Source organism: Somniosus microcephalus, chromosome 10 (assembly GCF_052327205.1).
Source record: "Somniosus microcephalus isolate GS21.2 chromosome 10, FLI_Smic_1.0, whole genome shotgun sequence".
NCBI classification, from domain to species: domain Eukaryota; kingdom Metazoa; phylum Chordata; class Chondrichthyes; order Squaliformes; family Somniosidae; genus Somniosus; species Somniosus microcephalus.
The window spans coordinates 6,564,137-6,699,563 of NC_140996.1; the positions used below are offsets into that span (position 1 = coordinate 6,564,137).

General features: G+C 50.0%; 1 protein-coding gene and 1 long non-coding RNA gene across 3 annotated transcripts; both read right to left on the reverse strand.

The window, feature by feature from the left end:
- Positions 1–4,758: 4,758 nt before the first annotated feature.
- LOC147111415 (uncharacterized) lies at positions 4,759–66,714 on the reverse strand. 2 transcript variants are annotated; one of them, XM_085998379.1, is made up of 6 exons: positions 66,552–66,714; positions 22,438–22,770; positions 18,406–18,441; positions 10,194–10,334; positions 10,028–10,080; positions 4,759–5,211 (listed from the first exon to the last, which is right to left on the reverse strand). In XM_085998379.1, exons 1-6 carry the CDS (start codon positions 66,553–66,555, stop codon positions 5,179–5,181), a joined length of 600 nt encoding a protein of 199 aa, XP_085854505.1. In that variant the 5' UTR covers positions 66,556–66,714; the 3' UTR covers positions 4,759–5,178. The 2 variants fall into 2 exon arrangements, with proteins under 2 accessions (XP_085854505.1, XP_085854504.1); XM_085998378.1 differs by having other exon boundaries at positions 4,762–5,211; positions 66,457–66,713.
- An 8,379-nt stretch (positions 66,715–75,093) lies between these two features.
- On the reverse strand, positions 75,094–85,722 carry LOC147111416 (uncharacterized). The gene is made up of 3 exons (XR_015079832.1): positions 85,183–85,722; positions 83,137–83,256; positions 75,094–76,756 (listed from the first exon to the last, which is right to left on the reverse strand). It is a non-coding gene; the product is annotated as an uncharacterized LOC147111416 (long non-coding RNA).
- Between the last annotated feature and the right edge of the window lie 49,705 nt (positions 85,723–135,427).

The following is a 135,427-nucleotide window of genomic DNA, read 5'->3' on the forward strand; positions in this document are numbered from 1 at the left end:
CCGTACCCTTTAATATCCCACCCTTCTAATCTCACTCTCCCCCTCACTCTCCGAACTCTTTAATATCACACCCAGTCATAAGAACATAAGAAATAGGAGCAGGAGTAGGCCAATCGGCCCCTCGAGCCTGCTCCGCCATTCAATAAAATCATGGCTGATCTGATCCTAACCGCCAATCCACTATCACAGAACCATCTCCTGAATCTAACAGAATTAGACACACGAAATAGGAGCAGGATCAGGCTACACGGCCCCTGGGCCCGCTCCGCTACCCACAGGGCCATGACCGATCCGGACCTAGACTCATGTCCAAATTCCTGCCCGCTCCCCGTAACCCTTAATTCCCTTTACTTCTAGGAAACTGTCTATTTCTGTTTTAAATTTATGTAATGACATAGCTTCTACAGCTTTTTGGGGCAGCATATTCCATGGACCTATCACCCTCTGAGTGAAGTAGTTCCTCCTCATCTCAGTTTTGAAAGAGCAGCCCCTTATTCTAAGACTATGCCCCCTAGTTCTAGTTTCACCCATCATCGGGAACAACCTCCCCGCATCCACCCGATCCAACCCCTTCACAATCTTATATGTTTCAATAAGATCGCCTCTCATTCTTCTGAACTCCAATGAGTAGAGTCCCAATCTACTCAACCTCTCCTCATATGTCCATCCCCTCATCCCCGGGATTAACCGAGTGAAACTTCTTTGTACTGACTCGAGAGCAAGTATGTCCTTTCTTATGTATGGACACCAAAACTGAACGCAGTATTCCAGGTGCGGTCTCACCAATACCTTGTACAACTGAAGCAATACCTCCCTATTTTTATATTCTATCCCCCTAGCAAAGAAAACCAACATTCCATTGGCCTTCTTAATCACTTGCTGCACCTGCATAATAACCTTTTGAGTTTCGTGCACCAGGACCCCCAGATCCCTTTGTACTTCAGTACTTTCCAGTTTCTTGCCATTAAGATAATAGCTTGCTCTACGATTTTTCCTGCCAAAGTGCATAACCTCACACTTTCCAGTATTGTATTCCATCTGCCAAATCTCTGCCCACTTACTTAGCCTGTCTATGTCCCCTTGCAGGTTTTTTATGTCCTCCTCACTCACTACTTTCCCTCCCATCTTAGTATCATCTGCAAACTTTGATATGTTACACTCGGTCCCCTCCTCCAAATCGTTAATATAGATTGTAAAGAGTTGGGGACCCAGCACTGACCCCTGCGGAACACCACTAGTTACTGATCCCACTCTCCCCCTCACGCCCCAAAATCTTTAATATCCCACCCAGTCTAATCCCACTCTCCCGCTCACTCCCCGTACCCTTTAATATCCCACCCAGTCTAATCCCACTCTCCCGCTCACTCCCCGTACCCTTTAATATCCCACCCAGTCTAATCCCACTCTCCCCCTCACGCCCCAAAATCTTTAATATCCCACCCAGTCTAATCCCACTCTCCCGCTCACTCCCCATACCCTTTAATATCCCACCCAGTCTAATCCCACTCTCCCGCTCACTCCCCGCACCCTTTAATATTCCACCCAGTCTAATCCCACTTTCCCGCTCACTCCCCGTACCCTTTAATATCCCACCCAGTCTAATCCCACTCTCCCCCTCACTCCCCGTAGCCTTTAACATCCCACCCGTCTAATCCCACTCTCTCCCTCACTCCTAGTACCCTTTAATATCCCACCCAGTCTAATCCCACTCTCCCCCTACTCCTCCCACCCTTTAATATCCCACCCAGTCTAATCCCACTCTCCCCCTCCCCACACCCTTTAATATCCCATCTAGTCTAATCCCACTCACCCCTCACTCCTCGTACCCTTTAATATCCCACCCAGTCTAATCCCACTTTCCGCTCACTCCCCAAACCCTTTAATATCCCACCCAGTCTAATCCCACACTTCCCCTCACTTCCCGCACCCTTTAATATCCCACCCAGTCTAATCCCACTCTCCCCCTCACTCCCCAAACCCTTTAATATCCCATCTAGTCTAATCCCACTCTCCCCCTCACTCCTCGTACCCTTTAATATCCCACCCAGTCTAATCCCACTCTCCCCCTCACTCCCCACACCCTTTAATATCCCACCCAGTCTAATCCCCCCCTCACTCCCCGTACCCTTTAATATCCCACCCAGTCTAATCCCACTCTCCCCCTCACTCCCCGCACCCTTTAATATCCCACCCAGTCTAATCCCACTCTCCCCTCACTCCCCGCACCCTTTAATATCCCACCCAGTCTAATCCCACTCTCCCCCTCACTCCCCGTACCCTTTAATATCCCACCCAGTCTAATCCCACGCTCCCCCTCACTCCCCGCACCCTTTAATATCCCACCCAGTCTAATCCCACTCTCCCCTCACTCCCCAAACCCTGTAATATCCCACCCAGTCTAATCCCACTCTCCCCCTCACTCCCCACACCCTTTAATATCCCACCCAGTCTAATCCCACTCTCCCCCTCACTCCCCAAATCCTTTAATATCCCACCCAGTCTAATCCCACTCTCCCCCTCACTCCCCAAACCCTTTAATATCCAACCCAGTCTAATCCCACTCTCCCCCTCACTCCCCGTACCCTTTAATATCCCACCCAGTCTAATCCCACGCTGCCCCCTCGCTCCCTGTACCCTTTAATATCCCACCCAGTCTAATCCCACTCTCCCCCTCACTCCCCGTACCCTTTAATATCCCACCCAGTCTAATCCCACTCTCCCCCTCACTCCCGCACCCTTTAATATCCCACCCAGTCTAATCCCACTCTCCTGCTCACTCCCCACACCCTTTAATATCCCATCCAGTCTAATCCCACTCTCCCCCTCACTCCCCGCACCCTTTAATATCCCACCCAGTCTAATCCCACTCTCCCCTCACTCCCCGCACCCTTTAATATCCACCCAGTCTAATCCCACTCTCCCCTCACTCCCCGCACCCTTTAATATCCCACCCAGTCTAATCCCACTCTCCCCCTCACTCCCCAAACCCTTTAATATCCCACCCAGTCTAATCCCACTCTCCCCCTCACTCCCCACACCCTTTAATATCCCACCTAGTCTAATCCCACTCTCCCCCTCACTCCCCGTACCCTTTAATATCCCACCCAGTCTAATCCCACTCTCCCCCTCACTCCCCGCACCCTTTAATATCCCACCCAGTCTAATCCCACTCTCCTGCTCACTCCCCACACCCTTTAATATCCCATCCAGTCTAATCCCACTCTCCCCCTCACTCCCCGCACCCTTTAATATCCCACCCAGTCTAATCCCACTCTCCCTCACTCCCGCACCCTTTAATATCCCACCCAGTCTAATCCCACTCTCCCCTCACTCCCCGCACCCTTTAATATCCCACCCAGTCTAATCCCATCTCCCCCTTACTCCCCAAACCCTTTAATATCCCACCCAGTCTAATCCCACTCTCCCCCTCACTCCCCACACCCTTTAATATCCCACCAAGTCTAATCCCACTCTCCCCCTCACTCCCCAAACCCTTTAATATCCCAACCCAGTCTAATCCCACGCTCCCCCTCACTCCCCACACCCTTTAATATCCCACCCAGTCTAATCCCACTCTACCCTCACTCCCCGTACCCTTTAATATCCCACCCAGTCTAATCCCACTCTCCCGCTCACTCCCCGCACCCTTTAATATCCCAAGCAGTCTAATCCCACTCTCCCCCTCACTCCCCGTACCCTTTAATATCCCACCCAGTCTAATCCCACGCTCCCGCTCGCTCCCTGTACCCTTTAATATCCCACCCAGTCTAATCCCACTCTCCCCCTCACTCCCCAAACCCTTTAATATCCCACCCAGTCTAATCCCACTCTCCCCCTCACTCCCCACACCCTTTAATATCCCACCCAGTCTAATCCCACTCTCCCCCTCACTCCCCGTACCCTTTAATATCCCACCCAGTCTAATCCCACTCTCCCGCTCACTCCCCGCACCCTTTAATATCCCACCCAGTCTAATCCCACTCTCCCCCTCACTCCCCGTACCCTTTAATATCCCACCCAGTCTAATCCCACACTCCCGCTCGTTCCCTGTACCCTTTAATATCCCACCCAGTCTAATCCCACTCTCCCCCTCACTCCCCGTACCCTTTAATATCCCACCCAGTCTAATCCCACTCTCCCCCTCACTCCCCGCACCCTTTAATATCCCACCCAGTCTAATCCCACTCGCCTGCTCACTCCCCACACCCTTTAATATCCCATCCAGTCTAATCCCACTCTCCCCCTCACTCCCCGCACCCTTTAATATCCCACCCAGTCTAATCCCACTCTCCCCTCACTCCCCGCACCCTTTAATATCCCACCCAGTCTAATCCCACTCTCCCCTCACTCCCCGCACCCTTTAATATCCCACCCAGTCTAATCCCACTCTCCCCCTCACTCCCCAAACCCTTTAATATCCCACCCAGTCTAATCCCACGCTCCCCCTCACTCCCCACACCCTTTAATATCCCACCCAGTCTAATCCCACTCTCCCCCTCACTCCCCAAACCCTTTAATATCCCACCCAGTCTAATCCCACTCTCCCCCTCACTCCCCACACCCTTTAATATCCCATCCAGTCTAATCCCACTCTCCCCCTCACTCCCTGTAACCTTTAATATCCCACCCAGTCTAATCCCACTCTCCCCCTCACTCCCCGTACCCTTTAATATCCCACCCAGTCTAATCCCACTCTCCCCCTCACTCCCTGTACCCTTTACTATCCCACCCAGTCTAATCCCACTCTCCTGCTCGCTCCCCGAACCCTTTAAGATTCCAGTTTTTCAAGCAACTATTTCATTCTCGTTTAAAAGTATTTCGGGACTCTCAGCCGTGGATTGTGGCCGCGATCTCCACATTCTAACCACCCTGAGTGCAAAGACATTTTTTTGAAAACGTCCCCTTCAATTCTTGTGATTATCTTCAGTTTGTGCCGTCTTGTTACCATCTGAGTGGACACAATCTATCATTATATTCATCTTATCAGAACCCTTCATAATCTTGACTGCTCCAATTAAAAGCTGACCCGAAAGGCCGCTGTGAAAATCAGTCTAATTCTGCTTGTAGTTTTTGGCAAAACAACTAAGACTATGAATAAAGGCTAAAGTAAGTATCTAAGTGGCTGCGCACTATCATAAAACACCTGATAGATGCACGGTCTCAGTCTCTGAACCTCTCTCAGTTCTCTGCCTCAGATCTACAGCGATGGAACTGGAAACAAATTTTAAAAATATTATTTAAATGATTAATAGTCATCATGATATAATAGCAGCAATGGATGAGGTTTTGGTGTGTGAGAGCCCCTATCTGCACCTGGCTTTGTCTTAGGCTAGAATTCTTTTGTAGTTTTCTAAGGCCTGTACTGGTCTCACACTTTCTCAATCATTATTGCCCCAGTACCTGTGCAGTCGAAGGGAATATCTCACACTGAGCCATCAATGCAAGGTACACGACGCATGTATATCATGTTCCACCTCGCATGCAAGAGTTACTTAAGATCAACTCTAACAGGATCAAACCCAATATAAGATGATGTGCAAAACCATTTGCTCGACAGTTCCCTTCCCATACTATTATTTTTTACATAGAATGTACAGCAGAGAAACAGGCCATTCGGCCCAACTGGTCCGTGCCGGTGTTTCTGCTTCACACCAGCCTCCTCCCACCCCTCTTCATCTCACCCTATCACCATATCCTTCTATTCCTTTTCCCCTCTTGTGTTTATCCAGCTTCTATACTATTCGCCTCAACCACTCCCTGTGGCAGCGAGTTCCACATTCTCACCACTCTCTGGGTAAAGAAGTTTCTCCTGAATTCCTTATTGGATTTATCAGTGACTATCTTATATTGATGGCCCCAGTTCTGGTCTCCCCCACAAGTGGAAACATCTTCTCTACGTCTACCCTATCGAACCCCTTCAGAATTTTATAGCCCTCTATCGGGTCACCCCTCAGCCTTCTCTCTTCTAGAGAAACAAGCCCCAGCCTGTTCAGTCTTTCCTGATAGTTATAACCTCTCAGTTCTGGTATCATCCTTGGAAATCTTCCTTGCACCTTCTCGCACCTTCTCCAATGCATAATTTTAATGGAGGACAATAATTCATCTATCAAGGTGCCATTGCTCTAACATAATTATGGGGTGGCTTGCCAAGAGAGGTCATGGAGGTGAGTCAACCCCTCAGTTGTAGCCCCATCGCCAACCCACACTCCCTTGAAGTGGGTCTCCCCAGTGGAAGCACAGGATTGATGAATTATACATTATTGTACAAGGTACGAGTCCTCATACGTAAAGCTCAAATGTTTTATTTGTGAAGATCTTGAGGTGAAAGAACTTTCTTTGCACAAGCAGCGGTCAATGGGAGTTAAACTTCTCTCCCTTTCTTGGGGACTCAGGAACGCACACCGTCACTCTCTGTGTCTCCTGGAAGGTGAGGTGTGTTGAGCTGCGCTAAAGGTGAGAGCTGAGCGGCCAGATGGAATTTGAGACGTGACGTGTGGTGAGTGTAGCGAGCTCGGGAGGAACAGGTGACTTTGGACCTCTGGCTCCTAAAGCTCTCCACCACTGGGGGTTTTCCTCGCCTCGTGTCTGGGACACATTGATGGAGATCAATCACTGTGATTAGTCAACAACTCCGTTATCGTTGTTCATCAGGCCCACGATCCACCTCCCGACAATTCTGGCCTGTTGGGGAAGTCCTCACTGCGACCCCTTCCCCCGCTCAGGCCTCCGACTAATATAACAGATCGGATCCCGATTACATTATCAGGATCTGACGACATCATCGGGACCCGATGACATCATCGGTATCCAATGACTTCATCGGGACCCGATGAGATCATCGGTATCCAACGACATCATCGAGACCCGATTACATCATCGGTATCCAATGACTTAATCGGGACCCGATGACATCATCGGTATCCAACGACATCATCGGGATCCGATGACATCATCAGGACCTGATCTGCATATTTAAAGGACCCCGCTTCATCCCATTCACCTGCTCAAACGAGCAGGTTAACATCATGACGTGGTGGTGGGATGGCGGTGGTTTCACAGGAGGTATGTCGCTGCCTTTATTTCAACTCCCCCCCCCCCCACCACCCCGGCTTGGTTTCCATCAGGCAAAGGGGAGGGGGAGGCGGCTGTGTAATTAGAATCGGGATCTATAAAACCCCGTGCTCCCTGTACCAATGTCCAAAGTGCATTGAAGGAAGTGAGTCAGGATTGGAGCCCTTCCTTTCGGAGGGGGGAGCCCAACACCGTTTCGCCTTGGAGTCAGTTTGGATCTTAGCCCCCACCCCTGCCGATTCACACTCTGCAATTTCAGCATTGGGCGTGAAGCTGAACGGGCCTCTCGCTGGGGCTGAACCTGCAGAGCAAGCGCAACCCCGAGAATATTTGGGGCAAAAACTTGAAGCTGTGATAAACGAGGCCGACGAAGCGGATGAAATCAAACACCTTGAGTGAGACTGAATAAAAATCACTCGGTGGGAATGTTAAACCCGCCCGCACAAACTGCTCCGAAATCTCAAGCTGGCTCTGAGAATGGAAGATCTGATGAGGAGTTTGGGTTTGGTGCATGTGCAACAACATCTACAGCTTGCATTTATATAGCACCTTTAACATAGTAAAACATCCCAAGACACTTCACAAGGAGTGTAACCAGACAACTTTTGACACCAAGCCACATAAGGAGATATTAGGACAGCAGATCAAAAAGAGGAGAGAGAGGCGGAGAGGTTTAGGGAGGGAATTCCAGAGCTCGGGGCCCAGACAGCTGAAGGCACGGCTGCCAATTGTGGAGCGATGGGAATCGGGGATGTGCAAGAGGCCAGAATTGGAGGAGCGCAGAGATCTCGGAGGGTTGTGGGGCTGGAGGACGTTACAAAGATAGGGAGGGGTGAGACCATGGAGGGATTTGAAAACAAGGATGAGAATTTTAAAATCGAGGTGTTGCCGGACTGGGAGCCAATGTAGGTCAGCGAGCACAGGGGTAATGGACGAACGGGACTTGGTGCGAGTTAGGACAGGGGGTGATGGGTGAACGGGACTTGGTGCGAGTTAGGACGGGGGGTGATGGGTGAACGGGACTCGGTGCGAGTTAGGACACAGGGTGATGGGTGAACGGGACTTGGTGCGAGTTAGGACAGGGGGTGATGGGTGAACGGGACTTGGTGCGAGTTAGGACGGGGGGTGATGGGTGAACGGGACTCGGTGTGAGTTAGGACGGGGGGTGATGGGTGAACGGGACTCGGTGCGAGTTAGGACGGGGGGTGATGGGTGAACGGGACTCGGTGTGAGTTAGGACACGGGGTGATGGGTGAACGGGACTTGGTGCGAGGTAGGACAGGGGGTGATGGGTGAACGGGACTTGGTGCGAGTTAGGACAGGGGGTGATGGGTGAAGGGGACTCGGTGCGAGTTAGGACAGGGGGTGATGGGTGAACGGGACTGGGTGCGAGTTAGGACACGGGCAGCAGAGTTTTGGATGAGCTGAAGTTTATGTAGGGTGGAACGTGGGAGGCCGGCCAGGAGTGTGTTGGAGGTAACAAAAGGCATGGCTGAGGGTTTCATCAGCAGATGGACTGAGGCAGGGGCGGAGATGGACGATGTTACGGAGGTGGAATTAGGCAGTCTAAGAGTAGGAAATAGCATCAAGACACCTTTAGGAGGAAAAGTCCTTGGGGGGACATTTTGGCTTTAGCTGATAGCCACCAATAGAAACTAAAATAGGGAGAGGTGTTTAAGGGCTTTGGAAAGACCACACCTGGAGTATTGTGCACAGTTTTGGTCTCCTTACCTAAGGAAGGATATACTTGCCATAGAGGGAGTGCAACAAAGGTTCACCAGACTGGTTCCTGGGATGGGGGGATTGTCCTATGAGGAGAGATTGAGTAGACTAGGCCTATATTCTCTAGAGTTTAGAAGAATGAGAGGTGATCACATTGAAACATACAACATTCTTACAGGGCTTGACAGGGTAGATGCAGGGAGGATGTTTCCCCTGGCTGGGGAGTCCAGACCAAGGGGTCACAGTCTCAGAATAAGGGGTCGGCCATTTAGGACTGAGATGAGGAGAAATTTCTTCACTCAGAGGGTGGTGAATCTTTGGAATTCTCTGCCCCAGAGGGCTGTGGAGGCTCAGTCGTTGAGTATATTCAAGACAGAGATCGATAGATTTTTGGACTCTAGGGGAATCAAGGGATATGGGGATAGTGCAGGAAAGTGGAGTTGAGGTAGAAGATCAGCCATGATCTTATTGAATGGCGGAGCAGGCTCGAGGGGCCAAATGGCCGACTCCTGCTCCTGTTTCTTATGTTCTTACATTTTTAACAGGAGCCAGAGCTGATATCACATATTTGACATTATTATTTAAAGCCAAAATGACCCGCTTGTGATCTCTCCCTTTTTGAGGGCTTAATTCTAAACCTTTATTAATCACTGATTCGGCCTCAGCTGGAGTATTGAACAGTTCCAGGGATGAGGGACTTCAGTTACGTGGAAAGACTGGAGAAGCTGGGATTGTTCTCCTTGGAGCAGAGAAGGTTAAGGGGAGATTTAATAGAGGTGTTCAAAATCATGAAAGGTCTTGCTGGAATAAATAAGGAGAAACTGTTTCCAGTGGCAGGAGGTCGGTAACCAGAGGACACAGATTGAAGGTAATTGGCAAAAGAACCAGAGGGGAGATGAGGAGAAATGGTTTTTTTTATGCAGCGAGTTGTTGTGATCTGGAATGCGCTGCCCGAAAGGGCGGTGGAAGCAGATTCAATAGTAACTTTCAAAATGGAATTGGATAAATACTGGAAAAGGAGAAATGTGCAGGGCTCTGGGGAAAGAGCAGGGGGAGTGGGACTAATTGGAGAGCCGGCACAGGCACGATGGGCCGAATGGCCTCCTCCTGTGCGGTATCATCCTATGATTCAATGCATGGAACACAGCAGCAGGAGGAGGAAGAAATACATTGCTTTGACTTTCAAATCTACGTTTTCTAGAATTGCTGAAACAATGAAAAAGTCCAGACTTACACGGCACTCGTTCCTTTGACAGGTCTCACCGGGTTGTATGCTTTCTGGGGGTTCTAGAAAAATGTTGGAAAGGCCGGTTATGCATCAATGCAAGAGGAAGCATAATTGAAAACAAGGTTTTTATTAAATGAAAATGTAGGCAATGCCGATTGCGCTGGAGTCTCACCCTTAAAGTTTCTGATGCAATAATATGTGATCATGACAAGAAATAGAACGGCACCCATTATTCCCACGACAATAACACTGTAAACAATCCAACTCTGGGGACTGATGTGATTCGGTACCGTCATTGTGGTTGCTGCAGTCACTGCAAAACACAAAACATAGAGTTTATAGCACGGCAGGGCAGATGCTGAGAGGCTGTTTCCCCCTGGCTGGAGAGTCTAGAACCGGGGGTCACAGACTCAGAATAAGGGGTCGGCCATTTAGGACTGAGATGAGGAGAAATCTCTTCACTCAGAGGGCGGCGAATCTTTGGAATTCTCTGCCCCAGAGGGCTGTGGAGGCTCAGTCGTTGAGTATATTCAAGGCTGAAATCGATAGATTTTTGAATATTAAGGGATCTGGGGATAGTGCAGGAAAGTAGAGATGAGGTCGAAGACCAGCCATGATCTGATTGAATGGCGGAGCAGGCTCGAGGGGCCGAATGGCCGACTCCTGCTCCTAGTTCTGATGTTCCTATGTACGTGTTGAACAGAAATGCATTCTGTTCCCTCCCCCCCCGCCCCCCCATGATAACATTTTCAAACATTGTCACATAGAAAGAAAGACTTGCATTTCTATAGCGCCTTTCACGACCTCAGGACGTCCCAAAGCAATTCACAGCCAATGAAGTACTTTTTGGAGTGTAGTCACTGCTGTAATGTAGGAAACCCGGCTGCCAATTTGCGCACAGCAAGATCCCACAAAGAGCAATGTGATAATCGACCAGATAATCTGTTTAAGCGATGCTGGTTGAGGGATAAATATCGGCCAGGACACCGGGGAGAACTCTCCCCTGCTCTTCTTTGAAACAGTGCCCGTGGGATCTTTTATGTCCACCTGAGAGGGCAGACGGGGCCTTGGTTCAACGGCTAAATTCTGATAAGAAACCATTCCACTTAATCTTGATTTTGGTGTGCAGTTTCAGTCCTGGAAATAAAAGTGAGTAAGTGTTGGAAATCGGGACTCACGCATCTCGTGTCTGATTTGAGCTCCCAGTGGGTGAAGCTCCCTGCAGGCTCCACACATCTTACTCTTAAATGTAAGCTTGTAGCCAACAGACTGGCAGAGATTCCAACGTCTGAATGCTCAACACAGTCTACACTTCCTGGGTGCACTAGTGTTTAATCAAGGGGTAGCCTGTTCAACATAAATGGGTTTAATCTGGTACCAAACACACTGGCAGTAAAGTAATGGGAGCGCAGTCCGTGTTTGTAGGTGAAGTTTACCAATCAGAACTTACATAGAAATATAGAAGATAGGAGCAAGAGTGGGCCATTCGGCCCCTCGAGCCTGCTCCGCCATTTAATGAGATCATGGCTGATCATCCAAACTCAGTACCCTGTCCCTGCTTTCTCCCCATATCCCTTGATCCCTTTAGCCTTAAGAAATATATCTAACTCCATCTTGAATATATTTAATGAATTGGCCTCTACTGCCTTCTGTGGTAGAGAATTCCACAGGTTCACCACTCTCTGGGTGAAGAAATTCCTCCTCATCTCTGTCCTAAATGGCTTACCCCTTATCCTTAGACTGTGACGCTTGGTTCTGGACTCCCTGGCCATCGGGAACATCCTTCCTGCATCTAGTCTGTCTAGTCCTGTTAGAATTTTGTAAGTTTCAATGAGATCCCCTTTCATTCTTCTAAACTCCAGCGAGTATAAGCCCAATCGACCCAATCTCTCCGCATTTGTAATAAGGTGGACGAATTGGCTGCGCAAATAGAGGTAAACAAATATGATTTGGTTGGGATTACGGAAACGTGGCTCAAGGATGGCCAAGACTGGGAACTCAACATCCAGGGGTATTCGATATTCAGGAAAGATAGGCAAAAAGGAAAGGGAGGTGGGGTAACATTACTGGTTAAAGAAGGGATTAATACAATTGTAATGAAGGATATTAGCTCTGATGATGTGGAATCTGTATGGGTAGAATTGAGAAATACTAAGGGGAAAAAAACATTAGTGGGAGTGGTATATAGACCTCCAAACAGTAAGGCGGAGGTTGGGGATGGCATTAAAAGGGAAATTAAAGAAGCGTGCAATAAGGGCACAGCAGTCATCATGGGTGACTTTAATCTACATATAGATTGGGCCAACCAAATTAGTAACAATACTGTGGAGGAGGAATTCCTGGAGTGTTTATGGGATGGTTTCCTGGACCAATATGTCGAGGAACCAACCAGAGATCAGGCCATCTTAGACTGGGTATTATGTAACAAGAAGGATTAATTAGCAATCTTGTTGTACGAGGCCCCTTGGGTCAGAGCGATCATAATATGATCGAATTCTTCATTAAGATGGAGAATGAAGTAGTTGACTCAGAGACTAGGGTCCTCAATTTAAATAAAGGAAACTACGATGGTCTGAGGAGCGAGTTGGGTAGGATTGATTGGGGAATGGCACTCAAAGGGTTGACGGTGGATAGGCAATGGCAAACATTCAAAGACCGAATGGATGAGCTACAGAATTTGTTCATCCCAGTTTGGCATAAAAATAAAACAAAAAAGGTGACTCAACCGTGGCTAACAAGGGAAATTAGGGATAGCATAAGATCCAAGGAGAGGACATATAAATTGGCCAGAAAAAGCAATAATCCTGAGGATTGGGAGCAGTTTAGGATTCAACAAAGGAGGACAAAGGGATTAATTAAGAAAGAAAAAATAGAATATGAGAGTAAGCTTGTAGGGAACATAAAAACTGACTGTAAAAGCTTTTATAGATATGTGAATAGAAAAAGATTGGTGAAGTCAAGCGTAGGTCCCTTGCAGTCAGAATCAGGGGAATTTATAATAGGAAACAAAGAAATGGCAGACCAACTAAATACATACTTTGGTTCTGTCTTCACAAAGGAGGACACAAATAACCTCCCAGAGATGCTGGGGATCATAGGGTCTGATGAAAGGGTGGAACTGAAAGAAATCAGTATTTGTAGGGAAATGGTGTTAGTAAAATTGATGGGACTGAAGGCCGATAAATCCCCAGGGCCTGATAATCTACATCCCAGGGTACTTAAGGAAGTGGCCCTAGAAATAGTAGATGCATTGCTGGTCATCTTCCAGAACTCGATAGACTCTGGAACAGTACCCATGGATTGGAGGGTAGCTAATGTTACCCCACTATTCAAAAAAAGTGGTAGAGAAAAAGCGGGGAATTATAGACCGGTAAGCCTGACATCGGTAGTGGGGAAAATGCTAGAGTCTATTATAAAATATGTAATAGCAGAGCACTTGGAAAGCAGTGACAGGATCGGACAAAGTCAACATGGATTTACAAAAGGTAAATCATGCTTGACTAATCTACTGGAATTTTTTGAGGATGTAACTGGTAAAATAGATACGGGAGAACCAGTGGATATGGTGTATTTGGTCTTTCAGAAGGCTTTCGATAAGGTCCCACATAAGAGATTAGCGTGCAAAATTAAGGCACATGGGATTGGGGGCAAGGTATTGACTTGGATAGAGAACTGATTGTTGGACAGAAAGCAAAGAGTTGGAATAAGCGGGTCGTTTTCCGAGTGGCAGGCAGTGACTAGTGGGGTACCGCAAGGATCGGTCCTACGACCCCAGCTGTTCACAATATATATTAATGATCTGGACGAGGGAATTGGATGTAATATCTCCAAATTTGCAGACGACACAAAGCTGGGTGGGAGGGTAAGCTGTGAGGAGGATGTCGTGAAACTCCAGTACGATTTGGACAGGTTGGGTGATTGGGCAGAAACATGGCAAATGCACTATAATGTGGATAAATGTGAGGTTATCCACTTTGGTGGCAAAAACAGGAAGGCAGATTATTATTTGAATGGCAATAGATTGGGAGAAGGGGAAGTGCAAAGAGACCTGGGTGCTCTTGTGCACCAGTTGCTGAAGGTAAGCATGCAGGTGCAGCAGGCGGTTAAGAAGGCAAATGGTATGTTGGCCTTCGTAGCAAGAGGGTTCGAGTACAGGAACAAGGATGTCTTGCTACAGTTGTACAGGGCCTTGGTGAGACCACACCTTGAGTATTGTGTGCAGTTTTGGTCGCCTTACCTGAGGAAGGACGTTCTTGCCATGGAAGGAGTGCAGCGAAGATTCACCAGGCTGATACCTGGGATGGCAGGAATGACGTATGAGGAGAGATTGTGTCGATTGGGCTTATACTCACTGGAGTTTAGAAGATTGAGAGGGGATCTCATCGAAACCTATAAAATTCTGTCAGGCCTGGACAGACTAGATGCAGGAAGGATGTTTCTGATGGCCGGGGAGTCCAGAACCAGGGGTCATAGTCTAAGGATAAGGGGTAAGCCATTTAGGACTGAAATGAGGAGGAATTTCTTCACCCAGAGAGTGGTGAACCTGTGGAATTCTCTGCCACAGAGGGCGGTGGAGGCCAGTTCATTAAGTATATTCAAGAAGGAGTTAGATATATTTCTTAAGGCTAAAGGGATCAAGGGATATGGGGAGAAGGCAGGGACAGGGTACTGAATTTGGATGATCAGCCATGATCGCATTGAATGGCGGAGCAGGCTCGAAGGGCCGAATGGCCTACTCCTGCTCCTATCTTCTATGTTTCTATGTTTCTATACGTCATTCCTGCCATCCCAGGTATCAGCCTGGTGAATCTTCGCTGCACTCCCTCCATGGCAAGAACATCCTTCCTCAGACTTCTACCCAAGGCATTAAATCAAAATGACTCAACCTTTGAACCATGCCATCCTGACTTGGAAGTATATCGGCCGTTCCTTCATCGTCACTGGGTCAAAATCCTGGAACTCCCTCCCTAACAGCACTGTGGGAGCACCTTCACCACACGGACTGCAGCGGTTCAAGAAGGAGGCTCACCACCACCTTCTCAAGGGCAACTAGGGATGGGCAATAAATGCTGGCCTTGCCAGCGACGCCCACATCCCGAGAATGAATTTGAAAAATCATGGATAATTTATTTTCCCCTTCAGTTGCTCCCCTCCTCTTCTGAAGACAGCAATACATCCTGGAGAACAACTCCAATTAGCTCCACCAAGCTCCCCGCACCTCTCTCAATTGTCCATTCTTCATTTGTGAAGGTCAGCTCATGTTCAGCCATCAGAGAATTGGCAGCTGAACCCACTACACAAGGACGCTTTCCTGGCGTCTACAGAATTTAAGCACAAAGGGGTCATATTTACAAACTAAGGGCATAAAAACAAAATAGGAAATGCAGGAAGAACATTTTTACTGAAAGGGTGGTGAGGATGTGGAACAGATTACTGGCACAGGTGGTGGAATATGAAATCTCAATGGGTTTCAAGAAGGAACTATTCAGGTTCTTGTCAATAAATGGGATTCAGGATTATTAGAAATGTGCCAAGGGAACGCTGTGGTTAGAAAATAATAATAATAGGATTGGGCAGAGTCAACACGGATTTATGAAAGGGAAATCGTGTTTGACAAATCTGTTAGAGATTTTTGAGGTTGTAACTAGCAGAATAGACAAGGGGGAACCAGTGGATGTGGTGTATTTGGATTTTCAGAAGGTATTCGATAAGGTGCCACACAAGAGGCTATTAAACAAAATTAGGGCTCATGGGATTGGGGGTAATTTACTAGAATGGATTGAGGATTGGTTAACGGACAGAAAACAAAGAGTAGGAATAAACGGGTCATTTTCGGATTGGCAGGCTGTAACTAGTGAGGTACCGCAAGGATCAGTGCTTGGGCCTCAGCTATTCACAATCTACATCAATGATTTGGATGAGGGGACCAAATGTAATATATCCAAGTTTGCTGATGATACAAAGCTGGGTGGGAATGTAAGTTGTGAGGAGGATGCAAGGAGGCTTCAAGGGGATATAGACAGGCTAAGTGAGTGGGCAAGAACATGGCAAATGGAATATAATGTGGAGAAATGTGAAGTTATCCACTTTGGTAGGAAAAATAGAAAAGCAGAGTATTTTTTAAATGGTGAGAGATTGGGAAATGTTGGTGTTCAGAGGGACCTGGGTGTCCTTGTACACGAATCACTGAAAGTTAACATGCAGGTACAGCAAGCAATTAGGAAAGCAAATGGTTTGTTGGCCTTCATTACAAGAGGATTTGAGTATAAGAGTAAAGACGTCTTACTGCAATTATACAGGGCCCTGGTGAGACCACACCTGGAGTATTGTGGACAGTTTTGGTCTCCTTACCTAAGGAAGGATATACTTGCCATAGAGGGAGTGCAACGAAGGTTCACCAGACTGGTTCCTGGGATGGGGGGATTGTCCTATGAGGAGAGATTGAGTAGACTAGGCCTATATTCTCTAGAGTTTAAAAGAATGAGAGGTGATCTCATTGAAACATACAAAATTCTTACAGGGCTTGACAGGGTAGATGCAGGGAGGATGTTTCCCCTGGCTGGGGAGTCTAGAACCAGGGGTCACAGTCTCAGAATAAGGGGTCGGCCATTTAGGACTGAGATGAGGAGAAATGTCTTCACTCAGAGGGTGGAGAATCTTTGGAATTCTCTACCCCAGAGGGCTGTGGATGATGAGTCATTGAGTATATTCAAGACAGAGATCGTTAGATTTTTGAATATTAAGGGAATCAAGGGATATGGGGATAGTGCAGGAAAGTGGAGTTGAGGTAGAAGATCAGCCAGGATCTTATTGAATGGCGGAGCAGGCTCGAGGGGCCGAATGGCCGACTCCTGCTCCTATTTCTTATGTTCTTATGTTCTTAGATGGGCCGAAGGTCTCCTCCTGCCCGATACTGGTACTATGGCTGCATATCATATATTGTAAAGTGTCTGCTCTTTTGTTCTTAGTGGGTTTATGTGTAAAAAAGCAAACCAGTATCCTTCCCAAGGAGGGTGATGATGATAGTTATATTCTCTCCTTCTTCCCAGATGAGTATGGTCTCTTTTGGTTCTTGTGAATTATGTTAGCCAGCTCGCTAAGGTGCTAAAACATCAAACCTGTTTTGTTGGTGTTCATGGGATTGAATCCTGCAGATTGGCCTCATCCCTCAGATTCGGCGTCAGGAACTGTTTGCAGGGAGCTTTCCCGTGACATTCGCAGCAAAGTGATATTGCTGTTATTTTATAAATTCGTAAAAATTAGTGTGGCTCCTTTGGAGAGAATCTAGTCTGAGGCCTCCTCTCACACAGCATAACTCTGAGCAGAATTTCAAGGTATGAGAATGTCGAGGTGTTACCTTGCAAAGGAGCAACAGATCGACCTCCGCTAATGCTGAGATCCCTTGCCCTTACAACGAGGCTAAGTTTCCCCGCAGCTCCCCCCCGTGATAAATTTTAAGATCCTATAGGAACATAGGCTATTCAGCCCCTCGAGCCTGTTCCGCCATTCAATTAGATCATGGCTGATCTGTATCTTAACTCCATCTCCCCGCCTTGGTCTGTAACCCTTAATACTCTTGCCTAACAAAAAACTATCAATCTCAGTTTTGAAATTTTCAATTGACCCCCAGCCTCAACAGCTTTTTGGGGGAGAGAGTTCCAGATTTCCACCACCCTTTGTGTGAAGAAGTGCTTCCTGACATCACCCCTGAACGGCCTGGCTCTAATTTTAAGGTTCTGCCCCCTTGTCCTGGACTTCCCCCACCAGAAGAAATAGTTTCTCTCTATCGACCTGATCAACTCCTTTAATCATCTTAAACACCTCGATTAGATCGCCCCTTAATCTTCTAAACTCGAGGGAATACAAGCCCAGCCTGTGCAACCTGTCCTGGTAATTTAACCCTTTTAGCCCCGGTATCATTCTGGTCAATCTGCGCTGCCCCCCTCCAAGGTCGATATATCCTTCCTGAGGTGCGGGGCCCAGAACTGAATGTAGTGTCCCGATGGGGTCTGACCAGAGCTTTATGTAAACTATAACGTAACTTCCACCCCTTTGAGATAAAAACCAACACCTCAAGGAATTCTGCCATTTCTGGTTACAACAGATTATTGTTCTCATGTTGCTAAGCAACAGAACACACAGTCAATAGCAATGGAGACAGCGTCTAGTGTTGATGACAGCATCGATTGCGGTGAAGATCATTGTAACTTGATTGATGTCTCATTTCATGAGAATCCTGATTGTTTAGAGTAAGAGATGTGTAACGAGTAAACAATTCATATGCTTCTTACTGGAAACGCGCTGTGGGTTGTATTGACTTAGCACAGAAGAAAAAAACACAAGTAGAAGTTGTTGCCACTAAGAAAAAACAGCTAAGGACTCACCAGTGGTGCTGTTCCCATCAAGGTGCCCCGTTGATTCTAAAGAAACAGATAAATGTAGATTCAATCATTTTATCTTGAATCGTGGGATATGATATGGCCTTTTTCACCTCTACCTCTGTGCAGACCTGCATCATCGACCTGATCCCCAGCCCCTGAACACAAGATCAGATCAGCAAATCGGCCAAAAGAAACACTTAGACAGCACAGCAACACCTGGAGTTAATCAGGAGTTACAGAAGTCCAAGAATATATATATGAACCGAAGATGCTGATTCTGAATTCACTTTACAGCCCGTCCACCACCTTAACATTCACTCCCTCCCGTCTGCTCTCTCAGGTGGACGTAAAAGTTCTCATGGCACTATTTCGAAGAAGAGCAAGGGGAGTTATCCCCGGTGACCTGGCCAATATTTATCCCTCAACCAACATAACAAAAACAGATTATCTGGTCATTGTCACATTGCTGTTTGTGGGAGCTTGCTGTGCGCAAATTGGCTGCCGCGTTTCCCACATTACAACAGTGACTACACTTCAAAAGTACTTCATTGGCTGTAAAGCACTTTGAGACGTCCGGTGGTCGTGAAAGGCGCTATATAAATGCAAGTCTTTCTTCTTTCTTTCTTTCCACCATCGGCGCACCGTGCCTGCAGTGTGTACCATCTACAAGATGCACTGCAGCAACTCGCCAAGGCTTCTTCGGCAGCACCTGCCAAACCCACGACCTCTTCCACCTAGAAGGACAAGGGCAGCAGGCACATGGGAACACCACCACCTCCAAGTTCCCCTCCAAGTCATACACCATCCTGACTTGGAAATATATCGCCGATCCTTCATCGTCGCTGGGTCAAAATCCTGGAATTCCCTCCCTAACAGCACTGTGGGAGCACCTTCACCACACGGACTGCAGCGGTTCAAGAAGGCGGCTCACCACCACCTTCTCATGGGCAACTAGGGATGGGCAATAAATGCTGGCCTTGCCAGTGACGCCCACATCCTGAAGAATTATTTTTAAAAAAACAATCTCACCCTTGCACCAGGAGGTTTGCCCGAAGTAAAGAGCATGGATACGAACTTAAAGGGCCCACATTTTAGACCCTTTGATGATATATCTGAATCTTTAAGAATCTGAATTAATCTGGACCCTTGTCCATAGTTACTTTAGTATTCTGTGGATGTGACTGGTTATCATGCGAGTATCACTCATTGTGATATCATCAGGCTTAGCGTCATATAAAGAATCCATTCTGATGTAACAATTAGTGGATAGAAATACAGGAAGAGAAGCAAGAAAAAGGCAGATTATGAGTGACACTCTATTGAAATAGAAACATTACAAGGAGGGGGGAGGAGCCCTTTTAATTCCCCCACACCCCCCGGCCCCCGCCATGTGGAGCAATGTCTCATGTCCCGCCTTCATTGGCAGCCACCTGGAGTCTTTCTAGTTTCTAGCCTCAATACGGAAGAAAAACTCTCAGCTGATGTGTGAGTAAATGTCTCTTGGCCTGGCAGCACAGGTCACGGCTTCAAGGTTCCAGAGGTCAGTACCGGTGCTGGCAGCATTTTCAAGATCACCTGATCCTTACTCAAGTCAGCTCAATGTCACTGCAACAGAAATGACACATGGGTGTTTCCCCCTCAGTATCCAGGAGTGATCCTTCTTTAGAATAGTCTAACAAACATATGAAGGCTTCATTTTGCCACAAGGCCATTTGTCCCAATGCAGTTCTTCTGCTTACAGTGTCAGTCGTGGCTCAGTGGGCAGCACTCTCGCCTCTGAGTCAGAAGGTCGTGAGTTCAAGTCCCACTCCAGAGACTTGAGAACAAAATCTAGGCTGGTACTCCCAGTGCAATACCGGGGGAGCGCCGCACTGTCGGAGGGGCAGTACTGAGGGAGCTCTGCACTGTCGGAGGGGCAGTACTGAGGGAGCGCCGCACTGTCGGAGGGGCAGTACTGAGGGAGCGCCGCACTGTTGGAGGGGCAGTACTGAGGGAGCGCCGCACTGTCGGAGGGGCAGTACTGAGGGAGCGCCGCACTGTCGGAGGGGCAGTACTGAGGGAGCGCCGCACTGTCAGAGGGGCAGTACTGAGGGAGCACCGCACTGTCGGAGGGTCAGTACTGAGGGAGCGCCGCACTGTTGGAGGGTCAGTACTGAGGGAGCGCCGCACTGTCGGAGGGTCAGTACTGAGGGAGTGCTGCACTGTCGGAGGGGCAGTACTGAGGGAGCGCCACACTGTTGGAGGGTCAGTACTGAGGGAGCGCTGCACTGTTGGAGGGTCAGTACTGAGGGAGTGCCGCACTGTCGGAGGGGCAGTACTGAGGGAGCACCGCACTGTTGGAGGAGCAGTGCTGAGGGAGTGCTGCACTGTCGGAGGGGCAGTACTGAGGGAGTGCCGCACTGTCGGAGGGGCAGTGCTGAGGGAGTGCTGCACTGTCGGAGGGGCAGTACAGAGGGAGTGCTGGATTATCAGAGGAGCAGTACTGAGGGAGTGCCGCACTGTCGGAGGGGCAGTACAGAGGGAGTGCTGGATTATCAGAGGAGCAGTACTGAGGGAGTGCCGCACTGTCAGAGGGGCAGTACTGAGGGAGTGCTGGATTGTCGGAGGGGCAGTACTGAGGGAGCGCCGCACTGTCGGAGGGGCAGTACTGATGGAGTGCTGGATTGCCGGAGGGGCAGTACTGAGGGAGCGCTGCACTGTCGAAGGGGCAGTACTGATGGAGTGCTGTATTGTCGGAGGGGCAGTACTGAGGGAGCGCTGCACTGTCGAAGGGGCAGTACTGATGGAATGCTGGATTGTCGGAGGGGCAGTACTGAGGGAGTGCTGGATTGTCGAAGGGGCAGTACTGAGGGAGCACGGCACTGTCGGAGGTGCCGTCTTATGGGACATTAAACCGAGGCCCCGTCTGCCATCTCAGGGCATTATTTGAAGAGCAGGGGTCCTGCCCGATAATCACTAAAATGGATTATATGGCCATTTTCACATATCGGTTTGTGGGAGCTTGCTGTGCACAAATTGGAGAGAAGGAAAAAAAATCAATGCAAAATCTGAAGGAGAAACAAATAGTCTTAAAAAATTTGGAGCTAAATATCAGCAAATCTTTTTTGCATTCATGAATTCTATTATAATGAGATTAAACTGTGAACTTAAATCGAAACAGAGAATCGGCTTTTAGTCTGATCATAATTACACCAAAAAGTGGCTCAGACGACATCAACGACTTGTATTTATATAGCGCCTGTAACATAGTAAAACGTCCCAAGGTGCTTCACAGGAGCGATTATCAAACAAAATTTAACACCGAGCCACGTAAGGAGATATTAGGACAGGGGAGAAGTAGCTTTTAAAGAGCGTCTTAAAAGAAGAGAGAGGTAGAGGGGTGGAGAGGTTTAGGGAGGGAATTCCAGAGCTTTGGGCCCAGGCAGCAGAAGGCACGGCCGCCCATGGTGGAGCGATTAAAATCAGGGAAGCGAAAGAGGCCAGAATTGGCGGAGCGCAGATATCTCGGAGAGCTATGGAGCTGTAGGAGGTTAAAGAGATAGGGAGGGGCGAGGCCATGGAGGGATTTGAAAACAAGGATGAGAATTTTGAAATCGAGGCGTTGCTTAACCGGGAGCCAATGTAGGTCAGCGAGCACAGGGGGTGATAGGCGAACGGGACTTGGTGCGAGTTAGGACACGGGCAGCAGCGTTTTGGATCACCTCAAGTTTACGTGGGGTGGAATGTGGGAGGCCAGCCAGGAATGCGTTGGAATAGTCAAGTCTAGAGGTAACAAAGGCATGGATGAGGGTTTCAGCAGCAGATGGGCTGAGGCAAGGGCGGAGACGGGCGATGTTACGGAGGTGGAAATAGGCGGTCTGGGTGATGGATAGGATGTGGGGTTGGAAGCTCAGCTCAGGGTCAGATAGGACGACGAGGTTACGAACGGTCTGGTTCCGCCTCAGACGGCAGCTGTGAAACATGCAGTGGAATCAATACAACAGAAAAATGTTTCAGTCAATGCATTTTCTCGGTCACAGAAATATCAGCACTTACCGAACACATTCACAAGGATGGTGTGTCCCATTGCTATTACTGTCCCTTGGATGGCTCGACATCGGTAGGGGCCATTGTCAGTCAGGTTAATGGAAGAGAATGTGTAAACTACACGCAACGTTTGTTCTGTGCTATTGGGAGAAATTGTCTGGGATATGGTTTCCCCATTCAGTGGCTGACAACTGTTTGAATGGAATTTACACCAATGCAGCTCAGATGGTTTTTCTCCACAGTACTGTATCGTACAATTCAACGTCAAACTGTCTCCAACAGAACGATTGAGCACAGCGCGGGGATATCTCGCTTGCACTGAACAAGTATCACTTCGGTTTCCTGTAAAAGAAAAGTTCAAAATGTTCTTCTATTGTCATCTTCATACAAAGGAATTTGCAAACAATGGTCTAGAGATTGAGCTGTGCTGCCAGCCGCTAAACGGCCTCCAACACGGTGGGCGGGAAGCGCATGCTCCTTACGAGCCGGGTGAGGCGTTGGTGTCAATGCAATTTGCCTGCAATACGCGGTGGACGGTGTAACCAGGAGGGCAGCGAGAGAGATAGCGGTCTGGTCAGCTTCACCTCTGGTTTAGGATTGAAATAACCGCGCAGAGAAAACTGCACTTCACCCAGCGGGAGAGCTGAATGGGGCTGAAGTGCACAGTGGTCACAATCCTGTGGATCCCAGCTTTCTTTTGTGTCACTTGTATTCACACAATCACAGAAACCCCACAGTGCAGATAGAGGCCATTTCGGCCCATCGAGCCTGCACCGACACATATCCCACCCGATCCCCGTAACCCCTACACCAACACATATCCCACCCTATCCCCGTAACCCCACGTATTTAATCCCCCTAACACTAAGGGTCAATTTATCATAGCCAATCAACCTAACCCGCACATCTTTGGACTGTGGGAGGAAACCGGAGCACCCGGAGAAAACCCACGCAAACACGGGGAGAATGTGCAAACTCCACACAGACAGTCACCCGAGGCCGGATTCGAACCCGGGTCCCTGGCGCTGTGAGGCAACAGTGCTAACCAATATGCCACCGTGCTATGACATATTCCTGCACTTCATTGCAACGGGGTTCCCACCCGCCACCTTTGCCCCACCGCTCGGGCCTCAGTGGGCTGTGAAGGCAGGAAGGCGCCTCTCATCTTTGTCCCTTGTTTGTGAGCTGAAATCGCTGGGGGTCAAGAGCTCACGGTACAAGGTGGGGGGGGGGGGGGGGGTGTGGTGACCGAAATAATTTAATATCAGATAATTGCACTTTAACGAGGTGCGAACAGCTGCTTGAACCCGCCTGAAACAATCGGCGAGCTTAATACGGTCCAGGTGTTGCCTTAGTAATTGACGCCTATGGCAATGGAAAATGGCCGGCACCAATGTTCCCCGGTAAGCTGCGCCGCAATCTGCAGGTCCTGCACCGCTGGCTCAACGGGGTGCTAATGGCAAAAACCACAGTAATTTGAATGTGCCGCGCAGCCTCGTAATGGGGCCAAGCACCCAAAAACAAGATCAGTGGGATCATTGGCCAGCACACTTTGCCCAATGTAGGAGGCGGCCCCCAGGGTAAGTGGGGACGGTGGAAGCAGTGAGCACTGTACTCACGGCAAGCTGCACTGAATTTGGTGATTGGAGAAAAGGGCAAACCTTGTTCCTCAACACGCTAACCACATATGAGTGGAAGGCTGTTGCATGCCTGCACGATGGACCCCAGTGAGTCTACAATCAGGTCCACTTTTGAGGTTCCTAAGCGTCAAGCTCTTTCCCTGGGCTTGTCCATTAGTGCTTCCAACACAATTGCTTTCGAGGTCTCTCCAGGCCGAGATTCAAGGCTGCAATGAGCAGGGAGTGGCTGGCCAGCAAGATGGCCCCTCCCCTTTAAGAACTGGACGGCGGCAGTCTGTCTGGCTTCCATGGTTACGGACAGCGCCTGAGCTTCGGTAGCGTTCTGAGGTAGTGCCTCGCTCCCCAACGTTAGCTTGCCCGGGATCCCTTTTTATTTATTTATTCATTCTGGGAAGGTGGGCGTCACTGGCAAGGCCGGCATTTTTTGCCCTTCCCTCGTTGCCCTGGATACAACGGAATGTCTCGCTGGGCCACTTCAGAGGGCAGTTAAAGTCAACCCCGTGGGTGTGGGACTGGAGTCACCTATAGGCCCAGACCGGGTAAGGACGGCAGGTTTCCTTCCCTGAAGGACACTAGTGAAGCAGATGGGATTTTGAGGACAATCCGACAGATTCACCATCACTTTTAACCGACACCAACTTTTTATTTCCTGATCTGATTGGGGCCATTCCAGAACCGGAGGGTAAGCCCAAGGTGACTGATGACACGAAGATGCCCGATAGCGTGGTGTGGCCGACTACCCCAGAGATCGAGCATGGCCTGCTGAATCTTTCTTCCCTGCCTTTGAGAATTAACCAGGGGGCTGAGTGAGAGCAGTGGGGAGTTAGCCCCCTGAGGCACTGGGTGGGAAGATGGTGTGGTGCCCTGGGGTTGGATACCAGTGCCCTGCCAGGCTACTCTAAACCAGAATGATGGAATGCAATAAGCACAGTCCCCTTCAGGGCTGTCACAACAACTTCTGACTCTGCCTCTTGTGTTATTAATGTTAGCATTTCAGAGAATCAGAGAATCACACAGCACAGAAGGAGGCCATTCGGCCCATCGTGCCTGTGCCGGCTCTTTGAAAGAACTCTCCAATTAGTCCCACCCCCTGCTCTTTCCCCAGAGCCCTGTAAATGTTTCCTTTTCAAGTATTTATCCAATTCCCTTTTGAAAGTTGCTATTGAATCTTCTTCCACCGCCCTTTCAGGCAGCGCATTCCAGATCATAACAACTCGCTGCGTAAAAAAAATCTCCTCATCTCCCCTCTGGTTCTTTTGCCAATTACCTTAAATCTGTGTCCTCTGGTTACCGACCCTCCTGCCACTGGAAACAGTTTCTCCTTATTTACTCGATCAAAACCCTTCATGATTTTGAACACCTCTATTAAATCTCCCTTTAACCTTCTCTGCTCGAAGGAGAACAACCCCAGCTTCTCCAGCCTCGCCACATAACTGAAGTCCCTCATCCCTGATACCGTTCTGGTAAACCTCCTCTGCACCCTCTGCAAGGCCTTGAAGGTGCAAAAATAAACCTGCAGCTCTGCTCCGATCACCGTTTTAAGGTTAGCATCATCTGTACTGAAGTTCACCACAAGCAAATGTCTTTAGCTTATTGCAATCTGCTTATTCGTATATGAACAATTTTTCTTCTTTCAAACACTTTAATAATTTCGGGGTCCTGATTTACTCTGAACACAAGTGTGGTTTTTTTTTTACATAAAATTCATGTATTTTGTTCCTCTTGCTGGGAATATTGGAGCCAGACTCCTTCTCTATCTACGATAGCAAAATACTGCAGATGCTGGAAATCCGAAATAACAACAGAAAATGCTGGAAAAACTCAGCAGGCCAGGCAACATCCATGGAGAGAAATTAGAGTCGATGTTTCGGGTCGAAACCCTTTTTCAAAACTGGAAAGAAAATGAAATAGATCGAAAGGCAGGACTGGGAGAGAACAAAAGAAGTGAAGAGACATTAAGAGGTATTAAGAGGTATGAAACATAGAAACATAGAAGATAGGAGCAGGAGTAGGCCATTCGGCCCTTCGAGCCTGCTCCACCATTCAATGAGATCATGGCTGATCATCCAAATTCAGTACCCTGTCCCTGCCTTCTCCCCATATCCCTTGATCCCTTTAGCCTTAAGAAATATATCCAACTCCTTCTTGAATATATTTAATGAATTGGCCTCCAGCGCCTTCTGTGGCAGAGAATTCCACAGGTTCACCACTCTCTGGGTGAAGAAATTCCTCCTCATTTCAGTCCTAAATGGCTTACCCCTTATCCTTAGACTGTGACCCCTGGTTCTGGACTCCCCAACTATCGGGAACATCCTTCCTGCATCTAGTCTGTCCAGTCCTGTCAGAATTTTATAAGTTTCAATGAGATCCCCTCTCATTCTTCTAAACTCCAGCGAGTACAAGCCTAATCGACCCAATCTCTCCTCATACGTCATTCCTGCCATCCCAGGTATCAGTCTGGTGAATCTTCGCTGCACTCCTTCCATGGCAAGAACATCCTTCCTCAGATAAGGTGACCAAAACTGCACACAATACTCAAGGTGCGGTCTCACCAAGGCCCTGTACAACTGCAGCAAGACATCTTTGCTCCTGTACTCGAACCCTCTCGCTACAAAGGCCAACATACCATTTGCCTTCTTAACCGCCTGCTGCACCTGCATGCTTACCTTCAGCGACTGGTGCACAAGGACACCCAGGTCTCGTTGCACTTCCCCTTCCCCTTTGAATACCTCTTAATGTCTCTTCACTTCTTTTGTTCTCTCCCAGCCCTGCCTTCGATCTATTTCATTTCCTTTCCAGTTTTGAAAAAGGGTTCGACCCGAAACATCAACTCTATTTTCTCTCCACGGATGTAGCCTGGCCTGCTGAGTTTTTCCAGCATTTTCTGTTGTTATTTCCTTCTCTATCTATATTTTTGTTAGATTTCGAATATTTCTGTTGGGTAAGGGTTTCGAGGGATATGAAGCAAAGCTGGGTAAATGGAGTTGAGGTGATGATCAGCCGTGATCTAGTTCAATGGCAGAACAGGTTCGAGGGGCTCAATGGCCTCCTATTGTCTCCAGATGGTCAGTTCTCTACTTGATGGTCAATGCTCTAGTAAAGCAGATAAGCCCATGTCAATGGGAGCTCCAATGGCCAAGGGCATCGAGGAGTGAGATCTGCCAATAGTAGACTACAAGAACTTTAATGGCTGTAACTGTGAAACGTGCAATTGCCTGTAGAAAATGTTCAAGATGCACAGCGCAGGCTACCAGCTATGGTAGGTGCTGTGGAGAGTGTGGTGGGCTGGGTGTGGCGCCTGGTGGAATGGTGTGGGGTCCGTGGGATGAACAAGTGAAACAAGGGGGAAGGATGTGTGAAGTAGGTTCACATTTGGAATATGAATGCACAAATATAACCTTGTTCTCAAGCCTACATTGACAAAAAATTATTCAAGGCTTATTTTAAAATTTAAAATTCTCACCCTTGTTTTTGGATCCCTTCATGGCCTCGCCCCCTCCCTATCTCTGTAATCTCCTTCAGTCCAACAACCTTCCGCGATCTCTGCACTCCTCTAATTCTGGCCATTTTGCATCCCCGATTTTAATCACTCCACCATTGGTGGCCGTGCCTTCAGCTGCCTGGACCCTAAGCTCTGGAATTCCCTCCCTAAACCTCTCCGCCTCTCCACCTCTCTTTCCTCCTTTAAAACACTCCTTAAAACCTACCTCTTTGACCAAGCTTTTGGTCACCTGTCCTAATCTCCTTATGTGGCTCGGTGTCTCGAAGGTTCCCCCCTGCCCTAGCCCTGAACTCACATCTTTCTCCAGTTTCTCTCTGATCTTGCTTCATGACCTCTCCGTGTTCATCTTGTCCATGAGAACCACTTCCTGCTCCCTTGACCCTATTCCTACTAAACTGCTGACCACCCAACTTCCTTTGCTAGCTCCCATGTTAGCTGACATTGTTAACGGTTCTCTCTCCTCAGGTACTGTCCCCCTCTCCCTCAAATCTGCCGTCATCACCCCTCTCCTCAAAAATACAACCCTTGAGCCCTCCGTCCTTGCAAACTACCGCCCCATCTCCAACCTCCCTTTCCTCTCCGAAGTCCTTGAACATGTTGTCACCTCCCAAATCCGTGCCCATCTTTCCCGCAACTCTATGTTTGAATCCCTGCAATCAGGTTTCCGCCCTTGCCACAGTACCAAAATAGCTCTCATCAAAGTCACAAATGACATTCTTTGTGACTGTGACAAAGGTAAACTATCCCTCCTCGTCCTTCTTGACTTGTCTGTAACCATTGACATGGTTGACCACTCCATCCTTCTCCAACGCCTCTCCACCATCATCCAGCTGGGTGGGACTGCACTCGCCTGGTTCCATTCTTATCTATCTAATCGTAGCCAGAAAATCACCTGCAACGGCTTCTCTTCCTGCTCCCGCATCGTTACCTCTGGTGTCCCCCAAGGATCTATCCTTGGCCCCTCCTATTTCTCATCCACATGCTGCCCCTTGGCAACATCATCCGAAAACACAGCCTCAGTTTCCACATGTACGCTGATGACACCCAGCTCTACCTCACCACCACTTCTCTCGACCCCTCCACGGTCTCGAAATTGTCATCCAGTTCTGGATGAGCAGAAATTTTCTCCAATTAAATATTGGGAAGACCGAAGTCATTGTTTTCAGTCCCCGCCACAAACTCCGTTCCCGAGCCACTGACTCCATCCCTCTCCCTAACATCTGTCTGAGGCTGAACCACACTGTTCGCAACCTTGGTGTCATATTTGACCCTGAAATGAGCTTCCGACCACATATCCCTGCTATAACAAAGACCGCCTATTTCCACCTCTGTAACATCGCCCGTCTCTGCCCTTGCCTCAGCTCATCCGCTGCTGAAACCCTCATCCATGCCTTTGTTACCTCTAGACTTGACTATTCCAACGCACTCCTGGCTGGCCTCCCACATTCCACCCTACGTAAACTTGAGGTCATCCAAAACTCGGCTGCCCGTGTCCAAACTCGCACCAAGTCCCGTTCGCCCATCACCCCCTGTGCTCGCTGACGTACCTTGGCTCCCAGTTAAGCAGCGCCTCGATTTCAAAATTCTCATCCTTGTTTTCAAATCCCTCCATGGCCTCGCCCCTCCCTATCTCTGTAATCTCCTCCAGCCCCACAACCCCCCGAGATATCTGTGCTCCTCTAATTCTGCCTTCTTGAGCATCCCTGATTATAATCGCTCAACCTTTGGTGGCCGTGCCTTCAGTTGCCTCGTCCCTGAGTTCTGGAATTCCCTCCCTAAATCTCTCCGCCTCTCTTTCCTCCTTTAAGACGTTGCTTAAAACCTACCTCTTTGACCAAGCTTTTGGTCACCTGCCCTAATTTCTCCTTATGTGGCTCGGTGTCAAATTTTTTGTCTTAAAATACTCCTGTGAAGCGCCTTGGGACGTTTTACTACGTTAAAGGTGCTATATAAATACAAGTTGTTGGTGTTGTTGTTATAAATCAACATTTGTATATCAATAAAAATAGTGTCCTTTTGCCTGTCCATCCATTTTGCGCAATTTCATTGGCTCATGCTAATCACACAGCCGCTAAGTCTGAGCTCTGATTGGCTACAGAAGAGTGTGCTATAAAGTTATAACATGGACAACCTGACTGACATGTGCTGCTGTGTTTATAACTTTCAAAAGGGAATTGGATAAATACTTGAAGGGAAAAAATTTGCAGGGCTCTGGGGAAAGAGCAGGGGGGAGTGGGACTAATTGGAGAGAATCTTTCAAAGAGCCGGCACAGGCAGGATGGGCCGAATGGCCTCCTCCTGTGCGGTATCATTCTATGATTCTATGCCCTCTAGCGCTGAATTATCCCGTAGAGTTTAGCCGAACAAGTTCCTGGGAGTAAGCGAATATTAAATGCGTAATTATAAATAGTTGCACGTTTGTTACTGAGTATTACATGATTCAATAAATTGGGGTCTTGCATCTTGAAAACAAACATTGTTCCTTTTTTTTTTACAGAAACAGATCCGTAAATGCCGGAAACGTGCACCTTAGTAATTTATTTTTCTTATTAATTTGGCTTCCAAACCTCAAACTGAAGTGCAGGACCTGTGAGATGTATTTTCCAAATGTACGAGCTGAAAGTTGTGCCCTTTACCTTGTCTTTCTTCACTGAATTCGAACAGGATGTGGGAGGATGATGCTCATGGGTTTCTCTAAAACCACCCCACAGCAAGCTCCTACCAACAATGGTTTCACCACTCAATCCTCTGCCTACTCTCCCATCTAATGTTTCCACTCTGTTTTTCACAGGCTATATTGGTGATACCATCACACAACTGCAGCTCTGTAATTGTTTTGCAAGCCTTGTACACCCTTAACACTCTGTCTTGGTTTTACTTTTTGGACGCATTGATGCAACAAAAAAAAAGTAAAAGTCATGGTGCAAAAACAGAATGGAGATTGTGCTCGTTCATCGTGTGATTGGCAGAAGCCCCAGGGTGCAGGGTAAAGGGATGCAGAATGGAGAGGGAGCAGAGTCCAAGCAGTGTGTTATCATGGCACAGGCACACGTGTGTGAAGGAGTCAGAGAGAGAGAAAGAGAAAGAGAAAAAGAGAGAGAATGAGAGAGAGAAAGAGAGAGAGGAAGTGAGAGAGAAAGAGAAAGAGAAAGAGAGGAAGGGAGAAAGAAAGAGAGAGAGAAAGAGAAAGTGAGAGAGAGAGAAAGAGAGGAAGGGAGAAAGAAAGAGAGAGAAAGAGAAAGAGAAAGAGAGAACGAGAGAGAGAAAGAGAAAGAGAGAGAGGAAGGGCGAAAGAAAGGGAGAGTGTAAGAGAGAGAGAGAGAGAGAGAGAGACTGTTTAAAAGTAAGACTGTTTAAAATTAATATTGAACGTACCAAATGAAGTAGAAAGACTTTAAAATTAATATTGTTTAAAAGTAATATTGTATATACCCAACAAATGTCAAATCGATTGACACCTACAGAATGTTGGAAAACTGTACCTTTTTGCTATGTAAGCTTTGGCAATATGGTTCTCTGTAAACTTTCATGCCAATAAAGCATTTGAACTGAACTGAACTGAACTGAGAAAGAGAGAGAGAGCGAGAATGTAGACGGATAGACACAAAGGTGGGTGCGCCCACTATGGGCAAGCTGGATTTGAATGTAACAGGAAGAGACACACACTAGGGGTCGTCAACCCTGGTTGTAAAGATTGCTGGAGGTGTTATCACATGACCTCCCGCCCCATCACACCCGCCATTGGTCGCTCGGTGCGTCCATTCTTGCGGCGTCCTGCCTTCCCACAGCCAATTAGAGAGCGAACAGACTCTTCCTTACCCGATTGGATGGTTCTTGACTGTCAATCAAGACAGCTTTTTTTCATCCCTCTCCAAGATGTTTATATTTAGCACAGAAAGCCTTCAAAGAAATGTAATAAAACACACAATTTGTTTTTAATGCCCAGTGATTTTTCTCTCGGGTTTGCTCGCAGCAGCGTCCTGGAGATTAATCTTTAGTTCTTGGCGATTCCAAGACTCAACTCGTGACCTCTGGGTTGCCGGTCTGAGACCATTATCACGATAATGTATATTTCACTCAATGTGCTGAAATGGCTGGCGAAAGTACTCATGTTAATGAAGGATTGATGCCCAATTAATCCCAAACACTAAGATGAGCTGCATGAGCCCTGTATCTCCAAGTGAGAATCATAGAATGGTTACAGCACAGAAGGAGGCCATTCGGCCCGTTGAGCTTGTGCCGGCTTTCTGAAAGAGCACTTCAGCTAGTCCCACTCCCCGAAATAACAACAGAAATTGCTGGAAAAACTCAGCAGGCCAGGCAACATCCGTGGAGAGAGAAATAGAGTCAACGTTTCAGGTCGAGACCCTTTGTCAAGTCCCACTCCCCCGCCCTTTCCCCGTAGCCCTGCAAATGTTTTTCTTTCAGGTACTTATCCAATTCCCTTTTGAAAGCCGTGATTGAGCCTGCCTCCACCATCCAGATCCTAACCACTCGCTGCATAAAAAAGTTTTTCCTCATGTCGCCTTTGGTTCTTTTGCTAATCTGTGTCCTCTGGTTCTCGACCCTTTCGCCAATGGGAACAGTTTCTATCAACTCTGTCCAGACCCCTCATGATTTTGAACACCTCTATCAAATCTCCTCTCAACCTTCTCTGCTCTAAGGAGAAGTGCACACATGATTAAATGCCTAGTGACTGTGGTATAAAAGATTAAACTAAAGGGTAAATTTCAGGAATGGACACTGTAATGATCAATAACATGTCATTCTAGAGTGGTACACTAGATGGAGCCGTAGAGCTGTATAGAGCTGTATATTTAGTTGTATGTGTTTAAGACTACACTACCCATGATGCACTAGGCTACCCACAAGGCAGTAGTCAAGATGGCTGCCTGCACACAGAAGTACACATGCTGAATCTCTACAGATGCTGTACCTAGAGAACGTGTACTTAATAAATGACTAGCTAGAAGCTAGCTGTTCATAATAAGAATGTCTAGTTATTAATGAACATAACAGACACTCCCGGTGTGGATCCTCCCCCACAGGGAGCACATAGTGGATGCACGGCCCATTCTAATTCATTGTAAGGATAAATTCTGAAGCATGCTCTCCCAACCTTGAGCACTGGGAACACATGTCGATTTTAAAATTCTCATCTATGCTTTCAAATCCCTCCATGAGCTCGCCCCTCCCTATCTCTGTAATGTCCTCTGATATCTCTGCGCACCTCTAATACTGGACTCTCATGCAGCCCTGATTTTTATTGCCCCACCATTGGCGGCCGTGCCTTCAGCTGCCTGGGCCCCAAGCTCTGGAATTCCCTCCCTAAACATGTGGCTCGGTGTTAAATTTTGTTTGGTAATCGTCCCCGTGAAGCGGTTTGGGATGTTGGAGGTGCTATATAAATGCAAGTTGTTGTTGTTTTGCATAAGAACATAAGAATTAGGAGCAGGAGTCGGCCATTTGGCCCCTCGAGCCTGCTCTGCCATTCAATGAGATCATGGCTGATCTTCTACCTCAACTCCACTTTCCCGCACTATCCCCATATCCCTTGATCCCCTTAATATCCAAAAATTCATTCTTTTTGAATTGTACTGAGTGTACTCAGTATTGTATTGTACTCCACTGCACTGTCGGAGGGGCAGTACTGAGGGAGCGCTGCACTGTCGGAGGGGCAGTACTGAGGGAGCGCTGCACTGTCGGAGGGGCAGTATTGAGGGAGCGCCGCACTGTCAGAGGGGCAGTATTGAGGGAGCGCCGCACTGTCAGAGGGTACTGAGGGAGTGCTGTACTGTCGGAGGGGCAGTACTGAGGGAGCGCTGCACTGTCGGAGGGGCAGTATTGAGGGAGCGCTGCACTGTCGGAGGGGCAGTATTGAGGGAGCGCTGCACTGTCGACGGGGCAGTACTGAGGGACTGTTGCACTGTCAGAGGGTACTGAGGGAGTGCTGTACTGTCGGAGGGGCAGTACTGAGGGAGCGCTGCACTGTCGGAGGGGCAGTACTGAGGGAGCGCCGCACTGTCAGAGGGGCAGTACTGAGGGAGCGCCGCACTGTCAGAGGGGCAGTACTGAGGGAGCGCTGCACTGTCGGAGGGGCAGTACTGAGGGAGCGCTGTACTGTTGGAGGGGCAGTACTGAGGGAGCGCCGCACTGTCAGAGGGGCAGTACTGAGGGAGCATTGCACTGTCGGAGGGGCAGTACTGAGGGAGCGCCGCACTGTCAGAGGGGCAGTACTGAGGGAGCGCCGCACTGTTGTCGTGTGCCATCTTTCAGATGATATATTAAACCGAGGCCCCATCTGTCCTCTCAGGTGGATGTAAAAGATCCCACGGCACTATTTCAAAGAAGAGCAGGGGAGTTCTCCCTGGTGTCCTGGCCAGAATTTACCCCATAATCAACACCTAAAACAGATTATCAGCTCATTTATCACATTGCTGTGTGTGGGAGCTTGCTGTGCACAAATTGGCTGCTGCGTTTTGTACATTATGACAGTGACTACACTCCAACAATACTTCATTGGCTGTAAAGCGCTTTGGGACTTCCTGAGGACCTGGAAGGCGCTATGGAAATGCAAGTTCAGTCTACTTTTTCTGGCACAGGGAGTCTGCAATATCCTTGGACATGCCAGGAATTAAAAAAACTCAGTTTAACTTGCATTAAAAATGTACCTCTCAGTGAAGTACGGAGCTCAATCATCTAAATGTTAATAATTTAAGGACATTTCCCTTCACCCAAAACAAGAGCAGGAATATGCACACACTGTGAGGAACTGATGCCAATGCCCATCCTATAGCTGCGTAGAGTGACACCACAGGTCCCGGCCAAAATGGAGATGATTGGGTAATTGACTGGGATCGATTTTACACATCATTTGTATTGTGTACTATCCTCCATGTGGTGTATGTAACCGTTCCACCTTTAAGAGAACTATTTTAGGAGATGCACTACTTTATCTTGGCTGCTGTATACTGTAATACCGGTGGTGACCACAGCGGTATATAAGTGCTGTGTAATGATTTATTGGGCAGTTCAGCCTGACCTTCGACTAGTAAAGACCTGTTGAATTTATTCTTGTGGTCTGTGTGCAGTGATTCTTATTAACAATAACTAGAACACACAGACTTAACAGTGGTGACGATGACGATCTTACCCTGCGGCAGAGATATATCCAAGGCAGTTTAACGGGCGTCGAGAAGAGGCATCCGCCCTCATCATCCTGCTGAGAAAAGACTCGGGTCTGAAGAGCAAGGAAGAATCCTGACACGAAGCCTTCCATCAGCAACAGGCAGTGATCATCCCTTCTATCACGGTGGTGGGTAAGCCGATCAGCGACGAGCAGCAAGTTGGCCACGTTGGCTGTGAAGTAGGGGAGGGAAAAACGGAGGATATAAGGGCGGAGAACTCGACCATGGCCGGGGAAAAGAGCCGGACAGAAGTCGGGGCCAGAGGTGCTGAGACTGGGGCAACGTAAGGCACGGGAGCCACGGTGAATGCAAACGCAGCCGGTGTAAAGGACCGGACTGCAAGAGGGGCTGGGAGGCACGATTTGAGAACCGCTGGGGAGGGCGAACGCAGCAATATGGCAATCGCCATTACAGCCAGCGGGGGAGAAAGGCAAACACGGGAAGCCGCCATTTTCATAGGCGGGGGAAGAAGACAAGCGCGGGAAACCGCCATTTTGAAAAAAAAAAATAAAAGAAAAATTTCTTTTTGTTTCTCAAGAAGATTGCGAGGATGCCTAAGCGTGGTAACATCAACGATTTCGATGCCGATGTTGAAGATTGGGCCACGTATGTAGAACGCATAGAGATTTATTGTAAGGCAAATAAAATATCAGATGAAGATAAAGCACTAACCATACTAAACTCAATGGGTGCGAAGACATACGGGCTATTGAAGCATCTTCTATCACCAGCTAAACCGGCGGATCAGGCTTTCGCTAATATTGTTGCTGTCCTGAGAAATCATTTGAACCCCACACCGCTGATGTTAGCGGAACTATTTAAATTTTATGCGAGAACGCAACTGAAAGAGGAAAGCAACGCGGAGTATTTAATTGAACTGCGTAAGCTCGCGAAATACTGTCAGTTTGGGGAAAGACTGACAGAGGCACTGAGAGACAAATTCGTGTGTGGATTGTCGAAAGAAGGAACACAAAAGCGGCTGCTTGAAGAGAATGATCTTACACTTGATAAGGCTGTCACTATTGCAGCATCGCACGAAGCCGCAGCGAGAGGCACTGCGGAAATGCAGCTGAAGGCAGCGGTACTCAGCGTAGATCAAATGGCTTTGGGTACAGCGAAATGTTATCGTTGTGGAAAGACAACACACGATCAGAACCAATGCTGGTTTAAAAATCAGGAATGTAGAAAATGGGGCAAGCTTGGTCACATAGCTAAAGTATGCCGGTCAGGAAAGAAGACCAGCAACAAAAAGTCACCGCAGGAAAAGTGCAGAAAGGTACATAAGGTGGCTGAGAAGAGTTCGGATGAACAGAATTCGGATTCAGACTCCAACAGCAAGGAACTGGGTAGTCTGAGAATTCACAATGTGAGTAAGGAAGCTGACCTACAAACTATCTGGGTCACACTTCAGATAGCAGGAGTCCAAGTGAAGATGGAATTGGACACCGGATCAGCGTTGACAGTCATGAATAAGCAAGATTACAAAAGGTTATTCACACATATTCCCCTACGGGATACGAAGATAGTATTGCAGACATACACGGGGCAAAGAGCATACCCCATCGGAAAGATAAAAGTCAAGGTGGTACACAAGGGCAAAGAACACCAAGGAATGGACTTATATGTACTACCTGAGGGAGGTCCACCACTTCTGGGACAGGAGTGGATCAGGAAAATAAATATGGACTGGCACTCCCTAAAAGCAATAACGGTAGATTCCGGAAAAAAAGATGTCAAACCTGAACGATTGTCCAGAATATTGGATGAGGCTAAAGAGGTGTTCCAACAGGGACTGGGAACACTGAGAGGAATTACAGCAAAAATCAAGATTGCAGAACATGCAAACCCAAAATTTTTCAAAGCCAGTGCCTTATGCGATACGACCTGCTGTGGAAGCTGAGCTGGAAGGGCTAGAACGTTCAGGAGTACTGTCTAAGGTGGACTGGAGTGAGTGGGCCACGCCCATTGTTCCCATCATGAAGCGTTCATCGAGTAACAAGCCAGGGGAACCGGGGAAGGTCCGCATCTGTGGAGACTTCAAGATCACGGTTAATCCGGTGCTTCACATGGTGCAATATCCGCTTCCGCGGATTGAGGATATCTTTGCTTCATTGTCTGGCGGGAAACACTTCACCAAGATAGACCTGGCACAAGCGTACTTACAGATGGAAGTTGAGGAAGAGTCGCGCCAGTATCTCACAATCAACACGCACAGAGGCTTGTATCGATATAATAGACTGTTTTTTGGAGTGGCTTCGGCTCCAGCAATTTGGCAGAGGGCCATGGAGCAGGTATTACAGAGAATTCCAAGCACTCAATGTTACTTGGACGATATCCTGATTACAGGAGGTGACGATGAGGAACACCTTGCAAATTTGAAACTGGTGCTCACCAGATTGAAGGAATATGGACTTCGAGTTAATCGCCAGAAATGTGAGTTCTTTCAGAAACGGATCTCGTACTGTGGTCATGTCATTGACCAGGAGGGGCTGCACAAGTCACCTGACAAGACCGAAGCTGTTGTGAAGGCTCCCGCTCCGGAAAATGTATCCCAGTTGAGGTCGTTCCTAGGGTTGATTAACTATTACCATAAGTTTCTGCCAAATCTATCCACGGTGCTGCACCCGCTGAACGCTCTTTTGCAGAAAGAAGTACCATGGAAGTGGAGCGAGGACTGTAAGAAGGCCTTTCGCAAAAGCAAGGCATTGATCACCTCAGAGGAAGTGTTGGCTCACTTCAACCCAACGCTACCTATTCGTTTAGCTTGTGATGCTTCTCCTTATGGTATTGGAGCAGTACTCTCACACAAGTTGCCAAATGGCTTGGAAAGGCCAGTCGCATTTGCATCCAGATCATTGACCTCCGCTGAGCGCAACTATGCTCAGATAGATAGGGAGGCTCTCAGCCTTGTGTGGGGAGTAAAGAAGTTTAATCATTACCTGCAGGGCCAGAAGTTTACACTGCTGACAGACCACCAGCCGTTGGTATCCATTTTTAACCCTAAGAAGGGTGTTTCGGTGATGACAGCATAGAGGCTCCAGAGATGGTCCCTTTTCCTAGGGGCACATCAATATCAGATAGAATTCAAAGGTACAAAGCAGCATGGTAATGCTGATGGGCTGTCGCGCCTGCCACTACCTACTGAGGAGGAGGCACCGACGGTTGACCCGGTGGAGTTATTTCACTCGACCATCATCGAATGTTTACCTGTCACCAATGCAAATATTGAAAGGGAGACTAGGAATGACCCAACACTGTCCCGGGTCTACGAAGTGACAGTGAAGGGATGGCCAGCCCATGGTGATCCACTGTTACCGGCATTCTCAGCAAGACGAGAACAGCTGTCCATCTGTCAGGGAACATTGATGTATGGAACAAGGGTGATTATCCCTCCTAAGTTAAGAGAGAGAGTTCTAAAAGAACTACATGAAGGTCATCTGGGGGGAGTCAAGATGAAAAGCCTTGCTAGGGCTTATGTGTGGTGGCCGGGTATCGACCAACAGATAGAGGATCTAACGAAAAGCTGCTCAGGGTGCCAAAAAGTCCAAAATGCACCTCCAATTGCACCGCTGCATCCATGGGAATGGCCTTCAAACCCATGGCAACGTGTACATATTGACTTTGCTGGTCCATTCATGGACTCCATGTTTTTAATTGCGGTGGACGCACATTCTAAATGGCCAGAAGTGATTAAAATGACTACCACTACCTCGGAGAAGACGATCGCGGTGCTAAGAACGATATTTGCAAGAAATGGATTGCCAGAGCAAATATGTTCAGACAACGGACCACAGTTCGTGTCACAGGAATTCCAGAAATTCCTGAAGAAGAATGGGGTGAAACATTATACCTCTGCCCCATATCATCCAGCTACGAATGGGCTGGCCGAGAGGTTTGTACAGACGTTCAAAAAGGCAATAAAGGCCATGAGCGAAGATCAGATTCCACTGCAACACAAGGTGGACAATTTCCTACTGGCATATCGAAACGCCACCCATGCAACAACAAATCAAAGTCCTGCCATGATGTTCTATAACAGGAGGTTGCGGTCCAGGTTGGACTTGTTAAAACCAAATGTGCGGAGGGAAGTCGAAAACAAACAGTTCCAGCATATCAATAACAAGCCCACTCGGAGTTTTGAAATAGGACAACCGGTGTTAGCCAGGGACTATAAAAACGAGAAATGGCAATCTGGAACAATTCGGGCCAGACAAGGACCCCTGATGTACACGGTAGATGTTGGTGAAAACGTAATGCGACGTCATGCTGACCAACTGGTGGGATCGAGAACAAGGGTCGAGCCCATGGTTACGACAGAGACAACCGTGGAGGAAGTTAGTGAACCTGAAGCATCTACCTCAGAAGTGAATATACCTGATGATGATGTCCTATCCATAGGGGATCAACTAGATGAGTCACCCCAGCAACGAGAACCAGAGACCCCTGAAAGGCGTTATCCGCCTCGGATCAGGAGGCCTCCTCAGAGACTGAATCTGTAAACTGTTTTTACATGAAGTTGTGTATATATGTTATTATGTTATGTTAAATGGGGAATATATACTGTTAAGCTAAAAAGGGAGGATTGTGGTGTATGTAACCGTTCCACCTTTAAGAGAACTATTTTAAGAGATGCACTACTTTATCTTGGCTGCTGTATACTGTAATACCGGTGGTGACCACACCGGTATATAAGTGCTGTGTAATGATTTATTGGGCAGTTCAGCCTGACCTTCGACTAGTAAAGACCTGTTGAATTTATTCTTGTGGTCTGTGTGCAATGATTCTTATTAACAATAACTAGAACACACAGACTTAACACTCCACTCATTGCATTTTGCTGGAGAAATAATCCTGCTTTTATCAGGAGACTTTGCTGCAGTTTTGTTCATGGGTTCTGTTTGCTGTAGTTCATAGCGACTCTGCTTAAATAGACTCTGTAGACTGTTTGCTATAAACTAGATTCTATTTGCTGAGTGAATAGACTGTTTGCTACGAGCCCTGCTGTAAGTCCCGCACAGCTTCCAACTCATTGGCTGACACAGAGGTGTCGATACTCACTCTATTATTTAAAACAAAACCTTTTCTTTCCTTAAACAAATGTTTAAAATCTAAAATGAATTTCAATGACTAAGCCACTGTATAAATAGAACACCACAGGGTCCCAGTTGGAGACCACATTCGAACAGACCGTAGAGCTGACCAGATGCATTTGATCTATGACTCATGTCTGGCCGCTCATGTGCTATGTGGTGTTAGTGGTCAGACACCCTGAGAGATACCTGATTGTAACCCTCCTCCAAACAGACCTCCCTAATATAGCAGGTGTCCTTCAGAGGGAGGATAACCACCCTTAGGAGGCTGTTTCTGTGACACCACAGAGAGAAACACCATTTCATCTAACAAACAATTATTAACCTGTTGTTGTGATCTGGAATGCACTGCCTGAAAGGGTAGATTCAGAAGTAACAGCTGCACTGTCAGAGGGGCAGTACTGAGGGAGCATCGCACTGTTGGAGGGGCAGTACTGAGGGAGCATCGCACTGTTGGAGGAGCAGTACTGAGGGAGCACTGCACTGTCGGAGGGACAGTACTGAGGGAGCGCTGCACTGTCGGAGGGGCAGTACTGAGGGAGCACCGCACTGTTGGAGGGGCAGGACTGAGGGAGCATCGCACTGTTGGAGGGGCAGTACTGAGGGAGCATCGCACTGTTGGAGAAGCAGTACTGAGGGAGCGCCGCACTGTCAGAGGGGCAGGACTGAGGGAGCGCCGCACTGTCGGAGGGGCAGTACTGAGGGAGCGCTGCACTGTCGGAGGGGCAGTACTGAGGGAGCGCTGCACTGTCAGAGGGGCAGTACTGAGGGAGCGCTGCACTGTCGGAGGGGCAGTACTGAGGGAGCGCTGCACTGTCGGAGGGGCAGGACTGAGGGAGCGCCGCACTGTCGGAGGGGCAGTACTGAGGGAGCGCCGCACTGTCGGAGGGGCAGTACTGAGGGAGCGCCGCACTGTCAGAGGGGCAGTACTGAGGGAGCGCTGCACTGTTGGAGGGGCAGGACTGAGGGAGCGCTGCACTGTTGGAGGGGCAGGACTGAGGGAGCGCTGCACTGTTGGAGGGGCAGTACCGACTAACTCTCGCAGGAGATTACTTGGCTGTGGGGACAGTGGGGGTGGGAGGAAGTGTCCAGTCACGATGCTCCGGACATCATGGTGTGGGGCCGCCTTGAGGGAACAGCTGATTCTTCCTGCTTGTCAATTTTTGTATGTTAAGAAAATCAGGCAAATATTGTGTTCAAAAATCACCACAAAGGCGACTGTGATTGAAGCATTGAACAAGAGGTCAGCAGAACAGGAAGGGAGTAAAAGAAAAGTTGATATGAAAGCAGGCTCTCAATGCAAGACTTGCATTTCTGTAGCGCCTTTCACAACCTCAGAATATCTCAAAGTGCTTTACAGTCAATGAAGCACTTTTTGAAGTGTGGTCACTGTTGTAATGTAGGAAACCCGGCAGCCAATTTGCGCACAGCAAGCTCCCACAAAGAGCAATGTGATAATGACCAGATAAGCTGTTTTTTATTAGTAATGTTGATTGAGGGATAAATATTGGCCAGGACACCGGGGAGAACTCCCCTGCTCTTCTTCAAAATAGTGTCATGGGATTTTTTATGTTGACCTGAGAGGGTAGAAAGGCCTCAGTTTAGCACCTCCGGCAGTGCAGCGCTCCCTCAGTACTGCCCTTCCGACAGTGCAGCACTCCATCAGTACTGCCCCCCGACAGTGCAGCGCCCCCTCAGTACTGCCCCTCCGACAGTGCAGCACTCCATCAGTACTGCCCCTCCGACAGTGCAGCGCTCCCTCAGTACTGCCCTTCCGACAGTGCAGCACTCCATCAGTACTGCCCCTCCGACAGTGTGGCGCTCCCTCAGTACTGCCCCTCCCGACAGTGCGGCACTCCATCAGTACTGCCCCTCCGACAGTGCAGCGCTCCCTCAGTACTGCCCTTCTGACAGTGCAGCACTCCATCAGTACTGCCCCTCCGACAGTGCGACACTCCCTCAGTACTGTCCCTCCGGCAGTGTGGCGTTCCCTCAGTACTGACCCTCCAACAGTGCGGCACTCCCTCAGTACTGCCCCTCCGACAGTGCGGTGCTCCCTCAGTACTGACCCTCCAACAGTGCGGCACTCCCTCAGTACTGCCCCTCCGGCAGTGCGGCACTCCCCCAGTACTGCCCCTCCGACAGTGCGGCGCTCCCTCAGTACTGCCCCTCCGACAGTGCGGTGCTCCCTCAGTACTGACCCTCCAACAGTGCGGCACTCCCTCAGTACTGACCCTCCGGCAGTGCGGCACTCCCTCAGTACTGCCCCTCCGACAGTGCGGCACTCCCTCAGTACTGCCCCTCCAGCAGTGCGGCACTCCCCCAGTACTGCCCCTCCGACAGTGCGGCGCTCCCTCAGTACTGCCCCTCCGACAGTGCGGCACTCCCTCAGTACTGCCCCTCTGGCAGTGCGGCACTCCCTCAGTACTGCCCCTCCGACAGTGCGGCGCTCCCTCAGTACTGACCCTCCAACAGTGCGGCACTCCCTCAGTACTGCCCCTCCGGCAGTGCGGCACTCCCCCAGTACTGCCCCTCCGACAGTGCGGCGCTCCCTCAGTACTGCACTGGGAGTGTCAGCCTAGATAAAGTTCTCAAGTCTCTGGAGCGAGAGATGAACCCACACCATCTGACTCAGCGGTGATTGTGCTACCCACTGAACCACGACAGACACCTGCCTATTTTTGAAGTTGCTTTTTCCCTTAAACCACTGATGCACTAAAAGTGGATTTTAATGATTTTCCAAAACCTAATATGGATGTATTTTATGTAAAAGACAGTCTATTTTGTGAGGCTCACAATCTCCCAGACCAAATTCCCATCCATTCGTCAATTTACCCTTATCTATATTTTGTAAATGAGTTTGCTAACGGAGAACCATTAGCAAAAAATAATGGGCTATGTTTTAAAATAAGGTCCGTGTAACATGAATCACTTCCCCATTTTACAGATTAAAAATGCTGTTTGTTTCATTTCTCCTCAAATGTACTGCTGCCTTGGACAATAAGAGGAACTTAATTTGCCGTCCAGCTCCATCACGAGCCTCGGTTTTACATTGCTTCCTTCTTTGTGGGCGGAATTTGAAGGCTTTGCTTTATCGTCTATCCTTTTCAAAGCTTCTCTGATGTTTGGTCAGCGTGCTGCTTAACACGCATGGAAACCGATCGTGTTGGGGGAAGAATTCGGACGGGAAGTTAAACCGAAGCCCCGTCTGCCCTCTCAGGTGGATGTAAAAGATCCCACGGCCACTATTTCACAGAGGAGCAGAGGGAGTTATCCGGTCATTTATCACATTGCTATTTGTGGGAGCTTGCTGTGCGCAAATTGGCTGCCGCGTTTCCCAACAATACAACAGTGACCGCACTTCAAAAATGTACTTCGTTGGCCGTAAAGCGCTTTGGGATGTCCTGAGGCTGTGAAAGGCGCGGGAGAAATGCAAGTCTTTCTTTGCGGGGAACTGACCTCGTGCAATCTTGCAGCGGTTCAAGGCGACTCACCGCCACCTTCTCGAGGGCAATTACGGATGGCCAATAAATGCTGGCTTTGTCGGCGATGCCCACATCCCAGGATCGAATAATTAAAAAAAAAAATCACTCGTGCCCAATGTTACCCTGAATTGTGCTGGCTACCAAATCTGTGATTTGTTAAGCTTTGTGGATAGGATGATGACGTGGTTGTGAGCTCAAATGCCATCAGGGCAATTTGCCAAACTGAATTCAATAAGGCTGGTGATTTGTGTGGCTGGTCTCAGTAAAAGTCACCACGGAAGCTGTTGGCTTGATGTAAAAACCCAACTGGCTCACTCATGTCCTTTAGGGAAGGGAACCTGCCGCCCTTACATGGCCTGGGCCGACAGGTGACTCCAGCTCCACACTATTGTGGTTGACCCGAAGTGACCTCTGAAGTGACCAGGTTGAACAGCCAATTTCCATGATAGGCACCTGGATCCCACTGGAGAGGGTGCAGAGAAGATTTACAAGGATGATACCAGAAATGCGAGGGTTTACATATCAGGAAAGGATGAACAGGCTGGGTCTCTTTTCTCTTGAAGAAAAAAGGTTGAGGGGTGACCTAATAGAGGTCTTTAAAATTATGAAAGGTTTTGATAGAGTGGATACAGAGAGAGTGTTTCCACTTGTGGGGAAGATCATAACTAGAGGCCATCAATATAAGATAGTCACCAAGAAATCCAATAGGGAATTCAGAAGAAACTTCTTAAACCAGAGAGTGGTGAGAATGTGGAACTCACTGCCACAGGGAGTGGTTCAGGCAAATAGCACAGATGTATTTAAGGGGAGGCTGGACAAACATCTGAGGGAGAAGGGAATCGAGGGTTACGCTGATAGATTTAGATGAGGAAAGACGGGAGGAGGCTCGAGTGGAGCATAAACACCGGCATGGACTGGTTGGGCCGAGTGGCCTATTTCTGTGCCGCATATCCGATGGAATAAAATAAAACTGTAACCAAATATTTTAGCACCCAATACTGTTTTGAGCAAACTGGAAATCCCAATTAGACCTCAATGCGAAACAAATCTTGTGTGTAATGCAACAAAGGAACGAAACTCCCACTGCACCTTCACTGACACCCACTGTCTGGTTGCAATGTATCAAGCTGTACTTTTAAAGTAAAAAACCCCAACTAATGCACGGCTGCGGAGGTATTTATTACAACGGGTAATGAGTAAGTAATTATTATTATAAATCAAATGATTGGATTGATTGGTTTCAGATTGCTAATCCCTTTCACTTTCTCAGGATGCCCCAAAGCACTTGAATTACCCGTTGAAAAGTGCTCACTGTTGTTATGTACACAAATGCGGCAGCCATTTGGGACACAGCAAGATCCCATCAAAGCAGTGAGATAAAGGATTGCTTAATCTGTTTTGGTGCGAATGTGTTGTCAGGGCACCGGGCAGATCTCCCCTGCCCCTCATTGATTAATGGCCAAGGGAAGTTTTACATCTACCTGAGGGGACAGACTGAGGGAGCGCCGCACTGTCGGAGGGGCAGTACTGAGGGAGGGGCAGTACTGAGGGAGGGGCAGTACTGAGGGAGGGGCAGTACTGAGGGAGGGGCAGTACTGAGGGAGTGCCGCACTGTCGGAGGGGCAGTACTGAGGGAGTGCCGCACTGTCGGAGGGGCAGTACTGAGGGAGCGCCGCACTGTCGGAGGGGCAGTACTGAGGGAGCGCCGCACTGTCGGAGGGGCAGTACTGAGGGAGCGCCGCACTGTCGGAGGGGCAGTACTGAGGGAGCGCCGCACTGTCGGAGGGGCAGTACTGAGGGAGCGCCGCACTGTCGGAGGGGCAGTACTGAGGGAGTGCCGCACTGTCGGAGGGGCAGTACTGAGGGAGCGCAGCACTGTCGGAGGGGCAGTACTGAGGGAGCGCCGCACTGTCGGAGGGGCAGTACTGAGGGAGTGCCGCACTGTCGGAGGGGCAGTACTGAGGGAGCGCCGCACTGTCGGAGGGGCAGTACTGAGGGAGCGCAGCACTGTCGGAGGGGCAGTACTGAGGGAGCGCAGCACTGTCGGAGGGGCAGTACTGAGGGAGCGCCGCACTGTCGGAGGGGCAGTACTGAGGGAGCGCCGCACTGTCGGAGGGGCAGTACTGAGGGAGCGCCGCACTGTCGGAGGGGCAGTACTGAGGGAGCGCCGCACTGTCGGAGGGGCAGTACTGAGGGAGCGCCGCACTGTCGGAGGGGCAGTACTGAGGGAGCGCCGCACTGTCGGAGGGGCAGTACTGAGGGAGCGCCGCACTGTCGGAGGGGCAGTACTGAGGGAGGGGCAGTACTGAGGGAGGGGCAGTACTGAGGGAGGGGCAGTACTGAGGGAGCGCCGCACTGTCGGAGGGGCAGTACTGAGGGAGGGGCAGTACTGAGGGAGGGGCAGTACTGAGGGAGCGCCGCACTGTCGGAGGGGCAGTACTGAGGGAGCGCCGCACTGTCGGAGGGGCAGCACTGAGGGAGCGCCGCACTGTCGGAGGGGCAGTACTGAGGGAGGGGCAGTACTGAGGGAGGGGCAGTACTGAGGGAGGGGCAGTACTGAGGGAGCGCCGCACTGTCGGAGGGGCAGTACTGAGGGAGCGCCGCACTGTCGGAGGGGCAGTACTGAGGGAGCGCCGCACTGTCGGAGGGGCAGTACTGAGGGAGCGCCGCACTGTCGGAGGGGCAGTACTGAGGGAGCGCTGCACTGTCGGAGGGGCAGTACTGAGGGAGCGCCGCACTGTCGGAGGGGCAGTACTGAGGGAGGGGCAGTACTGAGGGAGGGGCAGTACTGAGGGAGCGCCGCACTGTCGGAGGGGCAGTACTGAGGGAGCGCCGCACTGTCGGAGGGGCAGCACTGAGGGAGCGCCGCACTGTCGGAGGGGCAGTACTGAGGGAGGGGCAGTACTGAGGGAGGGGCAGTACTGAGGGAGGGGCAGTACTGAGGGAGCGCCGCACTGTCGGAGGGGCAGTACTGAGGGAGCGCCGCACTGTCGGAGGGGCAGTACTGAGGGAGCGCCGCACTGTCGGAGGGGCAGTACTGAGGGAGCGCCGCACTGTCGGAGGGGCAGTACTGAGGGAGCGCTGCACTGTCGGAGGGGCAGTACTGAGGGAGTGCCGCACTGTCGGAGGGGCAGTACTGAGGGAGGGGCAGTACTGAGGGAGGGGCCGTACTGAGGGAGATCCGCACTGTCGGAGGGGCAGTACTGAGGGAGGGGCAGTACTGAGGGAGGGGCAGTACTGAGGGAGGGGCAGTACTGAGGGAGAGCCGCACTGTCGGAGGGGCAGTACTGAGGGAGAGCCGCACTGTCGGAGGGGCAGTACTGAGGGAGTGCTGCACTGTCGGAGGGGCAGTACTGAGGGAGTGCTGCACTGTCGGAGGGGCAGTACTGAGGGAGAGCCGCACTGTCGGAGGGGCAGTACTGAGGGAGAGCCGCACTGTCGGAGGGGCAGTACTGAGGGAGTGCCGCACTGTCGGAGGGGCAGTACTGAGGGAGTGCTGCACTGTCGGAGGGGCAGTACTGAGGGAGCGCCGCACTGTCGGAGGGGCAGTACTGAGGGAGAGCCGCACTGTCGGAGGGGCAGTACTGAGGGAGTGCCGCACTGTCGGAGGGGCAGTACTGAGGGAGAGCCGCATTGTCGGAGGGGCAGTACTGAGGGACTGCTGCACTGTCGGAGGGGCAGTACTGAGGGAGTGCTGCACTGTCGGAGGGGCAGTACTGAGGGAGCGCCGCACTGTCGGAGGGGCAGTACTGAGGGAGGGGCAGTACTGAGGGAGAGCCGCACTGTCGGAGGGGCAGTACTGAGGGAGTGCTGCACTGTCGGAGGGGCAGTACTGAGGGAGTGCCGCACTGTCGGAGGGGCAGTACTGAGGGAGCGCCGCACTGTCGGAGGGGCAGTACTGAGGGAGCGCCGCACTGTCGGAGGGGCAGTACTGAGGGAGCGCCGCACTGTCGGAGGGGCAGTACTGAGGGAGAGCCGCACTGTCGGAGGGGCAGTACTGAGGGAGAGCCGCACTGTCGGAGGGGCAGTACTGAGGGAGAGCCGCACTGTCGGAGGGGCAGTACTGAGGGAGAGCCGCACTGTCGGAGGGGCAGTACTGAGGGAGTGCTGCACTGTCGGAGGGGCAGTACTGAGGGAGCGCCGCACTGTCGGAGGGGCAGTAGGAGGGAGCGCCGCACTGCCGGAGGGGCAGTACTGAGGGAGTGCTGCACTGTCGGAGGGGCAGTACTGAGGGAGTGCCGCACTGTCGGAGGGGCAGTACTGAGGGAGGGGCAGTACTGAGGGAGGGGCTGTACTGAGGGAGAGCCGCACTGTCGGAGGGGCAGTACTGAGGGAGGGGCAGTACTGAGGGAGGGGCGGTACTGAGGGAGGGGCAGTACTGAGGGAGGGGCAGTACTGAGGGAGAGCCGCACTGTCGGAGGGGCAGTACTGAGGGAGAGCCGCACTGTCGGAGGGGCAGTACTGAGGGAGTGCTGCACTGTCGGAGGGGCAGTACTGAGGGAGTGCTGCACTGTTGGAGGGGCAGTACTGAGGGAGAGCCGCACTGTCGGAGGGGCAGTACTGAGGGAGAGCCGCACTGTCGGAGGGGCAGTACTGAGGGAGTGCTGCACTGTCGGAGGGGCAGTACTGAGGGAGTGCTGCACTGTCGGAGGGGCAGTACTGAGGGAGCGCCGCACTGTCGGAGGGGCAGTACTGAGGGAGAGCCGCACTGTCGGAGGGGCAGTACTGAGGGAGTGCTGCACTGTCGGAGGGGCAGTACTGAGGGAGAGCCGCACTGTCGGAGGGGCAGTACTGAGGGAGTGCTGCACTGTCGGAGGGGCAGTACTGAGGGAGTGCTGCACTGTCGGAGGGGCAGTACTGAGGGAGCGCCGCACTGTCGGAGGGGCAGTACTGAGGGAGGGGCAGTACTGAGGGAGAGCCGCACTGTCGGAGGGGCAGTACTGAGGGAGAGCCGCACTGTCGGAGGGGCAGTACTGAGGGAGTGCTGCACTGTCGGAGGGGCAGTACTGAGGGAGTGCTGCACTGTTGGAGGGGCAGTACTGTGGGAGAGCCGCACTGTCGGAGGGGCAGTACTGAGGGAGAGCCGCACTGTCGGAGGGGCAGTACTGAGGGAGTGCTGCACTGTCGGAGGGGCAGTACTGAGGGAGTGCTGCACTGTCGGAGGGGCAGTACTGAGGGAGCGCCGCACTGTCGGAGGGGCAGTACTGAGGGAGAGCCGCACTGTCGGAGGGGCAGTACTGAGGGAGTGCTGCACTGTCGGAGGGGCAGTACTGAGGGAGAGCCGCACTGTCGGAGGGGCAGTACTGAGGGAGTGCTGCACTGTCGGAGGGGCAGTACTGAGGGAGTGCCGCACTGTCGGAGGGGCAGTACTGAGGGAGCGCCGCACTGTCGGAGGGGCAGTACTGAAGGAGGGGCAGTACTGAGGGAGAGCCGCACTGTCGGAGGGGCAGTACTGAGGGAGTGCTGCACTGTCGGAGGGGCAGTACTGAGGGAGTGCTGCACTGTCGGAGGGGCAGTACTGAGGGAGCGCCGCACTGTCGGAGGGGCAGTACTGAGGGTGCGCCGCACTGTCGGAGGGGCAGTACTGAGGGAGCGCCGCACTGTTGGAGGGGCAGTACTGTGGGAGCGCCGCATTGTCGGAGGGGCAGTACTGAGGGAGCGCCGCACTGTCGGAGGGGCAGTACTGAGGGAGCGCCGCACTGTCAGAGGGGCAGTACTGAGGGAGCGCCGCACTGTCAGAGGGGCAGTACTGAGGGAGAGCCGCACTGTCGGAGGGGCAGTACTGAGGGAGTGCTGCACTGTCGGAGGGGCAGTACTGAGGGAGAGCCGCACTGTCGGAGGGGCAGTACTGAGGGAGTGCTGCACTGTCGGAGGGGCAGTACTGAGGGAGGGGCAGTACTGAGGGAGAGCCGCACTGTCGGAGGGGCAGTACTGAGGGAGCGCCGCATTGTCGGAGGGGCAGTACTGAGGGAGCGCCGCACTGTCGGAGGGGCAGTACTGAGGGAGCGCCGCACTGTCAGAGGGGCAGTACTGAGGGAGCGCCGCACTGTCAGAGGGGCAGTACTGAGGGAGCGCCGCACTGTCGGAGGGGCAGTACTGAGGGAGCGCCGCACTGTTGGAGGGGCAGTACTGAGGGAGCGCCGCATTGTCGGAGGGGCAGTACTGAGGGAGCGCCGCACTGTCGGAGGGGCAGTACTGAGGGTGCGCCGCACTGTCGGATGGGCAGTACTGAGGGAGCGCCGCACTGTCGGAGGGGCAGTACTGAGGGAGTGCCGCACTGTCGGAGGGCAGTACTGAGGGAGCGCCGCACTGTCGGAGGGGCAGTACTGAGGGAGAGCCGCACTGTCGGAGGGGCAGTACTGAGGGAGTGCTGCACTGTCGGAGGGGCAGTACTGAGGGAGAGCCGCACTGTCGGAGGGGCAGTACTGAGGGAGTGCTGCACTGTCGGAGGGGCAGTACTGAGGGAGTGCTGCACTGTCGGAGGGGCAGTACTGAGGGAGCGCCGCACTGTCGGAGGGGCAGTACTGAGGGAGGGGCAGTACTGAGGGAGAGCCGCACTGTCGGAGGGGCAGTACTGAGGGAGTGCTGCACTGTCGGAGGGGCAGTACTGAGGGAGTGCCGCACTGTCGGAGGGGCAGTACTGAGGGAGGGGCAGTACTGAGGGAGGGGCCGTACTGAGGGAGAGCCGCACTGTCGGAGGGGCAGTACTGAGGGAGGGGCAGTACTGAGGGAGGGGCAGTACTGAGGGAGAGCCGCACTGTCGGAGGGGCAGTACTGAGGGAGAGCCGCACTGTCGGAGGGGCAGTACTGAGGGAGTGCTGCACTGTCGGAGGGGCAGTACTGAGGGAGTGCTGCACTGTCGGAGGGGCAGTACTGAGGGAGAGCCGCACTGTCGGAGGGGCAGTACTGAGGGAGAGCCGCACTGTCGGAGGGGCAGTACTGAGGGAGTGCTGCACTGTCGGAGGGGCAGTACTGAGGGAGTGCTGCACTGTCGGAGGGGCAGTACTGAGGGAGCGCCGCACTGTCGGAGGGGCAGTACTGAGGGAGAGCCGCACTGTCGGAGGGGCAGTACTGAGGGAGTGCTGCACTGTCGGAGGGGCAGGACTGAGGGAGAGCCGCACTGTCGGAGGGGCAGTACTGAGGGACTGCTGCACTGTCGGAGGGGCAGTACTGAGGGAGTGCTGCACTGTCGGAGGGGCAGTACTGAGGGAGCGCCGCACTGTCGGAGGGGCAGTACTGAGGGAGGGGCAGTACTGAGGGAGAGCCGCACTGTCGGAGGGGCAGTACTGAGGGAGTGCTGCACTGTCGGAGGGGCAGTACTGAGGGAGTGCTGCACTGTCGGAGGGGCAGTACTGAGGGAGCGCCGCACTGTCGGAGGGGCAGTACTGAGGGAGCGCCGCACTGTCGGAGGGGCAGTACTGAGGGAGCGCCGCACTGTCGGAGGGGCAGTACTGAGGGAGAGCCGCACTGTCGGAGGGGCAGTACTGAGGGAGAGCCGCACTGTCGGAGGGGCAGTACTGAGGGAGAGCCGCACTGTCGGAGGGGCAGTACTGAGGGAGAGCCGCACTGTCGGAGGGGCAGTACTGAGGGAGTGCTGCACTGTCGGAGGGGCAGTGCTGAGGGAGCGCCGCACTGTCGGAGGGGCAGTACTGAGGGAGCGCCACACTGTCAGAGGGGCAGTACTGAGGGAGTGCTGCACTGTCGGAGGGGCAGTACTGAGGGAGTGCCGCACTGTCGGAGGGGCAGTACTGAGGGAGGGGCAGTACTGAGGGAGGGGCTGTACTGAGGGAGAGCCGCACTGTCGGAGGGGCAGTACTGAGGGAGGGGCAGTACTGAGGGAGGGGCGGTACTGAGGGAGGGGCAGTACTGAGGGAGGGGCAGTACTGAGGGAGCGCCGCATTGTCGGAGGGGCAGTACTGAGGGAGCGCCGCACTGTCGGAGGGGCAGTACTGAGGGAGCGCCGCACTGTCAGAGGGGCAGTACTGAGGGAGCGCCGCACTGTCAGAGGGGCAGTACTGAGGGAGAGCCGCACTGTCGGAGGGGCAGTACTGAGGGAGTGCTGCACTGTCGGAGGGGCAGTACTGAGGGAGAGCCGCACTGTCGGGGTGTCAGTACTGAGGGAGCACTGCACTGTTGGAGGGGCAGTACTGAGGGAGCGCTGCACTGTCGGAGGGGCAGTACTGATGGAGCGCTGCACTGTCGGAGGGGCAATACTGAGGGAGCGCCGCACTGTCGGAGGGGCAGTACTGAGGGAGCGCTGCACTGTTGGAGGGGCAGTACTGAGGGAGTGCTGCACTGTCAGTGGGGCAGTACTGAGGGAGCGCTGCACTGTTGGAAGGGCAGTACTGAGGGAGCGCCGCACTGTCAGAGGGGCAGTACTGAGGGAGCGCCGCACTGTCAGAGGGGCAGTACTGAGGGAGCGCCGCACTGTCGGAGGGGCAGTACTGAGGGAGCGCCGCACTGTTGGAGGGACAGTACTGAGGGAGCGCCGCATTGTCGGAGGGGCAGTACTGAGGGAGCGCCGCACTGTCGGAGGGGCAGTACTGAGGGAGCGCCGCACTGTCGGAGGGGCAGTACTGAGGGAGCGCCGCACTGTCGGAGGGGCAGTACTGAGGGAGTGCCGCACTGTCGGAGGGCAGTACTGAGGGAGCGCCGCACTGTCGGAGGGGCAGTACTGAGGGAGAGCCGCACTGTCGGAGGGGCAGTACTGAGGGAGTGCTGCACTGTCGGAGGGGCAGTACTGAGGGAGAGCCGCACTGTCGGAGGGGCAGTACTGAGGGAGTGCTGCACTGTCGGAGGGGCAGTACTGAGGGAGTGCTGCACTGTCGGAGGGGCAGTACTGAGGGAGCGCCGCACTGTCGGAGGGGCAGTACTGAGGGAGGGGCAGTACTGAGGGAGAGCCGCACTGTCGGAGGGGCAGTACTGAGGGAGTGCTGCACTGTCGGAGGGGCAGTACTGAGGGAGGGGCAGTACTGAGGGAGGGGCCGTACTGAGAGAGAGCCGCACTGTCGAAGGGGCAGTACTGAGGGAGGGGCAGTACTGAGGGAGGGGCAGTACTGAGGGAGGGGCAGTACTGAGGGAGAGCCGCACTGTCGGAGGGGCAGTACTGAGGGAGAGCCGCACTGTCGGAGGGGCAGTACTGAGGGAGTGCTGCACTGTCGGAGGGGCAGTACTGAGGGAGTGCTGCACTGTCGGAGGGGCAGTACTGAGGGAGAGCCGCACTGTCGGAGGGGCAGTACTGAGGGAGAGCCGCACTGTCGGAGGGGCAGTACTGAGGGAGTGCTGCACTGTCGGAGGGGCAGTACTGAGGGAGTGCTGCACTGTCGGAGGGGCAGTACTGAGGGAGCGCCGCACTGTCGGAGGGGCAGTACTGAGGGAGAGCCGCACTGTCGGAGGGGCAGTACTGAGGGAGTGCTGCACTGTCGGAGGGGCAGTACTGAGGGAGAGCCGCACTGTCGGAGGGGCAGTACTGAGGGACTGCTGCACTGTCGGAGGGGCAGTACTGAGGGAGTGCTGCACTGTCGGAGGGGCAGTACTGAGGGAGCGCTGCACTGTCGGAGGGGCAGTACTGAGGGAGGGGCAGTACTGAGGGAGAGCCGCACTGTCGGAGGGGCAGTACTGAGGGAGTGCTGCACTGTCGGAGGGGCAGTACTGAGGGAGTGCCGCACTGTCGGAGGGGCAGTACTGAGGGAGCGCCGCACTGTCGGAGGGGCAGTACTGAGGGAGCGCCGCACTGTCGGAGGGGCAGTACTGAGGGAGCGCCGCACTGTCGGAGGGGCAGTACTGAGGGAGAGCCGCACTGTCGGAGGGGCAGTACTGAGGGAGAGCCGCACTGTCGGAGGGGCAGTACTGAGGGAGAGCCGCACTGTCGGAGGGGCAGTACTGAGGGAGAGCCGCACTGTCGGAGGGGCAGTACTGAGGGAGTGCTGCACTGTCGGAGGGGCAGTGCTGAGGGAGCGCCGCACTGTCGGAGGGGCAGTACTGAGGGAGCGCCGCACTGTCGGAGGGGCAGTACTGAGGGAGTGCTGCACTGTCGGAGGGGCAGTACTGAGGGAGTGCCGCACTGTCGGAGGGGCAGTACTGAGGGAGGGGCAGTACTGAGGGAGGGGCTGTACTGAGGGAGAGCCGCACTGTCGGAGGGGCAGTACTGAGGGAGAGGCAGTACTGAGGGAGGGGCGGTACTGAGGGAGGGGCAGTACTGAGGGAGGGGCAGTACTGAGGGAGCGCCGCATTGTCGGAGGGGCAGTACTGAGGGAGCGCCGCACTGTCGGAGGGGCAGTACTGAGGGAGCGCCGCACTGTCAGAGGGGCAGTACTGAGGGAGCGCCGCACTGTCAGAGGGGCAGTACTGAGGGAGAGCCGCACTGTCGGAGGGGCAGTACTGAGGGAGTGCTGCACTGTCGGAGGGGCAGTACTGAGGGAGAGCCGCACTGTCGGAGGGGCAGTACTGAGGGAGTGCTGCACTGTCGGTGGGGCAGTACTGAGGGAGTGCTGCACTGTCGGAGGGGCAGTACTGAGGGAGCGCCGCACTGTCGGAGGGGCAGTACTGAGGGAGGGGCAGTACTGAGGGAGAGCAGCACTGTCGGAGGGGCAGTACTGAGGGAGCGCCGCATTGTCGGAGGGGCAGTACTGAGGGAGCGCCGCACTGTCAGAGGGGCAGTACTGAGGGAGCGCCGCACTGTCAGAGGGGCAGTACTGAGGGAGCGCCGCACTGTCGGAGGGGCAGTACTGAGGGAGCGCCGCACTGTTGGAGGGGCAGTACTGAGGGAGCGCCGCATTGTCGGAGGGGCAGTACTGAGGGAGCGCCGCACTGTCGGAGGGGCAGTACTGAGGGAGCGCCGCACTGTCGGAGGGGCAGTACTGAGGGAGCGCCGCACTGTCGGAGGGGCAGTACTGAGGGAGTGCCGCACTGTCGGAGGGCAGTACTGAGGGAGCGCCGCACTGTCGGAGGGGCAGTACTGAGGGAAAGCCGCACTGTCGGAGAGGCAGTACTGAGGGAGTGCTGCACTGTCGGAGGGGCAGTACTGAGGGAGAGCCGCACTGTCGGAGGGGCAGTACTGAGGGAGTGCTGCACTGTCGGAGGGGCAGTACTGAGGGAGTGCTGCACTGTCGGAGGGGCAGTACTGTGGGAGCGCCGCACTGTCGGAGGGGCAGTACTGAGGGAGGGGCAGTACTGAGGGAGAGCCGCACTGTCGGAGGGGCTGTACTGAGGGAGTGCTGCACTGTCGGAGGGGCAGTACTGAGGGAGTGCTGCACTGTCGGAGGGACAGTACTGAGGGAGCGCCGCACTGTCGGAGGGGCAGTACTGAGGGAGCGCCGCACTGTCGGAGGGGCAGTACTGAGGGAGCGCCGCACTGTTGGAGGGGCAGTACTGAGGGAGCGCCGCATTGTCGGAGGGGCAGTACTGAGGGAGCGCCGCACTGTCGGAGGGGCAGTACTGAGGGAGCGCCGCACTGTCAGAGGGGCAGTACTGAGGGAGCGCCGCACTGTCAGAGGGGCAGTACTGAGGGAGAGCCGCACTGTCGGAGGGGCAGTACTGAGGGAGTGCTGCACTGTCGGAGGGGCAGTACTGAGGGAGAGCCGCACTGTCGGAGGGGCAGTACTGAGGGAGTGCTGCACTGTCGGAGGGGCAGTACTGAGGGAGTGCTGCACTGTCGGAGGGGCAGTACTGAGGGAGCGCCGCACTGTCGGAGGGGCAGTACTGAGGGAGGGGCAGTACTGAGGGAGAGCCGCACTGTCGGAGGGGCAGTACTGAGGGAGCGCCGCATTGTCGGAGGGGCAGTACTGAGGGAGCGCCGCACTGTCGGAGGGGCAGTACTGAGGGAGCGCCGCACTGTCAGAGGGGCAGTACTGAGGGAGCGCCGCACTGTCAGAGGGGCAGTACTGAGGGAGCGCCGCACTGTCGGAGGGGCAGTACTGAGGGAGCGCCGCACTGTTGGAGGGGCAGTACTGAGGGAGCAACGCCTTGTCGGAGGGGCAGTACTGAGGGAGCGCCGCACTGTCGGAGGGGCAGTACTGAGGGAGCGCCGCACTGTCGGAGGGGCAGTACTGAGGGAGCGCCGCACTGTCGGAGGGGCTGTACTGAGGGAGTGCCGCACTGTCGGAGGGCAGTACTGAGGGAGCGCCGTACTGTCGGAGGGGCAGTACTGAGGGAGAGCCACACTGTCGGAGGGGCAGTACTGAGGGAGTGCCGCACTGTCGGGGTGTCAGTACTGAGGGAGCACTGCACTGTTGGAGGGGCAGTACTGAGGGAGCGCTGCACTGTCGGAGGGGCAGTACTGAGGGAGCGCTGCACTGTCGGAGGGGCAATACTGAGGGAGCGCCGCACTGTCGGAGGGGCAGTACTGAGGGAGCGCTGCACTGTTGGAGGGGCAGTACTGAGGGAGTGCTGCACTGTCAGTGGGGCAGTACTGAGGGAGCGCTGCACTGTTGGAAGGGCAGTACTGAGGGAGCGCCGCACTGTCGGAGGAGCAGTACTGAGGGTGCGCTGCACTGTCGGAGGGACAGTACTGAGGGAGCGCCGCACTGTCAGAGGGGCAGTACTGAGGGAGTGCTGCACTGTCGGAGGGGCAGTACTGAGGGAGCGCCGCACTGTCGGAGGGGCAGTACTGAGGGAGTGCTGTACTGTCGGAGGGGCAGTACTGAGGGAACGCTGTACTGTCGGAGGGGCATTACTGAGGGAGCATTGCACTGTTGGAGGGGCAGTACTGAGGGAGTGCTGCACTGTCGGAGGGGCAGTACTGAGGGAACGCTGTACTGTCGGAGGGGCATTACTGAGGGAGCATTGCACTGTTGGAGGGGCAGTACTGAGGGAGTGCTGCACTGTCGAAGGTGCCATCTTTCGGATGAGATGCTAAACCGAGGCCTAGTCCGCCCTCTCAGGTGGACGCAAACGATCCCAGGGCACTATTTTGAAGAAGAGCAGGGGAGTTCTCCCCGGTGTCCTGACCAATATTTATCCCTCAACCAACATCACTAAAAACAGATTATCTGGTCATTATCACATTGCAGTTTGTGGGGGCTTGCTGTGCGCACATTGGCTGTCACGTTTCCTACATTACAACAGCGACTACACTTCAAAAAGTACTTCATTGGCTGTAAAGCACTTTGAGATGCCCTGAGGCTGTGAAAGGCGCTATACAAATGCAAGTTCTTTCTTTCTTTACTGAAACCCACGGGACACCATTCAGTAAGTCCTTTTAAATGGCAGTTATCAGGCACCAACATATTCTATCCAATCAGAGTCAGACGTTGCTCTCTGGTTGCAATATATTGTACAGCAAACTAAATCCCCGGGATTACTTCTCACTTTCAAATGAATCAGTTACAGTATTTTCATTATTCCCCACTAGCTCACACTCATTTATCAGCATTTCTTCAACAACAACAACAACAACTTATATTTACATAGCGTCTTTAATGTAATAAAACGCCCCAAGGCGCTTCACAGGAGCGATTATCAAACAAAATCTGATACCCAGCCATACAAGGAGATATCCGGACAGATGATCAAAAGCTTGGTCAAAGAGATAGGTTTTAAGAAACAAAGAAAGACTTGCATTTCTATAGCGCCTTTCACAACCACCGGACGTCTCAAAGCGCTTTACAGTCAATGAAGTGCTTTTTTTGAAGTGTAGTCACTGTTGTAATGTAGGAAACGCAGCAGCCAATTTGCGCACAGCAAGCTCCCACAACCAGAAATGTGATACTGACCAGATCATCTGTTTTAGTGATGTTAATTGAGGATTAAGGAAAGTCTTAAAGGAGGAGAGAGAGTTAGAGAGGAGGAGAGGTTCAGGGAGGGATCCCAGAGCTTAGGGAGTAGGCACGGCTGCCAATGGTGGAGAGATTAAAATCGGGGATGCACGGGAGACCAGAATAGGTGAAGTGCAGAGATCTCGGAGAGTTGTAGGGCTGGAGGAGGCTACAGAGATAGGGAGGGGGAGCGAGGCCATGGAGGGATTTGAAAACAAGAATAGGGAACAATATATCTTGGAATCTCCTACCTAACCCCACTGTGGGATTACCATCCCATCACGAGGCATGCAACTGTTCAAGAAGAAGGCCCATCACCACCTTCTCAGGGCAGCTAGGGATGGCCAATAAATACCAGCCTTGCCATCATCACCCACATCCCCAGAGCAAACGTGCACCGTACAATTTCCCCTCTCCATTTCTAACTTACACGTCATATTCCGAGATTGTAAAGTGTTGGATTCCACTGTCCCACCATCTTCAGGCAGAGCCAAAACTTGGCGAATTCCTACGGCCTCTATCCTCCTTCTATTTTGCAATTTAGTTTGCGAGATGTCTGCTTGACAGCAAGTCCAGCTCTGAGTCAGAACGTTACGAGTTCAATCCCTCACTCCAAGATCCAGGCTAGTCCAGACTGACACTGCAGTGCGGCCCCGAGGGAGCGACGCATTGTTTGACATACCACCCTTCAGAACATTCATGCCTGCTCCTATGGTGGACTTTACATGTTAGAGAAGCGTAGATTAGGGGTGATCTGATCGAGGTTTATAAAGTGATGAAGGGGATAGATTGTGTTCCACTTGACAGTTTGTTAGTAGGTTAGGGAGGAGCAGTGGTCACAATTTTAAGTTTTTTTAAATTATTCGTTCATGGGATGTGGGCGTCGCTGACAAGGCCAGCATTTATTGCCCATCCCTAGTTGCCCTTGAGAAGGTGGTGGTGAGCTGCCTTCTTGAACCGCTGCAGTCCGTGTGGTGAAGGTGCTCCCACAGTGCTGTTAGGGAGGGAGTTCCAGGATTTTGACCCAGCGACGATGAAGGAACGGCCGATATATTTCCAAGTCAGGATGGTGTGTGACTTGGAGGGGAACTTGGAAAGTTGTATAAGGCCAGATCTAGGTTAGATGTCAGGAGGTGGTTCTTTTCCCAGAGAATAGTGGACCTCTGGAACAGGCTGCCGACTTGTGCAGTGGACGCGGACTCGCTGAATTCCTTTTACACGAGAGCTGGACCTGTTTCTGGCTGGGGTGGAGATCACCTCTTACAGAAGGGAGGTACTGCAGGGAATGCTCAGGGCCAGAGTGATCTCCTGGACTAGTTTCCATCGCCGAGATGGGTCGGAGAGGAAACTCCCAGATAGTTTTTTTCTCCCAAACTGGCCTGGGTTTTTGACCGGGATTTTCCTGGATTGACCTGGATCTCCCAGAGATTACATGGTCTTGGGTGGGGTGAGAAGTCTATATATTAATTGTGTGGGACAAGCTGGCTGGGCCAGAGGGTCATTTCATGTCCGTCATTGTTAATGTGTTCGTATGTATGTTAAAAATCCCACAAGGTCATGGGAATTCCCCTGGTGTCTTCATAGAATAGTCCAGCACAGAAGGAGGCCATTCGGCCCATCGAGTCTGCGCCGGCTCCTTCGAAGAGCAATCCAGTTAGTCCCACTCCTCCCGCTCTTTCCCCATATCCCTGCAATTTTTTCTACTTCAAGTATTTATCTAATTCTCTTTTGAAGGCTTCTATTGAATCTGTATCCACTGCCCTATCAGGCAGCGCATTCCAAATCCTCACCAGTCGCTGCGTAAAAAGTTTTTCCCCCTGTTGCCTCTGGTTCTTCAGCCAATCACCTTCAATCTGTGCCCTCTGGTCATCGACCCCTCAGCCATTGGAAACAGTTTCTCTTTATTTACACTATCTAAACCCTTCATGATTTTACAGAGTATGTGTGTAACTATTATTAGCAATGGTTACCATTGTTTATGTGTAATTGTTGGCAACAATAGTTATTGTACGCTTAATTCCTATGGGAGCCAATAAATGCCAATAAATGCCTTTGAACCCTATTATCTTGTGCAATAACTTATAACTGTATAATTAAGTACATCCATTCCTTAACGGCAGGAACAGAGAGACCTGGGGGTTCACGTATGCAAATCTCTAAAGTTGGCAGCACAATATTCCTTTGTGAACTCACACCGCTGCAAGCTGGTCAGCTGGTCATTCACTTCATTGATGAGGTGGGACCCAGCTGAGCAAATCTTTACCTACATAATCACGGCCTCTGCACTGCAGAGTTGTAATAATCACTCGAGGACCTACAGTCACATAGCCGGAACACATCAATAATCATATAGCGGGGGTTACGTCAGTGATATAGAGGGGACTTGTTTATAGGATGTATAATCATATAGTGGGGAGACCCATCAATTGTCCACAGTCACATAGTGAGTAAGCATTAATGTTCAACAGTCATATTGCATCAGTACATGAATGATGGATAATTTTATTACAGTGCCCACCGTTTATAGTGAGCGTGCTGTTGGTAACTCCGTTTCCCAGCTGTACAAGGTGAGGGGCAAAACCAAAAAGCGAATAAAGAAACATATATTTGAATAACAACAGGAAATCTCACTTAGCAACTCCCTCTCCTAATTGTCAGTAGTTACAGTGTTACATGCAGAATTTCCTCACTCAGGTTAACCAGTTGTGATCAGCTGAGTGAAACTGCTCGAATACCCAACGGTGTCTGAAGTCAGTGGAGCCTTTTAACTGGGCAGGTGCTTACTGAGCGGCCCGAAATAGTCATCCAATCATCGGGGGCGAAAGTCGGTTGTTTTGCGCCTCCCATTAGTGCAAAGCCCCTAGCACCCGGGCGCGGCGCCGCTAACGCCTCCCGTGAAGTTCAGCGGGAGGTTAACGGCGGCGGTAGCGCCCTGTGGCGCCACGCCATTGGCGATGACATCATCGTCGTGCGCAGCATCCCGCTCGTGCCCCAGCTGCAAGCTTCAGTTGCGCCCTCGGCTCTATCGCTGGCCGATATGCAGCCGCGGCGGCGCTAGTAGTGCGTTCCACATCATAACAACCCTTTGTGTGAAGACATTTCTTCTCATTTCCCTTCTAGTTCTTTTACCAAATATTTTAAATCTTGGGCTGGGGCTTGGGCTGATAAGTGATAAGTAACATTCGCGCCACACAAGTGCCAGGCAATGACTATCTCCAACCAGTGAGAGTCTAACCACCACCCCTTTACATTCAACGGCATTACCATCGCCGAATCCCCCACCATCAACATCCTGGGGGTCACCATTGACCAGAAACTTAACTGGACCGGCCACATAAATACTGTGGCAACAAGAGCAGGTCAGAGGCTGGGGGCTATAGGGGGGGAGGAGCTAAATACGATTAAAATCACTAAGGAAGTAGTACTTGGTAAAATAATGGGACTCAAGGCGGATAAATCACCTGGACCTGATGGCTTACATCCCAGGGTTTTGAGGGAAGTGGCGGTAGGGATTGTGGATGCATTGGTAATAATCTTCCAAAACTCCCTGGACTCAGCAAAGGTCCCGGCAGACTGGAAAACTGCTAATGTAACACCCTTATTTAAAAAGGGCAGTAGACAGAAGGCTGGAAACTATAGACCGGTTAGCCTAACATCTGTGGTAGGTAAAATTTTGGAGTCCATTATTAAGGAGACAGTAACAGGACATTTGGATAATCATAATTTAATAAGACAAAGTCAGCATGGTTTTATGAAGGGGAAGTCATGTTTGACAAATTTGCTGGAGTTCTTTGAGGAAGTAACATATAGGGTGGATAAAGGGGAACCAGTGGACGTAGTGTATTTAGACTTCCAAAAGGCATTTGACAAGGTGCCACACAAAAGATTATTGCTTAAGATAAAAAATTGCAGGATTGGGGGTAATATTCTGGCATGGATAGATGATTGGCTATCTAACAGAAGGCAGAGAGTTGGGATAAATGGTTCATTCTCAGACTGGCAATCAGTAACTAGTGGTGTTCCGCAGGGGTCAGTGCTGGGTCCCCAACTCTTTACAATCTATATTAACGATTTGGAGGAGGGGACCGAGTGTAACATATCAAAGTTTGCAGATGATACTAAGATGGGGGGGAAAGTAGTGAGTGAGGAGGACATAAAAAACCTTCAAGGGGACATAGACAGGCTAAGTGGGCAGAGATTTGGCAGATGGAATACAATACTGGAAAGTGTGAGGTTATGCACTTCGGCAGGAAAAATCGTAGAGCAAGTTATTATCTTAATGGCAAGAAACTGGAAAGTACTGAAGTACAAAGGGATCTGGGGGTCCTGGTGCACGAAACTCAAAAGGTTAGTATGCAGGTGCAGCAAGTGATTAAGAAGGCCAATGGAATGTTGGCTTTCATTGCTAGGGGGATAGAATATAAAAATAGGGAGGTATTGCTTCAGTTGTACAAGGTATTGGTGAGACCGCACCTGGAATACTGCATACAGTTTTGGTGTCCATACTTAAGAAAGGACATACTTGCTCTCGAGTCAGTACAAAGAAGGTTCACTCGATTAATCCCGGGGATGAGGGGATGGACATATGAGGAGAGGTTGAGTAGATTGGGACTCTACTCATTGGAGTTCAGAAGAATGAGAGGCGATCTTATTGAAACATATAAGATTATGAAGGGGTTGGATCGGGTGGATGCAGGGAGGATGTTCCAGATGATGGGTGAAACTAGAACTAGGGGGCATAGTCTTAGAATAAGGGGCTGCTCTTTCAAAACTGAGATGAGGAGGAACTACTTCACTCAGAGGGTGATAGGTCCATGGAATATGCTGCCCCAAAAAGCTGTCGAAGCTACATCATTACATAAATTTAAAACAGAAATAGACAGTTTCCTAGTAGAAAAGGGAATTAAGGGTTACGGGGAGCGGGCAGGAATTTGGACATGAGTCTAGGTTCGGATAGGTCATGGCCCTGTGGGTAGCGGAGCGGGCCCAGGGGCCGTGTAGCCTGATCCTGCTCCTGTTTTCGTGTGTCTAATGCTGTTAGATTCAGGAGATAGTCCTGTCATAGTGGATTGGGCGGTTAGGATCAGATCAGCCATGATCTTATTGAATGGCGGAGCAGGCTCGAGGGGCCAATTGGCCTACTCCTGCTCCTATTTCTTATGTTCTTATGTTCTTATGTATTCTGCGGCGAATGTCTCACCTCCTGACTCCCCAAAGCCTTTCCACCATCTACAAGGCACAAGTCAGGAGTGTGATGGAATACTCTCCACTTGCCTGGATGAGTGCAGCTCCAACAACACTCAAGAAGCTCGACACCATCCAGAACAAAGCAGCCCGCTTGATTGGCAGCCCATTCACCACCTTAAACATTCACTCCCTCCACCACCGGCGTACCGTGGCTGCAGTGTGTACCATCTACAAGATGTACTGCAGCAACTCGCCAAGGCTTCTTCGGCAGCACCTCCCAAACTCGCGACCTCTACCATCTAGAAGGACAAGGGCAGCAGGCGCATGGGAACACCACCACCTCCAAGTTCCCCTCCAAGTCACACACCATCCTGACTTAGAAGTATATCACTGACCCTTCATCGTCGCTAGGTCAAAATCCTGGAACTCCCTCCCTAACAGCACTGTGGGAGTACCTTCACCACATGGACTGCAGCGGTTCAAGAAGGCGGCTCACCACCACCTTCTCAAGGGCAATAAACGTCCACAGCCCAGGAAAGAATTTTTAAAAATCTGTATCCTCTGGTTACCGACCCTCTTGCCAGAGGAAACAGTTTCTCCCTACTTGCTCTATCAGAACCCCTCATAATTTTGAACGCCACTATTAAATTTCCTCTTAACCTTCTCTGCTCTAAGGAGAACAATCCCAGCATCTCCAATCTCTCCACATAACCGAAGTGGCTCATCCTTGGTATCATCCTGATAAATCTGCTCTGCATCCTCTTTAGGGTCTTGGACATCCTAAAGTGCGGTGCCCAGAATTGTACGCAATACTCCAGCTGAGGCCTAACCCAGTGAGTTGCAAAGGTTTAGCGTGACTTCCTTGTTTTTTGTGTTCAATGCCCCTATTTACAAAGCCAAGTATCCCAGACGCTTTCTTCACCGCCTTATCAACTTACCCTGCCACCTTGAAAGATTTGGCCAGCATGCCTTATTCATTATAAACGACACGTTTGTAATTGACGTCTATGGTAATGGAAAATAGCTCGTGCCATTTGCCCAATACAGGGGGCTGTCTGTGATAAGCACGGGCGGTGTACGTGGTGGGGACTGCACATTGGTTTGAATTAATTGGATCAAACAACCGTATTAAGCAGCCAACTGGCTCCACTATGATACGACCCAAAGTTTGTGTAATGTCAAAAAAAAATTGGCCAAAATTAAACTTATATTAAGTATTAAATGTGGAACCCTAAAATATCTTTCTGACCTGAGAGCAGGAATCCACCGGAAGCAAGCTGAACACTGCGCTACAAACGCTGCTGCATTATTTCTTTGCTCTCAATGTATAAACCAGCATTTAAATTGTGCCTGATTAAGAGCAGAGATTCACACACAGCAAGCTACGGCTTAACTACAGGAACAAAGGTTTGGAACTTCACCCTTTCCCAGAAACCAACAGTCAGAACGTTTCAGCAGGTAACTCTTCTCAGAAATAATTACTCTGCTTCAGGGGCATTTGCAAAGGATTTTCATCTCTCAGAATCAAACACAATAGCCCTATCTCATCAACCTTCTGGGGGATGGTGCTCTTTACAGGGAAATTCGAATCATCTCATCGAATCAAAGAAATTACAGCACCGAAGGAGGCCATTCAGCCCTTTAATTGGAGCTGTCGCCTCTGACCCCTTTCCCCTGCACTTTCCCTGTATCCTTTTATATTCTTGCTTGTCAACTATTGATCCAATTCCTCTTTAAATGATGTTTCAGTCTCTGCCTCACTTGCCCCTTGTGGTAAAACAACCCCCTGTTCCAACAACCCTCTGGGTGAAACCATTTCTCCCAACGTCCTGTTTCATTCTCCCAGTGATGATGCTCGGTCTGATTTAAGAAACTTCTGATAGCCAGGAGTTATTAACTCCAGCGTAGGGTTTTATTTGCAATCAAGGCCTTGGAGAGGGTGCAGAGGAGATTTACTGGAATGGTCCCAGGGATGAGGGACTTCAGTTACGTGGAGAGACTGGAGAAGCTGGGGTTGTTCCCCTTAGAGCAGAGAAGGTTAAGAGGAGATTTGATAGAGGTGTTCAAAATCATGAGGGGTTTTGATAGAGTAAATAAGGAGAAACTGTTTCCAGTGGCAGGAGGGTCGGTAACCAGAGGACACAGATTGAAGGGAATTGGCAAAATATCTAGAGGGGAGATGAGGAGAATTTATTTTACGCAGTGAGTTGTTGTGATCTGGAATGCGCTGCTTGAAAGGGCGGTGGAAGCAGATTCAATAGTAACTTTCAAAAGGGAATTGGATAAAAACTTGAAAAGGTGAAATGTACAGGGCTGTGGGGAAAGAGCAGGGGGGAGTGGGACTAATTGGAGAGTTCTTTCAAAGAGCCGGCTCAGGCACGATGGGCCGAATGGCCTCCTAATGTGTGTGTCGTTCTATGATTCTATCACTAGTGAATATTCTGAATAACTGGGATGTGCTCCATTGTATCTACAGCTTTTGAAGACCTGCTTTGTGTTCAGTTTTCCGCACCCGTCAACCTGATTGGAATCATGCTCTGCTGAATTCCTTTCCTCTCTATGTATAAAAATTGAAATAAAATTAAAATATTTTGACCATTATCTAGCAAAGAATCATAGAAATTTACAGCACAGAAGGAGGCCATTCGGCCCATCGTGTCCGTGCCGGCCGACAAAGAGCTCTCCTGCCTAATCCCACTTTCCAGCTCTTGGTCCGTAGCCCTGTAGGTTACGGCACTTCAAGTGCATATCCAAGTACTTTTTAAATGTGATGAGGGTTTCTGCCTCTACCACCCTTTCAGGCAGTGAGTTCCAGACCCCCACCACCCTCTGGGTGAAGAAAGTTCCCCTCAACCTCCCTCTGCTGTGGTTCAGTGGGCAGCACATTTGCCTCTGAGTCAGAAGGTTGTGGGTTCAAGTCCCACTCCATGAGACTTGAGAACATAAATCTAGGCTGACACTCCAGTGCAGTGCTGAGGGAGCGCTGCACTGTCGGAGGTGCCGCCTTTCAGATGAGGCATTAAACCGAGGCCCCGTCTGCTCTCTCAGGTGGACGTAAAAGATCCCACGGCACTATTTCAAAGAAGAGCAGGGGAGTTCTCCCCGGTGTCCTGGGACAATATTTATCCCTCAACCAACACAATTCACAATTCACAATTCAAATCGCTTTATTGGCATGATAAGTTACATCTTATGTTGCCAAAGCATCAAAATACATTTATGGTTTAGCACATAAACGCAGTTCTATTCATACAGTGTATAAACAGGTATATCCCTGAGTGTATAAATATACATTCACATTGTTTATATATATTCTTTTCTTAGTTTACTGGTTGTCCCTCTGTTCATGGCAAGCTGTAACATAGTGTGCCGCCAGTGTTACACAGCTTCTCTCCTCTCCCAGTAGGAATGGGAGTTTTTGGTTGTCATTCAGATGTCATTCAGATGTCAACCAACATAACAAATACAGATTGTCTGGTCATTATCACATTGCTGTTTGTGGGAGCTTGCTATGTGCAAATTGGCTGCCGCGTTTCCCACATTACAACAGTGAGTACACTTCATTGGCTGTAAAGCACTTTGAGATGTCCAGTGGTCGTGAAAGGCGTTGTATAAATGCAATTCTTTCTTTTTCTTTTTTATAATCCTCCTACCAATTACTTTAAATTCTCTGCCCACTGGTTATTGACCCTTCTGCTAAGGGAAATAGGTCCTTCCTATCCACTCTATCCAGGCCCCTCATAATTTTATACACCTCAATTAAATCTCCCCTCAGCCGCCTCTGTTCCAAAGAAAACAACCCCAGCCTATCCAATCTTTCCTCATAGCTAAAATAGGAAGAACACAGCGCAAAAAAACCCCAGATATATTGTTGTTAAATTTAAACTTTGTGAAGCTTTTTGCAAACAATCTCCATTTTAGTGTTAACATTATACCCGTCTGTATGTCTAACAAAAATGGGGATAGTTGCACTACCCATGAGCGGTGACAGCCATACCGCAAACCTTTCTCTAAAATACTACTTAAATGTTAAAATTTAAAACATTCCTGTATTAACTGTGATTACGGAGTGTACTGCGATTGATGGAGCTTGCATCGATAGCAAAACAGGTCCAATGTTCCTTATTAAACTAGGCAGCAATATGTATTTCTACCACATATGGCAATTGGGTATCTCCCTTACCTTGTAACTGTGCGGCAAAGAGAAGCAAGACGGCCAAGAGAAAACCGCCGCGAGTTCTTATAAACCACATCGTTCTCCAAAAAGTAGTCATTTACCCATTAAAACAAGCACACTGGGACCAGGTGGAGAATCAAGCACTTCTCTCAATGATTATCACAAAGTGCTCAAGGCGTTCAAATGAAATCTTGTGAAACTACTGAGCCCTGGCATTGTATCTGCCACACTGCGAGTAACATGTGAGTGAGATGCTCTACGATTCATTCCCCTGCACCAGAAGTGACGTCACCCTGTGGTTAGTTGTGCAGACAGATGTGCGTTTAGATTTTTCTGATAAAATTACATTTATAGTCAGGTTGTTTAGTCTGATTAAGATCTGTTTATTCATGAGCTGGCAAACTCGCCACCTGTCTCTGCCAGCCTATTTCTTTCTGGCTTTCTAGAAAACTGATTTACGTATTTCCATGATTGTTGGTGCTTTAATTTTTAACGTGCAATGTGTTGGTGCCCCCTCTAACTGAGCGCTAGTTACCCTCCTTCCCTCAATCCCTCCTTATCTCCTTCCTTCCTTCCCTCCATTCCTCCTTTCCACCTTTCCTCCTTCCCTTATTCCCTGCGTCCCTCCTTTCCTCCTCTGAATGGCAGTTGAATTTCAATGTTAACGGTGAGACATTGACTGCCTGCAAACAACAACAACAACTTGCATTTTTATAGCGCCTTTAGCACCGTAAAACATCCCAAGGTGCTTTGCAGGAGCCGACTATTTCGGGCCATTCAAAATTGATACCAAGCCGAAGAAGGAGATATTAGGACAGGTAACATAGGAAGAGGAGGAGGCCGTTCAGCCCTTCAGGCCTGTTCCGCCATTCAATGAAATCATGGCTGATCTGTAGCTTAACTCCATATCCCTTTACACCCTTGTCTAGCAAACATCTATCAATCTCAGGTTTTAAATGAGCCTCAGCATAGAAACATAGAAGATAGGAGCAGGAGTAGGCCATTCGAGCCTGCTCTGCCATTCAACGAGATCATGGCTGATCATCCAAACCCTAGCACCCGGTCCCTACACCGACAGCCATCCCACCCAAGCCCTATCCCCGTAACCCCACGTATTTAATCCCCCCTAACACTAAGGGCCAATCTTTATCATGGCTAATCAACCTAACCCGCACATCTTTGGACTGTGGGAGGAAACCGGAGCACCCGGAGAAAACCCACGCAAACACGGGGAGAATGTGCAAACTCCACACAGACAGTCACCCGAGGCCGGATTTGAACCCGGGTCCCTGGCGCTGTGAGGCAACAGTGCTAACCACTATGCCATCTACTGCTTTCTGTGGGAGAGAGTTCCACACTTCCACCACCCTTTGTGTGAAGTGTTTCCTAAATTTCTCTCCTGAACGGCCTGGCTCTGATTTTAAGGTGATGTCCCCTTGGCCTAGACTCCCCCGCCACCGGATAAAGTTTCCCTCCATCTACCCCATCAATGCCTTTCAAAATGCTAAAAAATTTATCAAATCACCCCTTAGCCTTCTATATTCCAGGGAATACAAGCCTAGTTTGTGTAATCTCTCCTCATAATCTAACCCTTGGAGCCCTGGTAACATTCCGGTGAATCTGCACAGCGCTCCTTCCAAGGCCGATATATCCGCTCTAAGGTGTGATGCCCAGAACTGTTCACCGTGCTCCAGGTGTGGTCTAACCAGGGCTTTGTATAGCTGCAGCAAAACCTCCTCCCCTTTCTATTCTAGCCCTCTTGTTATAAAAGCCACCATTCCATTAGCCTTTCTGATCATTTTTTTGTACCTGACCTCTACATTTTATTGATCAGTGTACATGGGCCCCTGAATCTCTTTGGACCTCCACTGTTCCTAGCTTTTCACCATTTAAATAATACTCGGATCTCTCCTTGTATAGTCCAAAATAGCTGACATCACACTAACCTGTGTTGAAATCCATCTGCCACTGTTCTGCCCACTCACTCAATCTGTCAATGTCTCTTTGTAATGTTATGCTCCCATCTGCACTAATTACTATGCCCCCAATCTTTGTGTCATCAGAAGGGTTGATATACGGCTCTCTATTGTGTTATCTAAGTCATTAGTTCTCAAACTGACGTCCGCGGAATTGTTGCAGGGGGGTCCGGGAAACATCGACTAATTATCCGTTGGAGAAGATCTCTGAAAAATTGCAGATTGTAAAAATGAGCCAGTGAGGATCGGGGAGGAGGCGGGACCAGACTGCTCATGTTCAGGTTCCTTCCAATGACCTCATTGGTGTCTGTGGGAGGAGAGCAGGGATTGGCTGGATGGTAATGCGGCAAAGGGTGACTGAAAAATTGAAAAGTTTCGTCGGGGGGTCGGTAAGTTTTAAAGTTCAACCAATGGCGGGGCGATGGAAATCGGGGACGTGCAAGAGGCCAGAATTGGAGGAGCGCAGAGATCTGGGAGGGTTGTGGGGCTGGAGGAGATTACAGAGATAGGGAGGGGGGGGGCGAGGCCATGGAGGGATTTGAACATAAGGATTGAGAATTTTAAAATCGAGGCATTGCCGGATCGGGAGCCAATGTAGGTCAGCGAGCACAGTGGGTGATGGGACTTGGTGTGAGTTAGGACACGGGGTGATGGGTGAGCGGGACTGGGTGCGAGTTAGGACAGGGGGTGATGGGTGAACGGGACTCGGTGCGAGTTAGGACAGGGGGAGATGGGTGAACGGGACTTGGTGCGAGTTAGGACAGGGGGTGATGGGCGAACGGGACTCGGTGTGAGTTAGGACAGGGGGTGATGGGCGAACAGGACTTGGTGCGAGTTAGGACACGGGGCAGCAGAGTTTTGGATGAGAACAATAAGAAAATCGAAAGATAAATTGTTTGGGAACTTTTTAACCTTTGACTTGACATGAAACCACCCAGACTGTTCACATAGACCGGATTGAGGCAGATTCCCACCCGAGCATGTGTCAAAGTGAAACCATGATCATTTCACATGGAGGCAAAGTGTGTTCTGTAGCTGTCTGTAAGGTGATATCGCTTCCAATATCAAGTCTTCCCTTCAAATGAAATGGCTGAAACTTTCCGAGGAAGCGTGTGAAAAAATAAAAGAGAATCACGCCTCCTCACTCCTGCAATGAAAGTTGCTGGCAAGGCCAGCATTTATTGCCCATCCCTAGTTGCCCCTTGAGAAGGTGGTAGTGAGCTGCCTTCTTGAACCGCTGCAGTCCGTGTGGTGAAGGTGCTCCCACAGAGCTGTTAGGGAAGGAGTTCCAGGATTTTGACCCAGCGACGATGAAGGAACGGCGATATATTTCCAAGTCAGGATGGTGTGTGACTTGGAGGGGAATTTGAAGGTGGTGGTGTTCCCATGCACCTGCTGCCCTTGTCCTTCTAGTGTGTAGGACACTGTTACATTGCTGTCTTCTGGGCCATGAAGGTAACTTTTCCGAACTCGTGCTTCCATTGCTGAGAATGTGAATGTTGAATTAAGCACCACGGTTAATCTCTGTTCCCAAATTCCAGATACACAGTCTCATCTGGCAGAGCTCTGTAGTGGGAGCGTGTGATCATACACTCTACTTTTTATATATCTGTGTCTGTGTGTTCACAGCCTTGCTGTGCTTGCTGTTCCAATAAAACCTCTCTCTTTTAAAACTCAGATAAGAATCCCTATCTGATCAAATCTGACAAACTGAGGAAGTTGTTGGAGATGTTAACATTTCGGCAGAGAATGTGGATCAACTGAGAGTCGTAATAAAGTGAAGTAGTTTTTGCAAAAGGATGCAATGATTTCAGAGATGAGACGATGTTAAGGATTCCTGTGATCGTGCATAATCCACTTGACCGTGAGGGTCGTCAACACATCTGTGGCTGCCTCTGCCCAGCTGCAGATGCCATACAATTAGTTAGTTGCACATTACACCGATTCTAAACAAGCCGTGCTTTTTGTTTACAATCACCTCCTACACATTTTCCACTCACCCTCCGCTAACAGTAGGGAAAGTTACACTGACACAATGTACATGTGTAACCACAAACTGTAACATCCAAATCACACGTTGTAAAGCTGGCGCTGAACATAACATCATCCCTTTCCTCACCACACCCACACACATCCTCATGGAGGAGTGTCATACACATAAATACACACACACACATATAAATACACACACACTCACACACACACACACATACTCACACACATACTCACACACAAATACACATACTCACACACAAATACACACACACTCACACACAAATACACACACACTCACACAAATACACATACTCACACACAAATACACACACACTCACACACAAATACACAAATACACACACACACAATTACACACAATTACACACACTCACACACACATAAATACACACACACTCACACACACTCACACAAATACACACACACACAATTACACACAATTACACACACTCACACACACATAAATACACACACACTCACACACAAATACACACACTCACACAAATACACACACACACAATTACACACAATTACACACACTCACACACACATAAATACACACACACTCACACACACTCACACACAAATACACACACTCACACAAATACACACACACACACACAAATACACACAATTACACACACTCACACACAAATACACACACTCACACAAATACACACACACACACACAAATACACACAATTACACACACTCACACACAATTACACACAATTACACACACTGACAAACAATTACACACACTCACACACACACACACACAATAACACACACGCACTCACACACACTCACACACACACAGAAATTCACACACAATCACACAAACACACACACAAATACACACACACACATACACACAATTACACACTCACACACACACAAATACACACACTCACACACAATTACACACACACTCACACAATTATACGCACACACTCACACACACACAATTACACACACTCGCACACACACATACACACTCATATACATTCACACACACACGCACATATATCATTATTAATTAGTCATGGCTAACACTTCATTGATTTATTCGAGAGGCTTATGTACTGAAGCAGTCAACTATTGAGTAAACACCTGTTTCTACCCGAAACACACAGGGGGAGAAATTCATTATTGTTCAGGAATGGGCCCTAACTTTGGAAAAGTTTGAGATTTAGCGCCAGGCGCTAATGAATCTCACTGTACGCAAAATTCAGTGTCATCGCTCAAAGAAAGGATGGGAGCGTTAAATCAAGCGTTAATGGCCTAGCTCAGTGGCGTTACACTAAAGCGCTGACCAATATCAGGTGCAGTCTAATCGCAAGTCACCATTGTCACAGGCTCTTTCCAGTTCTTAAAGGGGAGGTTCATTGATGCTGCAGAACCTCATTCTTAGCATTGCTGCCTGTGAACCTGTGTCAGCAAGCAGGAGCAGCCAAGTCCAAGGAGCCGGATGACTCAACCAGCTGTACTCATGGCAGATCCACGCCCCAGGGAGAGAGCCCGCAGATTTTCGGACCAAGCATTGGAGACGTTGGTGTCCGATGTGGAGCGATGGTGGATGATGCGCTACTTGGCAAGTGGCAGGAGGCCCTCGCCGCATGTTTTCTGTGCCATGTGGTGGGAGGTTGCCCAGCATGTCTTGGGCAGCACTGTGGTCCCCAGGACCCCCACACAGTGTAGGAAGAAATTTAACAACCTCACTTGGGTGGTCAGGGTGAATCAATGCTTCAACAAATGCTACATACCACCATTTGAACCACAGTCTGCACACACTGGCCAAAGCACCACACCCCCAGTGCTCACCCACCAACAATCCCTACCTACTAACACTCACACCCAGATGGAGAGGCCTTTAGAAGAAGGGTGATGGGCATGCACACCGAGATGATAGGTGCAATGGCAAGGGTGTACGAGAGCCTCTTGGCAATGGTAAGGAGCGTGGAGGAGTCTGCCTCCATTGCACAGAGCTCTGCACACACCATGGAGCCCATCATTTCCACTCTGCAAAGGATGGTAGACTCCCAGAGAGACCACGGTGACACAGACCTGAAGCCGCGTGTCATGGGCGATCTGGCAGCTTCCATTTCAGCACAGTGCTGTAATGCAGTCTATGGTTGGTGCCATCCAATCTCAGACTGCTCTCATGCAGTCTCAGCTTGATGCCACGCAAGCTCTGATTGCTGCCATCGTGGCTGGGTCTACCCCTGTCAACCGGGGCTTTCACGGTGTCGCAGCAGGCTGGCAATCTGTGCTGCAACAGATTGCTAGGGATGCTGAGGTGCCGCCCTGGGGGAGTGGCAGTGGGTCAGTGGAGCAGGAACCTGCTGTCCTCTCTCAGGATGACAACATTCCTGCTCCCACCACTGCCACTCCGCCATTGACCTTGTCGCTGCCTATCATCCAGCCAGCCCAGACTGCTGCCACCCATGCTGAGATGGTGCAGTCTACAGCCGGGCCTTCCAGGCCCAGAGCTGGTCGAGGGTGTTCTGCAAGGCCATCTGAAGTCTCCCACATGGACACTCAGCAGCCTTCCACCAGCCCTGCTGCAACCACTGGGCCAACACTTCGTAAGAGCACTAGAGCAGGCAAAGGCACAGTAATGAGAGGCACTAAGGGATTGCACAAGGGTGAATAGGTAATATTGTTGTTGTAAGGATGTGTTCACTGATTATTGATAAATTTATCAATTCACTTCGGATAATTTTGTCTTGTCTCTCATTTCAGCTGTGCATTGTGATATGGCCTGCGACAGGGATGGAATGATGGGGATGTGGTGAGCAACGGGGATCTGGGGTTTAATTTACTGGAATCGCAGTCTGATGAGGCGGTAACGAACCGCCCTTCCGGAAGGCCGATTGAGTGACTGCCTCCTCCCTCGCTCCTGTTCCTCCTCCTTGCCCTCATCCTCCTCTCCCCCTTTCTCCTCCTGAGGTGGTCCCAAAATCCCTGGTGGCAAGGGCTGGGCCCTCATGATGGCCAGATTGTGGGACATGCAGCTCTATCGAGTACTGGGGGTCTCCTCCTGAGTGGTCAAGGCAGCGGACCTGTTGCTCGAGCACCCCAAAGGGCTGCTCGATGATGTTCCTGGTGTTGGCATGGCTCTCATTATATGAGCGCAGTGCAGGAGTGTTGGGGTTGCGGAGGGGAGTCATGAGCCAGGTGGAGAACAGATAGCCCTTGTCTCTGACCAGCCAGCCGCGAGCTTGACGTGGTGGCTGGAACAGAGCTGGCACACTGGTCTGGCGCAGGATGAAGACATCGTGGCTGCTGCCAGGATAGCGGGCATTCACATTGAGGATTCGCTGTGTGTGGTCGCACACCAACTGCACATTAAGTGAATGGTAGCCTTTGCGGTTACGGAAGATCTCAGGATTGTTATGCGGTGCCCACGTGGGTGCAGTCATTGGCGCCCTGCACCATGGGGAATCCCGCTATCCTGGCAAAGCCACATGCACGCTCGTCCTGCTTCTCTCTGGTGATGGGGAAGGAAATGTGATCCCTTCTCCTGTAGAAAGCCTCTGTGACCACCCGGATGCAGCGATGGATGGCGAACTGCGAGATTTTAGCTATGTCTCCTGTTGCAGACTGGAAGGATCTGCTGGTGAAGAAATTGAGGGCAACGGTGACCTTGACTGTCACTGAGAGAGCCGTGGTCACCCTGACCTGAGGCTCGAGGTCTGGTTGCAGGAGGTGGCAGAGTTCTGTGACCACCTCCTTGGTGAAGCAGAGCCTTCGAATACGCTGCTCCTCGCTTAATTGAAGGTAGGAGAAGTGCTCTTGGAATACCCTCGGAGGGTAAGGCCTCGTGTTGAGAGCCACATGTTCCACTCTTTCTCGCTGCCTCCGCTCCCTCCATCGTAGATCCTGGAGGGCGAGGTCGACTGCCAGTACAGCCCCCATTAATGTTACCAAGTGCAGCACTTTGATTGTTGTGAGAATAAATGTAACTAATTTTTAGAAGCCGCAACACTCCGGAGACTAAACAACCTTTGAATGACTGAATTCAACTCTTGAACTATCTCAAAGTGACAAGGAAGCAGTGAAACGGCACTAACCCGAGAGCTGCGACTCATTACTCATGATCCCTTTAAGTAGCTCCCCGGGAGCCAGCTACCGCCTGCTTCACGCCTCCTCTCCCTGTCGCTGTCAGGGCAAGGCGCTAAGGCAGGGGGCGATAATCAATTTGGTAGGTCGGGCGCCCCGTGAGCGTTGCACACTCACTGATGTCATGATCTGCCTGGCGCTGAATTCCCCGGCGCCATTGCGTAGCGGAGGAGCTACGGGGGAGGCGGCCGAATTTGGTGTGCAGCGCTGGATTCACCTCGTCGTGGCGCTACTTCCTCAGCACCCCGTTAGCGCCCGTGCCAGGCGCTAACTGGAGGCACTAAGGTACCGAATTTCTCCCCCACAGTGTTTAACTTGCTGTAAGCAGCAAATTTGTAATAGACTATAAAAGTAATGGAAAATGCTTAGTGTTTTTTTAGCCAATTTTAACAAAAGCCCAATTTAAACATTGGTGCCTCAAGAGAATACCTTGCCCAACTTCCGATCTGTCAGAAAAGGAGCAGAGATTTTCCTGCCGTCAAGACGATTTTCTCCCTAAAATATATGAAGGATCCACGATTCATAAATATATCGTTTTTAAAAACAGGTTCTGTGTTTATTGAGATGGGTGACATACAGAAAGAACGGATAAACACCAGAGAGAGAAAAATAAAGAAGGGAATCTTTTTGAAAACGGGAAGACTCGGTTCACACTGAATATCAAACTAGCCCGGAACTGGAAACAGATTTAAATAAAAACAGAAAATGCTGGAAACACTCAGCAGGTCAGGCAGCATTTGCGGAGAGAGAAACAGAGTTAACGTTTCAGCTCGATGACCTTTCGTCAGAACTGGATTCTTTACTTTACAGCCTTCTGGGCTCAACATTGAGTTCAACAATTTCAGATCAAATCCGTCGCTCCCACTTTTTCGGAGAACAGTTGCTGTTGATGATTCTGCCGTTTCCATTCCCACCTCCTCTAGACCCATCTTTTGTTTCTTAACTTGTCCCATTCCCATCTCCTTTTGCCTCGCGCCATCATCCCTTTTGTCATTTAATCTCTCCTGTCTTCCATCCTATCACAGACCTTCCCTTTTGTTCTTTCCTCCCCTCCCCCCTTTCCCTGCCCCCACACTTGCTTAAAAACCTGTTCCATCTCCAACTTTTTCCTGTTCTGATGAAAGGTCATCGACTTTTTTTTATTCGTTTATGGGATGTGGGAGTCGCTGGCAAGGCCAGCATTTATTGCCCATCCCTAGTCGCCCCATGAGAAGGTGGTGGTGAGCCGCCTCCTTGAACCGCTGCAGTCCGTGTGGTGAAGGTACTCCCACAGTGCTGTTAGGGAGGGAGTTCCAGGATTTTACCCAGCGACGATGAAGGAACGGCGATATGCTTCCAAGTCAGGATGGTGTGTGACTTGGAGGGGAACTTGGAGGTGGTGGTGTTCCCATGCGCCTGCTGCCCTTGTCCTTCTAGGTGGAAGAGGTCGTGGGTTTGGGAGGTGCTGCTGAAGGAGCCTTGGCGAGTTGCTGCAGTGCATCTTGTAGATGGTACACACTGCAGCCACGGTGCGTCGGTGGTGGAGGGAGTGAATGTTTAAGGTGGTGGATGGGGTGCCAATCAAGCGGGGCTGCTTTGTCCTGGATGGTGTCGAGCTTCTTGAGTGTTGTTGGAGCTGTGCTCAAACAGGCAAGTGGAGAGTATTCCATCACACTCCTCACTTGTGCCTTGTAGATGGTGGAAAGGCTTTGGGCAGTCAGGAGGTGAGACACTCGCCGCAGAATACCCAACCTCTGACCTGCTCTTGTAGCCACAGTATTTATGTGGCTGGTCCAGTTAAGTTTCTGGTCAATGGTGACCCCCAGGATGTTGACGGTGCAGGATCCGGCGATGGTAATGCCGTTAAATATCAATGGGCGATTAACTTTGTTTCTTTCTCCACAGATGCTGCTTGACCTGCTGAGTATTTCCAGCAATTTTCTGTCTTTATTTCAGATTTCCAGCATCCGCAGTATTTTACATGATTTAACCGATTATTACATGGTAACTTTAACAGATAGTTTGATATTTCCACAAAACCGTTTTAAATTACACGAATACTTGTTTTAAATTGTACGCAAACTAATAGCGACTGAACTAAGAAAAGGTTCCACAAATTGCGAACCAGGTGTCTCATTGCTGAGCCAATGTCTGCAGACCGAAGCTCAGAGCTTCTGATGGGTGGCAACGGTCAATTCATTCCTGGAAACGACCTGTGACAAAACAAATATCAACATGTTAGCAGCCCCAAACCTGCACCCAGAGCTTCATCAGAATCAAGACCTGCGACAAATCTACAGACACACTTAAGGATAATTCAAATCCCACTCCAGAGACTTGAGCACAAAATCCAGGCTGACACTCACAGTGCAGCACTGAGGGAGCGCCGCGCTGTCTGAGGGGCAGTACTGAGGGAGCGCCGCGTTGTCGGAGGGGCAGTACTGAGGGAGCGCCGCGTTGTCGGAGGGGCAGTACTGAGGGAGTGCTGCACTGTCGGAGGGGCAGTACTGAGGGAGTGCTGCACTGTCGGAGGGGCAGTACTGAGGGAGCGCCGCGTTGTCGGAGGGGCAGTACTGAGGGAGCGCCGCACTGTCGGAGGGGCAGTACTGAGGGAGCGCAGCACTGTCGGAGGGGCAGCACTGAGGGAGCGCCGCGCTGTCGGAGAGGCAGTACTGAGGGAGCGCCGCACTGTCGGAGGGGCAGTACTGAGGGAGCGCCGCACTGTCAGAGGGGCAGTACTGAGGAGCGCTGCACTGACGGAGGGGCAGTACTGAGGGAGTGCTGCACTGTCAGAGGGGCAGTACTGGGGGAACGCCGCACTGTCGCAGGGGCAGTACTGAGGGAGCGCCGCACTGTCGGAGGGGCAGTACTGAGGGAGCGCCGCACTGTCAGAGGGGCAGTACTGAGGGAGCGCTGCACTATCGGAGGGGCAGTACTGAGGGAGCGCTGCATTGTCGGAGGGGCAGTACTGAGGGAGCGCCGCACTGTCGGAAGGGCAGTACTGAGGGAGCTCTGCACTGCCGGAGGGGCAGTACTAATAGAGCGCTGCACTATCGGAGGGGCAATACTGAGAGAGCGCCGCACTGTCGGAGGGGCAGTACTGAGGGAGTGCTGCACTGTCAGAGGGGCAGTACTGAGGGAGCGCCGCACTGTCAGAGGGGCAGTTCTGAGGGAGCGCTGCACTATCGGAGGGGCAATACTGAGGGAGCGCTGCACTGTCGGAAGGGCAGTACTGAGGGAGCACCGCACTGTTGGAGGGGCAGTACTGAGGGAGCGCTGCACTGTTGGAGTGGCAGTACTGAGGGAGCGCCACACTGTCGGAGGGGCAGTACTGAGGGAGCGCTGCACTGTCGAAGGGGCAGTACTGAGGGAGCGCCGCACTGTCGGAAGGGCAGTACTGAGGGAGCTCTGCACTGTCGGAGGGGCAGTACTAATAGAGCGCTGCACTATCGGAGGGGCAATACTGAGGGAGCGCCGCACTGTCGGAGGGGCAGTACTGAGGGAGTGCTGCACTGTCAGAGGGGCAGTACTGAGGGAGCGCCGCACTGTCAGAGGGGCAGTACTGAGGGAGCGCTGCACTATCAGAGGGGCAATACTGAGGGAGCGCCGCACTGTTGGAAGGGCAGTACTGAGGGAGCACCGCACTGTTGGAGGGGCAGTACTGAGGGAGCGCTGCACTATCGGAGGGGTAATACTGAGGGAGCGCCGCACTGTCGGAGGGGCAGTACTGAGGGAGCGCTGCACTGTCGGAGTGGCAGTACTGAGGGAGCGCCACACTGTCGAAGGGGCGGTACTGAGGGAGCGCTGCACTGTTGGAGGGGCAATACTGAAGGAGCGCCGCACTGTCAGAGGGGCAGTACTGAGGGAGCGCCGCACTGTCGGAGTGGCAGTACTGAGGGAGCGCCACACTGTCGGAGGGGCAGGACTGAGGGAGCGCTGCACTATCGGAGGGGCAGTACTGAGGGAGCGCCGCACTGTTGGAGGGGCAGTACATGAGGGAGCGCTGCACTATCGGTGGGGCAATACTGAAGGAGTGCCGCACTGTCGGAGGGGCAGTACTGAGGGAGCGCTGCACTGTCGGATTGGCAGTACTGAGGGAGCGCCGCACTGTCAGAGGGGCAGTACTGAGGGAGCAGTGCTCTGTTGGAGGGGCTGTACTGAGGGAGCAGTGCTCTGTTGGAGGGGCTGTACTGAGGGAGCGCCGCACTGTCGGAGAGGATGTGCTGAGGGAGCGCTGCACTGTCAGAGGGGCAGTACTGAGGGAGCACTGCACTGTCGGACGGGCAGTACTGAGGGAGCGCTGCACTGTTGGAGAGGCAGTACTGAGGGAGCGCTGCACTGTCGGAGGTGCCATCTTTCAGATGAGACGTTAAACCGAGGCCCTGTCTGCTCTCTCAACTGGACGTAAACGATCCCATGGCACTATTTTGAAGAAGAGCAGGGGAGTTATCCCAAGTGTCCTGGGGTAAATATTGATCCCTCAACCAACATCACCAAAACAGATTGTCTGGTCATTTTCTGATAACATGGATTTTAGTTTTACCATCTGCTCTGTGTGATCTTAAGAATAAGGAATATTTTTGCAGACTAGGTTATGGTGAATTCTGCTAACAGTGCCATACCTGTAAGTGTGACAAAACAATTGTTTGAGTCTTAACAGGGGCTGTATCTTTATCTTTCTGTCTCCACATTGATCCCTGGCCTCCATTACGCTGTTCCTGGGTGTGTCCCCCGTGTCCATGTTACTATCTCTATTGATAGTAAAGAAAAAGAGAACTTGCATTTCTCCAGCCCCTTTCACTTCCTCAGGATATCTCAAAGCGCTTTACAGCTGTTAGATCCGTGTATTTTTGATGTTATGTGTCTTTCAATAACTAGACACGAGACTGCAGGAACAATCAACAGGTATTTACTGGATGAGGGTTACTCTAAAAACTAAACGTACAGATCCCTACTCAGGATTTATATACAGGTGTGGTCACTGCCGGTACTACAGTATACAGGAGCTGTAAAAAGTAGTTCTCCCCTTAAAGGTACATACACTACAATTCCTCCCCTTTTAGATTGACAGTACCATAACATTCATTTAACAATTAACACTTTTAACATGCACATTAACTGAAAATAGTCCATTTATAAATTCAGTCTTTGGGGCGGCTTCCTGATCCTTTCTGGATAGCGCCTTTCCTGAGTGTCTTGTTCTTGGTGCGGAGTCCCCCTGTCATCAGTTGGTTCATCAGCTTCCGATGCTACTGTTTCTGGGGTAGATGCTACCTGTATGTCGGGGTCATCACCAGGTGCGCGAGACATGGGGTTGACTCGTTCCTGTGCCTCTAGGATCTGGTCAACATGGCGTCTCACAATGTTCTCCCCAACATCCACTGTGTACATTAGTGGCCCCTGCCGTGTGCATATCGTTCCTGGTTGCCATTTCTCTGTTCGGTAGTCGCGGGCCAAGACTGGTTGCCCTACATTGAAGCTCCTTGTCGGCTTCTCATTGATGTGCTGGAATTGCTTATTCTCAACATCTCTTCGTACATTTGGTCTGAGCAAATCCAGACGAGATCTCAACCTTCGGTTAAAGAACATCATGGCCGGGGTCCGGTTGGTGACTGCATGTGTCGCATTTCTGTAGGCTAACAGGAAATTGTCCACCTTATGCTACAGCGGAATGTCGTCATCGCACATGGCCCTTACTGCTTTCTTAAAGGTTTGCACGAACCTCTCAGCCAAACCATTTGTGGCTGGATGAAACGGGGCGGATGTGTAATGCCTTACCCCATTCCTTTTCATGAATCTTCGAAACTCTTCGGACACAAACTGTGGTCCGTTATCAGAGCAAATCTGCTCTGGCAAGCCATTTCTGGCAAATATGGTCCGTAGGACTGCAATAGTTTTCTCCGTGGTGGTGGACGACATTTTGATCACCTCAGGCCATTTCGAGTGCGCATCCACGGCTATTAGAAACATTGAGTCCATTTTTGGTGTTTCCTTACCGTTATATACAATGTTCACCCTTATTTTTCCTTTGGGGTAGACTTTTTGCCCCGTGTACGACTTCAAGACAATCTCTGTATCTCTCAAGGGTATATGTGAGAATAGCCGCTTGTAGTCCCTTCGGTTTATGACTGTTAGGGCTGATCCTGTGTCCAATTCCATTTTCACTTGGACTCCAGCTATCTTGAGCGTGACCCAAATAGTTTGATGATCCTCCATTTGGATCACCTTATGTAGTTTCAGACAACCCAGCTCCTTGCTTCCGGAGTCTGTATCACTATTCTGTTCGTCTGAACTACTCTCCGTCACCTTATGTACCTTCTTGTACTTCTCCTGTGGAGATTTCTTGCTGCTGGTTTTCTTTCCCGACCTGCAGACTCTTGCTATGTGTCCTACTTTTCCACACTGTCTGCACACTTTGTCCTTAAACCAGCAACCATTATGGTCGTGTGTTGTTCTGCCGCAGCGATAACACTTCACTGTTCCGTATGACATTTCATTTGTGCCATATTCTTGCGGTCTCCGTTGTATCTCTGCAGCGCCCCGTGCGGCTGCTTCGTGTGATACTGCCATGCTGAAAGCCTTTTCCAGCGTAAGGTCCTTTTCAGATAAAAGCCGTTTCTGGGTTCCTTCACTTTGAAGCCCACACACAAACTTGTCCCTTAAGGTATCTGCTAGTCCTGCTCCAAACTGGCAGTGTTTCGATAGCTTGCGCAGTTCCGTTAAATACTCAGCATTACTTTCATCTTTATGCTGGTTCCTTTTGTGAAACTTAAATCTTTCTGCTATCAGCAGCGGTGTGGGGTTTAAGTGGTTCTGTAGGATTGACACTATGTTTCCAAAATCCTTGTCCACTGGCTTCTCTGGGGTTACTAGGTTTCGCAGTAAGCCATACATTTTTGCACCCATGGAATTCAAGAATACCAGCGCTTTCCTCTCATCTGGCACTTCATTCGCCTTGCAGTACACTTCTATGCGTTCGACATATGTCGTCCAATCTTCGACTTCATTGTCGAACGCTGTGATACTGCCACTCTTCGGCATCCCTGGGCGTGGTTAGACTGGCTCAACATGGTGTTTTCCCGCGCTTCCCTTCTTCTCCGCTGCGGCTCAAAATGGCGTTTTCCTGCGCTCTCCCTTCTTCTCCGCTGCGGCTCAAAATGGCGTTTTCCCGCGCTCTCCCTTCTTCTCCACTGCGGCTCAAAATGGCATTTCCCGCGCTCTCCCTTCTTCTCCGCTGCAGCTGCTCGGCCCTTGAACACCGGCTGCGCTCTGCGCGTTTCCCTGTCTTCCCCGCTGACGCTGCTCGTCCCTTGAACACCGGCTGCGCTCTGCGCATTTTCTTTCGCGCCTCTCTCTCTTCTCCCGTCGACGCCGTTCGGTCCTGAACACTGGCTGCGCCCTGTGCGCTCTACCCTCTCTCTTCTCCCGTCGACACCGCTCGGTCCTGAACACCGGCTGCGCCCTGTGTGCTCTACCCTCTCTCTTCTCCTGTCGACGCTGCTCGGCCTTTTCTGTGCCGTCGGTTGGCTCTAGCCGCCACTGTCCGGGAAGGGTCTGCGCCGTACCTGTTGCCAGCCCGTTTCACTGGACCACCGTGACTGGAGAACCAAGCCCAGCTTTCAACAGCCTCCCCTGCGATGCTGAATCTCTGCTGGATGACTGGGCGGTTGCTCGTGGTCGACGCCCGTGCTTCTGGCCTCAACTTTCTTCCACTGTTCTCCAGGAGCGAATCCCTGGGAGGTAATGCAGAGTTGCAGGTAGGTTCGAATCTGCCTCGTCGCCACTGTTAGATCCGTGTATTTTTGATGTTGTGTGTCTTTCAATAACTAGACACGAGACTGCAGGAACAATCAACAGGTATTTACTGGGTGAGGGTTACTCTAAAAACTAAACGTACAGATCCCTACTCAGGGTTTATATACAGGTGTGGTCACTGCCGGTACTACAGTATACAGGAGCTGTAAAAAGTAGTTCTCCCCCTTAAAGGTACATACACTACAACAGCCAATGAAGTATTTTTGAAGTGTGGTCACTGTTGTAATGTAGGAAATGTGGCAGCCAATTTGCGCTCAGCATGTGATAAATATTGGCCAGTACGATGGGGAGAACGGCCCTGCTCTTTTAACTAGACAACAGTTTCTAAAACATTGGTGGCAATAAGTAAAACTGGATATTAACAAGGTACAGGATTAATAGTTGCAAAATTTATTTCAACAACACCTCCCAAACCTGTGACCTCTACCACCTAGGAGGACAAGGGCAGCAAGCGCATGGGAACACCCCATCCAAGTCACACACCATCCTGATTCGGAAATATATTGTCCGTTCCTTCATCATCGCTGGGTCAAAATCCTGGAACTCCCTCCCTAACAGCACTGTGGGAGCACCTTCACCACACGGACTGCAGCGGTTCAAGAAGGCGGCTCACCACCACCTTCTCAAGGGGCAACTAGGGATGGGCAATAAATGCTGGCTTTGCCAGTAACGCCCACATTCCGAGATTGAATAAATTAAATAGCTATCATTGGGAGAAATGATACAGTAAAATTATAACCATATAATTGTAACATTGCGAATTATTTCTTCCACTTACCTGTTCAAAAATTTAACGCAATGACACACTGCAGAATGAACATTAATATCCACAGTGTATGCACAGAAACCTCAAGGGTTTTCATCCCATTGTTTTCAGCAACTTCCTCCTGAAGTTTTCCTGTAATATTTAGTAAAGTGGAGAAATTAGTTTAATGCTGCAGGTACCTTGGAATCAAATGTGGGGAAGTGGTTAACATAGGCACACCATGAAGTGAATTCGAGACTTGTTTTCCCTCGAGTATAGAAGATTAAGGGGTGATCTAATCGCGGTGTTTAAGATGATTAAAGGAGTTGATGGGGTCAATAGAGAGAAACTATTTCTTCTGGTGGGGGGAGTCCAGAACAAGGGGGCAGAACCTTAAAATTAGAGCCAAGCCGTTCAGGGGTGATGTCAGGAAGCACTTCTTCACACAAAGGGTGGTGGGAATCTGGAACTCTCTCCCCCAAAAAGCTGTCGAGGCTGGGGGTCAATTGAAAATTTCAAAACTGAGATTGGTAGATTTGTGTTGGGTAAAGGTATTAAGGGTTACGGAACCAAGGCGGGTAAATGGAGTTAAGATACAGATCAGCCCTGATCTAATTGAATGGCGGAACAGGCTTGAGGGGCTGAATGGCCTCCTCCTGTTCCTGTGTAACAGGCTTGAGGGGCTGAATGGCCTCCTCCTGTTCCTGTGTAACAGGCTTGAGGGGCTGAATGGCCTCCTCCTGTTCCTGTGTAACAGGCTTGAGGGGCTGAATGGCCTCCTCCTGTTCCTGTGTAACAGGCTCGAGGGGCTGAATGGCCTCCTCCTGTTCCTGTGTAAATTGTTGATGCTGAGGGAAGGTTCTATAGATTGCCAACTACTTGTAAATCCTCGACTCTTTCCCTTGGGGAAAGGCCGGGTCAAAAGAAACCCACAGGAAACGATTGGTTTTCTATCTTGGATCAATGTTGGAAGTGTGCTCTTGGGATTGTCCATAAACTAGTAGAGTTTGGGGAAATTATAGTCAGGGGAACCTTTTTGGATAATTGGAGCTGCAAACATTTCTCTGCAGGGATTGGTGTTCTGGGAGAGACTGTGACTATACGCAGTGTTTACATAGAATTTACAGCACAGAAACAGGCCATTCGGCCCTCTGCTCGGTGCCGGTGTTTCTGCTCCACACCAGCCTCCTCCCACCCCTCTTCATCTCACCCCATCAGCATAACCTTCTATTCCTTTCTTCCTCATGCGTTTATCCAGCTTCCCCTTAAATGTTTCTCTGCTATTCGCCTCAACCACTCCCTGTGGTAGCGGGTTCCACATTCTCACCACTCTCTGGGTAAAGAAGTTTCTCCTGAATTCCCGATTGGATTTATCAGTGACTATCTTATATTGATGGCCCCTAGTTCTGGTCTCCCCCACAAGTGGAAACATCTTCTCTACGTCTACCCTATCGAACTGCTTCAGAATTTTAAAGACCTCTATCGGGTCACCCCTCAGCCTTCTCTTTTTCAGGGAATAGAGCCCCAGCCTGTTCAATCCCTGATAGATATAACCTCGCAGTGCCCAGAACAGCAAAATATTTTTTTAAAATTCATTCTCGGGATGTGGGCATCGCTGGCAAGGCCAGCATTTGTTGCCTGTCCCTGGTCACCCTTGAGAAGGTGGTGGTGAGCCGCCTTCTTGAACCACAGAGAGCATGTAAGATTCAACCACATTGCTGTGGGTCTGGAGTCACATATCGACCAGACCGGGTAAGGGCGGTAGATTTCCTTCCCTAAAGGGACATTAGTGAACCAGATGGGTTTTTACAACAATCCGATAGTTTCATGGTCACCATCACCAGCTTTTTATTCCAGATTTATTTAATTAACTGAATTTAAATTCCCCAGCTGCCGTGGTGGGAGTCTGAACTCAAGTCTCAAGATCATTAGTCCAGGCCTCCTGGATTACTAGCCCAGTGACATTACCACTATGCTACCATACCCGTAAATATAATCTTCTTTACACATCTGCCTGGTTGAATATGCAATTACTAGTGATGCAATTAAATTGCTGGCGTACGAAGTTAGTCTACTTACTCCGAACCGTTAAGGTGATGATGTGTTCCCGTGCTGAAATTGACAGGGCACCAGTTATCTTGGCCTGGCACTGATAGCGTCCACTATCTGATTGATCCAGCTTTAAAAACCGAAGGAAGGCAATCAGTGCAATGCTCTCATCTTCTTGTGGCTTTGGCTCTGTGAAGCCCACTTCATGGTTATGGTCATCTTCTATTCCAGAACATTCACTTCCTCCGATCAACATCTTACACCAGCGAATTTCAGGCCTCTCATTCTTCGAGCTGTTGTATTTCACGGTGCAGTTCAGAGTCAGTCTCCTTCCTTCATCAGTCTCAATGTGCGCTGATTTGTAGATGACCAGCAGTGACCCTTCATACTCTGTGAAGAACAGGAAATGGCCATGAGTGCCTGAGTACAGCGTGGAGCTATTCATTGCGAGGTGTGTGCTCCCGACTTGGAGTCACACTGGTTCAGCGATAGGACCATGGTGGGGATGGGGGGTTGGTTTTGCATGAATTGGCGGCTCGTGGCTCGAGTTTTGTGTCGTGGGACCTGTTGAGCTCCACAATATTCGATGTGCTCTCGGACTTCAAGGTCTGACTCAGAACCCACTGCCCTGCAGTTAATTATTGCAAGCCTAAAACTGATGACATTGAAATCTATTAAACAATGACCAGAAATAATCAAAATGCTCATTGAAGGGAAGGGTGTAAAGACAGGGATGGAGTAAAATGACGGGAGAAAGAGCGGTTTCTCCTCATCACAAAGCGGATTAAAAGCTAAATCTTCCTGCCTCTATATGGTCTCAGTTGCTTTAATATTTTTTCTATAAAACTGACGCTCCCCTTGTCTGAGTGTGAATGTCGACACGTACAGTACTTAGGAATGGGTCGCTGTTGTATGAACGCATTAAAGCATAGAATCAGGCAGACAGGCTTATAACTGCGATGTTCACTTTATTGTGTAAAATGGCCGACTGCCCTTTTCCCGGGTAATTCCCATAATGTAATTCCCATAAACATTACCATATTTACTGGTGTCAAACTCGCACATTACATTACCGTATTGACTGGTGTCAAACTCGCAATCAATACATGACATCCCCCTTTTCCTTGGAAACAAACTTGCAGTTTACAAACAGTTGCTTACAATAACACTGCATAACTTATTTGGTTTATAAACTTTTTACAAACTTGTGTCTTACCACACAACTAAATAATTCCCAGGTTTAAACATTTAACATCACCCATGCAGTTCTCGCAGTTTATGTTGTGACATAATCAGACAGTCTTTGGGGTTTTCTTCTAACCCTTTGAGGTCTGGCTGTATTGGGTATGTCTGACATGTTGGTGTCAGTGGGTATTGCCTGTGTCACAGTGGTATATGTGTCAGGGTCTACTATACTGTCCTCAGTCCCTTGTGTTTCCTCCTGCTCATGGAGTGTCTCCTTTGGTCCATTGGTTCTGTATTTCTTCACAAACGTAGTGTTTCTCGAGTAGCGTGCTCCGTCTGGAGATTCTACTAGTACTTGACTCCCTGTTTTACTCAAAACTTTGTGGGGTGTGGCATGAAAAGGAGTGGTGAACTTGTCCACTTTGTCCTGCCGTACCAGCACCGTGTCGCCAACTTCCACCTCTGAGTATTGTGCCCTCCGCTATTCATCTGCGTACAGTTTGAACTTGCCTTTTTGTTCTGCGTCCCGGTCACGTACTTCCATGTCTGCGCACGACTCTGTGATGTCTGGCAGCTTTCCTCTCATTTTCCGTTTAAAGAGCAGCTCTGCCGGGCTCTTTCCTGTCGTGGCATGGTCAATGCTCCTGTACACAGTCACATATTTTCTAAGTTCACGTTTCCAATCTAGTCCTTCTGACTGAGCAATTCTGATTCTCTTCATCAGCGATGCATTCTGGCGCTCAACTTCTCCGTTAGCCTGAGCCCATTTTGCTGTTGTTTTCAGGTGTTTGATCCCGTTGTTTTCACAGTATTCTTTGAATAATTCAGCTCTGAATTGGGACCATTATCAGATTTGCAGGTGATTGGCAAACCATGACAGCTGAAGATTGACTCTAAACTATCAATAACCTTCTCTGTTGTTGTGGAGGTCATGATATCGTATTCATAGTAGCGACTATAATAATCAACTACCACAAGGATGGAGTGGTTGGATGGCAAGGGTCCCAGTAAGTCTATAGCTACATCCTGCCAGGGGCCCTCCGGTAATGGTGTTGGTCTCAACGGTTCAGGTGGGTCGGGTCTGGCTACTATCTGACAGCCGTGGCACGCTTTACAGTGTTTTTCAGCTGCCTTGTCCATGCCAGGCCACCAAACCTTGGTTCTGAGATGTTGCTTTGTTCCAACTATTCCCAAGTGTCCTTCATGTGCTAACACCAGGGCTCGTGCGTGTAACACTGTGGGTAGCACGATGCGTGTTCCCCGAAGAACTAGGTACCCCACGACGCACAGCTCATTTGCAATTGCTGCATAAGCTTTACAGTTCTCAAAATGTCCGTTTGTGATTGCCTTCCACACCTCAATCAGCTCTGGGTCGGTAGCAGAGGGTTCCTCCACCTCTCTAGTAGTGAGTGCTTTTGGTGTCGCACTCACAGCTACAAATCTCACGTATTCATCTGAGCCATGAGAATGTCTCTCCTGCTTTGCTGTCTCCCCCAGCAATCGTGACAGTGGGCCTGCAATGTTTTGCTTGTCTGGAATGTGTATCACCTTAAAATCATACGGCTGTAATCTAAGTACCCATCTCTCTATACGGGCACAGGGTTTAGAGTGTGGGCCGTATATCACTTGTAATGGCTTATGGTCAGTTACCAAGTTAAATTTTCGGCCATACACATATGGATGCAGCCTCTCACAAGCCCATACAAGAGCTAAGGCCTCTCTCTCTGTTTGAGAGTATTTCCTCTTACAGTCTGTTAAACTACGACTTACATAGCATATTGGCACCTCTTGTCCCTGTTGGTCCTGAACTAGTACTGTGCCTAAACCTACAGGACTGGCATCTGCTATCACCTTGGTTGGTGCGTCCTTATCAAAATATGCTAAAGTGCCGGCTCTGGCCAACTCTTCCTTGAGTGCACTGAATGACTGTCTCTGATGTGATCCAAATTTAAATGGTGTGTCTTTTCTCATCAGGCGTCGCAGTGGCTCTGATAGCATTGCAAACTGCGGGATGAATCTGCTACTGTACCCAACGAGTCCCAAGAAACTCCTCACCTCTGTAGCATTCTCTGGTTCCCGAGCTTCTGCCACCGCTCGCACTCTCTCTGCTGTTGGTCCGATGCCCTTTTCAGACAACAGGATTCCCATGAAAATCAATCGGTCCATGTTGAATTGGCACTTCTCTGAGTTTAGTGTCAGTCCACTTTCCATTAGTCTGGTCATGACAGCGTGCAGGCATCTGTCGTGCGTTTCCTGGTCGTGTGCATGCACGATAATGTCATCTGAGATGTTTTCAACACCCTCTATTCCAGCTAAGGCATTAGCTATCTCGTGCTGATATTGCTCACTAGCTGAAGATACACTGAATATCAGCCTCTTGTACCTGTATACTCCGTTATGTACTGCAAACGTTGTGATTTCTCGTGACTCAGAGGTCAGTTCTAGCTGGTGATAACCCCATTTCAGGTCTAGCTTACTAAACACCGTCGAGCCGTTCATACCTTGGAGTATCTCATCAACAGTGGGGATTGGATATCATTCCCTCACTATTGCCTGGTTTGCTCGTCTCATGTCTACGCATAACCTTACATCCTTATCCGCTTTTGGTACAATAACCACAGGATTTACCCATGGGGTGGGACCAGTTACAGGTTCGATAATGTCCATGTCCCTCAATTGTTTTATTTTGGCCTCTACTGCCCCCCTTAAGTTGAATGGTATACGCCTGAGTGGCTGGGCCACAGGCTTCACTTGTGGGTCAATATACAAACTGAACTGTTTTGTGTTCAGCCTTCCTACTCCCTGGAACACCTTTGGATACCGCTGTTCTAGTAGCTGTCTTACATCTACCACAGCTGAGACATCTGCGCCTATTTTTAAAACTCCCAGTTTCATGGCTGTCTCCCTTCCTAGCAACGGCTCCCCATGGCTTTTAACCACAATGAACTCCGCCTGCTCAGTTCTCTTACCTATTGTAATCCCACATGTGAATACACCTTTAACTGACAGTGGTCGGCTAGAAGCATAAGAGAATAACTTTCTCTCTGTCTTAGGGACATGTGACTGACACTTAATGTGTTCTGACTTTAATCCTTCCCACGTATTCTCATCTATCACACTACTAGTTGCATCCGAATCAATTAACATTCTCAGGTTTACTCCCCCCACACAAAAGGTAAGTCTCTCTGTCATGTTATTTCCAGTAACAGCAAATGCAAAGTCATTTTGTTCCTCTACATTGTTCACACTGTGTTTCTTTGTACCCTTTGTGTGGCATACTTTGGAGAAATTCCCTTGCACTTATGACACGTTTGTCCACGTGCTGGGCATTTCGGATCTCTGCCCATGTGGTCTGTGTGTCCACATCTGTAACATTTCCTTTCGTTCCTATCGCCATTTCCCTTTGGTTTCTCTGTCGATCTTTTCGCATAATACCCTCTTTTCTGAGTAACACGATGAACAGTATCTGTCTCCGCCTTCTCTGTACATGACATGGCTGACATCTGCTCCTCGACGTTTTCACATTGTGAGGCCAATTGTAACGTGCGGGCGAGTGTTAGACCTTGCCCTTCCTCCAGCAATTTCCTCCGCACATAGGCTGACGTGCACCTACTCAGGATAGCGTCTCTTATTTGATTATCCGCATCCCCCCCAAAAGCACAGTCTTTAGCAGCCTGCCGCAAGCGAGTAGCAAATTGTTGCACAGTCTCACCTGTCTTCTGGGACAACTTATGAAAAGTCTGTCTAGCAAATGCTGCATTGACCTGGGGCATGAAGTAGTGATTCAAAGCACTAACCGCCGCCGTGTAGTCTGCTGGCTCTCCTGTGTCCGGTAGAGTCGAAAAGATATCCTGGACATCTGGTGCTGCTAGGTGTAGAAGTAGAGCTCTTCTCCTCTGCTTTGTGGCAGCTGTAGAGGTATTGTTGATAATGGGTCCTTTGCCATCGGCATAAAGCTCAAAAGACGTTAACCACCTCGTCCATTCTGGACCCAACGTGGCTGGCTCGGCGAAGCATGCAAAATTTTGAATGCCGGTCTTCTCCATCCTAGCTAACTAAAACTTGGGCAACTACTATTTTAAATGATTCCGTACGTTATCCTCGTCGCCAATGTTGTATGAACGCATTAAAGCACAGAATCAGGCAGACAGGCTTCTAACTGCAATGTTCACTTTATTGTGTAAAATGGCCGACTGCCGTTTTTCCCGGTTAATTCCCATAATGCAATGCACATTACATTACCGTATTTACTGGTGTCAAACTCGCACATTACATTACCGTATTGACTGGTGTCAAACTCGCAATCAATACACGACAGTCGCCAACCCACCAGGATTGTCCTGGAGTCTCCAGAAATTAACAATTAATCGCCTCCGAGAAATCATAGGGACATAAAATTAAAAAATTGTGTGTTTTTTTTCCATTTTTCTTTTCCTGTTAGTTCTAAAAATATTGGAGATGGTTGGGGGTGGGGGGGTGGGGCGGGGAAAGAGTGTTTGACTGACAGTCAACCATCATCCAATCAGGTAACGAGGAGTCCCTTTGCTTTCCGATTGGCCGTGGGAAGGCGGGACACCGCAAGGATGGACATGTCGGGCGACCAATGGCGGGAGAGCGTGGGGGCGGGGCGGTTGGAAGTTGGGGGGGGGCCCTGAGATGAAACCTCCAGGGATACGTCAACCCATAGTTGGTGACCCCCCTACTCAGGAGAGATGTGATAGCAGTGTGCAGAGTTTATGCTAGACCCGTGAGAAGAGATTCGGCAGGGACAGACTCAGGATGCCATGAGGTGTTTGGGAAGGGCCTGCCTCCTGCCTGGGCGGGGGGTGGCAGGGCAGGTTATGCTTTTCATTGTCCCCAGCTCGGGGAAGTAAGAGACAGCTATAGAGGCAGGTCTGTGGTAGCATAAGTGACCAGTTATAATAGAGGACTTTCACCAGCACTATAAACGCTGGGATAGCCCTGCCTCCATTTTAGATCCAGCACCATACCCCTTATAAAAAGGAGCATTATCAAGGCAAGATACACACGCAATAAACACCCTGCAAAGTAATTTAGTTTCACCTACAGCAATTAAGTTAAAATCTATTGAGAGAAACAAAGTACGAGTGGGGGGGGAATGTAACCTGAATATTGTCGCAGGCCAACTGACTGTTGGTCAGAAGGAAATTCAATCATTCCAATCAGCCCACTGATTGGTTGTCTGGTCGTCGCTGTAGCTGATAGTTCTTAATAAGTTGTAGAATCATGGAATCGTACAGCAGAGGAGGAGGCCATTCGACCCATCGTGCCTGTGCCGGCTCTTTGAAATAGCTTTCCAAATAGTCCCACTCTCACTGCTCTTCCCCCACAGCCCTACAAACTTCTCCTTTTCAGTCCCCTTTTGAAAGTTATTATTGAATCTGCTTCCACCGCCCTTTCAGGCAGCGCATTCCAGATCACAACAACTCGCTGCATAAAAAGAGTCCTGTTATTACTGTGGTCTGGCACTGGTCTCGGTGAGATCAGATATTCACCAGCGGGTGGCTTCACATGTCCGCGGTCAGGCGGTGGTGTGTAGTGGGGATCTTAAGTAACAGGAAAATAAGGACAAAGAGGGGGAAGAAAACAGATTGAGCAGGGGGATGGACAATCCCCATATCAGCTGCGCAGAATAAAATCAACAACAGAACAGTTATGACTGGGGAAAATTGCGTTAAAATCACCTTATTTGTGTGATATCTATAATGAGTGTAAATAGAAAGTAACTCACAAACTGTGAGAAAAAAACAAATGGAATGTCGTTCTATTAGTACTCCCCAGATCTCATGGGAGTGACCTGCAGGAGATCGCACCCAGCTAATGATTGCAGCCACACAAGATTGAGATGGTTGAGAATTCACAGCATGAAATCAGGAGGGGTTTTGATACAGTTGATAGGATTACAGTGGATATACGGCACAGAAACAGGCCATTCGGCCCAACCAGTCCATGCCGGCGTTTATGCTCCACTCGAGCCTCCTCCCGTCTTTCCTCATCTAAATCTATCAGCAAAACCCTCAATTCCCTTCTCCCTCATATGCTTGTCTAACCTCCCCTTAAATGCATCGATACTATTCGCCTCAACCACTCCCTGTGGTAGCGAGTTCCACATTCTCACCACTCTCTGGGTAAAGAAGTTTCTTCTGAATTCCCTATTGGATTTCTTGGTGACTATCTTATATTGATGGCCTCTAGTTATGCTCTTCCCCACAAGGAGAAACTGTTTCCAGTGGCAGGAGGGTCGGTAACCAGAGGACACAGATTGAAGGTAATTGGCAAAAGAACCAGAGGGGAGATGAGGAGAATCTTTTTACGCAGCGAGTTGTTGTGATCTGGAATGCGCTGCCTGAAAGGGCGGTGGAAGCAGATTCAATAGTAACTTTCAAAAGGGAATTGGATAAATACTTGTAAAGGAAAAATTTGCAGGGCTGTGGGGAAAGAGCAGGGGGAGTGGGACTAATTGGAGAGCTCTTTCAAAGAGCCGGCACAGGCACGATGGGCCGAATGGCCTCCTTCTGTGCTGTATCATTCTAATGCCTATGGACTGTAAGATTAGGATCACAGGTCACACACAGATTACCCAAAGGGTCTTAGGAGTTGTAAGGATTTTTATTAAAGAGCTACAGTTTTAAAGCATAATCAGATATTACATGTGGTTAAGCGGAGTATAATAGACATACAACCCATGAGAGTAGAGAGCAATCGACGACTCCTGAAGCGGAATGCCACGACCGGACGGACGGATAGATACCCGTGTTAATACCGTCAATATCGTGCTAGCGATAGCTTCCAGATTATTACAGAAATCTGCAATAGGCTGTGAAAGACACACTTCAAAATCAATAGAGTTTGTCCTTTTTTAAAAAAACAACGTACATATTTTTATATATATTGTGTTTGTGATCTAGGTGATCGTGGCTCCGTGGGCAGCTCTCTCGTCCCTGAGTCCGAAGGTTGTGGATTCCACTCCAGAGACTTGAGCACAAAATCCAGACCGACACAATTACATCCACTTGGGGAACTGGAGGAGCGCAGAGATCTCAGAGGGTTGGAGGAGGTTACAGAGATAGGGAAGGGCGAGGCCATAAAGGGATTTGAACACGAGGATGAGAAATTTAAATTCGAGGTGTTGCCGGACCGGGAGCTAAATTAGGTCAGCGAGCACAGGGGTGATGGGTGAACGGGACTCGGTGCAAGGGCAGCAGAGTTTTGGATGGTACAAACAAGGTCTGAAGAGGAATTTCAAGGCTATGAACTGATCTGGAGGCTGAGAGGGTAATCATAAACCACTTGAGCTTTGCTCTTTGAGTTTATGATGTGATTAGAACTCCTTGATAAGATTTTTCAGCCAGTTATTGAGTACCTTCTTGACACACAACACAAGGAGTGAAGATTATCGTTAGATTGTTATAAAGCAAAGGTGCTCAATAGCAATTCTAATTACTTCACCCAATATTAGTCAACAGTACGCAAAATATGATTAAAAATAGAATTTTCTATCATCCAATGTCACCGAACTGTGTAAAAGATCTTAGTCACTGAATGAGTAAAAGTTAAACGGGGTGAATATAATAAATCCAATGGGGAATTCAGGAGAAACTTCTTCACCCAGAGAGTGGTGAGAATGTGGAACTCGCTGCCACAGGGAGTGGTTGAGGCGAATAGCAGAGATACATTTAAGGGGAAGCTGGATAAACACATGAGGGAGAAAGGAATAGAAGGATATGCTGATGGGGTGAGATGGAGAGGGGTGGGAGGAGGCTCGTGTGGAGCATAAACACTGGCACCGACCAGTTGGGCCGAATGGCCTGTTTCTGTGCTGTAAATTCGATGTCATTCTATGAATTGGCTCCTGAGACAGGGGTTATACCCCCTGGAGTGACTATCAGGTATTTAGACAACAACAACTTTCATAGAAATAGTAGATGCATTGCTGATCATCTTCCAACATTCGATGGAATCTGGAACAGTACCCATGGATTGGAGGGTAGCTAATGTTACCCCACTATTCAAAAAAGGTGGTAGAGAGAAAACGGGGAATTACAGACCGGTAAGCCTGACATCGGTAGTGGGGAAAATGCTAGAGTCCATTATAAAAGATGTAATAGCAGAGCACTTGGAAAACAGTGACAGGATCGGACAAAGTCAACATGGATTTACAAAAGGTAAATCGTGCTTGACTAATCTACTGGAATTTTTTGAGGATGTAACTGGTAGAATAGATAAGGGAGAACCAGTGGATGTGGTGTATTTGGACTTTCAAAAGGCTTTCGATAAGGTCTCACATAAGAGATTAGCGTGTAAAGTTAAAGCACATGGGATTGGGGGCAAGGTATTGACTTGGATAGAGAACTGGTTGGCAGATAGAAAGCAAAGAGTTGGAATAAACGGGTCTTTTTCAGAGTGGCAGGCAGTGACTAGTGGGGTACCGCAGGGATCGGTCCTTGGACCCCAGCTATTCACAATATATATTAATGATCTAGACAAGGGAACTAGATGTAATATCTCCAAATTTGCAGATGACACAAAGCTGGATGGGCGTGTGTGCTGTGAGGAGGATGCCGAGAAACTCCAGGATGATTTGGACAGGTTGGGTGATTGGGCAGAAGCATGGCAGATGCAATATAACGTGGATAAATGTGAGGTTATCCACTTTGGTGTCAAAAACAGGAAGGCAGATTATTATCTGAATGGCAATAGATTGGGAGAAGGGGAAGTGCAACGAGACCTGGGTGTCCTTGTGCACCAGTCGCTGAAGGTAAGCATGCAGGTGCAGCAGGCGGTTAAGAAGGCAAATGGTATGTTGGCCTTCATTGCGAGAGGGTTTGAGTACAGGAACAAGGATGTCTTGCTGCAGTTGTACAGGGCCTTGGTGAGACCACATCTTGAGTATTGTGTGCAGTTTTGGTCGCCTTATCTGAGGAAGGATATTCTTGCCATGGAAGGAGTTCAGTGAAGATTCACCAGGCTGATACCTGGGATGGCAGGAATGACGTATGAGGAGAGATTGGGTCGATTGGGCTTGTACTCGCTGGAGTTTAGAAGAATGAGAGGGGATCTCATTGAAACTTATAAAATTCTGGCAGGACTGGACAGACTAGATGCAGGGAGAATGTTCCCGATGGTCGGGGAATCCAGAGCCAGGGGTCACAGTCTAAGGATAAGGGGTAGGCCTTTTAGGACAGAAATGAGGAAGAATTTCTTCACCCAGAGAGTGGTGAACCTGTGGACTTCTCTACCACAGAAGGCAGTAGAGGCCATTTCATTAAATATATTCAAGAAAGAGTTGGATATATTTCTTAAGGCTAAAGGGATCAAGGGGCATGGGGAGAAAGCAGGGACCGGGTACTGAACTTGGATGATCAGCCATGATCGCATTAAATGGCGGAGCAGGCTCGAGGGGCCGAATGGCCTACTCCTGCTCCTATCTTCTATGTTTCTATGTTTCTATTTATATAGCGCATTTAACGTAGTAAAACATCCCAAGTCACTTCACAGGCGCGTTATCAAACCAAATAAGACATTAGGGCAGGTGACCAAAAGCTTGGTCAAAGGAGTAGGTTTTAAGGAGCATCTTAATGGAGGAGAGAGAGGCAGAGATGTTCGGGGATGGAGAGGCCATTGAGGACCACAGGGTTTTATTGGATGATAGCCATTTAGAACCTGCTCCAGGGTACCGAATACCCCATTTATGGGGCTGGTCTCACCCTCAGACCCTCCCAGCATTGAGCAGCACTCACGAGGGAAGCACTGATGGGGAATCACAGGTACACAGATCCTCATTGCCCACCCATTTCAGCAGCAGGTGGGCTGAGGCTGGGGCAGAGAGCGGCGATGTTATGGAGGTGGTCTTTGCCTTAGTTATATGTTTGCCTTCCTGGACTGTCCCACGTAACCCAGCAAATTATACCGGAAGTTACCAAGCCCAAAACTTAGGCACTGGGATACATTAATGAACACCTTATCTAATTAACAACATCTGTGATAGAACAATGAATCACAAGGTTAAGTGCCGAGGGTTACGTAAAGCAATTGGATATGTACTATTACTCAAAATTCCAAAGGCAAAACACTGGAAATCTGAAATAACAACAGAGAGTGCTGGAAACACTCAGCAGGTCAGGCAGCATCGAGGAGAGAGAAACAGAGTTAACGTTTCAGGTCGAACCCTTCGTCAGAACTGGAAAAGGTTCGGGAGGAGAGATTTTTAAGCAGGGCAGGGAGGAGGGGAGGAAAGAACAAAGGGAAGGTCTGTGATGGGATGGAAGGCAGGAGCGATTGACTGACAAAAGGGATGACAGTGTAAGGCAAAAGGAGAGGTAATGGGACAAGTTAAGAAACAAAAGATGGCTCTTGATGATGTGTGAATGATGATGGCAGCAACATTAACAGCTGCCGTGTGAGGAAACAAGAGAGAAAACAAAAATATAAAGAAATACAGGGGCCAATTTATAGTCTGAAATTGTTGAACTCGATGTTGAGTCCAGAAGGCTGTAAAGTGCCTAATGGAAAGATGAGGTGCTGTTCCTCGAGCTTACGTTGAGCTTCAGTGGAACAATGTAAGAGGCCGCGGACGGTGAGGTCCGAGTGGGAATGGAGCGGTGAATTAAAGTGACAGGCGACCGGAAGCTCAGGGTCTCCCTTACAGACTGAACGGAGGTGTTCCGCAAAGCGGTCACCCAATCTGCGTTTGGTCTCCCCAATGTAGAGGAGACCGCATCGTGAGCAGCGAATACAGTATACTAGATTGCAAGAAGTACAAGTAAATCACTGTTTCACCTGGAAGGGGTGTTTGGGGCCCTGGACAGTGGGAAGGGGGGAGGTAAAAGGACAGGTGTTGCATCTCCTGCGCTTGCATGGGAAGGTGCCGGGCGAAGGGGAAGGGGTGCTGGGGGTGATAGAGGAGTGGACTAGGGTGTCTCAGAGGGAGCGGTCCCTTCGGAATGCAGAAAGGGGGGGAGGGGAAGATGTGTTTGGTGGTGGGATCTTGGAATTGCTGGGTGATGCCGAGGATTTGCTCGAGCCTCTAGTTTACTGAAATGCCGCAGTGTGTCCAGGTTGACAACAGCAACAACGTGAATTTCTATAGCGCCTTTAATGTAATAAAACGTCCCACGGTGCTTCACAGGAGCGTAAACAAACAACATTTGACCCCGAGCCACATATTTGGACAGGTGACCAAAAGCTTGGTCAAAGAGGTCGGTTTTAAGGAGTGTCTTAAAGCAGGAGAGAGAGGCGGAGAGGCGGAGAGGTTTAGGGAGGGAATTCCAGAGCTCGGGGCCCAGGCGGCTGAAGGCACGGTCGCCAATGGTGGAACGATTAAAATCGGGGGATGCACGTGAGGCCAGAATTAGAGGAGCGCAGAGATCTCGGAGGGTTGTGGGGCTGGAGGAGGTTACAGAGTTAGGGAGGGGCGAGGCCATGGAGGGATTTGAACACAAGGATGAGAATATTTGCTCAGGCAGAGTGCGGCTGGTACCATTTGATCTTGGAATCACTGGGTGATTTGGGGGTTTTCCCTGTGTCTCTGAAATGCTGCAGTGTGTCCAGGTTGGCTAGTATTCCTCCAAAAGCCCTTCGTTTTCCTACAGTCTATCCAAAGCAGTATGGGAAAAGTGTTCTTTTTTTAATTCCCATCTTGTAGACATGTGCTCAGGACTCACAAATACCATTACACACCCTGCTCATAAATGCAGGTGTGTCCTGTCAGCATTTTAACTGCCGGATTTAATAAGTGAGTTCCCTTCTAGAAGGAACTCCTGTTGATTCGAATTACTGGACGTTATAAAGACTTGTTTGTATCTGGGCCTGAAGTTGTGCCCATTCTCATTGTGTCAAATTATGCTCAAGCATCCACCCAATCACATTAGAATACACTCAAATATTCATTTATATTGCCCAGGTATAATGAATAAATATTGGCCAGGACACCGGGGAGAACTCTCCTGTTCGTCTTCTAAATAGTGGCTGTGGAATCCTTTACATCCTCCTGGGAGAGCAGATGGGGCCTTGGTTTAATGTCTCATCTGAAAGACAGCCCATCCGACAGTGCAGCACTCCCTCAGTACTGCCCCTCTGACAGTGCAGCGCTCCCTCAGTACTGCCCCTCCGACAGTGCGGCGCTCCCTCAGTACTGACCCTCCGACAGTGCAGCACTCCCTCAGTACTGACCCTCCGACAGTGCAGCACTCCCTCAGTACTGCCCCTCCGACAGTGCGGCGCTCCCTCAGTACTGCCCCTCAGACAGTGCAGCGCTCCCTCAGTACTGCCCCTCCGACAGTGCGGCGCTCCCTCAGTACTGCCCCTCCGACAATGCGGCGCTCCCTCAGTACTGCCCCTCCGACAGTGCAGCACTCCCTCAGTACTGCACTGGGAGTGTCTGCCTGGATTCTGTGCTCAAGGCTTGTGGAATGGTTTGGAACCCAAAGCCTCCTGACTCAGAGTGCTACCCACTGAGCCACGGCCGACACTGATGTTTTTTCCATTTACACTTGTGTGTTAAGTTATCTGGTCAACTGTGGAACACACCAGCTTGTCACAGGGTCAGTGACAGATCTATAATTAGAAGAAGCAAAGTCAAAACATGCAAGTTGCATAATGAAAGCGTGTGATGCAACAAGAAAAACCCACCCTAGGTTATTGTGGGTGACTCTCGAGTTTCCTCAAATATAACCAGCGGGCGTTTCTCTCATATTTTCCGACGATGAGATCTTTTCTATCTCAGGTCATCACCTTTATTAGTAAACCCGGCTACAGTTACATTTTGCAGCTTCGAGTCTTCTGTTTCTTCAAGATGCAAACCTGCAGCCCGATGGGTTTGACCGTTGCTGGTTTATTTTAACATAGAATTAAAAGCACAGAAACAGATCATTCAGCACAACTGGTCCGTGCCGGTGTTTCTGCTCCACACGAGCCTCCTCCCACCCCTCTTCATCTCACCCCATCAGCATATCCTTCTATTCCTTTCTCCCTCATGTGTTTATCCAGCTTCCCCGTAAATGTATCTCTGCTGTTCGCCACTGAGAAGAAAAGGGTATAAAAGAAAAGACAGCCATCCGTGGCTAAGTAAAGAAATTAAGGATAGTATTCGACTAAAAACAAGGGCATATAAGGTAGCCAAATCTAGTGGGAGGATAGAGGATTGGGAAAACTTTAAAAGACAGCAAAAAATAACAAAAAGATTGATTAAGAAAGGGAAGATAGATTATGAAAGTAAATTAGCAAAAAATATAAAAACAGATAGTAAGAGTTTTTATAGTTATATAAAAAGAAAAAGGGTGGCTAAGGTAAATGTTGGTCCCTTAGAGGATGAGACCGGGAAATTAATGGTGGGAAATATGGAGATGGCAAAAACACTGAATGAATATTTTGTATCAGTCTTTACAGTACTGGACAAACAGGGGGCTAAAGGGGGGGAGGAGCTAAACACAATCAAAATCACTAAGGAAGTGGTACTTGGTAAAATAATGGGACTCAAGGCGGATAAATCACCTGGACCTGATGGCTTACATCCTAGGGTCTTGAGGGAAGTGGCGGTAGGGATTGTGGATGCATTGGTAATAATTTTCCAAAACTCCCTGGACTCGGCAAAGGTCCCGGCAGACTGGAAAACTGCTAATGTAACACCCTTATTTAAAAAGGGCAGTAGACAGAAGGCTGGAAACTATAGACCGGTTAGCCTAACATCTGTGGTAGGTAAAATTTTGGAGTCCATTATTAAGGAGACAGTAACAGGACATTTGGATAATCATAATTTAATAGGACAAAGTCAGCATGGTTTTATGAAGGGGAAGTTATGTTTGACAAATTTGCTGGAGTTCTTTGAGGAAGTAACATATAGGGTGGGTAAAGGGGAACCAGTGGACGTAGTGTATTTAGACTTCAAAAAGGCATTTGACAAGGTGCCACACAAAAGATTATTGCTTAAGATAAAAAATCACGGGATTGGGGGTAATATTCTGGCATGGATAGAGGATTGGCTATCTAACAGAAGGCAGAGAGTTGGGATAAATGGTTCATTCTCAGACTGGCAATCAGTAACTAGTGGTGTTCCGCAGGGGTCAGTGCTGGGTCCCCAACTCTTTACAATCTATATTAACGATTTGGAGGAGGGGACCGAGTGTAACATATCAAAGTTTGCAGATGATACTAAGATGGGAGGGAAAGTAGTGAGTGAGGAGGACATAAAAAACCTGCAAGGGGACATCGACAGGCTAAGTAAGTGGGCAGAGATTTGGCAGATGGAATACAATACTGGAAAGTGTGAGGTTATGCACTTTGGCAGGAAAAATCGTAGAGCAAGTTATTATCTTAATGGCAAGAAACTGGAAAGTACTGAAGTACAAAGGGATCTGGGGGTCCTGGTGCACGAAACTCAAAAGGTTAGTATGCAGGTGCAGCAAGTGATTAAGAAGGCCAATGGAATGTTGGCTTTCATTGCTAGGGGGATAGAATATAAAAATAGGGAGGTATTGCTTCAGTTGTACAAGGTATTTGTGAGACCGTACCTGGACTACTGCATACAGTTTTGGTGTCCATACTTAAGAAAGGACATACTTGCTCTCGAGTCAGTACAAAGGAGGTTCACTCGGTTAATCCCGGGGATGAGGGGATGGACATATGAGGAGAGGTTGAGTAGATTGGGACTCTACTCATTGGAGTTCAGAAGAATGAGAGGCGATCTTATTGAAACATATAAGATTGTGAAGGGGTTGGATCGGGTGGATGCGGGAAGATGTTCCCGATGATGGGTGAAACTAGAACTAGGGGGCATAGTCTTAGAATAAGGGGCTGCTCTTTCAAAACTGAGATGAGGAGGAACTACTTCACTCAGAGGGTGGTAGGTCCATGGAATATGCTGCCCCAAAAAGCTGTAGAAGCTACATCATTACATAAATTTAAAACAGAAATAGACAGTTTCCTAGAAGTAAAGGGAATTAAGGGTTACGGGGAGCGGGCAGGAATTTGGACATGAGTCTAGGTTCGGATCGGTCATGGCCCTGTGGGTAGCGGAGCGGGCCCAGGGGCCGTGTAGCCTGATCCTGCTCCTATTTCGTGTGTCTAATTCTGTTAGATTCAGGAGATGGTTCTGTGATAGTGGATCGGCGGTCAGGATCAGATCAGCCATGATCTTATTGAATGGCGGAGCAGGCTCGAGGGGCCGATTGGCCTACTCCTGCTCCTATTTCTTATGTTCTTATGTAACCACTCCCTGTGATAGCGAGTTCCCCATTCTCACAGAGTTAGCGGTGATCGGTATTATCAACCTGTTATGGGGCCTGGGTTTGGCGATATAAATGGACCCACTGACCAGATCGCGGTTTTGAAGTTTGAAGTACAAGGACACAGAAATTTGTTGGTGCCATGCCTGCTTTCTGGGCGTAGAACGGGCGGCCAGCGTCCAATATGGTGGGTAGCCTGCGCCCATTCCAGGCCGGAGTGCACCGCCCGCTATATTGGTAAAGGCTCCCGCATAGGCACGAGGCCCTTTGTAAATCAGGGGCTGATCTTCTGTTTCAGGCCCCCTTTTCCAAAATTCGTCAGCAACTGACCACGGCTCGTGCCCTTGTATGCAGTCAGTACTCTCAGGCGCTTGGGAGCCAAACCAGCTGGAGGCTGACTCCCGAAAGGTTACGTTTTTATTTCTTTTACTTACCTTATTGTGGAGCTGGGAGGAAGCAGGAGTGGTCGCCCAGCTCCACATTAAATTGGGGGGGCGGGGTTGGCGGGGGGATGGGGGGGCACCGCTCTCCCCACCCCCGATTACCTCCTCTCCACGCCCACCCCCCTCTACCCCCCCCGGACTTGTCTTACAGCCTGGGCTGAGAGTCGCATCGACCGATCTTGGCGAACCCCTCCCGAGATCTCTGCACTCCTCCAATTCTGGCCTCTTGCCCATCCCCGATTTTCATCGCTCCGCCATTGGCGGCCGTGTCTTCAGCTGCCGGGGCCCCGAGCTCTGGAATTCCCTCCCTAAACCTCTCCGCCTCTCTCTCCTCCTTTAAGACGCTCCTTAAAACCGACCTCTTTGACCCCAAGCTTGTGGTCGCCTGTCTCTAATACCTCCTTATGTGGCTCGGTGTCAAATTTTGTTTGATAATCGCTCCTGTGAAGTACCTTGGGATGTTAAAGGCGGTATATAAATGCAAGTTGTTGCTGTTAAGTCGGTAGGGATAAAAATCTACCCTGACAATCTACCACCACGATCGTTTAAATTTTTATAGATGATCAAATCCTAATCTGTTGATTGCTGAAAAAGTAAATGCTCTTCAGTGCTCATTTAGCGAGAGAGGTTAGCTATCACACTCCAGCAGTGGAGCTACACAGGAAACTGCTGGAACAAAAGCATAAAAGGTATTTTATTAAACACTGTGACAGCCAGCGACTCTGCTCTTCCTGTTTGCAAAGCCCTGGCGAGACAAGGGCTGTGGTTTAATTTCAAAAGGTGCATAAGCCAGGGGCTGAGCCTCTGAATATTTGCTAGCTGTTCAAAGCCTCCAGCAGCTATTAGATTTTCAGAGGCTGCTAGTTGACATCGGAACCGACCTGCCTAACCTGAGATCGATAGATTTTCTTTGGGTAGCAAGGGATAAGGAGCAAAGGCGGGTAACTGGAGTTGAGGTGCAGATCAGCCATGATCTAATTCACTGGCTCTCAAACCGGGGCCCCCGGACCCCTGGGGGTCTGTAGAGACTTTCCAGGGGGTCCGTGAGCTAATGTGAAAGTGCTCACCGAGCAGGGCCGGCCTTGCGGGTGGCCGACGTGGGCGATGCCCAGGGCGCTGTGGTCAAGAGTAAGCGGAGGAAGCGGGAGTGGAGTGGGCTGGAGGCGGGAGTGGAGCGGGAGTGGAGCGGGAGTGGAGCGGGAGGTGGGAGGTGGGAGTGGAGCGGGAGGTGGGAGGTGGGAGTGGAGCGGGAGGCGGGAGTGGAGCGGGAGGCGGGAGGCAGGAGTGGAGCGGGCTGGCTGTCTCACACAGGAGGGGAGCGAGCATGGAGGAGCGCTGAGCGTGGCATGAAGATCAACGGGTACTGAGGGTTGTGGTGGGCATCAGGTGAGTTCAGTCTTGTTCAGGAGTTTTTAAAAATATTTAAGTACTTCATACTTAAACTCAAAGAAAGGGTGCCAAAGTACAAGTTCGCCCAGGGTGCCATGTTCCCTCAGGCCTATTTCCAAGTATAATTGTAAAAACGACTTCTTATCTACAGTCGACGTTTCGGGCCGAAACCCTTTTTCAAAACTGGAAGAGCCAAACGGAGATCCCGTCGAAGAGAAGAGCAGAACTTCTTCAAGGTAGGCAGTCCTAGAAGAGGTGTGGCAGTGAACCAAACACCAGTATGATAGCAAAATACTGCAGATGCTGGAAATCCGAAATAACAACAGAAAATGCTGGAAAAACTCAGCAGGCCTACCTTGAAGAAGTTCTGCTCTTCTCTTCGACGGGATCTCCGTTTGGCTCTTCCAGTTTTGAAAAAGGGTTTCGACCCAAAACGTTGACTCTAAGTTCACTCCACGGATGTTGCCTGGCCTGCTGAGTTTTTCCAGCATTTTCTGTTGTTATTTCGGATTTCCAGCATCTGCAGTATTTTGCTATCGTTCTTGTCTACAGTGCCTGAAAACTCTGCAATAGCGCACTGCGGAAGCTCACAGTTGCTATATAGAAAAAGAAAGAAAGACTTGCATTTCTATAGCGCCTTTCACAACCACCGGACATCCCAAAGCGCTTTACAGCCAATGAAGTGCAGTCACTGTTGTAATGTAGGAAACATGGCAGCCAATTTGCAAGCAGCAATGTGATAATGACCAGATAATCTGTTTTAATGATACTGGTTGAGGGATAAATATTGTCCAGGACACCGGGGAGAACTCCCTCTGCTCCTTCGATATAGTGGCCGTGGGATCTTTTACATCCACCTGAGAGAGCAGACAGGGCCTCGGTTTAACGTCTCATCCAAAAGACGGCACCTCCGACAGTGCGGCACTCCTCAGCACTGCACTGGGAATGTCAGTCTGGAATTTTGTGCTCAAGTCTCTGGTGGGGACTTGAACCCACAGGGGGAGAAACTGAGTGTAGCTCCGTTTGGGGCGCCAGCCTCGCCAGCGCCCCGGAAACATTCGCGCCTGCGCACCGGAAATTGAGTTGTTGCGCCCCAAAGGGAAGCGCGGCGCTGCTGGAGGCGCCCCGCATCCCTCGTGGGGTGCTGCGAGTGAATATCGTGGCGCTACGTGCCGCAGCGCCACACACTGCGGCACGTCCCGCTGCGGTACTGCAGGCCTTCCTCCCCTACTTAAAGGGGAGGTGCCTGCTGCAGCGCGATCTGGGGCCCAGCTGGGCCCCCGAGGATCAGGAGTGCAGACAAAAGAGCCCGGCACCGAGGAGAAGTGCCGGGCTCTTGGAGCGCAGCCGGCACTCCGCGGCGGGGGGGGGGTTCAGGAGGCCGGGGACAGGAGCGCAGGCAGGTGCTGGCAGGCGGCCAACAGCAAAAATGGCCGCCCCGCACCTCTCCTTTAATTTGCGCCTCCCCGGCTGCAGGTAGGCCCCCCTGAACCGGTCGGACATAGCGTCTGGCTAGAGTGAGCCAAAAAAATTACAAATACAGACACATTAATAACACATTTTGCGTTTTTGTCATTCTGGCAACTATGTGCTTCTGTACAACACAGAATGGGCCGATACTCTCTGGAGTTTAGAAGAATGAGAGGTGATCTCATTGAAACATAAGATTCTGAGGGGGATTGACAGGGTAAATGCTGAGAGATTGTTTCCCCTGGCTGGAGTGTCTAGAACCAAGGGTCACAGTCTCAGAATAAGGGGGTTGGCCATTTAGAACTGAGATGAGGAGAAATTTCTTCACTCAGAGAATTCTCTACCCCAGAGGGCTGCGGATGATCAGTCGTTGAGTATATTCAAGGCTGAGATCGATAGATTTTTGGACTCGAGGGGAATCAAGGGATATGGGGATAGTGCAGGAAAGTGGAGGTGAGATAGAGGATCAGCCATGATCTTATTGAATGGCGGAGCAGGCTCGAGGGGCCGAATGGCCGACTCCTACTCCTAATTCTTATGTTCTTAACACAGACACCCTTAAAAAGGCTGATCACAGAATCACAGAAACCCCACAGTGCAGATAGAGGCCATTTTGGCCCATCGAGCCTGCGCCGACACATATCCCACCCGATCCCTGTAACCCCTACACCAACACATATCCCACCCTATCCCCGTAACCCCACGTATTTAATCCCCCCTAACACTAAGGGTCAATTTATCATAGCCAATCAACCTAACCCGCACATCTTTGGACTGTGGGAGGAAACCGGAGCACCCGGAGGAAACCCACGCAAACACGGGGAGAATGTGCAAACTCCACACAGACAGTCACCCGAGGCCGGATTCGAACCCGGGTCCCTGGCGCTGTGAGGCAACAGTGCTAACCACTATGCCACGATGATAGTGTGTGAGTAAATTACTTTAAAATGGAAAAGTATTTGAAATGACCTCATGCTGCCACTGCAAGTCCTGCAACTGAAGCCGTGGGCAGTGCTGAGTCTTGTAGCAAGAAAGAAACAAAAAACAGAAAGTCTGAGGAGAGTTCGATAGAATTCGGGTTTCTGGAGCTTGGGGGTGGACATTGTAATGTGTCGTGGGAAAACTAAAGCCAGACCTCACAACAAGGCATCCGGAATGTAACGATAAATCGAAATACTTCTCTGAACGAACTCCAGTGACAAACGTAACACTGGTTCCAGAAAAGGACCTGAGACAGCGTTTCGGATTTCGCAAAGCACAAAAGGCCAAAGTGTAGGAGAGGAGCTGAGCCTTCCAGTTGCTGTTGAGATGTGCAGAGTGATGGTGAGTGAGGACGCAGCACCGAGGCTCCAATGGCACAGTCAGTAGAAGAATCGAGGAACTTTCAAGAGATATAAAATGCTGGTTGACAGAAAGGCTTTGCGAAAGTGAGCAGTTTACAATTCCGCTCGATGAGACAACTGATGGTCGTGCGGCGCGATTATTAGTTTACCTTTGCTGTGTTCGGCTGGGGAACAATTTTAGAAGATTTTCTTTTTCTTGCCAGACATTACCAGAACGAGCAGCAGGTGAGGCAGTATTCAAATTACCGGTCAATTTCATGGAATCGGAATTGCTTAAGTGGGAGAAGTGCGTTGCTGTTTGCACAGACGGTGCTGCCACTGTGACAGGCAATATGAGTGGTGTTGTTGCAAGAATAAACTGGTGGGACTGTCCAGTGACCCCTCGAACAGGAGAGGAGCTGGTGGGACTGTCCAGTGACCCCTCGCTCAAACAGGAGAGGAGCTGGTGGGACTGTCCAGTGACCGCTCGCTCGAACAGGAGAGGAGCTGGTGGGACTGTCCAGTGACCACTCGCTCGAACAGGAGAGGAGCTGGTGGGACTGTCCAGTGACCGCTCGAACAGGAGAGGAGCTGGTGGGACTGTCCAGTGACCCCTCGAACAGGAGAGGAGCTGGTGGGACTGTCCAGTGACCGCTCGCTCGAACAGGAGAGGAGCTGGTGGGACTGTCCAGTGACCGCTCGAACAGGAGAGGAGCTGGTGGGACTGTCCAGTGACCGCTCGCTCGAACAGGAGAGGAGCTGTTGGGACTGTCCAGTGACCGCTCGAACAGGAGAGGAGCTGGTGGGACTGTCCAGTGACCGCTCGAACAGGAGAGGAGCTGGTGGGACTGTCCAGTGACCCCTCGAACAGGAGAGGAGCTGATGGGACTGTCCAGTGACCGCTCGCTCGAACAGGAGAGGAGCTGTTGGGACTGTCCAGTGACCGCTCGAACAGGAGAGGAGCTGGTGGGACTGTCCAGTGACCACTCGAACAGGAGAGGAGCTGGTGGGACTGTCCAGTGATCCCTTGAACAGGAGAGGAGCTGGTGGGACTGTCCAGTGACCCCTCGCTCGAACAGGAGAGGAGCTGGTGGGACTGTCCAGTGACCCCTCGAACAGGAGAGGAGCTGGTGGGACTGACCAGTGACCCCTCGAACAGGAGAGGAGCTGGTGGGACTGTCCAGTGACCCCTCGAACAGGAGAGGAGCTGGTGGGACTGTCCAGTGACCCCTCGAACAGGAGAGGAGCTGGTGGGACTGTCCAGTGACCACTCGCCCAAACAGGAGAGGAGCTGGTGGGACTGTCCAGTGACCCCTCGAACAGGAGAGGAGCTGGTGGGACTGTCCAGTGACCGCTCGAACAGGAGAGGAGCTGGTGGGACTGTCCAGTGACCACTCGAACAGGAGAGGAGCTGGTGGGACTGTCCAGTGACCCCTTGAACAGGAGAGGAGCTGGTGGGACTGTCCAGTGACCACTCGCTCAAACAGGAGAGGAGCTGGTGGGACTGTCCAGTGACCGCTCGAACAGGAGAGGAGCTGGTGGGACTGTCCAGTGACCGCTCGAACAGGAGAGGAGCTGGTGGGACTGTCCAGTGACCGCTCGAACAGGAGAGGAGCTGGTGGGACTGTCCAGTGACCGCTCGCTCGAACAGGAGAGGAGCTGTTGGGACTGTCCAGTGACCCCTCGAACAGGAGAGGAGCTGGTGGGACTGTCCAGTGATCCCTTGAACAGGAGAGGAGCTGGTGGGACTGTCCAGTGACCACTCGCCCAAACAGGAGAGGAGCTGGTGGGACTGTCCAGTGACCCCTCGAACAGGAGAGGAGCTGGTGGGACTGTCCAGTGACCGCTCGAACAGGAGAGGAGCTGGTGGGACTGTCCAGTGACCGCTCGAACAGGAGAGGAGCTGGTGGGACTGTCCAGTGACCGCTCGAACAGGAGAGGAGCTGGTGGGACTGTCCAGTGACCACTCGCTCAAACAGGAGAGGAGCTGGTGGGACTGTCCAGTGACCACTCGAACAGGAGAGGAGCTGGTGGGACTGTCCAGTGACCCCTCGAACAGGAGAGGAGCTGGTGGGACTGTCCAGTGACCGCTCGCTCGAATAGGAGAGGAGCTGGTGGAACTGTCCAGTGACCCCTCGAACCGGAGAGGAGCTGGTGGGACTCTCCAGTGACCCCTCGAATAGGAGAGGAGCTGGTGGGACTGTCCAGTGACCGCTCGAACAGGAGAGGAGCTGGTGGGACTGTTCAGTGACCACTCGAACAGGAGAGGAGCTGGTGGGACTGACCAGTGATCCCTTGAACAGGAGAGGAGCTGGTGGGACTGACCAGTAACCGCTCGAACAGGAGAGGAGCTGGTGGGACTGTCCAGTGACCGCTCGAACAGGAGAGGAGCTGGTGGGACTGTCCAGTGACCGCTCGCTCGAACAGGAGAGGAGCTGGTGGGACTGACCAGTGACCCCTCGAACAGGAGAGGAGCTGTTGGGACTGTCCAGTGACCACTTGAACAGGAGAGGAGCTGGTGGGACTGTCCAGTGACCACTCGAACAGGAGAGGAGCTGGTGGAACTGTCCAGTGACCCCTCGAACAGGAGAGGAGCTGGTGGGACTGTCCAGTGACCACTCGAACAGGAGAGGAGCTGGTGGGACTGTCCAGTGACTGCTCGCTGAAAATTAACTGTCAGGAACAAACGCCTTCCCAGTTTTGGCCTTCTGTTGCTGCGGGGTTCCCAGAATTGGTAAAAGATGCAATGAAAGCGTTGCTACCTTTCCCAACAACATACATTCGTGAAACATCATTGTCCGCTCTGGCAGCATTGTGGACAAAGCACGGGTCCCGTCTGGGAGTGGAGAATGGTTTACGACTGCCATTGTCAAACATCGCAGACAGATAGACAGACTCTGCAGTGAGAAGCAGACACGCCATCTCACTGATAACTGTCAGTAAATATCCGTTTTCTTAAAAGCATTATTAAAGCAATCTTTACTTGCAACACTTTCATTTTCTGAGTGTTATATAGTATTATAATTTAGATGGGAGGTCCGTGATTACAAATCCAGTAGGAAAGGGGGTCCTTCAACCAAAAATGTCTGAAAACCACTGGTATAATTGAATCCTGGAACAATTATACAAAGCACTCAGATGGCACATACCAATTATTTAAGAAATAAACATGTCTGCATAAATATCTGCCCTTTAATCTTAATATTGTCTTTGTGTATCTCTTCTTTCTAATATTTTATACTCCATAACCTGCCTCTCACTATTGTCTCAGCAAGCTCCACACATCACACCTTCGTACAGGTGCAAAGCCATCTTAAAATGCTGGCGGTTTCTGAGCCGTAGCCTGAAACAAGCCAATCCCAAACTGCAAAGGTCCTCAACCATTATTTTCACAAAATTGCCCAACTGTGAGCAGCGCCATGGGGCGAAACTAATGGTGGATGTAAAAACCGGCACAGCTGAGAGGTCGACTGTGAGGGTAAAAGATGGATCTTAGCAGTGGCCCGTTTCCAGGCCAGCCCCCTCCCCACCCCCGGTCAGCCCCCTCCCCACCCCCAGTCACCCGGAGGAAGGTCAAAGGTACGTGTGATGAAATATATGCCTTCATCAGCCCCTGTGTTTTACCTGCTTGTATTGTGTGAACCGCCCCCTTTTGTTCCTATTGTGTGTATTGGCTACGCCCCTGTCTTTTGCCATATAAAGGTCTCAGGAGCTGTATGAGTCATTCCTACCAGACGAACCCGATGTGGGAAGACCTGTAATGCTGCAATGTTCTTAGTGATTAAAAGCCTTCAGTTGAATCCTTGTCTTTGAGTCATTGATGGCATATCAATTTTAATCACTAAAACACCAAGATGGATCGACTCCTGAAACCAGAGCGCTTGGATCTGGACCCCATGCCTCAGACGCAGCCACACAGTTCAGACACTGGTTCCAATGCTTCGAATTTTTCATTGCAAACTCATCCACCACCATAGCAGCCACAACCGCTACCGGAGACATGAAACTGGGAATCCTGCGAAACTGGGTGAGCCATCGGGTCTCCCCTCTCATCCAAGATGCCACCAGCTACGGGGATGCCTGCACCATTCTGAAGGCCCACTACGTGCGTCCAATAAACGAGGTGTACGCCAGGCATCTTCTGACTACTCGCACGCAGCGGCATGGTGAGTCACTAGAGGACTTTATACTAAGCCTAAAAGTACTGGGCAGAGACTGTAACTGTAAGGCCGTGTCTGCCATCGTGTACACGGAGGAGCTGATTCGAGACTCCCTTATTGCGGGCCTCAGTTCAAATTAGATTCGGCAGAAACTGTTTGAAAAGGAGGGACTGGACTTAAAACAGGCTATAGATATAGCGCGATCGCTGGATATGGCCCAGAAGAACTCTGAATCCTGTTCCCCAGGCCACGCGGCCCACTCCGCCTCGTGCGCGCCGTGGGGGCCGCCATCTTGGAAGCCATCTTCACCTCCCAGGTCTCAGGCCAGCCCAGCACCATCGGAGCCCCAGCCTCCACCCAGGAGCCCCACTACTGCTGCGATGCATCGGGGCCCGAAATGCTACTTCTGCAGCCAGGACAAACACTCCAGGCATCTGTGCCCAGCGAAGGGCACCACCTGTTCTAAATGCGGGAAGAAAGGACATTTCAGCAAAGTCTGCAGAGGAAACCCCGCCTCCAACTCCACCACCGCCGCGTGCGCGCCGTGGGAGCGGCCATCTTGGAAGCCATCTTGTCCACCCTCATGGAGTCCACCATCTTGCCCCGACTACACGGACCTCCAGGACCCACTGGTGGCCTCGATCACAGTGGATCAATCCAGGCCGCATCCGTTGTCTAAATCGATGATGGACATAGAGGTAAACGGGAACAAGGTTAAATGCTTGATTGACTGCGGGAGCACCGAAAGCTTTATTCATCCTAGCCTGGTAAAACGACTTTCACTAACGATAGTCCCCACACAGGGCAAAATCGCCATGGCCGATAAGACTCATACCTCAAAAATTACAGGTTTCTGCGTGGTTATGTTGTCGGTAAAAGGCAATGATTACAGAGATTTTAAACTATTGATAATGCCAGATCTCTGTGTGAGCGTGATCTTGGGTCTGGACTTCCAGTGCCACCACCAAAGTATCACGCTTACCTACGGTGGGTCCCAGCCGCCCCTCACAGTGTGCGGTCTGGCTACCCTGAAGGTCAAGCCGCCCTCTCTGTTCGCCAACCTCGCACCCAACTGTCGACCCATAGCGACCAAGAGTAGGCGGTACAGCTGGGAGGACAGACGGTTCATTGCATCGGAAGTAGAAAGACTCAAGCGGGAGGGTATCATCGAATGCAGTACCAGCCCGTGGCGCGCCCAGGTAGTAGTAGTTAAGGGTAGCGAAAAGAAGCGGATGGTGATAGATTATAGCCAGACGATTAATCTATACACCCAGCTAGACGCCTACCCTCTGCCCCGCATAGCGGATATGGTTAACCAAATCGCGCAATACCGGGTGGTTTCCACCATCGACCTAAAATCTGCATACCACCAGCTCCCCATTAGGCCGGAGGACCGTCCATACACCGCCTTCGAGGCGAACGGACGTCTCTACCACTTCCTCAGAGTCCCCTTTGGGGTAACGAATGGGGTCTCGGTCTTCCAGCGGGAGATGGACCGCATGGTCGATGAGAACCAGTTAACAGCCACCTACCCATACCTAGACAACGTCACCATCTGCGGCCACGACCAGCAAGACCACGACTCGAACCTCACGAGATTTCTGAAAACCGCCCTCAGACTCAATCTCACCTACAACGAGGATAAGTGTGTCTTTAGCACCACGCGCCTCTGTATCCTGGGCTGCGTGGTGGAAAACGGGGAAATCAGTCTGGACCCCGACCGATTGCGCCCCCTACGGGAGCTACCCCTACCAAACACTCCCAAGGCCCTGAAAAGGTGCCTGGGGTTCTTCTCCTATTACGCCCAATGGGTCCCCAATTATTCCGACAAGGCCCGTCCCCTCCTGAAATCAACGTCCTTCCCGCTCACGGCCGAGGCCCACGCCGCCTTCAACAGCATTAAACACGACATTGAGAAGGCCGCGCTGCAGGCAGTGGACGAAAACATCCCTTTCCAGGTCGAAAGCGATGCGTCCGACTTCGCTTTAGCAGCCACCCTCAACCAGGATGGGCGGCCCGTAGCCTTTTTCTCAAGAACCCTCCAAGGGCCCGAGATCAGGCACTCCTCGGTAGAGAAGGAGGCCCAGGCCATAGTGGAGGCAGTGCGGCACTGGAGGCACTACCTAGCCGGCAAACGCTTCACCCTGCTTACCGACCAGCGGTCGGTAGCCTTCATGTTTAACAACAGAGGGGGAAGATCAAGAATGACAAAATTCTCAGGTGGCGGATCGAACTCTCCACATTTGAGTACGACATAATATATAGGCCGGGGGCCCTCAACGAATCCCCCGACGCCCTATCACGAGGGATGTGTGCCAGCATCCAGGGGGACAGGCTACAGGGCCTCCACAATGGCCTCTGCCACCCGGGGGTCACCCGGCTATTCCACTTTATAAAATCCCGTAACCTGCCCTATTCCATCGAGGAGGTCCGGTCTATGACCAGGGACTGCCGCACTTGTGCGGAATGCAAGCCCCGTTTTTTCAGGCCCGACCGAGCCCACCTGATCAAAGCTACACGGCCATTCGAGCGCCTGAGCTTAGATTTCAAGGGACCACTCCCCTCCACCGACCGCAATGTGTACTTTCTCAACATTGTGGACGAGTACTCCCGCTTCCCATTCGCCTACCCCTGCCCAGATATGACCAGTGCCACGGTCATCAAGTGCCTCGGCAACCTGTTTTGCACGTTCGGCATGCCTAACTACATCCACGCTGACAGGGGGGCGTCGTTCATGAGCGATGAGCTGCGCCAATACCTGCTGTCAAAGGGGATAGCCATGAGTCGGACCACTAGTTATAACCCCCGGGGTAATGGGCAAGTGGAGAGGGAGAACGCGACAGTGTGGAAGGCGGTCACCTTAGCACTAAGGTCTAAAGGCCTCCCCACCTCCCGCTGGCAGGAGGTCCTCCCAGACGTACTCCACTCGATAAGGTCGCTACTGTGTACTGCTACTAACGCCACTCCCCACGAGAAGATGTTTGTTTCTCCCCGCAAATCAACCTCAGGAGTATCCCTACCCTCGTGGCTCTCCACCCCAGGGACAGTCCTGTTACGGAAGCATGTGAGGGGCCACAAAATGGATCCCCTCGTGGAGGCAGTACACCTACTCCACGCAAACCCACAGTACGCGTACGTCAAGCACGCCGACGGGCGTGAAGACACCGTGTCCATAAAGGACCTCGCCTCGGCAGGAAGCGACGACGACGACCCATCACCACCACCCCCAGAAGAACCTCCGCCATCCCCAGAGGTATCCTCACCACCCCCAGCAGTACCTGCAACACCCCCAGCACATGGGTATGCCCAGGAGGGCACCACGGACTCCCGGTCGGAACCTGAGGTACTGTTGCGACGTTCAGGAAGGACTATCACACCCCCGGACAGACTAAATCTGTAGAAGGGGTGAATGTGATGAAATATATGCCTTCATCAGCCCCTGTGTTTTACCTGCTTGTATTGTGTGAACCGCCCCCTTTTGTTCCTATTGTGTGTATTGGCTACGCCCCTGTCTTTTGCCATATAAAGGTCTCAAAAGCTGTATGAGTCATTCCTACCAGATGAACCCGATGTGGGAAGACCTGTAATGCTGCAATGTTCTTAGTGATTAAAAGCCTTCAGTTGAATCCTTGTCTTTGAGTCATTGATGGCATATCAGTATGCAAGGTGAAGTTGTTGGGAATTCCACTAATGGGAATGAGGACAGAAAAACCAACAACAAAAATAGCATCAGGTCGAAATATGGAACACAACAGAAACAGAGGTATTGAGTACAAAAGTAGAGAAGTTATGCTGAACCTTTATAAAGCGCTGGTTAGGCCACAACTGGAGTATTGCATCCAGTTCTGGTCACCACACTTTAGGAAGGATGTGAAGGTCCTTGAGAGGGTGCAGAGGAGATTTACCAGAATGGTTCCGGGGATGGGGGATCTTAGCTACAAGGACAGGTTGGAGAAGCTGGATTTGTTTTCGTTAGAGCAAAGGAGGTTGCAGGGTGATTTGATAGAGGTGTACAAGATTATGACGGGTTTGGATAGGCTAGACGGGGAAGGGTGTAGTGTATGTACCCGTCTACCCTTAAGGAAATTATTGTATGTAACCGTTCACCTTTAAGGGAACTACTTTAAGTGTGGCACTACTTGTTTGGCTTCTGTATACTGTAATACCGACAGTGACCACACCAGTATATAAGTGCTGTGACAGGATAACTGGGGCAGATTCGCCCGGACCTTTGAATAGTAAAGACCTGTTTGTTGTTATTTCTGAAGTCTGTGTATTTATTAACTGCACAACCCACAGACTTTACAGTGGCGACGAGTCCGATCGTACCCTGCGGCAAGATTACCAAAGCAAGAAGAGCGTCGAAGAGAGGCAACCGCCCTCGTCGTGCTGCTGGAAGAAAACACGAGGCTGCAGCAGGAGAAAGGTGGAAGACTTTAGCAACAAAAGCTTCCGTTTGCAACAGGCACTGACTACCCTTCAACCACGGTGCGGAGTGAGCCGATCAGCTGGAAACAAGGCGGCCGCGGAGACTGTGAGTAGGGGAAGGTGTAGAGAATATCCGGAGGATAAGGGCAGAGCACTCGACCTCGGTCGAGGGGGAGCTGAGCCGGTCAAAAGTCGGGTCCAACGGCGTCGGGTGACAGCCGGACCGCGATCGGCGGGAAAAATCCGGGCAGCGACCGCAGCCATGAAGCGCTGAGCCTGCGAGTAGGCGCGGGAAGAGAAAGCCAGCCGCAGCCGGGGAGGGAAACACCGGTCTGCGAGAGGGCTGGGGAGGCGAACGGGAACCGTGCGGGTGAGAGCCGGGTGCGGAGAGAGAGACTGCGAGGAGCCAGTCCAGCGGCTGAGCTGTTCTCCACCAACGGGGTACTCAGAGCCGGCAAAACCGAACGTGCGGGAGTGGGAGAGAGACACAGCCGAAAACGGGGTGAGAGACTGCGCGAGAGCCAGTCCAGCGGCTGAACTGTCCTCCGTTAACGGGGTGTACCCAGCGCCGGTAGAGCCGTGCGGGCGGGAGGAGAAGACAGAGCTGAGTAGGGGGAGCTGTGCGAGAGCCAGCCCAGCGGCTGAACCTGTCCGCTGCGGGGAAAGCGTACCCCTTCCACCAGGAAGAAACGCGGGAAGCCGCCATTAGGCGGAGGAGCCGACAGAAGCGGGAAACCGCCATTGAAGTGGGCGGGGAGAGAAAGGAAGAGCGGGAAACCGCCAAATTCGCGGGAAAAGCCGCCATCTTGGAAAAAAAAAATACATAAGAATTTAAAGAAATATTTGTGTTGTACCCAAAGAAACGAAGATGCCTAAGCGTGGGGACAGCAACGATTTTAACTCCGAAATAGAAGACTGGCCCACGTACGTGGAACGTATTGAGATACATTGTAAGGCTAACAAAATAGCTAAGGAGGAAAAAGCTGTAACCTTACTTAACATGATGGGTGCGAAAACATTCGGGTTGTTGAAACACCTTCTCTCTCCAGCTAAACCGGCGGATCAGACTTTTGAGGATATAGTAGCGGTGCTGAAGGATCACTTGAACCCCACACCGTTGAAGCTGGCTGAACGATTCAGATTCTATGCGAGAACGCAGAAGAAAGACGAAAGCAACGCGGAATACTTGGTCGAATTGCGGAGGCTAGCGAAACACTGCCAGTTCGGAGGGAATCTGACAGAGGCACTGCGAGACAAGTTCGTATGTGGATTGTCCAAAGAAGGGACGCAAAAGCGACTACTGGAAGAGAACAACCTCACACTTGACAGGGCTGTCCTTATAGCCGCATCATACGAAGCCGCAGCAAAAGGAACGGCGGTAATGCAGCGGAAGGCGGTGGCACTAGGGGTGGACCACATCACCTCGAGGACTACGAAATGCTATCGTTGTGGGAAGACAACACACGACCAGAAGCGTTGCTGGGGTAAAAACCAAGAATGCCGGAAATGTGGCAAGATCGGGCACATAGCTAAAGTGTGCTGGTCAGGAACGACGTACAACAATAACGAGTCCTCACAAAAATGGTACAGAAAGGTACAAGAGGCGACTAGGAAGAGTCTGAAGGAACAGAAGTCGGACTCACACTCCAAACACAAAGGACTGGACAGTCTGAGAATCCACAACGTGAGCAATGAAGCCGACCGACAAACTATTTGGATAACGTTACAGATTGAGAAGGTCCAAGTAAAAATGGAAGTAGACACCGGATCGGCGTTGACTGTCATGAATAAGCATGACTATAAAAAGTTTTTCAAGCATATTCCACTACGGAATACGGATCTAGTGCTGCAGACATACACGGGGCACAAAGTATTCCCCATCGAGAAACTAGAGGTTAAGGTGAGATACCAGGATAAAGTTCACCACCGGTTAGATCTGTATGTGTTGCCTGAGGGAGGTCCACCACTTCTGGGACGAGAGTGGATCCGAAAAATAAAGATGGACTGGCATGCACTAAACACCATGACGATGGAGTCCGAAAAAGAGGATGTCAAACCTGAACGGTTGTCCAGAATATTAGACGAAGCTAAAGAGGTATTCCAGCAAGGACTGGGAACGCTGCGAGGTATTAAAGCAAAGGTCAAGATTGCAGAACATGCAAGCCCAAAGTTTTTTAAGGCCAGATCGGTACCGTACGCAATACGACCAGCAGTAGAGGCAGAACTAGAAGAACTTGAACGATCAGGGGTTCTGTCAAAAGTAGACTGGAGTGAGTGGGCCACGCCCATTGTTCCCGTCATGAAATCCTCACCAAGTAATAAGCCAGGGGGACCGGGGAAGGTCCGTATCTGCGGAGATTTCAAGATCACAGTGAATCCGGTACTTCACACGGTACAATACCCGCTTCCGCGGATTGAAGATATTTTTGCTTCATTGGCTGGAGGGAAGCACTTCACGAAGATAGACTTGGCTCAGGCATATTTACAGATGGAGGTTGAGGAAGAGTCACGCCAATACCTCACCATCAACACTCACAGAGGCTTGTATCGCTATAATAGACTGGTCTTTGGAGTAGCTTCGGCGCCAGCAATTTGGCAGAGGGCCATGGAACAGGTGTCACAAGGAATTCCAAGCACGCAGTGCTACTTAGATGATATTCTAATCACGGGAAAAGATGAGGAAGAACACCTCACGAATTTGAAACTGGTACTCACCAGGTTGAAGGAGTATGGCCTTCGGGTTAATCGCAAGAAGTGTGAGTTCTTCCAAAAACGGATCTCATACTGCGGTCATGTCATTGACCGAGAGGGACTACATAAGTCACCGGAAAAGATAGAAGCGGTCGTGAAGGCCCCCGCTCCAGGAAACGTGTCACAGCTAAGGTCATTCTTGGGGTTGATTAATTACTATCACAAGTTTCTGCCAAATTTATCTACGGTGCTGCATCCGCTAAATGAGCTGTTGCGGAAAGAAACACCATGGAGGTGGAGTGAAGAATGCAAAAAGGCTTTTCGCAGGAGCAAGGAGTTGATTACCTCTGAAGAAGTGTTGGCTCATTTCAACCCAGCATTACCCCTTCGGCTAGCTTGTGATGCTTCCCCGTACGGAATTGGGGCAGTACTTTCGCACAGACTACCAAATGGCTCGGAAAGGCCGGTGGCATTCGCGTCCCGATCATTGACACCAGCGGAACGAAATTACGCCCAGATAGATAGGGAGGCCCTCAGTCTTGTGTGGGGCGTGAAGAAATTCAACCATTACCTGCAGTGTAAGAGGTTCACATTGCTGACGGACCACCAGCCGTTGGTGTCCATATTCAACCCAAACAAGGCCGTTTCTACCATGACGGCACAAAGGTTACAAAGATGGTCAGTTTTACTTGGGGCACACCAGTATGATATTGAATACAAACGGTCCAAACAGCATGGAAACGCTGATGGGCTATCACGCTTGCCATTGCCGATGGTAGAAGAAGCGAGGACAGTGGACCCAGTAGAGTTGTTCCACTCATCAATAGTGGAGCGTCTGCCGATAACAAACTCAATGATTGAGAATGAGACAAGGAATGACCCGACTCTTTCACGAGTCTATGATTTAACGGTGGAGGGATGGCCAGCACAGTGCGAACCAACACTGCAAGCATTCTCACAGAGGAAAGAACAACTGTCAGTGTGTCGAGGAACCCTGATGTGTGGGTCTAGAGTGGTGATTCCACCCAAACTCCAAAAGAAGGTACTCAAGGAGCTGCACGAAGGACACCTGGGTGGCGTAAAGATGAAGAATCTAGCAAGGGCGTTTGTGTGGTGGCCAGGCATCGATGGGGACATAGAGGAGATCACGAAGAATTGCCTAGGATGTCAGAGGGTTCAGAATGCGCCACCACAGGCTCCTCTGCACCCATGGGAGTGGCCCTCATCTCCCTGGCAAAGAGTACACATCGACTTTGCTGGTCCATTTATGGACTCGATGTTCCTAATAGCGGTAGATGCCCACTCCAAGTGGCCAGAAGTAATTAAGATGACCACCACCACGACGGAAAAATCCATCACGGTGTTAAGGACTATGTTTGCTCGGAATGGCCTGCCAGAACAGATCTGTTCTGACAATGGACCGCAATTTGTATCTGAGGAATTAAAAAAATTCTTAAAGAGCAATGGGGTTAAACATTACACGTCAGCCCCATACCATCCCGCCTCCAATGGATTGGCTGAAAGGTTTGTCCAGACCTTCAAGAAGGCCGTAAAGGCCATGAGTAATGAAGACATAAGTTTACAGCATAAGGTGGATAGTTTTTTGTTGGCATACCGAAATGCAACCCATGCGGTCACAAATCAAACTCCCACGATGATGTTTTGTAATAGACGCCTACGATGTCGGCTGGATTTACTCAAACCAAACGTCAGAAGGGACGTAGAGAACCGGCAATTCCAGGGCATGAACGAAAGGGCCACTAGATCCTTCCAGACCGGTCAACGAGTTTTGGCCCGGGACTATCGTACTGAGAAATGGCAGCCTGGAATGATTGGAAAAAGGCTAGGCCCGTTGATGTACACTGTGGACATTGGAGACAATATAATAAGGCGCCATGTTGACCAGATCATAGGGTCCGCCACAAATGGGCCCCCGACTTCACCACCTTACCCGGATAAGGTTGAGACTGAGTTACCCAGAACACCTACGTCCGATCTGGTAGTTCTGGAGTCAGAGGAACCTGACACTGTGCTTCGAGCCGATTCAACTTTACCAGAAACACCTACTAGCCCGCTTGGAATGACGACACCACTGCGGCGTTACCCGGACAGAATCCGGAAACCTCCCGAAAGACTGAATCTATGAACTGTCTTAAATAAATCTGTATATATATATATGTGATAATGTATGTCCACTATGGACTCAGTATGTTGAAAGCTAAAAAGGGAGGATTGTAGTGTATGTACCCGTCTACCCTTAAGGAAATTATTGTATGTAACCGTTCACCTTTAAGGGAACTACTTTAAGTGTGGCACTACTTGTTTGGCTTCTGTATACTGTAATACTGACAGTGACCACACCAGTATATAAGTGTTGTGACAGGATAACTGGGGCAGATTCGCCCGGACCTTCGAATAGTAAAGACCTGTTTGTTGTTATTTCTGAAGTCTGTGTATTTATTAACTGCACAACCCACAGACTTTACAAAGGGCTGTTCCCACTAGTTGATGGCAGAAGGACTGGGGACAGAGATTTAAGGTTTTGGGCAAGAGATACAGGGGGGATGTGAGGAAAAACTTTTTTTAACGCAGCAAGTGGTGAGGACCTGGAACTCGCTGCCGACGGAAGTGGTGGAAGCGGAGACACTCAATGTTTTCAAGGGGAGACTGGATAGGCACTTGAGGGAAATAAACTTGCAGGGCTACGGGGATAGAGCGGGGGAATGGGACTGACTGGATTGCTCTACAGAGAGCCGGCACGGACTCGATGGGCTGAATGACCTCCTTCTGTGCCGTTATGACTCGATGGGGGAAAAATTCAGTTGGTTGCGCCTCCCATTAGCGCCTTAAGAGGTCGCTAATGGGGCGCAAAGCAACTAGTGCCCGGGCACGGCGATGTTTGCGCCGCTCGCGAAATTAACTAGACATTTTGCGGCAGCGCTAAACACTACCACCACGATCTCCTGCGCCGGCAGATTGTGACGTCAGTCGAGTGCGCAACGCCCAGTTAGCGCCCCGGACCGGATATTGAGTGGCACCCCCTGCCTTTCCGCCTGTCGCTAGCAACGACAGGTTGAGGGGAGCGTTTCGCAGTCAGGAAGTGACTGGGGGAGCGCTATTTAAAGGCGACCGCTTCCTGCCTTTTTTTGTTGGTGACACTTTTGCACCACGCATTCTGAGAGAGAGAGAGAGACTTCTGGAGAGATTCAACGCTGTGTGAAAGAGCTTTGGGGACTGAGCAGCACTTTGCAGGTTGATTTTGATTTGATTTTCCTTGCATCGATTTAGAAGAGACTGTGGGGGCTGCACTCTGAGCTCTTTCCCTGGGCCTCTCCATTGTTCTTTCCAGCAGATTTGATGTACAGGTCTCTCCAGGCCGAGATTCAAGGCTGCAATGAGCAGAACATAAGAACATAAGAACATAAGAAATAGGAGCAGGAGTAGGCCAATCGGCCCCTCGAGCCTGCTCCACCATTCAATAAGATCATGGCTGATCTGATCCTAACCTCAAATCTTCTATCACTCTGCATCCACCCGAACCCATGTGATCTCCCGGGAGAGGCGAAAAACCAGATAAAGACCCAATGGCCAATTTGGGAGAAAAAAATCTGGGAAATTCCTCTCCGACCCATCTAGGCGATCGAAATTCTTCCAGGAGATCACTCTGTCCCTATATTTTCTACAGTACTTACCTTCTGTAAAGGCGATCTCCACCCCAGCCAGGAACAGGAATAAAACCATCTCCTGAAATCTAACAGAATTAGAACACAGTAGGAGCAGAACAAGGCTACACGGCCCCTGGGCCCACTCCACTACCCACAGGGCCATGACCATTCCGAACCCAGACTCATGTCCAATTTCCTGCCCGCTCCCCGTAACCCTTAATTCCCTTTACTTCTAGGAAACTATCTATTTCTGTTTTAAATTTATTTAATGATGCAGCTTCCACAGTTTTCTGGGGCAGCAAATTCCACAAACCTACCACCCTCTGAGTGAAGAAGTTTCTCCTCATCTCAGTTTTGAATGAGCAGCCCCTTATTTTAAGATTATGCCCCCTAGTTCTAGTTTCACCCATCATTGGGAACATCCTCACCGCATCCACCCGATCAAGCCCCTTCACAATCTTATATGTTTCAATAAGATCGCCTCTCATTCTTCTGAACTCCAATGAGTAGAGTCCCAATCTACTCAACCTCTCCTCATATGACCACCCCCTCATCCCCGGGATTAACCGAGTGAACCTTCTTTGTACTGACTCGAGAGCAAGTATGTCTTTTCTTAAGTATGGACACCAAAACTGTATGCAGTATTCCAGGTGCGGCCTCACCAATACCTTGTACAACTGCAGCAATACCTCCCTGTTTTTATATTCCAACCCCCTAGCAATAAAAGCCAACATTCCATTGGCCTTCTTAATCACTTGCTGCACCTGCATACTAACTTTTTGAGTTTCGTGCACCAGGACCCCCAGATCCCTTTGTACTACAGTACTTTCCAGTTTCTTGCCATTAAGATAATAACTTGCTCTACGATTTTTCCTGCCAAAGTGCATAACCTCACACTTTCCAGTATTGTATTCCATCTGCCAAATCTCTGCCCACTTACTTAGCCTGTCTATGTCCCTTTGCAGGTTTTTTATGTCCTCCTCACTCACTACTTTCCGTCCCATCTTTGTATCATCTGCAAACTTTGATATGTTACACTCGGTCCCCTCCTCCAAATCGTTAATATAGATTGTAAAGAGTTGGGGACCCAGCACTGACCCCTGCGGAACACCACTAGTTACAGGTTGCCAATCTGAGAACGAACCATTTATCCCAACTCTCTGCTTTCTGTTAGAGAGCCAATCCTCCACCCACGCCAGAATATTACCCCCAATCCCGTGATTTTTTATCTTGAGCAATAATCTTTTGTGTGGCACCTTGTCAAATGCCTTTTGGAAGTCTAAATACACTACGTCCGCTGGTTCCCCTTTATCCACCCTGTATGTTACTTCCTCAAAAAACTCAAGCAAATTTGTTAAACATGACTTCCCCTTCATGAAACCATGCTGAGTTTGCCCTATTAAATTATGTTTATCCAAATGTCCCGTTACTGTCTCCTTAATAATGGACTCTAACATTTTACCAACCACAGATGTTAGGCTAACAGGTCTATAGTTTCCAGCCTTCTGCCTACTACCCTTTTTAAATAAGGGTGTTACATTAGCAGTTTTCCAATCTGCCGGGACCTTTGCTGAGTCCAGTGAGTTTTGGAAAATTATTACCAATGCATCCACAATCCCTACCGCTACTTCCCTCAAGACCCTGGGATGCAAGCCATCAGGTCCAGGGGATTTATCCGCCTTGAGTCCCATTATTTTACCAAGTACCACTTCCTTAGTGATTTTAATTGTATTGAGTTCCTCCCCCCCTAGAGCCCCCTGTTTGTCCAGTGTTGGGATATTCTTAGTGTCCTCTACTGTAAAGACTGATACAAAATAATTGTTCAGTGTTTTTGCCATCTCCATGTTTCCCACCATTAATTTCCCGGTCTCATCCTCTCAGGGACCAACATTTACTTTAGCCACCCTTTTTCTTTTTATATAACTATAGAAACTTTTACTGTCTGTTTTTATATTTTTTGCTAATTTACTTTCATAATCTATCTTCCCTTTCTTAATCAATCTTTTTGTTATTTTTTGCTGTCTTTTAAAGACTTCCCAATCTTCCATCCTCCCACTAGATTTGGCTACCTTATATGCCCTTGTTTTTAGTCGGATACTATCCTTAATTACTTTACTTAGCCACGGATGGCTATCTTTTCTTTTACACCCTGTTTTCCTCAGTGGAATATATTTTTTTTGGAAGTTGTAAAATAACTCCTTAAATGTACACCACTGGTCATGTACCGTCTTACCCTTTAATCTATTTTCCCAGTCCACTCTAATTAATTCCGCTCTCATACCTTCATAGTCTCCTTTATTCAAGCTCAGCACGCTTGTTTGAGATCCAACCTTCTCACCCTCTAATTGAATATGGAACTCAACCATGTTATGGTCACTCATTCCAAGGGGATCCTTTACTAGGACATTTTTAATTAATCCTGTCTCATTACACAGGACCAAATCTAAGGTTGCTTGCCCCCTGGTCGGTTCAGTTACATACTGCTCAAGAAACCCATCCCTAATACACTCAATGAACTCTTCCTCAAGGCTGCTCTGCCCAATTTGATTTGTCCAGTTAATATGATAATTAAAATCCCCCATAATTATAGCTGTTCCCTTATTACAAGCCTCAACTATTTCCTGATTAATACTCCGTCCAACAGAGTTGCAACTGTTCGGAGGCCTATAGACTACACCCACTAGTGTTTTTTTCCCCTTATTATTCCTTACCTCCACCCAAACTGTTTCACTATCCTGCTCCTTTGACCCAATATCATTTCTCTGTATTATAGTGATTCCTTCCTTTATTAACATAGCCACCCCACCTCCTCTCCCTTCCTGCCTGTCCTTCCTGATTGTTAAATAACCTGGTATGTTTAATTCCCAGTCATGGTCACCCTGCAGCCATGTTTCTGTAATGGCCACAAGATCATACCCATATGTCATTATTTGTGCCGTTAACTCATTCATTTTGTTACGAATGCTACGTGCATTCAGATAAAGAACTTTCAAATATGTTTTGTAACACTTAGTTCCTGTTTTTTCCCTTTTTAGTACTTTACTTTTTACTCCATACTTTCTGTCCCTTCCTGACACATTCTGTTTTTTAATTCCCCCACTGCTACCTAAGTCTATGACCTTCTCTGTTGTCATTTCTATTATTTGCTCTCTAGAAACCTCCCCCCCACTAATTAGTTTAAAGCCCTCTCTACAGCCCTAGTTATATGATTCGCCAGGACTCTAGTCCCAGCACTGGCCAAGTGGAGTCCGTCCCAACAGAACAGCTCCCTCCTGTCCCAGTACTGGTGCCAGTGTCCCAAGAAGCAAAACCCATTTCTCCCACACCAGTCTTTGAGCCACGCATTTAACTCTTTAATTTTATTTATCCTAGCCAAATTCGCTCGTGGCTCAGGCAATAACCCAGAGATTATTACCCTTGAGGTTCTGTTTTTTAATTTGACCCCTAGCTGCTCATACTCCTTTAACAGAACCGTCTTCCTTGTCCTATCTACGTCGTTTGTACCAACATGGACCACGACAACTGGATCCTCCCCCTCCCACTGCAAGTTTCTTTCCAGCCCAGAAGAGATGTCCTTAACCCTGGCACCAGGCAGGCAACACAGCCTTCGGGACTCCCGCTCTTGACTGCAGAGAACCCTATCTATCCCCCTAATGATACTATCCCCTACCACTACAACATTTCTTTTTACTCCCTCCACTTGAATGGCCCCCTGTACCACGGTGCTGTGGCCAGGTTGCTCACCCTCCCTGCAGTCCCCGCTCCCGCCCTCACAGGGAGTAAGAACCTCGATCCTGCTGGACAAGAACAAGGGCTGCATCTCCTTCAACACTACATCCTGGATCCCTGTACCTTCCTCACTCGTAGTCACACCATCCTGTCCCTGACCACGGACTACATCTGCAGTAATTAACTTCATAGGTGTGACCATCTCCTGAAACATAGAGTCCAGGAACTTCTCCCCCTCCCTGATGTGTCGCAGTGTCCGAAGCTCGGTCTCAAGCTCCATAACATGGAACTTGAGTTCCTCTAGCAGCAAACACTTGTCGCAGATGTAATCACCGTTAGCCTCAATGGGGTTCACCGGCTCCCACATCTCGCAACAGTAACACATCACCTGCTCCATTCTATATAATTAATTTAATTTCTTATTATTAGTTATGAAGACCCTGCCCGGATATATATGATAATATCACACCACTATTCAATAGGACTTACCAACTTAAAGGTATGAAAGAGAAGAGAAGGAAGAAAACCAACCAACCAGCTGATCACCAACCTCCTCCTTGAATACTGTCTGTGGAGCCTGTTTGGTTGACTCGTCTCGCTGCTCCGCCTCCGCAGTGCTGTCTAAGCCTGGGAGTGGGGAATAAAACAGAGCAAAAAACACACCCTCACCTCCCACTTATCCGAACTCTCCCACTTAGCAAAACTCCAACAGCACTCAATGCACAAAGCACTCCGTGCACCGCACTAGCCCCTCCCCTTTTATACCTGGATTCTACTTCCTGTTTAAACTGCCCAAGAGTTTAAAAAACCCTTAAAAAATTAAACTTACTTCAAATAATTGACTTCTTAACACACTAAAATTCACAAAATACACTTAAATGATTTTTCTCCCACTTAGCAAAACTCCAACAGCACTCAATGCACAAAGCACTCCGTGCACCGCACTAGCAGGATGTGGATGGAGAGCAAGATCGACCCTCCCCTTTAAGAACTTGCCGGTGCCAGTGTGTCTGTGTTCCATTGCTGACTGACATCACATGAGCTTCGCCAGCACTCTGAGGTAGCGCCTCACTCCTCGGCGTTAGCGCCTTAAGAGAGGTGTGTAGCGCCTGATTTAGCGCTCCAATCACCTCCAGGGGCGATAAAAGCCAAGTTTGCTGTTGGAGGCGATAATTAGTGCCAGGCACTAAACTTTGCGCACCGCCAGTAATGGTGCCCCAAATGGGGCGATACCAAATGTTTCCCCCTATGACTCTATGACCCTAATGCCCACAAGCTGATAACCATTAACGCACTAGTTATACAGCAGGACCACTTACAGCAGCAGGGGTTTGGGTTGGAATGTTGGTGTACTGGATTTCACACACAACGCTGCTCAACAATTGTGAACAGGAGGAGGCCATTCAGCCCCTCGAGCCTGTCCTGCCATTCTATTACATCATGGCTGATCAGAACCTCAACTCTATTTTTCCGCCTTTGCTCCATACCCCTTGACACCCTCACCCGGTGAATCAATCCCTACCGTGAAATCTCCAACTGACCCCCAGGATCCACAGCCTTTTGGGGGCGAGTGTTCCAGATTTCTCCGAACCTTTGTGTGAAAAAGTGCTTCCTGATTTCACTTCTGAACGGCCTGGCTCTAATTTTAAGGTTTTGCCCCCTTGTTCTGGACTCCCCTCACCAGAAGAATTTGTTTCCCTCTGGGTCATAGAGGCACACAAGCCGCCCGGCACATTAAGGTACAGGTCCCCAGGGATGGCCGTTGGAAGCCCTGTTTTTTAAAAAATGTATTCATTCACGGGATGTGGACGTCACTGGCAAGGCCAGCATTTATTGCCCATCCCTAGTTGCCCTGGAGAAGGTGGTGGTGAGCCGCCTTCTTGAACCGCTGCAGTCCGTGTGGTGAAGGTGCTCCCACAGTGCTGTTAGGGCGGGAGTTCCAGGATTTTGACCCAGCGACGATGAAGGAACGGCGATATATTTCCAAGTCAGGATGGTGTGTGACTTGGAGTGAAACATCTTCTCTACGTCAAACCTCTTCATGGTCTTAAAGCCCTCTATCAGGTCACCCCTTCTAGATAAAAGAGCCCCAGCCTGTTCAACCTTTCCTGATAGTTATAACCTCTCGGTTCTGGTATTGTCCTTGTAAATCTTTTTTGTACTTTCTCCAGTGCCTCGATATCCATTTAAACTCATTGATGCAAAACCCGAACTTTCACAGATGTGAATCGGAGCCGCTGCCCTTCCATATACACATGGCTGATTTTAATAAACATCCAATAGAGAGGCAGCACAGCGATAATGATGCAAATGTCAATTGGCAGCAAGAGTTAAAGCAAAACATTCAATATTTTAGTGCATTGAAGACAACAGTAAATGGCAGCATTGCTGCTCATAGTGACCAGCATGTAACACCGTGATTATTTAACATTGAATCGATTCTAAAACATACAATAAGTCTGCTGGAAGCTCCACTCCCCACTTTTAATTGAGAGCTTATTTTAGTGCACGCAGCTCCTACCTTGAACTTGTATCATCCACATCAATAACCACACTGCATAAACACATCTGATATTTCCACTCACAAACATGGTCAATCACCCTGATTAATCCAGAGAAATAAGCAATTTCCAGTTAATGTTCTGCTCTAATGAGCACTGCTTGAGTGTAATAAGTGATACTCGACATCCAAACCAATCGGGCTTTGTATCCGCTGCGGATATAAATGGTGTTACCTCAGAATAATCATGAACAGCACACTCAATTTATCAAATTGTCTCAGTGTATCTTTAGCACCATTGCATCTGCCGGCTGCAAAAGCTGAGCAGACACTTCCTTGCCTCTCTAACCAAGTGGTTTCCATTCACCTTGATCTCATGGTATGACAGTCCCCAGGACCACTGCAGTTTCTGGTACAATCACCACTAATGTGGAAAAGCCTCCTTTCCGTCACTTATGCACCGTCCAGCGCGGTTTGCAAAAGGTGCACGAAAAACCTCGTCGTCTTTAATCTCATAGCTCATGTCTATATTAATGACCTAGATGAAGGGACCGACTGTAACGTATCCAAGTTTGCTGATGATCCAAAGCTCGGTGGGACAGTAAGCTGTGAGGAGAACACAGAGTCTGCAAAGGGATATAGATAGACTAAGTGAGTGGGCAGTAAGGTGGCAGATGGAGTGTAATGTAGGGAAATGTGAGGTTATTCACTTTGGTAGGAAGAATAGAAAATCAGAATATTTTTTAAATGGTGAGAAACTTTCAAATGTTTGTGTTCAGAGAGATGTTCACAAGATGCACTGCAGCAACTCACCAAGGCTTCTTCGGCAGCACCTCCCAAACCCGCGACCTCTTCCACCTAGAAGGACAAGGGCAGCAGGCGCATGGGAACACCACCACCTCCAAGTTCCCCTCTGAGTCACACACCATCCTGACTTAGAAGTATATCGGCCGTTCCTTCATCGTCGCTGGGTCAAAATCCTGGAACTCCCTCCCTAACAGCACTGTGGGAGCACCTTCACCACACGGACTGCAGCGGTTCAAGAAGGCGGCTCACCACCACCTTCTCAAGGGCAATTAGGGATGGGCAATAAATGCTGGCCTCGCCAGCGACGCCCACATCCCATAAACGAATTTTAAAAAATGTGGGTGTCCTCATGCAAGAAACACATGCCGAAAGCGAGCATGCAGGTACAGCAAGCAATAAGGAAGGCAAATGGCATGTTGGCCTTTATTACAAGGGGTTGGAGTATAAGAGTGAGGAAGTCTTGCTACAATTGTACAGGGCCTTGGTGAGACCACACCTGGAGTACTGGGCACAGTTCTGGTCTCCTTATCTAAGGAAGGATATACTTGCCTTGGAGGCAGTGCAACCAAGGTTCACTAGATTGATTCCTGGGATGAGGGGGATGTCCTATGATGAGAGGTTGTGTAGAATGGGCCAATACTCTCTGGAGTTTAGAAGAATGAGAGGTGATCTCATTGAAACATACAAGATTCTGAAGGGGATTGACAGGGTAGATGCTGAGAGGCTGTTTCCCCTGGCTGGAGAGTCTAGAACCAGGGGGCATAGTCTCAGGATAAGGGGTCGGCCATTTAAGGCTGAGATGAGGAGGAATTTCTTCACTCAGAGGGTTGTGAATCTTTGGAACTCTCTGCCCCAGAGGGCTGTGAATGCCGAGTCTTTGAGTATATTCAAGGCTCAGATCGATAGATCTTTGGGCTCTAGGGGAATCGAGTGATACGGAGATCGGGCGGGAAAGTGGAGTTGAGGTTGAAGATCAGCCGCGATCTTATTGAATGGCGGAGCAGGCTCGAGGGGCCGAATGGCCGACTCCTGTTCTTCTTATGTCACGGGGCAAGGAAGCTGGGTGCAGTGTATCCGCCTTGCTTCTTCTAAATGGCTTCCTGGCAGCTCAACACAGCAGCACTGGCAAAGGAGTTGTCCAGTCAGGTGGTTATATATCACCCTGGGGCATAGAATCATCGAACCATACAGCTCAGAAGGCCATTCGGCCCATCGTGCCTGTGCCAGCTCTTTGAAAGAGCTCTCCAACTAGTCCCACTCTCCTGCTCTTTCCCCAGAGCCCTGCACATTTCTCATTTTACATTTTAGTATTTCTCCAATTCCCTTTTGAAAGTTATTATTGAATCTGCTTCCACCGCCCTTTCAGGCAGCGCGTTCCAGATCACAACAACTCGCTGCGTTAAAAAAATTCCCACCTGGATTTTTTGCCAATTACCTTCAATCTGTGTCCTCTGGTTACCGACCCTCCTGCCACTGGAAACAGTTTCTCCTTATTTACTCTATCAAAACCTTTCATCATTTTGAACACCTCGATTAAATCTCCCCTTAACCTTCTCTGCTCTACGGAGAACAATCCCAGCTTCTCCAGTCTCTCCACATAACTGAAGTCCCTCATCCCTGGAACCATTCCAGTAAATCTCCTCTGCACCCTCTCCAAGGCCTGGGCGTCCTTCCTAAAGTGCGGTGCCCAGAATCGGACACAATACTCCAGCTGGGGACTAACCAGTGATTGATTTATAAAGGTTCAGCACAACTTCCTTGGTTTATACTCTGTGCTTCAGTTAGAGATTAGGTATCACTCGGGGGCGAGATGAAAAATTGAGGTAAAAAGGGTGAGTGCCCATAACACAGGGCACTAACCCTCGAGAACTACTGTGGGGTCTGTACGCTTCCAATACCTTTCTCACTTTAGATTTAGAATATGCCAATTTTGTAGCAAAAATCCATCGATCTCCGTCTTGAAAATTTTCAATTGACCCCCAGCGTCCACAGCCTATTGGGGGGAGAGAGTTCCAGGTTTTCCTGATTTCAATCCTTATAACCTAGCTCTAATGTTAAGATTATATTCCCTTGTTCTGGATATTGCCACCAGAGGAAATAGTTCCTCAGTATCTATCCTATCGAAGCCCTTTATCATTTTAAACACCTCGATACAGAGAGAATGTTTCCACTTGTGGGGAAGAGCGTAACTAGAGGCCATCAATATAAGATAGTCACTGAGAAATCCAATAGGGAACTCAGGAGAAACTTCTTTACCCAGGGGGTGGTGAGAATGTGGAACTCGCTGCCACAGGGAGTGGCTGAAGCGAATAGTATCGATGCATTTAAGGGGAGGCTGGACAAGCACACGAGGGAGAAGGGAATCGAGGGTTATGCTGATAGATTTAGATGAGGAAAGATGGGAGGAGGCTCGAGTGGAGCTTAAACACCGGCACGGACTGGTTGGGCCGAATGGCCTGTTTCTGTGCCGTATATCCGATGTAATCCTTGGATCACCCTCTCAATCATCTAAAATCAGGGGAATACAAACCAAGGGGGAGAAATTCGGTACTTTAGCGCTTCCCGTTATGGCCTCCGGGGGTGATAACGGAGCGCTAATGACTTACCGGCTGGGCGCGGCGAAATGTACGACTCCCGCTAACTTGGCCGAGAGGTTTGCGGCAGCGGTAATGCTTTGCGCCACGGCCTCCAGCTCACTGGCCCCAATGCAGAGCCGGCAGCGATGGCCCTTCCCTTTAAGGGAGTGAAGGAGCCTTGGGTCGTGGCAGCGCTGCACGGGACCGCCTGCATCGCCCCGCCTGCATCCTTTAGCGCTCCAGGAAGGAAGTGCAGCGTTTGATTTAGCGCACCACTTCCTTCCTGGAGGTGCCGTCTTTCAGAGGATTTGGATTTCCAGAAGGCATTCGATAAGGTGCCATATAAAAGGTTACTGCGTAAGATATGCGCGCACGGGGTTGGGGGTAATATATTGGCATGGATAGAGGAGTGGCTAACTAACAGAAAACAGAGAGTCGCGATAAATGGGTCATTTTCCAGTTGGCAAACAGTAACTAGTGGGGTGCCACAGGGATCAGTGCTGGGGCCTCAACTATTTACAATCTACATTAATGACTTGGATGAAGGGACCGAGTGCACTGTAGCCAAATTTGCTGATGATACAAAGATAGGTGGGAAAGCAAGTTGTGAGGAGGACACAGAGTCTGCAAAGGGATATAGAGAGGTTCAGTGAGTGGGCAAACATTTAGCAGATGGAGTGTAATGTGGGAAAATGTGAGGTTATCCACTTTGGAAGGAAGAATGAAAAAGCAAATTATTATTTAAATGGAGAGAGACTACAGAATGCTGCGGTACAGAGGGGTCGGGGGGTCCGAGTACAGGAAACACAAGGTTAGCCTGCAGGTACAGCAAGTAATTAGGAAGACTAATGAAACGTTGGCCTTTATTGCAAGGGGTATGGAGTATAAAAGTAGGGAAGTCCTGCTACAACTGTACAGGGCGCTGGTGAGACCGCACCTGGAGTACTGCGTCCAGTTTTGGTCTCCTTATTTAAGGAGGGATATACTTGCATTGGAGGCAGTTCAGAGAAGGTTCACGAGGTTGATTCCGGAGATGAAGGGGTTGTCTTATGAGGAAAGGTTGAGCAGGTTGGGCCTATACTCATTGGAGTTTAGAAGAATGAGAGGGGATCTTATTGAAACATATAAGATTCTGAGGGGGATTGACAGGGTGAATGCTGAGAGGATGTTTCCCCTCGTGGGGGAATCTAGAACTCGGGGACACAGTTTCAGAATAAGGGGTCGTCCATTTAAGACGGAGATGAGGAGGAATTTCTTCTCTCAGAGGGTCGTGAATCTTTGGAATTCTCTGCCCCAGAGAGCTGTGGAGGCGGAGTCATTGAATATATTCAAAGCGGAGATTGACAGACATTTGAACTACAGGGGAGTCGAGGGGTCAAGGGGTGTGGGGAGAGAGCGGGAAAGTGGAGTTGAGGACAAGGTTGGATCAGTCATGATCTTATTGAATGGCGGAGCGGGCTCGAGGGGCTGATTGGCCGACTCCTGCTCCTGTTTATTATGTTCTTATCACATTGCCGTTTGTGGGATCTTGCTGTGCGCAAATTAGCTGCCGCGTTTCCCAAATTACAACAGTGACTACACTTCAAAAAGTACTTCATTGGTTGTAAAGCACTTTGAGACATCCGGTGGTCGTGAAAGGTGCTATAGAAATGCAAGTCTTTCTTTAACCTGTTCTCATAATTTAACCCTTTTAGCTCCGGTATCATTCTGGTGAATCTGCGCTGCTTCCCCTCCAAGGCCCTGATATCCTTCCTGAGGTGCGGGGCCCGGAACTGAACGTGGTTACTCCAGATGGGGTCTGAACAAGGCTCTGTACAGCTGAAGCATCACTTCCTCACATGAAGGGGTGGTGGACTCAGAGGAAGAGAGTTTAGGGTTGGAGAAGGTTGCAGAAATAGGGAGGGATGATATCTTGGAGTGTTTTAAACACAAGGAGAATAAGTTTAAACCTTGAGGTGTTGATGAACCAGAGCCAGTGTAGGTCAGTGAAGCCAGGGAACAACAACAGCTTGTATTTAAATAGCGCCTTTAACGTAGTAAAATGTCCCGAGGCGCTTCACAGGAGCGATTATCAAACAAAATTTGACACCGAGCCACAGAAGGAGATAGCAGGACAGGTGACCAAAAGCTTGGTCAAAGAGGTCGGTTTCAAGGAGCGTCTTAAAGGAGGAGAGAGAGGTAGCGAGGCGGAGAAGTTTAGGGAGGGAATTCCAGACCTTAGGGTCCGGGCAGCTGAAGGCAAGGCCGCCAATGGTGGAGCGATGCAAATCAGGGATGTGCAAGAGGCCAGAATTGGTGAGCTGGGCCAGTGGGATTCCACTAGCAGAGTTTTGAATGAGTTGAAGTTCACTGAATGTTGGGGATTTCTCACTGTGAGAATTGTGTGCACTGGAAATTGAGAGACTACAGGAAAGCCAATTTATAGAATTTCAGTTGAGTTATTAATAAGTTATTTGTTATAGAAAACAATACATTCTAAACATGTGCACCAGAGCTGAGTTGTTGCATTTCTGTTTATAAAGGGTCTGAGACAACTTTTCCGTTTACTTCCTGGGCGATTGTCCTGCAGCTTCCGGCTCACTGTTTAGCAAACCAAGACACCTTATGCGATTTGTAACACTCACTCGCTGGTAATAAATCATTAACACCAACTACCTTTGGAAACGAAATTGGACTGTATTCACAGCACTCTCAGGAATTTAGGGTAGGTTGAGTTCCAACTGAAGAGATTACGGCATAAGCTTTTTCTGGAGTTCTTTGTGACCTGGCACCTCTTACCGTGCCTAGCTTGCATGCAGCACTCTTCATAGCGTAATCTTCAATGTCATGCTGTCACGTGGCAGTCAGGACTCTGAACTCTTCCTAAACGGGCTTTCCTGAAAATGATTCACCCAGAAGATGGGAGTTGAGGGGTGATATGATGTTCAGGGTAGATTACCTTGACCAGAGGAGAGAAAGGGTTTGCTTTACCCGTGTAAAAACAGCTTGGAAATTAAGAAAGTGTCTCGATGAGAGGCGAAACATGAAGCACTCTGGTTTGAGCTCAGGAGGAGGAATTGAACAAGGTTGACTATCGGGGAATGCTGCACCTCCCAGGCCAGGTATGTACTCAAGTCGATGGAGCGGGACTTGAACCCATGACCTTCTGCCCCAGGGGCGGGTGTTGGCTACCAACTGAGCCAAGGCTGATCCTCCTCGGTCACGTTCCTGACTCCCACTGAGCAATGCCATGGGAGATCTACTCGCTTGTAGAAAGACTCCCAGCCAAGCAAAGCGAACAGTTTGCACAAAAACCAACCTGGGTCAGATATTTGAAGAGGAGCCTCACCAGCTGCTTCTCTGCTTTGGTGCTTGAATACATGACGAGAATTCATTGAGCAGGAATTTGATGCAATAAGTTTGTCTGGTTTGGATCCATTTTAGGCCAACATGTCCACATGATCACCATACAGACAGGCACTGAAGGCTGAACATTCCTTTCTTGAAGTGCAGTTTCTGATCTTTACTGTGGTCCAGCAGCAGCCTAAACCTGTCACTCATTGCTGCAAGAAAGCACATTTACTGCAGCCAAATATGACATGACTGACATGAAGTGAATATATCACACACCTCCCTGATACTCACAGCTACGGGCCTCATAATATTTGTCACACAATTTACCTCCCACTTAACAAAGCTTGCTTAAAATGCCAAGTGACATAGGTGTCAGCCGCGGCTCAGCGGGCAGCACTCTCGGCTCTGAGTCAGAAGTTTGGTGCTTTCGTAATCCCAACCCAGAGACTTCAGCACAAAATCTAGGCTGAAACTCCCAGTGCAGTACTGAGGGAGCGCCTCACTGTCAGAGGGGCAGTACTGAGGGAGCGCTGCACTGTTGGAGGGGCAGTACTGAGGGAGCGCCGCACTGTCGGAGGGGCAGCACTGAGGGAGCGCCACACTGTCGGAGGGGCAGTACTGAGGGAGCGCTGCACTGTCAGAGGGGCAGTACTGAGGGAGCGCCGCACTGTCGGAGGGAGCGCCGCACTGTCGGAGGGGCAGTACTGAGGGAGCGCCGCACTGTCGGAGCGGCAGTACTGAGGGAGCGCCGCACTGTCGGAGGGGCAGTACTGAGGGAGCGCCGCACTGTCGGAGGGGCAGTACTGAGGGAGCGCCGCACTGTCGGAGGGGCAGTACTGAGGGAGCGCCGCACTGTCGGAGGGGCAGTACTGAGGGAGCGCCGCACTGTCGGAGGGGCAGTACTGCGGGAGCGCCGCACTGTGGGAGGGGCAGTACTGAGGGAGCGCCGCACTGTCGGAGGGGCAGTACTGAGGGAGCGCCGCACTGTCAGAGGGGCAGTACTGAGGGAGCGCCGCACTGTTGGAGGGGCAGTACTAAGGGAGCGCCGCACTGTCGGAGGGGCAGTACTGAGGGAGTGCCGCACTGTCGGAGAGGCAGTACTGAGGGAGCGCCGCACTGTGAGAGGGGCAGTACTGAGGGAGCGCCGCACTGTCGGAGGGGCAGTACTGAGGGAGTGCTGCACTGTCGGATGGGCAGTACTGAGGGAGCGCCGGACTGTGGGAGGGGCAGTACTGAGGGAGCACCACACTGTGGGAGGGGCAGTACTGAGGGAGCACCGCAGTGTCGGAGGGGCAGTACTGGGGGAGCGCTGCACTGTGGGAGGGGCAGTACTAA

Coding starts and splice junctions, on each gene's coding strand:
- LOC147111415 (XM_085998378.1), bottom strand. CDS start 66,547: ATGACTACTTTTTGGAGAACGATGTGGTTTATAAGAACTCGCGGCGGT. Junction 18,442..22,437: donor CATCCTTGTGAATGTGTTCG/GTAAGTGCTGAT, acceptor CTGTTTCTTTAG/AATCAACGGGGCACCTTGAT. Junction 10,335..18,405: donor TGATGGGAACAGCACCACTG/GTGAGTCCTTAG, acceptor TGTGTTTTGCAG/TGACTGCAGCAACCACAATG.